General features: G+C 43.7%; 1 protein-coding gene across 1 annotated transcript; it reads right to left on the bottom strand.

The window, feature by feature from the left end:
- Positions 1-3,054: 3,054 nt before the first annotated feature.
- Positions 3,055-93,826, bottom strand: thsd7ab (thrombospondin, type I, domain containing 7Ab). The gene is made up of 29 exons (XM_023802723.2): positions 93,390-93,826; positions 60,280-61,111; positions 56,990-57,238; positions 53,418-53,599; positions 50,363-50,431; positions 47,683-47,838; positions 46,302-46,505; positions 42,742-42,936; positions 38,503-38,740; positions 36,171-36,286; positions 35,090-35,222; positions 34,527-34,630; positions 32,351-32,545; positions 30,045-30,308; positions 27,736-27,914; positions 27,292-27,297; positions 26,979-27,109; positions 26,413-26,566; positions 25,299-25,440; positions 23,150-23,265; positions 22,097-22,214; positions 15,361-15,506; positions 14,909-15,083; positions 11,807-11,980; positions 10,028-10,123; positions 9,737-9,819; positions 7,810-8,008; positions 7,148-7,235; positions 3,055-5,050 (listed from the first exon to the last, which is right to left on the bottom strand). The coding sequence occupies exons 1-29, from the start codon at positions 93,538-93,540 to the stop codon at positions 4,966-4,968; spliced, it is 4,980 nt and encodes a 1,659-aa protein (XP_023658491.2). The 5' UTR covers positions 93,541-93,826; the 3' UTR covers positions 3,055-4,965.
- Between the last annotated feature and the right edge of the window lie 19,239 nt (positions 93,827-113,065).

Raw genomic sequence — 113,065 nt, forward strand, 5'->3', positions numbered from 1 at the left:
AGGACAACATTTCTCAAAAAATTCAAATGTCTGTGTTTATTAGGCTAAACTCAAAAGAACTGATACGCTCGAGTTCCAGTGGAAGAAACTGACATTGTTTAGAGCTAAACTGATTTCATCCGTGGGCACAGTACGTTCTTGTAAATACAAAAACAAAGACCATACACAGCAGGAAGTACCACAGATTTGCATTCAAAAACAAAAAAAAGCAATGTTAATTTTGGATTTGTTGTCACCTGATGATAAAGACCAGCATAAATTCTAGGCCAGCAGCATTGTTAAAACTGATTTTTAGTATGCTGCATTTAAATCTGACCTGTTCTTAATCATTAATTCTGTTCTGCTGATACCAGAGAAAATTCTCATCCCTTCTCTGGTCAAAAAAATTGTATCATCACCAATCCCTTTACCATCACTGTGCCATTATGCAAATATAATTATTTCTATTTTGGATAAAAACACATCTTAAGTCTCCCACTAACCCACCCGTTATTTGTAGTTTGAGACTTAAACCGCGACATTCACCAAAATTCGTTTTCACTTATCTTAACCACTGCTTTGTAATTATTAGCTGAATTATAAACAGAAAACAACCAGAATGAGGGGGAAACCAGGGGCGATGAAGAAAACATATGAGTAACACCCGGCGAGGACGTTAATGACAGGTCTGGGGAACACAGGACTGGGAGGCACTTATACACATGACTAACGAGGGAGCAGACAAGAGGCAGCTGAGAGTGGTTAACACGAGGGCAGGAACGAGAGGCAAGACAAACGAGCGCCACGTGTGGCTCATTAGGGCCACACGAGTGAGGAAAACAGGAGGGTCATGACATTCATTGTTGAAAAAGGAGGATTTCTTGCTTAGTCGGATAACTTGTCAAATTTAACGCACAGTGTGAACACACTGGCAATGCATTCCAACAGTGGCAGAGAGAGAGGGAGAAGGGAGGGAAGGAGGGATGAACCAGGATCAAAAGAGGGATGATACTAATTCAGCACATGAAATGTCACATCCTATTGGTTAATTGAAAATTGTGCTCATCTTGCCAACCTTTATTTATCACTGACCTGTATTTGTACTTTAAACCTGGTCAGGGTCATGGGTCATGGGTCATGGGCTGCATAGACATATACTTTAATAAATGCACAAGATGATGCTATTTTTTATTTTTATGCACCACTCCATATCAATATTTTCAAATGTATGAATTTACTCTTAGTGGCCATTGTGTCTCTGCAGGCTATAGAACTACTGTGATTGGAAGTTTGAATGTCATGGCTGGGGCCGTTGGGTCTTCAAGCAAGACATTCGACCCTGAACACTACTGCAGGGCTGCTGGATAAATGTTGACCTTGTACTCTGACCCTAAGCAGAAGAAAGCTCCCTCATTGCTAGACACGTCTGCTTGTTAATGCCTTTGAAAAATGCAGCATGTGGCTGCAACTGAATACATACACTCAGGCAGGGTCAAGAGGTTCAGTTACTATTCGGTGTAACATTAGAACAGCTAAGATGCCTGGTAAAAGCCATCTTGAATGTAGTGTAATACTTGGTGCCATCTCTCATCGTCTTCCTCAGCTGTTCATGTTCTACGGTGTCAACAGTGTACAGAGAATGCCGCAACTCTGACACAGTGGCTCAGTGAGTTGCACTGTCACCTCACACTGAAAATCCCATCTCTATTCTGTGTGTGAGTGTACTGTATTTTACATGCTGTCAAACGGATTTCTTCTTGCAGTCAAAAGCTATGCAGTTGGTAATTGGCATCTCATTGCCTGTGGGGTGTGCATGCACGTGTTCTTTCATGTCCCGGCATCCCATACAGGGCATACCTCTGCTTCTTTGTGTTCTGTGCTGCCGGTTCGAGGCCCTCTGCGACACTGCTTAGGGTAAGTGGTTGAAAGATAGATGGAACAACAAGGGTGCAGCTACAGATTTTGGGCTCCCTGAAAACTTATCATTTTGGGCCCCCAACTGAAACCAATCCAATTATATTCCAAAGTTTTTAGGGCCCCTGTCACTCAGACTCGATATTCTGCCAAGGACTCCCTCTGGAAGACACCGACTTCTGAATTATTTTTCCTAAAATATATCATTCTCTAAATTCCGCTTTTTGCAATCCAATTTTTAATGACCTATTTACGAGTTACTATTCATATATATACACTATTTTTTGACACCTTGGAGAATGGTTATGACAAATGACTTTAAAAAATAATACCGTTTGTTACTCTATCCTGACATCTAGCGTCCAAAGCAGGCATTGCAGTCATATTACACGTGACACGTAGTACTGATGGTGGCTTGTTGGGAAACATTGTTGCTTCATTCTTCCAGTATTGAGGGTTCAAATCACTAGTCTTGGGTCACTTAATGTGGATATGATGGCTTGGCATCCTATCTGGGGGAGTTCCACTATCTTGCCCCATTGTTTCCGGAGATAGGCTCCAGGCCCCCTACAGCTATCCTGTCTGGGATAGGCAGCAAGAGGATTTATGTCTTGAACCCATATTGGGAAAAATACATTAAGAATGATAAATTTAATCATAAATAATAAGAGCATGTTCTTACCTGCGATCAAGTACTACTAACACTAAATGTACATCCTATTCAAATTCAGCATTCTGTTCAAGGATTTTTACTTTGGTTAACAAATGCTTGAAGTATTTGTATGCATAGAGAGATGCAGAAAAATACTGACAATATCTTATGGACAATCAAGTCATGGTTTGTGGATGCCAAAGTCGGAAGTTGCTATAGTATGAGGACAGTAGGACCAAAATCAGTTGAAAGTTTGATTGTCTTTAAGTGGCATTTCATATTGAAAATCTGTGGATTTATCATCATAAATCATCTCCAGTGGCTGTCATACAGTTTCAGATACAAAAATTACAACCTTCTGTGGATATTGAAGGTTTACTTGGCTGAGTTCATTATGTAAAACACATAACCATAGTATTCTGTGATTCAGGAAAGCACTCAGCACGAGCATCAAACCATTGTCTTCATTTAATTTATTCGGGCAAATACATATGTAAACAACACTCAACACACCTCCTTGTTTTCACATGTATTATGAGTCATCAGCATGGAAATCAGTAACATCAAGCCAACAAGCTCAAGGGTTCTGCGTAACAGAAAACAAATATTTATATAGTTAAAAATACTGCTTGCAAATTCACATCACTGAAAAACAAACAAAAAAAAAACAGCTAACTAAAAATGTTTTTTTAGATCCAAACTCCTTGTACTTCTAAAATGCTGAGTAGCTTTGACTTTGAGGAAAATGGCAGAATCATGCATTTTAGCATTTTAGCCAGCCTGGGATGTTCACCATCAGCAGATAGGCTCGGACAGAATCTGTGCAGAACCAACGTCCTACAGGAGCTGACCCACCAGAAGTGCCATGGATCCATAAGCCAGGACAGTGTGTGAGCTTGGGTTAAGACCCAACCTTTCTGTAATTAAACAGCATATCTGCTTGTGTGGTAAGCAAACAAAACAGTGCTTTTCAACTTATGTAAAGTATATAAATAATGCATGTGTCATGAAACCAACTCAGAAGAAGATTTTTCTGTGTATAAGCTTTAATCCTGAGAACTTGTTTTTATTTATGCAAATTATCTTTTTTAGTATATGTTTGAGTTGGTAAATACAGTTATATAAATATTTGAAAAGATAATACTTAAAACTGAAAATTACCTAAGACAGTCATGCTATCAAATGGTTTAACATTTTATCCATTTGTAATTTTATTCAATTTTATTTACATCATTCAGTGGAACTAAATACATATAAAATCTTATTTTGGTTGAATCGTTTCACATGAGGACAGAGTCAGGTCACTGTCCATATTATATGGTTTCAGGTAGAACTACACTCATCACAGCCAAGTTAAAGTCACACATCTTTTGTAATGTCTTACAGTCTTACACTCTTAAATACTGTGAGAGGCTTTTAAGCTTACATGTAAATTTGGCCTGGGGCCTTAACTTGTGTGACATCTGTTTTGAACGTTCTGTCAAAAGAAAACACATCAACAATGGTGCTATTGGCTGTTGAAGAAGATACTGGCACAAGACGAAACCTTGAAATTAGTTTGGGATCACCTGGAAAAGACTCCACCTAAATGTGGAATTACAAAACCCAGCTGTCAAAAACAAAACAGACAAACAAGCAATAAACAAATGCACAGAGCCCTCAATATAACAGAACAAGCATACAGTGCTGAAACCACACAAAGTAATTTGGGCTGAAAAAAAGAGACTTCTAGTTCCAAAAAAATAACTTAAAAAATGTTACAATAACAAAAATGAATATATACATATATGTATATATATATATAGTTATGTACACATTTTTACATTTCTTCCCATCCCACCATTTTGCACAACTGAACTGTCATTTTCCATTAATGTACTAAACTGAAGTGACAACGGTAGGAATAATGTGCATTTTTAATATCTACTGAATAGGACTGCATATCTTGCTGCACTAATATAGTGCATTATTGTGCACGAAATAGAGAAGAGCTAGCGTTGAATGTGTAAATTCTGCATTTTAAATCGAGAAACATCAAAGATTCCAGCAACCACTGAGCCCCCCCTCCCCCTCCCCATGCAGGAATAGTTTACATGGAAAAAATGTCCCTCCTCATCCATCAGCGGTGTGGTGCCACACATTGCCACCAGCAGCGGCTACTCTCACGGAAATATTTAAATGGAAAGCAGAGAAATGCAAAGGCAAGATTTGCTTTAGTCTCTGTGTCTTATAAGTATTATTTTAAATAAACAAGCAAACAAACAAGGAGTGAAGGACTGAGTCATTCTCTTCTACTTCTAATTCTCCTTTGATATCACTTTCCCAAAATGAGCATTATGTTTGCCTTCCCAGTTTTAAAAGTGAATCTGCCATAGTAGGTGGTAACAGAACGAGGATGAGGTTCACCTCCAACTGCCCTCCTACATGTCAGCATCGCCGTCGTAGGCCAGAGTCAGCGGTTTCAGTCTGTTGTTTTGTCTTTTCTGGGATTTCTTTGGCTTTTTGCTGGGAACAATAAAGAATTGATCAGGTCTAGTACGGCGCCCATGCCTGAATAAAAATGGCTGTTTTCAAATTTGTGTCAGAAAGGAAACAGACACTGAAAATGACTTCAGTCGTTATTTTAAGAATGGGATTTATATTTTATAAGACATTTCTGTAGAACATTTTTGAAAACAAGTAAAACATTCAGAACCTTTGTACTCTATGGACGTATGCCGTTTGTAGATTATAATTATATGCATTTATGTACACACACACACACACACACACACACACACACACACACAGATTTGTAATTATGTCTTTGTGGGGACTCTCCATTCATTTCTATGGGGAAAACTCTTATCCCAACATGATTACCTTAACCCCTACCCAGCCCTAACCTTAACCACAAGTAACCAAATAAAATATGAGACTTTTGGTATTTTTCATCTTTTGATTGCTTTCACAGATCTTTGTGGGGACCTGAAAAATTGTCCCTTTCCATCTTTCTTTTAAGACTTCAACTATTTTGAAAGTTTGGCATTAATTGGGAAATTGGAGGAACCAACAAAGAGAAAAGTATTTTGTGTTATTTCATAACTTATTTCATAAGTTCATAACAAAATGTTTGATTGACACCCACTAAGGAGGCAAAATGCCGGTCGTGTATGAAATAGATAGATAGATAGATAGATAGATAGATAGATAGATAGATAGATAGATAGATAGATAGATAGATAGATAGATATAAATTATCTGTAATTTAAGTGAGTTTGTGTTTTATTCTAACACATAACTTTCATGGCGATGGAGTCGTATGTTTTATGTTTGCATTACACATACAGCATTCAGGTTTGGTTATGTGAAAAACATGGAAATGATCATGGATGGACATCCACACTTTTGTATAATTTAATTTAATTTTTATTCCAACTCTTATGTTGCTTTAGGGTGCTTCTATATTGATCTGCTCAGTAGCCAAGAAATGAACTTGAAAACCACCAGCCAAGTCTTTCACACAAGCATTTTTGACATAGTTCTACAAATCTGGCAATAATGAGAATATCCATTAAGGGCCAAGGTCACTGATGTGACTGGGGTTTATCTCGTAGTCCAAAAAAAATACAGCGTTTTAAGCAGCTGCTGTCCTTAATACTCAGGCACCGAAGCAGACAGAATTTAAACAATACCACCCAAATTCATTTATTCATACATGAATCGCTTTCATTTTAATGATGATGAACACACACATAAAATGTGACAGATTGCAATACACTCAAGTCTCAAATATTACAAATACACATTTTCTTAAAAATGAGATGGAATTGAAGAGAACGGAGACTCAGAAAATGATACAACCGGTAATGCCTCTATCTGGCCACTAGATGTCAGTGTAGCACCAAAGAATATTCCCTGTTGGACAAGTCTCCAGATCTCAATCAGATCTTCAGAACACTGATTATACAGAAATTAATTAATGATACCAGTTAATTGCCCACTGTTTAAAAAGTGTCTATGGGTTTATATGAGGTCTGTGTCATTTAATGTTATAAATGACTTTCATAATTGTTTTTTTCACAATTGGTGAAAGGTACCACTGACATGGCTATATGGCTAAAACAGACAGGGGCTGCAGTCTGACCACCAGCTGGGAGTGGAGGTACCCAGAGAAGCAGACCACAGCTCTGAAAGGGAAGGTGGGTGGGACTTCCTGCTCACCTGCACCAGCAACTCCGTGTAGCTGGCCAAACGGGGTATGCGACATGGGGGAGGGGGGGGGAGTCACAGGGTCAGCACCTGTAGCTAGGCCACACCCTGTAACTGACAGGCTCGCTGGGCTCCTGGCGATCTGGGCACATGAAGGTCAACTCGTGGATGCTCTGGCCCCCCCACACCGAGCTGGGGTCCGGGGCTGAGGCTGAGCGGCGGCTTGCATAGTAACCGCTGCTGGCCGCAGGTCAGGTGGAAACAAAAAAAATGTGCGGGGTTGGAAGGGGAAGAGTGGCGGCGGAGAGGGTAAATTCCGAATAAAATGAAGAAACTCGGGAATGGAAATGCAGCGGAATGTCCCAGATGGGATGGGTGTGACCACGGAGCCGACGGAAAGGAAGAACTTACCAGGCGACATAGATCATAGAGGCTATAAAAATGAGCAGCACCAGGGCCCCCGCTGCTGCTGCATACACCCATGTCTTCAAGAGCCCATCTGCCGGGCGGGGGGAGTGGGGCGGGGGCGAGGAAGTGAGTCAGAGTCTACTGTTTATTTACGAACTTCACCGAGTGTGCAAAACATTAGGGACGCCTACTGCAGGTGAAGATGACAGAGCTGCTCCGGTGAAGGGCATGATCGATTGGTGAAATCCGCTTAGAGGCAAATTCACAAAGGACTTTGAGGGCTCAAGATGTGCATTGCGCACACGAGGGGAAAATAGGCGAGAAAATGAACTGTGAATCGGGTGTAATAATAAGTATCAGGCTCTCCAGACTGAGTGTGTTCAGGAGCCACATCCCTCCTGTGGTTCTCAAGTTTAGCGTGTCCTGTGTGTATCTGGAATGGTCCAGCATCCAAAACATATCCAGCCAACTCAACACAACTGTGAGAAGCCTTGTATCCTCATGGAGGGCTTTCAATACCTTATGGAGTCCATGCCCTAATCAGCTGAGGCAAAACTGGGATGAAGCACAATATTGGGAAGGAGTCCGTAATGTTTTGGTAGCCCAGTGTGTTAGTACTATGCTTGACCAGATACAACGTTACAGCTTCACCATGAATGACTCACCTGGTCCAAAAGGCTGCAAGAACCAGTGGTGGTCAAAACTCCCTGGGTGTCCAGCAGTGGCCTGGGTGGGGTGTGTCGCCCAGCTAGTCTTGACATCAGCTTTCTCGACCTCCAACACAGGGATGAGCATGCACTGGTCCAGAACGCCATCGGACCTCATGACCTCTGTGTAGCCCTCCTCACAAGCGCACAGGCCTGCCTGGAGATGGGGGAAGGGAGTTAGGAGACCAGTCTGCAGTGACGGTATCTGCTGTGCCTATCGTATCGTCTAACGAGAGGACTGAGGTCTCAGGCAGCATCCGTGCAGGCAGTCCAGTCAGAACAGTGAGGCCAACACCACAAACCCGCCATTACTGCCAGACACTCCTCAGTTTCCTGTCTTTCAGGTCTTTGCTTAAATGAGCTGAGAGTGTGTTCAGAGACATGAACCTGGGAGTGCATCTGGAGATGGACAAGCAAGACGAACAGCTTGCTACAGGTCTGACACTTGTAAGCTCTGTCACGGATGCAAATTCCCAGGTGTTCTGCAAGCGTGACAGCTGTTGGAAGACCTCGCACCAGACAGTGCACTCATACTTTTGGATCTTCTCTCCGAGGCTGTGGTAGTGCTTTGTAGCCAGTTATACTGCCCTTCATTTTACAGAGGTCAAAGGCCTCCTCACTGGTGGCCAGCGGGGCTGACATAGGTTTGGTATGTAGGCAGCCAAGGGGGGGCACTGTGCTGGCTGTGTGAGACCCCCCGCTGAGGCCGTGGGGGGAGGGCTGGTGCACGTGGATTTTCGCGTGCATTTACCTGGCTGTGTCTCTGACAAACTCTTATAACCTCTTAGAACCCTTAGTGTAGGAAGAGGCAGGCACATCCACCTATGCAAGAACCTGAAAGTTCATGATTGACAGTGTCATTAACCAATGACAGGCTGTAACAAGACAAATGGATATTTAGCCTAAGGAAAAAGAAATAAACTTGTCCATATTGCAGGGGATTAAAATAACACGACTCGAAATATTCTCTGCCTCTCATGGGCTCAACATCCCTTCTTAATAGTGTCCCTCACACAGTGGTGTACAGGACACACTGCAATATTAACTCCGGTACGTTTTAGCGTCCCCTGTGATGGAGAGTGACCTCCCGTTATGAATCTGTCAGCTCAACCTATTGCAATTACAGAAGGGCTTCACTCAAAAACATCTGGAAGTTTGAAAACTAGACTCCGCAACAAAACTAATTATTGACACGGCACTGCCTGTGCATAAAGATTATGAACAATTTCTGCTCCTTATTGATTACTTTATTACAATTCCAGGTTTATAAACGGTAGTTACCTGTTTGTGGTCAATAATTCTATTAATGACTTAAAAATATGTTATATAAGGGTCAAAGTAGAAATGCTAATCCTATTCTCCTTCATGCACGCACACACACACACACACACACACACACGCACACACACACACACACACACACACACACACTCACACACACACACACACACACTCACACACAGAAGGAAAATGAGTGAGAACATAACACTCCGGGCTGATTTTACTGAGGGCATCAGGTCATTCTAGCTGAATTTAGACTGACATGTTATGCTATTTCGATTGTTTCATTCTGACGGCAGAGTCATATCAGGGCAGCTGGGACTGATACGTCCAGAATATGAAAATGTTACCAGGGAAGTCAAGTGGAATTTACACTCACGGTTTGACGTGCGCTCAGGCTCAGGATGCTGTCTTACAGGTGTTCTTCTTAAACAGATGCAATAAAACATTTCCTAGAACCCTTATGATTTTGTGTCCCTGACGATTTCAGTCTTTAATGAAACATGTTTGTTATACTCAGCGTTACTCCACCTCCCATTATATTAATCACACAACACACATGGCTCCACAGAGACAGGAAACAGTACATCTGCACACATCTTACCTCAGTGCAGTACGTCTGTGGCTTGTCACATGGTGGGTCACATGACCTCTCAGACGCTGGCTGGCTGCTGATTGGACACCCTCCTTCAACACAAGTCAGATCATTTAATTAAAAATGTCCAGCTCAGATTGATGTCGAAGTGTGAATTTTGTAGTATTTTGGGTAAAAACCCGATCAAAGAGCAGATTGCATACTGAGTTTTAATAAAGGCCTGTACAGGGTAATACAACAATAGGAGCACAATGTAAAGCTGGAAATGGGGTTAGCCACACATGAGAAGGAGGGATGTACCCGTCACGTTTAATCCATCGGAACGCTGGCACCACACGAGTCGAGAGGAACCCGTCCACTTTCCGGTCATCCACTCAAATTTGTAACACAGTCCATCTGTGCGGAGGACAGAGAGGAGCACAAGGGCACTGCTGAGAGTGTCTATGCTTTGGAGAGTTTGGAGTACAGACTGAGAGCAGTGTGACCACCCAAAGGGCCACACAGACAGTGAGCAGGGAAAGCAGGTGTGGGAGGGTGGTCCTAATATCTCGAGTCCAGACCCGCAGGGAAGGAGCCCAAACCACAGGTCCCACTCGAGGCTGGGATTTTGGACGATTTTTGGCCCGAGGCTGATGAACTGTTGGCCATTATTTCAGGGTTAAAAAAACTTTCAAGAGTTCAACCTGTTCTTCTGCAGGAAAGCCACCATTTTCTCAGCAATTAAACCTCTTACACTGTCATCCCTGATTCAGTGTAAATTAGCAGACAGGACTGAAGAGCAACCAAAATGGCCTGTTTTTGTCAAGTAAAACCTTAATGCCGGGTGGGACAGTGGTTACCACTGTTGCCTCACCCTGCTGGGACCTCGGTTCCAGTCACGGCTCCGTGTGTGGAGTTTGTATGTTCTCCCTGTGTTGTTGTGGGGTTTCTGCTGGGGACTCCAGCTTCCCCACAGTCCAGAAAACATGCTGAGGGTAATTGGAGTTACCATATTGTGTGTGTGTGACTGTGAGTGAATGAGTAATGGTGTGTGAGAGTGCCCTGTGCCCTGTGAAGGGTTGGCGCTCCATCCTGAGCTGTTCCCTGCCTTGTGCCTGTACCCTCCAGAATAGGAAAAGCAGTTACAGAAAATTAATGGATGGAAAACCTTAATGCTTTCAGCTTGCTTTCACAAACACTTTTCCTCCTTTCATTGCGTGCTGCGAATGATGTGCAGTCGCAGTCAGTCAGCAGTCTCTCACACAACACAAGCCTACAGTGTGGTGGGAAGAAAGTAGGTCACCCCTAACCACGCTGCACTGTTAAGTAGTAGCTAAGGCGACGGTCTCTGTTATGGGCGGTTTTGGGATTAGCAGACAGCACAGTTGCATAAATCACTTTATCTGTGTTTGGATCCTGTAACTAAGCCAAATGGTAAGTTCTGATTTAGGTTGGAGCACCGATCCCTCACATTAACATGACGCTCACCAGCGCATGGCCGGAACCCTCACACGACACTCACCTGCGCACGGCCGGGACTCCCACATGATGCTCACCTGCACACGGCCGGAACCTCCACACGATGCTCACCTGCACACGGCCGGAACCCTCACACGATGCTCACCTGCACACGGCCGGAACCCTCACACGATGTTCACCTGCGCACGGCCAGAACCTCCACACGATGCTCACCTGCGCACGGCCGGAACCTCCACACGATGCTCACCTGTGCAAGGCCGGAACCTCCACACGATGCTCACCTGCACCCGGCCGGAACCTCCACACGATGCTCACCTGCACACGGCTGGAACCTCCACACGATGCTCACATGTGCACGGCCGGAACCTCCACACGATGCTCACCTGCGCACGGCCGGAACCTCCACACGATGCTCACCTGCGCACGGCTGGAACCTCCACACGATGCTCACATGTGCACGGCCGGAACCTCCACACGATGCTCACCTGCGCACGGCCGGAACCTCCACACGATGCTCACCTGCGCACGGCTGGAACCTCCACACGATGCTCACCTGCGCCTGGCCGGAACCTCCACACGATGCTCACCTGTGCACGGACGGAACCTCCACACGATGCTCACCTGCACACGGCCGGGACTCCCACACCTGTTCGGGACACTGCAGCAGGTTCTCAGGCTCCTGGGCCATGACGGACTGGGACCGCACCTGGGCCGAGCCGAAGCCCTGCTCCAGCCCTTTAATGCAGTTGCTCTGACAGGGGCTCCAAGCGCTCCACTCCGTTAAGTAGCAGTCCCCTGGAGGAGGAAAGAAGTTTTAAAGCGACTCAAAGTAGAAGAGCTGCTGCATGATGATTGGAGGAGCTGTCAGAGGGGCTACACCTCTTTTTGACTGACAGCATTTTGAAATCATATTTCGACATCATAGCATTTCAAGGTCAATCCCATATGTATAAGTGAAGTCTTTTCATTTTTTGATTTTTATTTGTACATATCCTATAGTGTTCTTGAGTTTATGTCGTTAGTAAGGTTTGTTAGTATGTTAGTAAAGTTCATTTGAAAGACCCTATTTGAAAGACCACCAGCTGCCACTGGATCTGACTATATAAATTTAATTCCTGCAGGATTTTATCCCCTTGGATTTCTAAAGGATATGTCCAATCCAATTTGGATTATTTTGGGTAATGTCTGTATCCCCTCCAGAACTCCCTTAATTCCAACCCTTAATGAAATACAAGGCATATCTAAGACCAGACATAACTCTGCAACTCAGCCAGATCACTAATGGCAGATGAAATTATATCAGTTTTGAAGAATTAGTGTGATCTGAACAGGGCATGCCGCTCCTCAGACCCTCCTCTACTTACGAACTTTCAGCTTACGAACTTTCAGACCTACGAATGAAGAGGGCTGTAAGTCCAAATTGTGTTTGTTGGGCTCCCGTTTCCTGTCCGCAACATCAATTTTTTTTCCGCGAGCCAATCCCGCCCAGTATGACTTCTGGCCACTACTCCCAGCGCGCAGCAGCGTGACGTGCGTACTCCCAGCATCCTAGTTCTCTGTACTTGCGTATACGCCTAAAATGATGTTGAATAACAACTTACGAACATTTCAAGTTACAGATGGCAGTTCGGAACGTACTTCTTGAACTGTAGCCTCTCAGGCATAGCTAATGCAGAGCTTTCTGGGGTCTGTAGCTTGTTCGATTAGTAACGGCTAATGTATTTTTGCTCATCCTCAGAAGACTAGCAGGGAAACTACTTAGTCTACAGTCTAGAAGGGGACTCATTTTCAGCTGAGAGGCATGCCTTTGACCTGTCTATCCATCCATCCGCCTCTCTGTCCATCTATCTATCCATCCACTCATCTTCTAAACACTTCTGCTGCTTAATGTATTTTAATGTAACAGCTGTATGCCCCAGTGACAAAAAAAAACTCAAATTAAGAGTTTTAACAATTTCACAAAGCTGACATGAGATACATTGCGAAGAGTCATTTTATGCAAGACTGTACATTCATACCAAGTAGAATTTATTGGACTGATAGTATCAAGAGGCCTCTAACAACATTTACATGTACAGGTGGAGTAAATATGAGAATCCATTCATCTTCCAATGGCTTCTCCTGGTCAGGGGGAGCCTGGAGCCCATCCCAGGCAGGGCAAACCCTGGGTGAAATGTCAGGCAATTCAGAGGTGAATGTTTATGGAACTGCAGGAGGAGACCAGAGTTCCTGGATTTAACCTGCACCACATGGGGGAGGCCAAGCAAGCTCCATGCACAGAGAGCAGGGGTGGGATTACCCCCCAGCACTGGGGGCATGAGGCAACCGTGGTACACATTAATATGAGAACACCAAAGCTTGAAAGGGTTTGTTTTGCCAGTTGAATGTTGAGTAACAGCAATATTTTAGGAAAATTACTGAAGTGTTTAAAACCCAGCCAGATTGTGTGCATGCACGACTGACCTGTGAAGCTTTAGAAGATTATAGCAGTGTGTGTGTGTGTGTGTGTGTGTGCGTGTGTGTGTGTGTGTGTGTGTGTGTGAACCAGGCTGGTGGATCCGCAGCTGGTCTTCAGGTTAACGTGTCAACTGGGCCACTGTGTTACTGAAAGCATCCAGGGGGACAGGCTGGGCTCAGAGCACAGCGAGGGGGGGAGGTTTCAGGGTGGTGCGGTGAGCGTACATGGAGGTGTGGTGATGATGTCAGAACCAGGACCCGCCACTCCCACCTACAAGCACCTCCTCCTGTAGGCGTGGCTTTGTCTTTCATTTGGCACAGAACCCTATATCTCCGGGGGATACAGATGCAGAACCTTAACTGCGACAGTCTGATGGTTCCAAAGACCCACGAACGGCGTTTATAGAATAAGAGTCAAATCAAAATGTGGCACAGAGAGGGGCAAGGGGAGGTGACCCCCTCACCAGGCCACACCTCCGGCACACACACAGGCCTGCTGGGCAAATGACGTCCTGCCTGCGCTCACCTCTGCAGAACCCCTGCCCTGTCGCACGGAGCAGAACGTAGAACCACAGTTCAAAACCATCCAGAAATTACTGACCATCCCAAGAGTCAGTTACTCATTTTCCTTATGATGCGATGTAATGAAGTTTAGAAGATTTCACACAGTATTAGTACTTATCCATTCATTTTATAAGCTGCTTGTCTCCTGCCTTGTGCTCTATGCTTCCTGGGATTGTTTCCAGGGCCCCATGCAGCCCTACTCAAAATAAGCAGTTGGAAGTTGAATAGATGGATAGATAATTACATATATGAACTGGGATATTTATATTGCCCACAGTGTGTAATTTTGTCTCTGATTATGTGTATATGTGCACTGCGATTGACCGGCACCCTGTCCAGTGTGTACCCCTGCCTTGTGTCCCATACTGCCCGGCCCCCTCCCAGTGTGTACCCCTGCCTTGTGTCCCATACTGCCCGGCACCCTGCCCAGTGTGTACCCCTGCCTTGTGTCCCATACTGCCCGGAATAGGCTCCAGGCTCCCCTGTGACCCTGTGCTGCGTAGGCAGTTGTAAGACGGATAGAGGATGGATGGACATTTGGGGTTAAGGTTCTGTACCTGCCTAGAGGGTATAACAAAAAGCCGTCCTGCAAATGAAAGTTTGATGCTTAAATTTACCACTTCGTGCCTTAACACTAGCCTTTGAAAAGGTATTGTCATTTCCTCCTCTGATTGGCTCAGCGGCTTTGCCCAGGCTACATACCCGGGCAGGGCAGTGTGCAGGCCTCCGTCAGGGCGACGCGCTCGTCTCCGTCTGCAGACGGCTCCAGGTCGGCGCAGAGCTCCTCCTCCACCACGCTCTCCTCCTCGCCCCCCAGGCCGTCCGACACCATGCAGGACGCATTGCGGATACGGAGGCCCTCCCCACAGTCCGCATCCTACAAAAGTGGGATTTTCTGGGTTATTGCATTCTTATAATTACTAGTCTTCACAATTTCTGCAAAAACATTAGACATTACAAGAAGAAAATAATTAGATTAACAAATATAAATGCGAAACATTTAATAGGCTAAAAATTCAAAAATGTACCACAAACGTTGAGCCTTTGGGGTACCTTAATCAAGAGAATAAGTCTTCACTGCCTAATTAACATGTGATTAAACCCACTTGTGTAAGTCTGACCAAGAGGATCTTCCTGTGATGTGTGAATTATACCTCCACCCTGCAGGGAGACCACGAGCTGTACTGCCACCGGAAGCATGGCCGGGCGGGACAAGGCTGCCACTGCTCCATCTGCGGGGGACACGGCCGCCCGTCGCTCCGGGACGGCTGCGTCACGCCACGCCGCCTCCACATCTTTCCTGGGGGGGGGGGGGGGGGGTCACAGGGTTGGCAGCAGCTCCCTCTGCTGGGCACTGCGTCTCTACCCACCTGCACTCTCAGCGATTATCTTTCCGGCATCATCCGCCTCATATGTCTTACCAAAGCTGTTATATAACAGTAATCCCAGCAGTCAGGTTACATAACACACCAACGTATATCCATTTAGCTTCTACTAATAATGAGGCGAAGGTACCAAAGAGGAAAATCATCCATATACTACCAGTATTTAACAACATTTCCAAAATGGATTATTCAAGACACAATCCAATTGAAAAAGATCACACCTTCAGTCCAGGTGTCAACATGGATCTTGAAACTGAAACTGATTAAATAGTCTTTCAACTTTTCTATGTTCAAAGAGGGTGACATGGGGGTGAATGGGCTTTGAGAGTGATTGCAATGTCTAAAATCCCACGGTTTTGAACATGGATTCATAATAAAGGGCTAAATTATTCTACATTCAATAACAAATGTAAGACAAGGGGAACACGCTGTGTTTGTGTGTCCCAGTAAAATGGATCACAATGTTGCTAAATCACTAATGAAAAGCAGGAACATGAGCATAACGACAATTGGAACAAAAGACAAAATGTCAATACAAAGAAAGATGTGGCCCTACCAATAAATCAGCCAAAAGACGAATATGTCACAGCAAACGTTTTGAGGTATTCAGCCTCAAACAGGACAAATCAACATGCTCACCTTTCCAAGGAAGCTTCTGCGATTGAGCCCAGCAGAAAATGTAATGCCACCGTTTCACCCTCAGCTACGCGTTTCTTGTATTGCGTAATAACTCCATCAGTATAATTCATACTGATGGAGTTATTACGTAAGGACAACTGTTAATGAAATATATCACCATAGTGTTCTGAAATTTGAGAGGTGTGAAATTTCAGCTTTCAGGTACGATCAGCCTATTGAACATTCGGAAAAAGCAAGATCATTGTGCTGCGTTACATATGAGGAGAGTAAAACTGTGAAACTTCATTTAGATGACATACATGCAGATGTTTCATTAAGGTGGGAAGAGAACAGAAGCTTCCCAGCTGGGTACTTCAACCTAATCAACCTAATCAACACAAGAACCATATGGGGCTGAAACTTCAACTGGAAAAAGGAACTATGGAAAAATCCAGCCTCTCTGGTAGCACAAATCTTATCATTTAACACTGTTAGATTTGTCTTTTGGAAAAAAAAGGGGGAAAATGCTCTGTTCATTTTCAGAAAGGGATGCCAAGCTGTTGAGTTGACAGGACAGGTGTAAGTCTGAACCATTACCTTCACAGCAGCTGCTTACACCCTGCCATCGATTTCTGGGAATATTATTCACATTGGGTGTTTTTGACCAATGATCACAGCCATTTTACCCCAGCTGAGGTTCTCGGATTCTGCCGCTCATTCGTAACACCATTTCAGCATGTAACACTAGATGAATTGTAGCCAGCAACTAGCCTGCAAGAAGCCCATTTTCCATCCGGTGTTTGTGACTGTACACCTTTGACTCAGGACAAAGCCTGCCCCCTTCTGAAGTGTCCTTGGAGCGACTGGGCCAACTGCTTACAAGCTGGAGGTCAATCCTTTGGGATTAATAAAGTTTCCTGATTCTGATTCTGAAACAAATGAGGCTCTCAATTCAGGATGACCTTTATTTCTGAGAGGACAGCCCTCTTCAGTATGGTTTCCAAGGGTCTCACAGAGAGATGCTTTAACAGCTATTCTCTTAGGGTGACAAAACACAGGGGAACATTTTGAGCAACGTTGCTGACCAATGCTGCTTGGGCCCTTTCCCATTAATACCGGGCAGCAGACTTCTATCTGATAAACTTTAATCGGCAGCGTTTTTCTAACGTTTTTCTATCATCCAGATCCAGATGAGTTGCCCTTCGTGTCACCTGTCTGTTCGTCGCTCGGTGACGTTGCCCAGTGTATCATCACCTCAGCTGTCTTTCCCAGGGGGCAGCACCAGGGTATCTCACAATGAAGCCTGATTAGCCCTCTTGCTAGCTGTGTCCCTAGGGAGGGATGCACATCTGCTAAAACCTCTTAAGTTCTCTTCCAGCACGCCTCCAGCTTACAGGCCTTCCCTCATTAAGCCAAGTAATGATGGGAAGCCATTACACCCATTCTTGTAAGGAGATTGAAAAGACTCCTCTGTCAAGCACTTGTCTTCTCCCATTGTGCCGTTCAACTGAATTGATGATGGGCCCAAAGCCTCCAACATCAGATCATTAGATGAGCGTGAGGTCAGCTGAAAGGTGAAGGATCAACTGCCACTTTAAGGAGCTCAGGCTTCACCTGCTCTCAGAGGATCCAGTATGCATGACAAATCCCTCTGACTAGCTGTTCATCAAAATGCTAAGCTCACGGGTCAATTGCTCCCTTTGCCAGTTAATTGGATCACAAAGCTGTCATGCAACTTTGCCTTAAATTTAATAGGAACACTGTTTATGTCTGTGAAGCCCAAACTTAGCTTCCTGATAATTTTGTGAATATTATTAGTGGGACATCATTAATTAATTAATTAAGATATTCAGCAGATTATTCCTGTTTTAGTTCAAAACATCCTACTGGTGCACAAGCTCACAGATGAGCCATCAGCTTTTCAGGTTTGTCAGCCCTTTTTAATGTTTACAGGCGACTTTCCACAGGGACGTGTCTGTGTGCACCTCTCCAGGTTCACTACGCTTGAAAAGTTTTTATTATTATTATTTTCAAAGGAAAAGTGGCATGAACTGCACAGCATGAACTGTATATTGTTGTGCTAACAGGAAGAACATACCTCTCACACAGGCCAAATGGGGTTTGCAACTGCATACCTCACCAAAGGAACTGAAGAATATGCACCTTTGGAAAAAATACCTTTGATGTTTCTCTGTTTGAAAAATATGTTCACTAAACTGCAGCTGTTCTTCTAGTCAACTTGGGCAGGTTCTGGCATGAGAACTTTCGATTCTTTCCATTGTCATATTCCCTTAGGAGGGAAATATATTATGATTCTGCAGACTGATCAGCAATACAAGGGGTCAATTAAGACAGATAATTATGCTTTTCTAGTTTGATCATTTTAATTTCAGCTGCATACTTCTGCTCTCCTGGGACTTTTGAGATAAGAGAACAAACCTTCTTGAGAGGGTTTTCAGTTTTTTGCTTTGTCACCTTCTGCCTGTAACAAGGTGTAACAAGACCATCATCCGATTCCACCCTCTGCGTCTTGTTTGAATTCTAAAAGCTTTTCGCTTGCATTGTGAATTGCCCCTTCACTCCAGCAGAGCAGAATATCTAGCTTCCACAAGTCACATAATACGGCACTGTTGTGGGTGCTATCGGGTGTGTGGTGTTCATACTGTAACGTAACGCATATCAGTGGGTGTGCATGGTCATAAGGCTGGGAGTGGTAGTCCTATTATAGAGGGCTATTCTGCGAAATAGAAACTGGGTACATGATCCAGCTATTATTAATTGCATATGTTGATGTTGATGCCTGTGATAGAGGAGACTTTGCTTTCCGCTGTCCTGCTAATGCCTTTGGAAATGTGTATCTGAAATGTGAGGCAGAAGCAGAAGCAAATCAGCAAGGCTGCAAGTGAAACTTCAGAGTATTAGCAGTGGAGATTGACACAGTGTAGGTAATAGGACTCCACTATTCTGCATCTCACGTCTAGCTGAGCCTGGTGCGGCTCTTGCTGGGTTTATCAGGATTTCTGTATAGTTCCTGATGGAGTGGTAGCTGGCTGCTTGCTAGTGGCAGTGCTCCCATAAATGACTGCATGAACCAAATTACAGCAGTCGCCTCTGAGAATGGATCCCCCCTTAAAATATTAAAATCTTTAAAAACGGCATCGCTTCCACACGCAGAAACAAATTCGTCACCATTTTTCTGCATGACTTACAGCCCAAAAACCACTTCCGATCACAGGACGAAGAATGAATAGGACTCCCAGATACATGTCCTGTCTAGATAAGGTTGCTCACTCCACATTGTAAAAAGGTCCACGTGTCACATCTAATAAAAGTCTGTCAACAGAAAATGTGTTTTGGGTGGTGAATTTTTGATGGATATCCACATGAAAGTTTAAACACCTTACCAGCAATTTCAGATCCTAAAATTGCTTATATTAAATAGATAATAAAGTTGTGTGTCATGTCAGCTTGGTCACGGTTATAAAATCCAGGAGCAGCATACAGTTAAACATCCTGTCATTATCTCGCATTGTGGTATTAATATCGTTTACACATTAACGCCACAGGGACCCTACATCCACTTAGAATTACCAATTGACCTCATCACAATCTGTGTCGTACTCAGTGGTCATTTTATCAGGTACGCCTGCTTGGTTATGCCAACAACCTGCTCCTACAAAGAGAGAATCATTTGGCTGTGACTCAACGCATAAAACACAGAGACTGGGTCAATAGATTCACTTACTGTCCGAAGCTTCAGAACGAGCTATAGTGTGATTTTTAACATGTTATGATTGTCGGTGCCAAACACGATGGTTCCAGCACCCAGCTGTCATTCTGGGATTTTCCACATTGTACAGTGTCCAGGGTTTACAGAAAATATTAAGAATAAACCAAAAAAAGATTGAGTCAGTCGTTGCTGAGAGTGGTCAGAGGGGCACTATTAAAGCTGAAAGGAAGACTACAAGTAGAGGAATGTTATGAAGAAAACTCCATGCACAAAGTTTTCAGCACCATTTTGAATCAGAACCAGGAACAATTTAAACTGTGCTGTAGGCAAAAAGGGGGGTCTACCCTATGTTAGCCAGACGTACCAAATAAAGCGGCCACTGAAAGTCCGCATTTCATTTATTTTGATTATGTAAGACACAAAAGAGAAGTCAAAAGCGGAGTCACTCCACGGTGCCCAGAAGCTCCAGATTCTACCGACTCCGCCCCAAGGCAGAGAGTCAAAATACTGGCAGGCTAAGTGGCCTCCAGCTAACTAGGAGAGAGAGCAGCTCCAGTGTGTTAAGGATGAAGGAGGAGTTCTTGAAGCCATAGCCAGGGGTTATGCAGACCAGCATCATCAGATAACATAAACAATCATAAGCATATCCACCAGGAGGTGCGGCCCAAAAGAGGCATGTGTCCAGTGCTGCCTTTGGACCAAACCGTTGAAGATCAGCCAGCTTAAGCACAAATCCTTAAGATGGCAGTATAAGCAGCTTCTTGGGCAGTAAGGCAGTGGCTATCTTGCCAGTTCCAAAGAAAATATGACAAATTGTGGCTTTGTAGCATGCTGAGAGCTCGCTCCGGTAAAGCATGTGGCAAGGAAATGTGCCAATTGGTTCAAGGAAGTGGTTCTAGTGGAAGGTGGGGAAGAGGCAGCAGAGTACCTGGGCTACGTGGAAGCAAGCAAGGTTTTCCTTCTTGGTCAGAGCTCTGGAAAGCAAAGTCACCCCACATCAAGTTCCTGATCCAATCTCTGATCTCTAGCCCAGCTAAGCATTTTTGATCGTGCCAATTGTGTAGGAGAAGTCGATCATTGTAACACAACTGTCACCAACAGGTTCTGGGAGAGGGGTGCTGTCGCTGGAACCACAATCAGGTGCTGAAGGTGACAACAGATGCATGGGGATCATTGCGAACAAGGGCTCTCACCCAGTGAAGGAGGCCAGAGCTTTTTTATTGTGGAAGAGAACCTGAAGCTGCAACTGAATGTGACAGATGAGCTCCTCGCCATCGAGCAGGACTGGAAGCTCAAGGTCAACCCGGGCAAGGAATTCAAGTGCCTGAAGTCCATTACAGAGACCATGCTTAGGTCAGACATGATACTTATATCTGGAATAGTAAGGTAAATGTTTCTGGGCTGTGTTTGCCCATTCAGGTTTCAGGTCTTTGCAGTGCAATTTCTATATAGGGTCTCCTTGGCCTGCACAACAGGAAAGCTACCAAGAACATCACTGAGAGAGCCTCAAGATGGCTCTGGATCAAGTCAATTACCCCAGATCCATGAACCACACGTGCCAATTGGACACGAGCTGGGGCTTATCGCCCATGCGGGTCACCTGGGTACAGGTGTGAGATTGTGGAATGACCTGAAACAAGAATCACTTACAGAATAACTGAATGCACTGCAAAGCAACTTTAAAGCTGATATTCCATCAAATAAGAAACACTGAAACCAAAAAAACAGGTGACATATTACATATCTTACTGTGACAATGCTGATTTTATATCATAGTACGGAGTAATTCTGCTCCAGGTTCGGTTGTATTTAAAACTCCAGGAACAGAATTGGCCTCAATCCAGGACAACAGATCAGAATTGACTGATTCGGTAGAAAAGCAAAAGGGCATTTTTATACTTTGTGACTCAGATGATGTGTTAGAATAATGTTTGTAAAATATTTCACAAAAAAAACTTTTTGAGTGTTTTTTTACATAACATTCTGAATCCAGAAGCTGAGGAAATTTATGGTTTTTTTTTTTATCTTAACCCTTTACACATCATATTCCTATCCATCACTTTAGCTATTGCTCAATATGTTCTGGTCTGAGTACAAAAGAATCCTCCCTATTGTTTCAGCATATACATTGAACAAGACAGTCAGGATGGATCATACCTGTAAGTCCACAGGTCTCCGAGCATTCCGACCAGGGCGACCAGTCAGAGAGCTGGCAGTTAATGGGGCATTCCACCACGCAAGAAGCATTAAGCTGCCACTTCTTCTCCAGACCAAGCTGCAAGAGAGGAAGGACAAAATTTATGTCTGCTTGTCCAGTGCATGTGAACAATTTTCTGTATTTTATATTTACAATAATTTTATTCCAAGGGTCAAATTCCATCAGTAGCACAAAGCCAAGGGTCACTTCCCCTGATAAAATTGTCGGGGGATCTATCACGCAGGCCAAACGTTTGGCTTATATCGGCTGCCGGTTGGAGGTAAATGGGTCGATTCAGGCTGTGGAGAAAACTTCTGTTCCTGGTGCCACGTTCAGTCTGGGTTCACTGGTATTTAAAAGGCTGCATTTTGAGTATCTGCACTGTAGACTAATGGTCTTTGTTCGTGGCTCCAGTGTTCTGCTCCATATGTATGGCCTCCTGCTGTTTCTGAACTACTAATAACTTCAGAACCAGAACGTTTAATTGGTTTAATTAGGGAAATAATCCCCATTCAATCGAGGGTATAACTGGTTGAATGAAAACCAGCGTGAAAAAGACCAAATCTTCCCTACAGACCAAAATTTGCATCAAAGAAAAGCTGTACTCAGTAACTCAACATTGAGCAGTGCTATCTGATTCCGCTGCACAGAAAAATTAACTCAATTTAATTAACTTAGGAAATTATGCAATGTATAGTCACGGATTGCATCATGATAGAAGTTTTACCAATTTCAAAGCAGGTATGGGGATAATTAATGTCTGAAGTAATGAAGATCATGTTTGGCTAAATCTCGCACAGCTATAATTAAATGCTAATACATTTCATCTCCTTAATGTGGCTGTGTGACCATTTCTGAAGTTACCTTCACTTTTTCAGCAATGTGAGATGTGTATAATTTATTAGTTTTATCAGAAATAATGTGTTTTCCATGCTTCTGTTTTTATGTGCGAAACTAGATGAGCTGAAATGAGAACGTGATGATGAATCCATAATGGTGGACGTGCCGCTCACCTCCGCGCAGTATTTCAGGTCGACGGACTTGCCATCGCTGCGCACGCAGTCCAGCATGCGCGTCCTGATGCCGCTGCCGCATGCGGCCATCGCGCTCAGCTGACAGGTGCTCCAGTCTGGCCAGGAAGTACCAGGTGGGTGCGGGTGAGAAGGTGATTTCAGGATTCAAAGGTTTTTATTGTCATTCCTGCACATCAATACACGTAGAGGAACGAAATGTGTTTCCTCGAGTCCTGGCACACAGTATAAAAATATAAAAAGTAAGTTAAGAGAATGGAATTGAAAATGATAAAGGTGTAAAAAATACAGTGAATACAAATAAAATGTGGCAGAGAAGTGACATTGCAGTATGAGATGCAACAACGTGCTAAATCAGGAAGGTGTACTCAGTAGGTCTGCTGTATGACAGTCAAATTTCTCTGTACATAGTGGCGATGACCATGTTCGTGTTGGGGGGGGGGGGTTGCTGAGGGGTCAAAGGGCAAAGGGAGGCACAGTCAGTGTCACAGCATCAGGGAAGATGCTGCTCCTCATCCCAGAGGTTACAGCCCTGATGCTGCTTAGCCTCCTGCTGGATGGTAAGGGGACAAACGCAGGGTGTTTAGGGTGGGCAGAGTCCCTCATGATGTAGGTGGCCTTCCTCCTGCACCTGCTGGTGTAGATGTCTGGGATCGTAGGCAGACTGCTACACAAGATCCTCTGCGCAGTCTTTAGTACCTGCTGCAGCGCCAGTCTGTCTGCAGCAGAGCAGCTACCACTTCCCCAGTGTGCTGTCTCATCTGGCTCATGCACATACATCATAAGGATGATGATCATTCGCTGGGTGACGCAGAGACACGCAGGAGCCAAATACTAACCTCATGTCTCTGTTCCACTGAGTAGAAGGAACATATATTTATATGTTGGAAGGTTTGTGTACCTGTATAATAATATTCTGAAACAGTCATGTAAATTCAGTCCCATCCATTTAGCAAACTAAGACAATGCTGGGTCCTGTTATTTAAAAACAATAAAGACGTTTTTGCAGTGCAAACACACCCCAGCTTTTGAAATCTGTGCTCAAAGACCTCCTGTATTTAAACGAAGAAGTGGGATCAAATGAACAAAGCCCCTTGTCCAACCCTGCCCTATGAAGAGCTCAGATCATCTTTCTTCATTCTGTAATACCTGACATTACGATATAAGATTTAAACATGTGGAAGCCATCGATTATCAGTTGCCTGCCTCCCAATGGCTCTGTTTAATGACACACAGCTGGCCCTGCTTTGGATTAATTGCCTTCGTGAGGATAAATAAGCTGTGTGGAAGCAGGAGGGAAAAAGACTGAGTTGTGCTCCGGGTGAAGCGTAGGCTGTGTAGGTATTTATGAGCTGTGGGCTTCTTCCTCCGCAGTGTAGCTCTCTATCCAGGGGCCTTAGAGGGGCATTCATACCCTGAGAGATTCAGGGGGCCTCGCGTTTTATGGGAGCCCCAAAGCCGACCATCGAGGGCCCCAGCGCTGTATGGGAGCCCCAAAGCCGACCGTCGAGGGCCCCAGCGCTTTATGGGAGCCCCAAAGCCGACCGTCGAGGGCCCCAGCGCTTTATGGGAGTCCCAAAGCCGACCGTCGAGGGCCCCAGCGCTGTATGGGAGCCCCAAAGCCGACCGTCGAGGGCCCCAGCGCTTTATGGGAGCCCCAAAGCCGACCGTCGAGGGCCCCAGTGCTGTATGGGAGCCCCAAAGCAGACCGTCGAGGGCCCCAGCGCTTTATGGGAGCCCCAAAGCCGACCGTCGAGGGCCCCAGCGCTGTATGGGAGCCCCAAAGCCGACCGTCGAGGGCCCCAGCGCTTTATGGGAGCCCCAAAGCCGACCGTCGAGGGCCCCAGTGCTGTATGGGAGCCCCAAAGCAGACCGTCGAGGGCCCCAGCGCTTTATGGGAGCCCCAAAGCCGACCGTCGAGGGCCCCAGCGCTGTATGGGAGCCCCAAAGCCGACCGTCGAGGGCCCCAGCGCTTTATGGGAGCCCCAAAGCCGACCGTCGTAGGCCTGTCCCACCCGCTTGTACATATGTACAAAGAACCTGCATGTCTTTGAATGGTGGCATTTTGTCAAGGGACCCAATATTTCTAGCTACACCCCTAAGTCTAGCCACAGCAGGCGTACGTGTTTACCTGTGATGTTATAGATAAAGTAGTAGCAGTTGATGTTCAGGGCGCAGGCCTCAGTCTGGGTCGCGTTTGGACACTGTCTCCCTGCTTCCGGCAGCCTCAGCACGCGTGCCGTCCGCTCCCTCCTGTTGTACCCATTGCATGGCTGCAAAAAAAATCCGACACAAATTCCTCTGTGAAAGTCAGGGCTTTAAAAGAAAGGTACATACATCTGGAGTTTTAGTATCATTTCTTTTTGTCTTCACTCAAGGACAGACTGCAAATTACGTTCTCACATTCAGTTAGAAGGACAATGCAGTATTTTCTGAATGGTGGGTATGAGGTCAGCCGTTTACGACATGCAATCCTTCGGTGCATATTTATGTTGCCGCTAACTCATTAGCAGATAAAATACAAGAAAATTTACCGTTGCTTTGTACTTTCTGCGAGGGTCAACAGTTAATTAAAGATGAATGCAAGACAACCTGCTTACGTTTCTGTGAATGTGGCAGTTTTCAGTTAACACCTGTCACATCCCGGAGTGATTTATGACCCAGATATTATTTTTTGCAGCGGATTAAAATGATCTTTTCTGAAGTCAAGCTATTTCTTGGGTCGAATGCCTTCGGGCCCCCAGCGGGATATTCCCACAGCCACAGTAATTAGCCTCGCTGGTAGATCCGTGGGCAGAACACTTGGGGGAGGGTGTAGGTATGGATTATGGGCTGGCAGGTATTAACGTGAAAATGCATTAATACGTAAAGCCTCGTTTTCCCTGCGCCTTAGCTACCCGCACAGCTTCAGAGAGCTCCGGAGCTCGAAAGCTTACGTCTCTGGGACCGTCTCAGTCCTCCGCCCACCTGTCCCCCCCCCTTCGGCCCCCTCACCATGAATTATGCATCAGCCAGCTCTGCAGGAGAGACCCGCTGAGGCCGTGTCGAGGCTCAAATTGGCAAAAAAAAAAGCCATGCCGCATTTAGCACTTCCTCTCCTCAGGTGCAGACGCCGTAGTGGAGCGTTGGCCCTCAAACAGCCTCGTTTACACACCCCTGCCCCCCCCCTCAGCACATGGGTGGCCCTGCTTCTCGCTTCCGAAGGTGTGAAATGGATTTGCAGGCAGGTGTCGGCCGACTCTCACCAAGATGCAGCGACCCCAGGGCCCCCAGTCGGACAGGACGCAGTCCTCGGGACAGGGCAGGTGGCCGTGCTCAGTGCCAGCCGGCATCTCCTCAGGGTCACACAAGTACTCCTCCACCACCTCAGACGGCCCATCACTGGTGTTCTGCATGCACCTTTCGGGGGGGGGGGGGAAAGCAAACACGTGTTCCCCGTGCAATTCGCACAGCTGATGTGAAGGACGGCGATGGTGTGGTTATGGGGATTAGGCCTCCGCGTCTGATCAGAAGGTCGTCGGTTCAAGTCCCATCCTCAGTAGAACAGTCCCATGTTTAGTGGACCCTTGAGCAAGCCCCTTAAGCCCCCCCCCGCCCCCCCCCCCCAGAAAACTTCCGGGGTGCCGCTTAAATGGCTTGACGCTGCTCTCGGACCCCAGCTTTGCTCTCAACTGTGTATGTGTATATGCGTGTGTCTCAAAGCACCGCAAGATGGGATATGTGAAAAGCCACATTCCAGTGTGGCTGTAATAATACTGGTGCAAAAGGCAAACAAAGCAGAATTAAAAAAAAACCCCAAGGCACCGCTTACCGGACTTTCCGGGTGCGAGCCCCCTCGCCGCAGTTCTTCTGCTCTACACTGCTGATCTTCCAGGTGCTCCAGGGCTCAGCCACCCACATGTACTGACTGCAGTCACTGACACAGGGAATCACTTCATACACCTGGCATCACGAGAAACATAACAGGAAACGGTAGTAAACATACGAGGAGTCCATACGAGGAGTCCATACGAGGAGTCCATACGAGGGCACCGTACAGGATGGATAAGATATACAAACATGCAGAATGTGCAGATGGTTATCGATGCAATTATTTTACAATATCATATGTTTAGTTTGCTCACCTGTGCCTGTTGGTGAACCATTTTCCATATGAGAAATGGAGCGGGGAGAAATTTCATTAACGGGAAGAATTAAAATCGTGAGAAGCAGTTTGCAAAGCTTTTTTATAATGCGAGTGTACTGGAAGATAAAGCATTGTTTTAATGTTTAATAATTTCTTAATCTTTCAATGTGATCGTAAATGGACCAGGTTCATGTAAAATATCCTAAACATCATCATTAAATAACATTATATTTCACATAAAATTCTAGCATCAGTTTCTGGTCATAAAATTTTATAATATGTATCCAAAAATGCCAAGCATATACATTTTTAAATGCATAATTACAATAATTCTTTCATATACTGTAAATAAAACATATGAAAATACATATATAGTGTACTGCATTTTTTGCATTGTTCATTATGCATATGACCACACTGAGCACGTGAGGTCACACTTTACCTGGTTGATGTGGTCCAGTTTGGGACACGGACGCCCACCGTTGTACGGCTTCTCTCGCAGCCATTTGGACCGGACCTTGACTCCGCTGCCACAGGACTTGCTGCAGCGAGACCAGCTGGACCACTCGCTGAGCTTGCAGTCTGAGGGGCAGGCGATGATGCACGCCTCCTCGATATACCCTAATGCCAGGGGTGCCACTCTGGGGTCAAACATCCTTCAGGAATTCATGTCTACGGTTATGTACTGATATGTAAATGTATTGGTTATGTACTGATATGTAAATGTATTGGATGGGATACAATACAATATGCATGTCTTATCACACACTATGGGCAGTTCAGAGACGCCCAGTCCCCTAAACCCAGAGGTGATCCGTGCAGCAATCAATAGGCAAACGCCATCCGCACAAATCCAGACTTAAGCCCCCAACCCGAGAAATATAAGGCAACAGTACAACTCACTGAGCCACCTGCTTGCTATACATATACCAGAATGAAATATGTATGGCAGACATAAAGGCATGTTATGCACCCCTTATAGAAAGCATCTATATTAAAAATCAGTTGAAATTCGAGCGGATCATGTGACATTTAGGGGGATTTTCTTATACTGGACTGAAAGAAGGTTTTGCAGCAAGAAATTGTGGAATTTTACTGTGCTTGTTATTATTTTGGGAGATATTTTTGTCTTATTTAGTGTGTAAGAGCCACACAGAAATTTTAGTAAGTTATTATATTTTTATTAAGCTTTTCTACAGCGTTTGAGTATGTTTTAAATTGACAATATCCTATGTCTGTGAAAAAAAGTTAATTTAACAAGAAAAACAATGAACAGATTCCCTCCAGCAGAAATACACCGAGCAAAGCTTTATCTGATCACAAATACCAATTTGCAGCACTAACAGCACCTCTGCCATTTGCTGGGGGGGGGGGTCTTTCTCACATTAAGTGTTATTGAGTGTCACTTCTCTAATCATAGCTTGAGGGAGAGCCTTCTCAAGCTAATAAGGTTATATGTGAAAGAGAAAACCAGTTGACCCTCTTTAGATTATGCTATTTGTTTAGCAAAAACTCACCTTCTGTGAATTAACATCATCTCTGTGCATAATGCAATGTCTGATTTCTCCTGTTAATGTTCTATATTTAAATGATCTCAGTTTCATTTATAATTGCTTTATCTACTACAGAGTTTACTTTTACTACCAGCTCAGGGAATCCTTCCTAACACACTCTTTAATAACATGCAGACATTACTAACCAATATAGTTGGATCTAGGGGTCATTTACAAACTACCAGTATTACTCACTGTCATTATATGAGTCCCATGTCATTCCTCGCTGCCCCTTAGCCACTCTTTATTGGGTCCTTTTGTAATGAGTGCTACATTTAAATATCCAACTACCTCTAGCAAACCCAATACCTTCCATAATCACAGGAACCCTGTCTCTACATATCCAACTACCTCTAGCAAACCCTACATCCTCCATACCCACAGGAACCCAGCCTCTACATATCTAACTACCTCTAGCAAACCCTACATCCTCCATCCCCACAGGAACCCTGCCTCTACATATCTAACTACCTCTAGCAAACCCTACACCCTCCATACCCACAGGAACCCTGCCTCTACATATCTAACTGCCTCTAGCTAATCCTACACCCTCCATGCCCATATGAACCCTACCTCTACAAATCCACCAGCCTCTACCTAATTGTACTCCCTACAAATTCACATGAACCTTGCCTCTGTCCAGGATGACTATGTGTGAGATGTATTTGAAAGGCCTCTGCAGTTTGGTTATCTGCATGAGCAGGATTCTTCTTGTACAAAACAAGGGACAATACCAAAATTTCATGCTTAAGGTGCATTTCATGGCTGCTAAAAGCAGCATATCCTTTTACACCGATTCCTTCCCTTGAAATTCGAAATAAACAACACCCACTAATCTGCAAGGCCGCCTCTGGGGGAATAATCAACTGGTGCATAGTTCCAGCATGCTGTTAAGGTTAGCAGGATGGACAGCCCAAGAGGGAGAACATGAATCCCTCTAAACTCTGCTGTAAGTGCAGCCCCCGTGCATGTCCACTGGCCTGACCTTGTCTCAATGTAAGCATACTGTTTCAAGTATCAAACTGGTGTAGAGTATGAGGTGTATGGCTTATATAGAGGTGTGTGGCCTACCATGCATGCTTTCTGGTGAAATTGCTCATTTTCACACTTTACTTTAACCTAATCCTAACCCTAACCTAAACCTAACCCTAACCCTAACCCCACCCCCCTTAAGGAACTATAACACCGTGAGGCTCACCATGACTGTTGCAGCGTGATGTTTCCACAGGACGTTCGTTCTGGTCATAGCACATGACAGCCTGGTAGCGGTATCCCTGACCACACTCCTTTATGTCTCCCTGCACCTTCATTCCCAGTACGCCCTCCAGTCGGCCTTCCGGGAGGATGCAGTCTGACCAGTTGCCCACAGGCAGGGCGCTGTACTTGTTGCAGGGGCAGTACTGAGTCTCACTCAGGGGGTACGTCTGCGGGTTCCGGCACTGCTCCCTCTTCTTGCTCTTCCCTGGATTTTGGTGGAGCGAAATCTTTCGACAGTTAATTTTACTGTCCAGTGCAGTCAAAATACAGCCAAAGTACTTTACATGTTGTACGAATTACACATAACAGAAATTAACAAAACAGCTCTGTTGCAGAGATGCTGTTTTTCCATAAATTTTTTCATGCTCATGTTCTGAAACCGGCTCAGTGTTTCTTGAAAAAAAAAGCAAAAGTGTCTTAAGCTTTTTACTTCTAAGTTATTATTAGTATTATTATTTATTTTGTCAGATTAAGGTTGATCCACTTTATCCTCTATATATTTTGTTTTTTCTGGGAAAAAAAATATGCAAGTTTATTTATAGGTAAATAATGTCAGTGAGTAAAACAGCACTACAGGATACTGCTTACATGATAGATATAAATAAATATGTATAAATATTAATATATACAGAGATAAATATATCTCTGAGAAGAAAAACCTCCAGGTCTTTGATGGATAAAAGAGGCAGAAATATTCTTTGCACTCTGAGCTCCAAAACTTCCCTTAAAGGTTCATAAAAGTTTAGATCTGACGATTGGGAGGGATTCGACTTCATCCTGTATTCGTGAAGCCACATTTCAATTTGTGTAACTGTGTCTTTAGGCCTCTGTCATCTTGGAATATGGGGACATCATGAGGGAACCATGTTTGCACCATATCATGACAGAAAGTAGCCAACTTTCCCGGAGTCTCCCTCAGGGATTTGGTTCTTTTGTATGTGCTACCAGCTGATGCATCGTTGTGCTTTGACCTTAAATACGAGCAATTTCCAAACAGCAGCCCAGTCATAAATTCTAGCTCACATAGTGCAGTGCATTTCCTCTTAAGACTCTGTGGTAATTCTTGACGCTCTACCTTTGTACTGTCTTTCATCTTTGCTGTTAAGTGTCATCCTGTCTCTGCCTGTGAACTTCAATATGCTCCTGTTCTTCCTCTTTACTAAAGCTGCTTGTCAGTGTTCCTCAGAAGCTGATGTGATTGTTGAGACTGTTTCCCTCGACACACTAAACGACTTTTCTGATTTTTGTACCTGATACACCTTAAATTCAGACTCTTAAGCCTCTTCATTAGTTACCTCATGCTGTTTTGAAGATTCACTTATCAAAATATCAATGTTCAGGCCACTGTTATACACTGCTAGGGCAAAAAAAAGGCTGCACACGTTAATATTTTGTTGGACCACCTTTAGCTTTGATTACGGTGCATGTTCATCATGACATTGTTTCCACATGCTTATACAATATCTCAACATTTATTTTCATCCAGATTTGCATTAATTAAGATTACATATCGATGACAAGCGAGTTGAACCACTCCACTCTAGAAAAATGTCAAATAAATAATGTAATATGTATTCAAAATGTAACCAAAACTACAGCGAAATACAACAATCATCTACCAATAGAGTCCATCAGATAAGTTTGTTTTGTGAGTTGTGCCAGCAAATCACTTGCTTTTGTTTAATATCATCGCTATGAAATGCTAAATATTTCCATGCAGCAGAAGGCTGATGTCTTTTGGTAACCAGTTCTTGTTCACTTTTCTCTTTTTCACTCATTTTTGTTCAGTGTTTCTCGATGTTTCACACGGTGCATGGATGAGGCCGACAGCAAGGACAAGAATGATCATGATTGTCTTGAAGAGCGCATGTAGAGCTCAAGCAAAAGCTGAGGCAGTGAAATTTACACTGATTTTTTTTTTTAAATATACCAGATAATCTTGAAAAGGAACAATCATTAAAATTGCAAAGCTATATACCACTGTATAATGTCTGGATGGTATGATGGTAAAATTAGATTGGGCCCAAACCTGATCTCAACCCAAGTGACTATCGCGGCCGATGCGATGTGACAACTGCACATACATAACATGCAAATTCGATATTAGAACATTAGTACATCGCCCAGCCCTAGCTGTGACTGTAATTGTGATTCGTTTCATTTGGTGTTTCCAATATTTTATCCACACTCTGCTCATTTACTATATATACGCACATATATATATATATAAATGCTAGCATTCCTTACCTATGAGGACCCGTTTCCGCGTCCTCCCGCCCACGCAGTCTGCAGTACAGTGCGAGAACTTGGACCAGCTGGTGAGCTGACAGTGGTCCTGACACGGGTGCTGGCAGGTCTGCGTGACGCCTGGCATGGGGCCGGCGGACTTCATGCATTCCGCGATGTCGGCCGCCCCGCCCTCCTGCCCCCGACACGAGACGGCTGCGGGGTTACAAGTCAGGGAAGGAAACGGTGGGAAATAGCACTGGAAGCCGAGCTGCCAGAAGCGACAATACAGAGAACAGCTGTAACTAATCACATGGACTCAAGTTCCTAAAAAAGATCCGAGAGCTGTTCAGGATGTGACATACAGTGAAATGCTATTAATTCCCAGACCACGTGTAAATACTCTTCAGGAGAGTAACATAATAAGGCCAGTTAGATCATTTACAAGCGCAAATTTACAGTTGCATAAATCTGTCATTGGGATCATACTGTATATTCCGGTACCTCTTTACTGTATTCCAGTGATAATTCAGTGTTCGGTACCAAGTTATGCCATAAAACAACAAGCAACTAACAGGGTCTCTGCCAATAACGGAGCCAGAAACCATGGCGTGGGTGGGCGGGCGGAAGTCAGGCCAGTCCCATAACGACTCCCTCGGTGACAAAATCACACTACTGATTCAACCACATCTTTTTTTTTCCAAATGACCCGTGGGGTTGCTAAGACCAAGTAAACAAAGAGAAAGAAAAATCTATTTGCCTCTCAACAGCACATTTCCTCACACCTAACCACACACACACACGTAAACCTCTTCAGTCGTTTTTTTGGGACTGTATTCTTCACTGTGAATGGCGAATGGGTCGGACTCTGGGTTAACTCAAGACCACTTTGCTATGGTAGGTCTCTGCCTGGATGATCCACTTCAAACAAGCCTCAGCTAATGTTGATAAGACCCTGATAAAAAGCTGCACGTGCTACCTAACATAGGCCATGAGTGTGGGCGGGGTGGAGGGACCACAAAGAGGACCCCCCCCATTCATTCTACACCCACTGGTGGGGGAAGGGGTTTGCTCTATCACAGTATAAAGAACGTGACTGTGGGCAAAGAGGTGCTACCTACAGTCATCTCTACTGATTTTGTGGGGACAACAAATTTTGATTTAGCAATGTGTGAGGTACGTAATCCTTAATACAGGCCGAGGAATTATTCTATTACATTGTGTGAGATCATTTAGTAAATTGTATCCTTTGTATCCTAAAAAATTGCACCTTTAACTGAGACACAGATTTCTTTGTTCCACTTTTTATATCATTGAGACATCCTTGTTCTATAGTGGAAATATAGAGATCCTAATTTATACATTGTGCAAGCAGCCAGTAATTTCCCTTATCAACACACACTAGACATATTCCCCGTTGCCTTCTGTCAATCAGCCTCCATGCCTTTTGACCTACTGTCCCTATATTTCAATATTTACAGTAAATGACAGGGTCTTTACACGTCTGTCAGCCAGCCTCCAATCCTCAGCTACACATCACCTCCAGTGTAGTGAAGAGTGTCCCAATGCTGGTGAAATGCTGGAACCCAGAGCCCGGAAAAAAAAAGGTTTTTGACATGTTCTTAAAAAAGTGAAAGACACTGTTTTTATAAACCATTACAATTGTGATAAAGGGTTTCTTTGTCCTTATCTTTAATGAAGATACACTGAGCAAGCACACGAAGGTTTGGAGCAAAAGAGAGGCCATAATTCTGAATATGAATGCCTTTAAGTTCTGCCTGTGATGGGTTTTAGCCATGGCACCAGGCTGGGCTGTGGAGTGGACCACAGGATTTTCTGGGGGGGGGGGAGAGAGAGAGGGGGAAGTTTGGGTGTGACAGACCAGATCAAAAATTCCATCTAAAAAAACTGGCTTCCTTCCTGCTCATTTACAATATAAAAATCTTTGATTGGCATTTGTCCAGCCCGGGGGTGGGCCAAGGTTGTGATTATTTGGGTGAGGCTCACCTTGGACTCCCCCTGAACAGCTGGGTCTGAACAGCATCACAGTCAGAATCTCTCCTTCAAATCACATACTCCGTGATTAATTACTGCTTGCGATACATGTCCTGTGGACAGCGCTGCCTTAGATCATTTCAAGTCTTATAGTGATCGTTAGTCGAGGTTATTCGGCAAATGGCTGTGCATTCGGAGTTACCTCTCATCTGAATGCCCGGCCCACAGCTCTCCTGGGCACCTGGGCTGTCCTGGCGAATGTACCAAGGGACCAGCTGGCAGCGACGCCACTTGTGAGTCTTCCACCTGCCACGGGGACAGCCTTCATATGCCCGCTCACTACACCACACATCCCGAACATCCCGAAGCCAGTTTACTATTATCGTTATTATTATTGTTGTTGTTGTTGTGGCAGCTATACTGGTAATGATGAATGAAGCGATGTTAGTATCGACATAACAGTGCATACATAGCAGTACAGATGCTCCTCTACTTACGAATGAGATACGTTCCGAACGGCCGTTCGTAACTTGAAATGTTCGTAAGTCGTCATTCAACAAAAAAAACTGATGTTGCGGACAGGAAAAGGAGCCCAATGTACACAATTTGGAATTACAGTCCTCTTTGTTCGTCTGAAAGTTCGTAAATTGAAAATTCAGAAGTAGAGGAGTGTCTGTACATACATAACAGTAAGAGGAACAGGGTAACAGTAAGAGCAATAAAATTGCCAGGGATCATTTGTTTGGTATTAAACTGCACCCATACCTGTATTCCTGACAGACAGTTGGGGCGTCACACGTCCTTTCCTCATAAAGCACTTCAGGACAGTCTTGGCCCCCATTGGTTGGCCACTGAATAATGATGCGATTCCGAGACTGCTTCACCGTCACACTTGCACCTCCAAATACAATTTTTTAACCAATGAATGACAGACACTGCAGTCCTGTGTTTTTCCACCGCTTGTAGTTTGAGATTTACCTCATTATTTTCAGTCCGCCACTCTTCCAGGAGGAAGAAAGTGGTTTGACTAGGTACAAATATCTGACTGTGCTAGTAAAAATGGCTACAATTCACAAATAACAGAGTTTTATGATAGGGAGGTTATCTCCTGTGAAGGTATTGACAGTTGTAGCTTACTGTGATGCGCTGCCTTCTGCCATAACCAAGATAAAGATGTAGCTTAGGACATGATCATGTCAGAGGCTGGTTAATGAAATCGAAAGGGGTTATTGATTTAGGCTCCTGTTCTCTGGTTTTAACCAATGTAGAGTGCATTACTCATTTCACCTAAAGCTTGTATTTACACCCTAGTACACAAAATGGGCTTGATTAGAACAGAATTTCCAATTTAACTGAAGTCAATTTGTAGTGTTTGTATATTAATGACGTTAGCTAATGAATGCTGCTGATTTAACACCATAGATTTACTATAAAGCAATTACACTGTGTAATAGCTGTTGTAATATTTTCTAAAAATGTCTATTTCTGAAAGGCTGCAGCTCAAACTGAAAGCCTCCATAAACCAGGACATGTAGGTGGCTGTACACGCATGCGTATATGTATGTATACGCTATTGTGCAATAGATTAAGACTCCTCTCACTGGAAATTAGTGTCGTTCTTCTGCTAGAGGTTAATTGACGATGGTGATGTTTTTCGCACAAGTAATTTAAAACTCATTTCCATTGTGTCGTTAATGGGGGGCCCAGTTTCACTAAGTTGGTTTTCCAAAAGTAACAGCTAATCACTGAGTGGAGTGGAGAAAGCACAGTCCTCACTCCCACGTTACTCCTTAAATAGAAATGATTATGCTTGTTGTAATGCTTTGACAGATGATCATGGAGATACCTTCTGGGCAGGTGGATGGACACGGGGTCCAGTCGCTGAAGCCGGTAGCTATACAGTCCCGTTTGCAAGGAAGTGAGCACGGCCGCACTGAGTCAGGGCGGAGGCTTTCGGGGCACCTGCAGCAAACAGAGGACTTGCTGTCTGACACTTACTTCACAGGAGGGAGATACACACAGACCCCAACACAACATCATGACTGCCTCTGGAGATCAGCGAACCCTACATAGGCTGTTCTCATGTGAATGGAGGTTAAGGCATTCGGAAATGAGCTATCATGCAACCCTAAGAAAGGCTTCTCCGCGGCTTCTTCAGCAGTGGATTAAACTCACTTGTGCTTGGTGGAGCTCATATTGCACAATTTTGTTATATAAAGGTGAGATAATCAGTGTAGTTGGATGAGATTATATTTAACAGTTTACAGGCATATGGGCTAGAGTCTAAATTTAATCTTCCGTCTCGTTTAAAATACCAGCACTCGTCAACTGGATGAATATAAACCCAGTGAATTGTCCAGCTAAATTAAGGACAATGATCTGAATGTTTGGCAGATCTGACTTGGCTTAATACTACGTCGAACTCCTAGCTCTTGTTGTGCTGCACAGTCACTTCAGATCGCCTGCGTGGAGGCTAACATCAGGATGTCATGTGAGGTTCTTTCCGGACCAAGCTAAAGCGTCGGTCTACGTGCTGTTGCCTGAGTGCCAGAATGCATTAAAGCAATAGCTGTAAGCACAGATTTATTTTTAATACCAGTGAAAGTGAAAAATCCGTTAGACTGAAACAAAATCCCTCTGCTAGGAACTGAGACCCGATTTCTGCCTGGGAAGACGGCACTGCGTGTTTCCTGCCCCTGGACTCAAATTCAGCACATTTACTGATACAGAAAATAGAGTAATAACCTGACTCTCAAAAGCTTTTAAGATTCCGGATCTACCGAAATATCACACTGATCATTCACAGCATCTAAAATAGTCTGCAACATTAAATTATTTTTTTAACATATATTTACAGAAGGAAATCTTGTTCTCTAGTGTCCTGAAGGTTGGTATTGATTTGAAATCATATTCCTGGGCAGATAGTGAAGCAGTAGTAACAATTTTATTTCATAAACCCCCACTGAAAAAACGAGTTTGGTCAACTTATGGTAGCTGACCAGCTTAAGGTATGTTTTGCATGATTTTTGATGGTATACTGGTCATATAAGCTTATGATGGTCATTCTAGCTGGTTTAGCTGGTCATACCAGCATGACCAGCTTGACAGGCGGGCCACACCCAGTGAAAGTATCAAAGATGAGCAAGAACTGGCATCTGACCATCCAAGACAATCTTAGACCAGCGAAAACCAGCTGTTTTTTAGGTGCCTATTTTCAGCAGGGACCCCAAACATCACAATGGATCTGACACAATAATGCCTATTAAATATGATCTACCTATAGCCTCATTGATTAAAGTGTTGCCGACATGACAGAAAACAGCCACCCTTAGAGAAGAACAATGCAAGATGTGATTATCTGCAATCTTCTATTGACACGGCTTTGATTAAGGGATGGAGCACATGCATTGACTTAGTTTACTGTGAGCTCGTCAGGTGGATCATGGTGGACCTCATCACGTCTGTCTAGACAAAATACAGAAGTAGGCTGGGTGGCTCAGCTTCCTACCCAGACTCCATTAAAGCCTCCAATCCTTCTCGCTGCTGGAGGACTGAGCTATAAGGGCCACGGCTCTGTGCAACGTCAAACACAAATGCATTTAAGTCACTCCCCAGAAGTCCCTTTATTAGCTCCCTTGGGGCTCTTATTGGTTTAAGCTCAGCCAGTGATTCATCGCACACAGCGATCCTCCGGAGGTTTTCTAACTTGTTTCTTTCAACACTTGTAAGTGTCCTGCAGCACATCAACTGGTAACGCTCCAGCGGCCAAGAAACGAAGCAGCTGTCTAAACGACTGCCACACAGATTTATGTTGGATTTAAGGGGAACGCTGGACGGGTTTTAGGCTGACCATGAAAGTACAGCAAGGCTCCTTCGGTGTTTACTCCGCGTAGTAGAAGTACAGATTGTTTGTGCAGCGAGTCTGACACGATTTCAATGAAAATCAACAAAACAAGCTGTTCCCTTACTTTCAGGGGCGTTACTAGGATCTCTTTTTAAGGTGGGGACATATGAGGGATCATAATACACACAGAGGGCCCAACCTTATTATTAGCCAATAATGTGCTTTGAATCGGTGAGTGACAGGGATGGGGGCACTCCGAGGACCAATCATCTTTCAGCTGGAACAAATGCCCCTGTGGAACAAATGCCCTTTATACTTCTTGGTTACTGCTCACTTCTTGGGAGGCACCTGGCCCACGTTGACCCGGACGCAGATGACCTTGCGGGCCTGTACGCCGATGCCGATGCCGCACGCGGTGTCGCCGCTCCAGCTGGTGCCGTTGGACACTGAGGCGGACGCGTCCTCAGTGCACTGGCCCCAGAGGCCCGTCTGCCAGTGGTAGACCGTGCAGGGATGGGCGTTGCAGCTCCGCACTTCCTGCAGGGAGCTGGCATTGGGGCAAGGAGCCCCCCCTGGAGGACACCCAGAACAGTACAGATTAATGAAAAAGGCTCAGCCCTGGCTTATAGCAGGTAATGACATTTCAAACACCACCCCTCTTTAGCGTGAAATTAACCTCACATCATGCTATTCCTTTGAATCGTTTATTTTACATCCAATCTAAATTGCACCGGGCACAATTTCTCGCTCCGGTCTGAGTGTAATGCGTTGCCGTAACCCAGCTGACTTTCCGAATATTGGTGTAAACAGAAGCAAATTGCCAATGGTATTATATTAAAAACACTCCTTGAACCTCCCAGCAAAGTAATTGCCATTTTGGTACGCAGCCCTGATCGTGTTCTGCGGCCAGACGGCTGGTTTTCAGGAGCACTGAGTATCTTTCGAAAAGCGCTGACATTTACGGGCGTGGTGGGTCACTGAGCTTCATGCCACCAGTGTGAATCTGCATTAGCACAGCTCGGGGGGGGGTGGCTGTCGTTCAGTAGAACCATGTGAAAGGTTGTCGGGTAGTGGTCTGCCAGTCAGAATCTAATGATTCATATCAGGTGGTGGTCTGCCAATCAGAATCTAATGATTCATATCAGGTGGTGGTCTGCCAGTCAGAATCTAATGACTCATATCTGGTGGTGGTCTGCCAATCAGAATCTAATGACTCATTTCGGGGGGTGGTCTGCCAATCAGAATCTAATGACTCATTTCGGGGGGTGGTCTGCCAATCAGAATCTAATGACTTATATCGGGTGGTGGGCTGCCAATCAGAATCTAATGTTTCATATCGGGTGGTGGTCTGCCAATCAGAATCTAATGATTCATATCAGGTGGTGGTCTGCCAGTCAGAATCTAATGACTCATATCGGGTGGTGGTCTGCCAATCAGAATCTAATGACTCATTTCGGGGGGTGGTCTGCCAATCAGAATCTAATGACTCATTTCGGGGGGTGGTCTGCCAATCAGAATCTAATGACTCATATCGGGTGGTGGGCTGCCAATCAGAATCTAATGTTTCATATCGGGTGGTGGTCTGCCAATCAGAATCTAATGACTAATTTCGGGGGGTGGTCTGCCAATCAGAATCTAATGACTCATATCAGGTGGTGGTCTGCCAATCAGAATCTAATGATTCATATCAGGTGGTGGTCTGCCAGTCAGAATCTAATGACTCATATCTGGTGGTGGTCTGCCAATCAGAATCTAATGACTCATTTCGGGGGGTGGTCTGCCAATCAGAATCTAATGACTCATTTCGGGGGGTGGTCTGCCAATCAGAATCTAATGACTTATATCGGGTGGTGGTCTGCCAATTAGAATCTAATGATTCATATCGAGTGGTGGTCTGCCAATCAGAATCTAATGATTCATTTCGGGGGTGGTCTGCCAATCAGAATCTAATGACTCATTATCGGGTTGTGGGCTGCCAATCAGAATCTAATGATTCATATCGGGTGGTGGTCTGCCAATCAGAATCTAATGACTCATATCGGGTGGTGGTCTTCCAATCAGAATCTAATGACTCATTTTGGGTGGTGGTCTGCCAATCAGAATCTAATTACTCATATCGGGTGGTGGTCTGCCAATCAGAATCTAATGATTCATTTCGGGGGGTGGTCTGCCAATCAGAATCCAATCAGAATCTAATGATTCATTTCGAGGGGTGGTCTGCCAATCAGAATCTAATGACTCATATCGGGTTGTGGGCTGCCAATCAGAATCTAATGATTCATATCGGGTGGTGGTCTGCCAATCAGAATCTAATGACTCATATCGGGGGTGGTCTGCCAATCAGAATCTAATGACTCATTTTGGGTGGTGGTCTGCCAATCAGAATCTAATGACTTATATCGGGTGGTGGTCTGCCAATCAGAATGTAATGATTCATATCGGTGGTGGTCTTCCAATCAGAATGTAATGACTCATATCGGGGGGTGGTCTGCCAATCAGAATCTAATGATTCATTTTGGGGGGTGGTCTGCCAATCAGAATCTAATGACTCATATCGGGTTGTGGGCTGCCAATCAGAATCTAATGATTCATATCGGGTGGTGGTCTGTCAATCAGAATCTAATGACTCATATCGGGTGGTGGTCTTCCAATCAGAATCTAATGACTCATATCAGGGGGTGGTCTGCCAATCAGAATCTAATGACTCATTTTGGGTGATGGTCTGCCAATCAGAATCTAATGACTCATATCGGGTGGTGGGCTGCCAATCAGAATCTAATGATTCATATCGGGTGGTGGTCTGCCAATCAGAATGTAATGACTCATATCGGGTGGTGGTCTGCCAATCAGAATCTAATGATTCATATCGAGTGGTGGTCTGCCAATCAGAATCTAATGACTCATATCGGGTGGTGGTCTGCCAATCAGAATCTAATGACTCAATGATTGAAGCCAATAACAATAAAGCTGTAAGTGATTGGGGACAGCAAATGATTTAATTATTCAATAATAAATACTAATAAATTGTGGCAGCAACGTATGATGTCATGTACATGGCATTATCAAAAATGAGAAAATAATCATAAAGGCTAATAAAAAAGTATAAATAATACTATATACTGTATTTACTTTGTGTTTTTGAAAAAATAAAGAATAGTTTTTGTAAACTTAGTTGAGTAGTCAGTACTGCACATTGTATGCCAAACCATTTAGCTGTCTGACTATGGATATATTCAGTCTTGTTGCACTGTAAGGTAGATCCCAATGGAATATGGGTGGCCGGTTATTATTAAAGCAACTCATCCAGCAAGGATCACCGATACCATGCAGGACTCTGTGGTACATGATGAAAGCAGGTTAAAAGGTCAGTAAATTTAAGGATCCCACCATCACAGGGACCTAATACTGACAAAAATCAAAAGCCTCATTGTATTGCTATGCAGAAAGTTCACCACATGCTACTATCCATCTTTGCTTATGTATTTAAAGATGGAACAAAAATCACCCAACAGAGGCCATACAACAAAAGATACAGTGCTGCAATTCTCTCTCTCTTCTGATCCGACTCCCCCAAACCTCCTTCAGGATACAGACAATCGCTTGGTGGATCAAGTCTTACCCAGAGGTTTCTACATTACAATGAGTCCATTACTGTGCAAATCAGACACAGCCTTTGAAACGCTTCCTGCTCCAAGAAGAGGCAATTTTTGAAGCCAGTGAGATTCTCTTGAGCAGGGGGTGGATGCCCATATGGGCAGCAGGCAGCACAGCGGATGAGGACACAGCCCTAAATTCTGGAGGTCTGGTTTCAAGTCCTAAAACAGCCCTGCTTTAAGTCCCAAAATACCTCGGCTGGGACGTTCCAGCAAGGATTCCTGCTGAATGACTGGATAGAACGATGAATGGATTTGGACAAAACAGTCAACGGTCACGCAATATAACAATGTGCTATAATAAGGCAACAGAAAATAGCCCCAGATCTATCCTTCCATTCCATATATTTCTTAAGTTCGACCATCATCACACTTAATTAAATGAAGAAGTTAATAAACTACATGATGTATTGATCGGGCAAACAAAATATACCAGTGGTTGACTTCAAAAAACATATGGAAATACTAGTTGGTAATAGAAAATACTGGGGTGATAAATACTGGGGTGATAAATACTGGGGTGACGTGAAGGTCGTGACACAGCTAGGACACTTTGGCAGGTAACATGACGTTCATTTAAATTTCCATAACATTCCATAGCATTTCAAGACTCTTCTGCACAGTGATATATAACACGCACACACACACACTGTATATACAAACGCAAATTACACACTACACAAATGTCACAGCATGAAAAAGAAATATTACAATATTATATTATTAAACATAAGATATCTATCTATCTACTATCTATCTATCTATCTATCTATATAATGTGTAATGTATACAGTTACTGTATGATTACGTCTGTGATACATGTATACCTTATTTATTAAGCAGTTCACTGTGCTGCGTATTCTGATACACATCTTAACAAGTATTTTTTTTGGGGGGGAGGGGGGGGGTGTCCTGCTCACCTTCTCCAACACTGTAAGCCAGAATGGCACGAGCTCTCATCTGCTTGCCCTCCACAGCTCTGCCTGAGCACGTGTGGGAGCATGAGGACCATGACGTCCAGGGGCTGAGGACGCAGTCTGTGGGACAGGGCAGCTCGCAGGGCACGGGCTGCGGGTAGGAGGTTCCCTCACAGAGCTGACGGTGCACCACGTTACCTATGGAAACACCATAAGGCAGGATAGTCGCATTTTGGTCGGGCTTTGAGCAGGGCCCCTGAGCCCCCAGGTCCAGGGGCGCTCTATGCTGGCTGACACTGCGCTCTGCCCCCCAGGCTTGCTGTCACCTACACATGTATGTCATGGAGAGAATAATGGGGTAAGCGAAGAGACGCATTCCAGTGTACCTGTACTCAAACTTGTGCAAATGGCAAATAAATGATCCTTTATAACACTGGATCCAGACTATCACCTGCAGAAATGCTTACTAATGTAACTAGGGTGTCCTTGTGTATCTTATTTTGGGACTGTCATAAATAGGTTATCTGTCTTGTGTGAAGCATATGAATCCATTCAAATTAATGGTGCAGTTGATGTCTGGTTTTCTCAACAGAAAATGCATTCTATTAGAATGTTTTTGGGGGATTGTTAATCTTGACAGATGGGAAAACGTGCTGATCCTGATGGATCATACATATGAAAGAATCACAAGGGCAGAATGTGTGAGACACTCAAACTCAATGGCTTCCTTAATTTGTTACAGATATCATGGACAAACACTGCGGATTTATAAGTTCAGGAGCCGGAGAACGGGGACAGAGGGCCTTATCGACAAAAGACCCTGCGCCATTTGTATTGATCATTATCTGGCGTGTGGACTCCACCTTTGTGAGTCTCCACATACCTCATCATTCAGTGAAGTACTGTATAGTGAGTCTAACAACAGGCCGAGAACCTTGGGGAAAAGAATTAATCAATTTTCATCAATGAACAGCAGAGGGTCAATTAGCAACCGAGTCAAATATGAGTCTCCAGGGAGCAATAGGTGGGGAAAGACAGGGCAAAGGTGCTTACAGAGCTGTCAGTAAACACCACACCAATAGGAAGAGCATTTAAGTAACAAACTCTGCGGAGGTTATCAGTGAGCCTAGTCCAAGCAACTCTCTAAAGGCAACTCTTTGTAGCGTGGTCTGACGCAGAAGTCCCAAGCTGTATAAGAGATTTTACTGAAATTGCCAATTTAACTGAATTTAAAGTAAGTACAACTCATTCATGAATACAGTGAGTACCCAGTACAGAGTATGGAATGACGTGCTTGTCATCACCCCCATTTTGACTCCCCAGGAAAGACAAAGAAGTCACCTTGGAGAACAGATGCTATTTTCCACGGAGGAGAAACCCTGTAATTGTCAGGAACTGAAACTGGGTCAAAATGAAATACTGTGTTTCAGGGTTGTTAAAAGAGAGAGAGAGAGAGAGATACTACTGCTCAATTCCTTACGATGAATTTGACACAAAATGAGAGTTTCTTAAGATGGTTATGCCTGTACATATTGGGGTAAATTCTATTCAATGACCAGTCAATGAGCCTCGAGCGCTTTGTCCTGTGTGCTTTACTGGTTCCTCACACATAACACTTTTCTAAATGCATGTATGTTTCCTCTGCCTGTTAGACACTAAATGCCCAGCTGCTGATGTAAAGCACACACTGTATGCTAAGTTGATACGCATCATAAAGTAAAACTTCCATTTCACCAGGCCTGTCTGCTTGAGAGACCAAGGAACTTTTATCTATACCTTCCTGTATATGCTTTTGGTTGCATTTTCAGCAGTGAAGTCTTTAGAATGACAACAGCAGTGACGTTATGCAACATGTCATTTGTCACTGAGGGGAGCAGAGCCTGGATACTGTGAATTAGGGCGTCATTTAAGGGATGCAGACAAAGGCTCCACCTCTGGGTCTTCATTAGTGTCCCACAGGCTTTTCTGTCTGGCAACCACTTTGTTATGACAACAGATTTTGTGACTCAAAGAGTAAACGTGAATAGCATGGTTTCAGAATGAGCTATGCTATTCCCCTAGTCATTCCTCAGCAGCAAAACATAAACAGTTTATTCTTTTGCCCAGAAAGGATTTAATCTAGCTAGGCCATGTTGACTGACCTCTACATGAGAGCATCCTAATGATCTCAACCGTCGCCATTTTTGAGCGAGACACTACACCTCTATTTAAGATATGGTTTAACAATACCTTTTATTCCCTTGACAAAACATGGCAGTACGCATACAAATATAGAGTATTATTATATAAATTCAGAATAGTACACCCATACGATCCAGGATGCTCTCTGCCTTCTGCCCTGTGCTTCCTGGAATAGACTCCAAGGCTTCCGACAACCTCGTACTGCATAATCAGTTGGAAGACAGACAGATGAATGCAAATCTGAATATGAAAGTGAGAAAGACAACATCAATATAGATCTGTGTATTCCAAATATAACATACCAACATCTTCTGTCTCCATTGGAATCCTTAATTTCTTTTTGGCTCCAACTCAGTGTACGGTGTCCAGCTTGGCTGCACTGAGCATGCCCAATGGCTGCACTGAGCATGCCCAATGGCTGCACTGAGCATGCCCAATGGCTGAGTTTTGGGGTGTTGCCATTTGAGCCCCTGTGGAAGTGTGACCGTGATGCTACAGGCCGCGCACGCTAGCATCCTACTGACTGACGCAGAGCCAGCACATTTACAATTGCAGTGGGGTCCGCGAGCTGCGGGACAGCAATCTGCCGCAGATACCAGCAGGAATAGCAGCAATCACCCTCCTGAAACAAGCAACACTGCAATGGCTACAGTGGGAAAAAAAAATCCAGCACAAAGAGGGTTAAAATATTATTAATGCATGCTAGGACTGCTGCCCTAAAACAACCTGCAAATACACGTCGATTCCTTCTTACACAGGTCAAAAAAGACAGCGATGACACGAAGATGTACTTGGAGATTTCTGCAGCCCTCAGTCAGCCGCAGTTCAGTTTGTTTGGGTTCTTAGGAGTTATTAGATGCACCTGAACTACAGTATACTGTAGTTGGAAGGTATATGAACTACACTGGCATCCCACCCACTGCATCCCCTAACTGATGTTCCATTGATCTTGTGAACAGGTTCACCATGATCCTGCACTGGAAAAGTGGTGGAAGGGATGAAGGGATGGATAGATGGATGGATGGACGGATGGACTATAACAAACAGTAGAGTTTTTCACTTTTTTCTCCATCATTCTGTGAATACATAGAAGTATTTAGGGGCAGGGGTGTTTCCATAATTTGACACTTATGGGGGCTCAGTCCCCAGTGAGATGTACAAAATCTCCCATTTTCTCTGGCTCTTGGGAGATGCAACGACACAATTTTATGGATTTTAATAAACATGAATGGCAATGAGGGGGTTAAGGAATAAAAGCCCCCCTAATACAGCCCCGGCGACGCCCCTGTTTAGGGGAATTACTGACTTCACCACTCATCTTCATTCCTTCAAAGGGGACGGCCGTCACTGGCAGTGAATTTCCATTTCCAGGGGGTCCTTACCGTCACTGTCACCGCACTGGACCTGCGGGAGCTGTGTTCCGGGGCCGCACTCTCGCTCGCCGCTCGGGACACAGTCCTCCAGCTCCACCAGCTGCCAGCTGTAGCAGGTCGGCTCGTCGCACGGTATCGCCTCCCCCAGGTGTGGACAGCTCTCCATCCCGCCCGCTGGCTCACTGACAATCACGCGTTTCCTCATCTTGAGCCCTTCAAAAAAAAATTTGATTAAAAGCGCATAAAATCAGCTCCGACTTAACAAGCCATACTCTCTCATTATTGCTACATGAATGCATGGTCTTTTCAGCCTCTAATATAACAACCGCATTATTTAGCTGTAGTAACAGTACTGTAGTATCAGTATATTACCTGCACATTTCGCCTTTCTCCCAATGTAAGGATGATACAGCTGAAATCCATGTGACTGGGTAAAAACAGCTATGCAACTACCAAAATGCTGAAGGTGAGGAGGACTTAATACCCTGCTATAATACAATATATTATAGCATTTATAATATAATATATTATATATCAAGACAATATTATATTATGAGAAGTTAAAACAGCACTAAAAGTTTGTAGAATAGGGAAAAGTCAAGAGAAAAACAAAAGTTAATTATGTTTCATTTAATCCAACAAGAGCTTAAGGGCAATTTCTGATTAAAAATGCTACAATGTACTTAAAAGGTATTAATTAATTTGAGGCGGGTTTTGAATTTAGCTTCCAAAACAGGATACATACCTATTTATATTAAACAACATTCATTATGTATAAATTCTTATAAAGTATGACAATGGCATTTGGGCACTCCAGGTTGTAACTGGATCTGGAAACCATGTCCAGTACAACAACAGAAAGACACGACCCGAAAACGCACAAAAAATTAAATTAAATTCCCATCTCATTTTGGATGTGAGTCAGTCGTCCGATTGGGAGTGTCAGCGACAATGTCCGTAACAGCGAGGAAACAAGGCCAGCATCATCAGCTGGCTCATGGGGACGCCACGGATGTCACACTCTCTCGCTAAAGTCTCAAAATTATTCCTGTGCACTTTTTACAGCCAAAAATATTTGCTCGACCAGTCAAATTCACACAGCGGTGGGGGCCAGAGGTGGAACTACAATAAAAATAACACAAGCACAAAAATAACAGTCCAACCCCGATGCTTCAGACCAGGGGTCTCCATCTATTTTTCACTGAGGCCCAAATTCCATCCGCAACACAAAGACATGGTCCACTGCCTCCACCAGTGGGTGACCACTGCTTTAAACAACATTCTGTTTGCATTCGCCTGCCATAGAAATTGCCCCCAACCCCGTGGCCTCGGTTGAGAAGCATATCGATCCACTGGCTCCCACGTCCGTGTCGACATGAGGGGGGCATACCCTTTTTCCCAGCCAGGTCCTCGCAGTTCTCAGAGGTGCACAGCCCCCACGCCGCCCAGGAAGAGACCCCGCACTCCACGGGACAGGCGATGTGGCACTGCTGAGTCGTGTTCGGGACGGACCCCATGCACAGTTTGTTATCCACCGGACGAGCAGCTGAAAGTCAAAAACATTATTTGTGCCACGCATTCATTATTTAAAATGTATCATTTACTCAGCTTTTTTGTATATTAAAAACTGTTTATGTTCCCATTCATATATGCAAGCATGGGATACTTTTTTGTTTACTTGTTATTATGGGAATTAACACATGTGCTGTAGCCAATAGTATGAGTCTGTTTGAATATGAAGCTCAAGCTTTGTTGTTAACATTCTCGAGTACCTCTGTTCATGACCATGAATTTGCAGACAGGGCACTGCATCTCCCTGCTGTAAAACATTTACATTTAGAAAGCATTTTTTTGTTTGTTAAAATTTCCGCAAGACACACATTTATCTGAAACAGCTTCGCATTTTTGTTTCTGCCAAGTCCCTTGGAAAAATGGATGGAAGACAACCTTTATGAGAAGGTCTAACCACATCTGATGAAAAACAGAAACAAATCCAAACCAGGAATTATTATTGTTAAATGCAATTTTTAATGTTTTTTTTTTTTTTTAACGTTTGAATGTAAATGTAACATTTTTAAACTTCTGGCTGGGAACAGACAACGATTATGTGTCAGGTATTAGCAGAATGTTAGCCCCTAATGTTGGAAACAGAATTAGTTAGATACTGTATGTCAGGTACAGATATCTCTATAGCTACATAGTAAATATATCTGCTATAGGTGATGTGCCCATTTCTAAGGAAAAGGTTAAAAAACAAAGGTTTCATGCAAGACTGAGCTGTATCTCGGTGTTAACATGGTGACATTTTCATTAACCCTGTCACTTCCAGACCCTCCACTTCACATAGCAAAGCCTGATTAATGAGTGTCTCCTTGCAGATTGACCTTGTTCTGGACATGAGTTTCAATTTCCCCCGCCAGATGGTGCGGCCCCTCTTCCCCGGGTGTTCCTCCTTAATTAGGTGCCCCCAACCCCCCATGCCCAGTGGTTCTGCTGCTTCAGCACATGTTATTGTTTGTTTGTTTATTGATCACTCCTTCTCCATGTAGAGCATGTGCATGGAGGAGCTCGAACAGCTTCAGCATTTAAATGGAAATGTGCTATGTAGTTCATCACCCTGCCATATATTTACATTCCACCCAGTCAGGCTTTTGGTAAACTTGTAAATAAAACACATTTATAATAGTTTGAGGCAATGCCAATCAAGCCATGAACTTCCGCAGAAGTTTTCTTCCTGAAGTGTTCAAGAACTCTAACCATCATCTATGGTGTAGAACATGATGTATGTTTCACTCCGGAAATTGTTTATGTATTGGGCTGAGATTCAGTCAGCAGCTGGATTATTTGTAGAGACGGTTCACAATCACTCTGCCTTCGCCTCTTGGTCCTTTGAGTAAATCAAGTTTCTCTTCCAAGCAAATGCAGCCCAAAACTATAGAGTTTTCAATCACTCAACATCCTCTAACTCACAATGGAAAACAGGCAAGAAAAATGCACAAACAAAATGTGAGCGCTGCTTGAAATGTTAAGTGTTAGCTTCTCCCTATAATGATCAGGCTTCCAAAACATTCACAGAGAGCCAGTTACAGTACTATCTCTATTCCCTACTGCATCTCTGCATATGCAAAGCAAACCATAGAGTGGAAAATCCATATTTCACAGGCTCCAATTGTAATCTCGATCATTTATTAGTCAAACAACCGCAAAATGTCGTTTGGCAATATGGAAATACTTTCTCTAACAAGTACTTAATAACCAGATTCTTTCACGTAAATTAAACAAGCTGGTGTTAAAACCTAAAAGTGATGATTTTATGTAAATACTGGTATATCTGTCTGTCTCCAAACCAAGGTGAACATATACCATAAACGGACTATAAAGCTGTTATTATATTTGGTAAAGACCCACTTACACTTAGGCTTGGCGTGGTTTGTTTTTGGCATTCCTGGTGCGTGACACTAAACTCAGCAACGAAATGATATTTGCAAGATTTACATGAAAGGAGCAGTGCGGCGTCTTTCTTAGAATACACATCTGCTGTGGTTGACAGGCACTGCAGTGGTGTTTACCCAGGCTTAATAAGATATTCACGCAACAGTGTTGTGTGAGAGATGAATATTTATTCAATAATTCAAAGATGTGTTCGTGTTTTTGGGGTAAAGCTAGGTAGACGAAATGGGAGGAGAGAATGACGGAGAGAACAGGAGATGAAGGAAGGGAGAATAAATGGCACACCCTGCCAGCATTTCTCACGCTACCCGGCACTTGAAGAGGTGAAGCAAGGAGGTAAGGGGGCCTTTAAATGTCAGAGCAGAGCTTGCAGTTCCGGACAAACCGCCACGGGGAACTCTGAGCTCTGCGCCAGAAGGTATTCACTCAATCCCCCTCCTGCTTTTGAATTGGTTCAGAGCAGCTGGAGCGGTCTGGTCATATGAACAGAACGGCATGTTTCTGTGTCTTTGCTGGAATAAATGAATACTGCATCTAAGACATATTATTTTTGTAATGTAGCCACAAAGCCATCACTGCAGAACGATGGAGAATAAAAGGAGCCAAACCGTAACACCTACCTGTAATTTCAAATGTAATGGAAAGGAATGGAGGAGAAGTTGGCTTCTGTTCATCTTCAGACCGACTGCCTATAACAAAAGGAAGATGTTTCTGTTAGAAGTACGTGGGTTTGACGGGAAACAAAACCAAACGAAAACGTACTGGGAACACACTGATGGCCACAGGCAGGGATGGACTGGAAATCTGGCAGACCGGGCATTTTGCTGGTGGTGGCATGTGGGCCAGAACAGATTATCATGGGGACCTCCAAAGTCCAGTGCCAATTTTCATGCCAGTCCAACTCTAGCCAGGCGGTGCACAATATTGCAGCCTTTCCGCACGTTCACAACGTGGGCGGCGAGAGCATCAGCATTCGTTCTGGCCGCCTTAGTGCTGGGGACACGCTCTGACGTGGATGGAGTGGGCGGGGACAAAGTCGTTAACAATGCTAGCCTTGCTAGGTCTAGCAAACTTATTAAAGCGGCTGCAAAGCAAACTGTAGCTTCCGTTTGTGCCCGACTGATAGGATGTAATTTGTTAAAGTAATTATGTTACAAATACTACTGCTATAAATAAAGAATGTTAAAGTTACCTACGATTCGTACTGTTTTGCATGCTAAGGCTCCAAAAATAGTATGCGGTTTTCGTCCTTTTTCTACAAAATATATATTATGCACTTACACAGCTCATCTGGAACACTAATAATTTCAAACACCTAATTCAATGTCTCATTTTTTTACATTTATGTCCCTGTAGCAAACAGGGACACGGCATAAGTAACTGGGAACGCTGCTACGGCAATGGTTGTATGGAATGCCGTTGGGGTACAAACTGTGACAGTCTTGATACGGCATTCCCCCATTCTCCCTACACCACCAAAAATCAGTCTGAATCCTCAGAGCAGCACTCACCTGATGTTAGTTAAATCTCAGGTTAGTGTAATTAGATCCGCTGAGAGGTTGGATTAATATCACACAAGGCACATTTGCATAGAAACGCTGTCAAAGTTCGCATCATTGCACATGAAGTTCTGCGCAAAATCGGGAAAACAAATTGTATAATTTATTGATTAAAGATGTTATGGAATTTGCATAGATTGTATATTTAATGTGCACTTTGATTAAGCTTCCTTGTTTATGTCAAAGCCGCTCCAAGCTTTAATATCGGTAAAACGTGCCAGTAAAAATAACATTAACGTAAAATTAAAGCGGTTAGGTATTAATGTGCGTTCAATAGCCTAGATAACGGAAATGTTAATGGAATTCAATAATGACAATGTAATTATTTATATAGTTTTATATTGGGCTGTCCGGGGGCTTGAACTCCCGATCAGAAATGCAGTCCCACTGCAGCCTTGACTACTTCACTTCGTTGAAATTTTCACAAATTTTTACTTTCAGTGGTTATGATTTAAAGCCCAAATATTATCATATGGCAACCAATATAATGCATTACAGACTGAACCCTTTCGCCCAGGTATATATCTCAGTACTGAAAGACCTTTTTAACACGTACATTTGTACCATGTTGACACGGTAAAAAAATGCATGTCTAGATGTGTTTTTTAAAAGGCGCAATGTGTATGTTGCCTAAACACAGACATTTTTAACTATGTCTAGAGGGTAAAAATGCCATGTGGAGACGTATTCTGCCTCACAGTTTATACCCCGACAACATTCAACACAGTTTCCCATCCATTGTGCTTGGGAACTGTTTGGTCGGAACAAAAGTTTAAACGCTTATGTTCTATATAGCGGAGCATCTCTACATTCCGATTGGTTGCCGCCAAACATGTGTCATAGCTCATTACCATAAAGTTGAGGCTCACACCGACCAAATCGCTACACGCTACGTCGCAACACGTCGCCCCTTCGTTGCCCGGTCACGCGCCCTCCCATTGAGAATGAATGACTTCCGTTTGCTTTGATGCTCTCGCAGCTCGCGGTGGGAACGCACCTTTACTGATGGTACCTGTGAAAGAAGGGCTTTTGAAAACTTTCCACTTGGGCGTATAGTTGCTAAATCCTGAATGAACTTTTTTTGTTGAGTTTCCCTCCCCCTGCTTGCTCAGATGAAGTGTTTTTTTCTTATCTTTCTACAAAAACTCTCTTCTCAGTCTATGCTTCCTCTTTGAGTATGCGCTCTCATATTTATTACCCTACTGTACATTTTAATAAGTCCTCTCAGCAGCAGCATGTGAAGATTTCCTGTCGGGTGCTGATAAGGACAGCTCTGCTGAAAGCTCCAGTAGCTCAGGCCCTCTGAGGCTGGGCCTTCAGACGGCACACTATCCGCCCTACCCCTTCCCGCCGCGTCGGCCCCTTTCCCTCGCAGCTCCCAGTTCCTTGTTTATCTTTCATTCGTTGCACTAGTGTGCGGCTGACCGCCACCGCAGAAGCTCCAAGAGCTACTTGTTCGCAAGTTGCTCGCATGGGTGAAAAGGCGGGATAATCCTCAGGCCGTATTTGAGCTGTCAGCTGAGGGTCCTGCTGCAGCAGCATTTAAGGGAGCTTAGAAAGCATAAACACTGACTCATTCCAAGCCAAAATATCATTTCTGGATTAGAATCTTTACATACTGATACCAAAAAAACTGAATACAATTGCTTATCATGACATGGGGAAGGGTTTTTTCCAAATTTCTTTACAAAAATGCAAAGAATATCTATAATGTCTCTACTACAGTAGGACATGCATGGATTGGCAAACATCTGTTACGTGGAAGATATATGCAAACACATTCATAATGTTTCCTCAGTGCAATTAATCATTCAGATGTCATTTAAAGAGAGTGACAACCCCAACCGTGCAGGAAAAAGAAGTGAAACGTTTATCATAAAACCACTGATTTCTGCAATGACGACTTTTTTTTCTTTTACGCAATGAATAAAACATCACCTCATATTTAATTTTTCTTCCAGCTTCTCAGTCTGTCAAATGCAGTCCTACGTTAATGTGCTGTAACGCGACTAGTTTGACCTTTTAAAAAATCTCCCTGGACCTCAGAAATCTATCTGTTTTTTCATTGGTTTCATTGGTTACAGGTTCAGTCATAACTGGTCCTTTGCCAAGATACCTTCCTTGTCCTTGAGGTTGTTGAGGTAGGCAAGCAGCTCTGCGTTGCTCTGGACACAATAGGCTTCCCGGCTCTGCAGCCCGCCCCCACACAGGCTGGTCTGGTTGCCACGGCGTCTGTCCTGTTGACTTAGCAACACGTCCACCTTGCACTCACTCCACTCCGTGGTCTTCCAGGTGTAGCTGGGATAGGAACAGGGAAACATAATACCCCAGCAGATAGGAACAGGGAAATGTACACCCCAGCAAATAGGAACACCCCAGCAGATAGAAACAGGGAAATGTACACCCCAGCAGATAGAAACAGGGAAATGTACACCCCAGCAGATAGGAACAGGGAAATGTACACCACAGCAGATAGGAACAGGGAAATGTACACCCCAGCAGATAGAAACAAGGAAATGTACACCCCAGCAGATAGGAACAGGGAAATGTACACCCCAGCAAATAGGAACACCCCAGCAGATAGAAACAGGGAAATGTACACCCCAGCAGATAGAAACAGGGAAATGTACACCCCAGCAAATAGGAACAGGGAAATGTACACCCCAGCAGATAGAAACAAGGAAATGTACACCCCAGCAGATAGAAACAGGGAAATGTACACCCCAGCAGATAGAAACAGGGAAATGTACACCCCAGCAGATAGAAACAGTGAAATGTACACCCCAGCATATAGAAACAGGGAAATGTACACCCCAGCAAATAGGAACATGGAAATGTACACCCCAGCAGATAGAAACAGGGAAATGTACACCCCAGCAGATAGGAACAGGGAAATGTACACCCCAGCAAATAGGAACAGGGAAGCATACACCCCAGCAGATAGGAACAGGGAAATGTACACCCCAGCAAATAGGAACAGGGAAGCGTACACCCCAGCAGGTCTCACGCAACACAATGACCACCTTACGCATGTACTGCGGAATTCATTTTTATCTTTTCATCATTTCTTACTGTAATTCATTAAGATGCACACCATTATAAATTATTCTGAGAATGCATATATTAACACCATGGTATGGATTTATAATGTGTCAATCCATTTTATTGTTTGGTCAATACAACAAAACAGTTACAAAATCATTTGGCCAATAGGTTTCCGCTGGTATATTATCTTGTTTACATGCTCTATCAATATGGGAATCTTTTATTACTTCATTTGTGTCAAATCCACCAGTAGTACATAATAGAATTCTCCTGTTAGTAATCAAAGAAACGTCATCATGACAACCAGTTCCCCAAAAAAGAGAGTTTAAAACACACAGGTCGAATGTATCAGCATGTTGTGCTTAAATTTCTCGAAGCTTCAAATTAGGTCAAGTGGCAGTTTTCATTCTACACTTGCAGAAAGTGTTGTATTGCATTATTGATTATAAGACCTGAAGCCAATTACAGCCCCTCCGGCCTTCGCCCCGCGAGGAGAGAGCGATTCTCTGCAGAAATTTTACCGTAAATCAATGAATACATACAGTATTTGATGAAACTTGACCCCATTAGATTCTAGTATGGAAATGCTATTGGTTTATTGTCCAGTTAGTGACACCCCACAAGCTAAGTAGGTTGTTAATGATAAAGATTGTTGGTCAGTTTATTGTGCAGTGTTTCTCCTAGGTTTACAGCTTTTTTTTGGGGGGGGGGGCAGACGGACACCAACAGGATTCATGGTGTTCATGTGTTTCTTTTAATGACAGCAGTCAAAAAAACACAGATATTTTTGTCTGCTTTTCAGGTGGTTGACGTGACATATTTTCCAACGCGCGCTCTCTGTCCGCTGGTGGGAGTGTGCTCACCATGCATGGTACAGAGAGCAGAGGAGAATTGTAAACGCGTAACCGTGTAGAGACAAAAATAACAAGCTGTTGTGTAAATAAGGTAAATAACATAAGGCTATAGGAAAGGTAACCTTAAATTACTTCTGCTGTGATCTGGCGCTATATAGAGAATAAAATTAAATAAAATTAACTTGATCTTCAAGGGGGGGCGGGAGGTGCCATTGGGGGGGGGGGGGGTGGGGCGCCCCCATAATATAATGGTACGAGAAACACTGTGGTGGTATGGGTTGACCAGACTAAATAAACAGGGAGAAAAGTTTCTGGCTATATCATTATAGCCCAACAGACGGGATATACAAATTCTGGAACATAAACCAAATGGTGCACTGCTTCCCGATGTTACAAATAGTACGTCTTTGTCAGAGAAGAAACTCCATGAAAACAGAAACCAATACCTTTACTGGAATTACTTACACATAACTCCAGACAAGTCATTGGCTAGAGGTACGCAAAGCCTCCATGTATTAACTGTAACCATTCAAAGGAGATGTGTCTGTCAATAACAGCCATCTGCAGGGGGCTCAGATTAGAGAGGGACTCGATTTGTCACCCCCCACTACGTTTGACCCTGGCACAAATCTTGACCCATTTCTTCTGGGTCTCTCTCTGTATGTCCTCGCTCTCAGAGTACACCGTCAAACGCACCTGGGTCTCTCTCTGTATGTCCTCGCTCTCAGAGTACACCGTCAAACACACCTGGGTCTCTCTCTGTATGTCCTCGCTGTCAGAGTACACCGTCAAACGCACCTGGGTCTCTCTCTGTATGTCCTCGCTCTCAGAGTACACCGTCAAACGCACCTGGGTCTCTCTCTGTATGTCCTCGCTCTCAGAGTACACCGTCAAACGCACCTGGGTCTCTCTCTGTATGTCCTCGCTCTCAGAGTACACCGTCAAACGCACCTGGGTCTCTCTCTGTATGTCCTCGCTCTCAGAGTACACCGTCAAACGCACCTGGGTCTCTCTCTGTATGTCCTCGCTCTCAGAGTACACCGTCAAACGCACCTGGGTCTCTCTCTGTATGTCCTCGCTGTCAGAGTACACCGTCAAACGCACCTGGGTCTCTCTCTGTATGTCCTCGCTCTCAGAGTACACCGTCAAACGCACCTGGGTCTCTCTCTGTATGTCCTCGCTCTCAGAGTACACCGTCAAACGCACCTGGGTCTCTCTCTGTATGTCCTCGCTCTCAGAGCACACCGTCAAACGCACCTGGGTCTCTCTCTGTATGTCCTCGCTCTCAGAGTACACCGTCAAACGCACCTGGGTCTCTCTCTGTATGTCCTCGCTGTCAGAGTACACCGTCAAACGCACCTGGGTCTCGCTCTGTATGTCCTCGCTCTCAGAGTACACCGTCAAACGCACCTGGGTCTCTCTCTGTATGTCCTCGCTCTCAGAGTACACCGTCAAACGCACCTGGGTCTCTCTCTGTATGTCCTCGCTCTCAGAGTACACCGTCAAACGCACCTGGGTCTCTCTCTGTATGTCCTCGTTCTCAGAGTACACCGTCAAACGCACCTGGGTCTCTCTCTGTATGTCCTCGTTCTCAGAGTACACCGTCAAACACACCTCGCCGCATGTGCACTATTTACAGAAGAGATGCTCATTAGCCTTCATTTTTTGGCAATCCTAATTATTCCTTGACCAACTGATGAATTTTCTTTGCAGAATTAAATCGTAAAACTGCTACGCAAATAAAGTCATTCTGCTTCCTTCATGCATTACGGGAATGAGCGACACTTACGCAGCACAGGGCAGGACCTCTTCTACTGGGGGGGAGCAGTGCTCAGACTCCTCCAGTGGGGGACACTCTGCTCCTCCCCCCACGGGTAGCTTCTGCACGGGCCTGGTGCGGGTCCGCAGGCCCTCGGGGGTGTTGGGGTCGTGGCAGTCCTTCGAGCAGGAGCCCCACTGGGTCCAGTCACCCACCACACAGTCCATGGCCATGACACAGGACTGGAAGGTCACTGGAATCTGGTCCTGGTCACAGAGGCTGGGACAGTGAGGAACTTGATCAGTAAACCAGTACAACGTGGTGGGAATTATGCGCAGCACCATCTTCACCGTTAAGCACCAGACTGCAGAAAATAGAACAAAGTAAAATAAAAAGTGACAGAGACCGCCATAGGAATGTGTCCATATCCAACAATCACTCTCCTTTGACTAGAATTCAAAGTTTCATTAGCAATCCATTTTTATTTCTCCCATATTGTGAACTGCAATCAACCATTATTATTTGCAGATTGCAATTATAAACGAAGGAATAACTCTTAGCGTGACTAACAGTTTGGAACAGGGTGATTCAGAAAATATAATTTTCGATCTGCTTGAGTTTTCTTTTCTGAAGTATCACACCTGGCTAGTTATTACCTGTAATTACACATTTCTATCATTTGCCCCTACTTAAACCTGTCACAGAAAGAAGTACCCATTTTCAACCCACTTCCTAATTTTGTTTCATTTTGTCTGTGATCACTTTGATTGGAGGGCAAGTCTTGTTGAACTGACACAGCAATGTGACTTTGCTATGCCAAAAACAACGCGACACAAAATCTGCAATTAGTCTCATGCTATGTACGGAGCATCGCAGAAACAAAATTACACAAAGCATCTTAACGTGTTTAGGACATGTGTGTTTAGAGAACGCTTCAGATCTCAACTGAAAATACTACAGATCTCAACCCAATTTCCTTCGACATGCAGAAGACTTATGTTTTGTCATGTATTGCTGAAGATAGCACAAGCCATGACCAGCCTACACCATGATTCTCGACTGACTAAGCAGATGGATGGATGGATGGATGGATGGATAAATCCATATTAATTTAAGGAAAAAAGTAGTATTACATTTCCCTGGGGCATTTCTTAATCATAGCTGCTTAAGGGTGAAGTATTCCTTCAAAACTTTAATTAAGATAATTGTATTCAGAATTGTGATTGCAGGTGAATAAATAAAAGACAGCAATCAATACAAGCATGAAGAAATGTCCTAATAATTCTTAAACATGAACCTAATACTACTCATAAAGAACAACCCTGAATTATGTAAAGGATAAGCTTAAAGAAAGCACAGCGGTACCTTGGAACATGAACTTAATTCGTTCCAGAAGGCTGGTTGAGTTGCAATTTGGTCGAGTTCCAAGTCAAATTTCCCCATAAGAAACAGTGTAAATTAAATTAATCCGTTCCAGACCCCCAAATAATTGCCTATTTAAACTAATCTACCTCCCTACTTAATGATGAACAGCATTAACAATCAATAAAATACTATTACTTGAAAGAGCACACATACAAAAGCAATAAACATGAAATAAATGAGAATCCCAGACTCCAAAGCGAGAGCAGACACACGTGCACCACCTTCAAGTCTTGCTATAATTTCCTTTTTAGATTCTAAAGTTACTCTCACTACCTTCCTCTTTGATTTGCTGCTATCAGTGCTCAGTTTCTTAGGGGGCGTGATTACTGTATCACTAAATGTACTGTAAACACACCGAACACAGGAACACAGCTTTCGCACGTTGAAGTCGGTCGAAAGGCACTGTGAGACTGACAGCGTTTCATAAACATCAGCATCCCAGTAGGTCCGTTTGCCTTTGTTTCAGCCCATCAGAGACGAGTCTCTATCCGTACATGTCCTAGCCGGTCTGTATTCTTTCGTTGTGTTCCGAGTTTTCGGGCAGGTTTTTCTTGACCTACCCATCCGAGACCCATATTGGTAGAGCTGAATGCGTCTCGACCCATACAAGTTTTAGCAGGAATGGTCGAGTTTCAAGATTTAGGTCGAGGTACAAGTCGAAAAAGATTCACCAGACCCATTCCATGTCCGACTTGGTCAAGTTAAGAGGCGTTTTGAGTTCCAAGCTTCTACTGTATTATAGAAAATACAACATGATGAGGACAATTATCAGCTACAAAGTTTGTCTCTGGGAAGCCAAGTTGTGCTGCAAAACCTTAGAAAAGGAAACATACAACATACAAGACAAAACTAAATCATTAGATGCTGGCTACTAATGGATCAGGGAACAAGTGGGGAAATAAATAAAAGCAACAAGACAGAGCAATAACACAACAATAAAACAACAATAAAACAATAAAAGTTGAATCCTTTTCTAGTCATACACATCTGAGAAAAGTTTGTTCCACTTTTTTGCTAAATGGTAAAACAACTATGAATATTTCAAACCAGAAATAAACATGTCACAAGATTAATATTTATGCTCCTAAGGGCATCTGAGTTATTCCTTTGAAATATTAGATTTCTGTCACTACAGAAAATCCAGCACCGAGAACGAAATAACGAATGGATTTAGTACATAGCTGATTAACTGTGAAAATACTGATGCAAAACACAAATAAACCATATAAAAAACACACCCTCCCTGAGCCCCAGTCTGACACCGATGTGAGAGAGAATCGTTTCCCACCGTCTTTTGTGGCACGAATTCAGTTGTATCTGCTGGGCCTTGGTTTCTGTTGCTTTCTTGCTTCCATGACATGGGAGATTTTACCGAAATATTACACTGGGTAATTTTTAGCTGCTGTCAAGTAGCAGGAGAGCTACAGTGCTGTCGCAGTGCTGACTGCGAGGTTAATTTATGCAGCGCTGCCTTGCTGCTGGTTGTGAATCTTGTCCTCCCCGCTGCTGTCAGCAGGCATCAAAAAGCAGACTGACAAAGCAAGGGGGCATTTTTCTGGAGAAAAGCAGGATCCCTCCTCAGCGCTGACGCAGTAGCGCGCGCGTCTGTTCTGTATCTGGGCATGTCTATGTAGCCCAGTCGTTCTGAACAACACATCTCTGCAGATTGATGTATCATGTTACTTGCACAATATTTCTAACTTACGTTATTCCATTTCTTATTGCTAATTGGAAAACCAACTTATTTCAGCTCATTTTAACCGAAGGTATATAAATTGAATAGCTAGTGTTTATTTAATATTGCCATTTAGTTAATTAATGTAGTTAACGATGCTGCCAGCCCTTCCCACTGTGTATCTGCGGGGGAAGCATCACGCAGAGCTTCTGGTTCTCACCTGAGGGCAGCAGTCTTGCCGGTCCTGTGGCTGCACATCACCTGTCTGCTCTGGTACCCCACCTGCACCTCCCACAGGTCGCTCTCCTGCCGGTTCTGCCGGTTCCGGTTCCGCTTTTTCTTAACGAGCTCCCGGGCGTCCGGGTCTCGTTCCACCCCCCTCCCGCGGTTCCTCTCCTTGCTTTTCCTGCGCCCGGTCTGCCGTGCGGGGCGGGAGTGCGGCAGTGTGCAGGGGCCCCACGGACCGACCTTCAGGCTGTACTGGCCCTCGGGGGCCCGGCACGCCGGGAGCTGGCAGGCGCGGAACTCTGTCAGGTTGGGGCACGGCAGGCCGCCGAAGAGAGGAGGTGCCAGAACTCCGCGGACGCGCCGCTGCAGGCTGGCCCCACAGGTCTTGGTGCAGGTGGTCCAGGGGGAGAACTCAGACACTACACAGTCCCGGGGACAAGGAATGAGGCACGCCTGCTCGAGCCGCGGTCTGGGCTCAAAATACTCGCAGATGGCATCCTCCGCCAGGGCCCCGTCGGCCGTGTGAACGCAGGCCACCTCCCGGGTCTGGATGCCTTCCCCGCCGCCGGAGCACTCGGCTGACCAGCGCCCCGCTGTGGAGCGGAGGGCCACTGGTACGCAGCTGTTCCAAGGGCCCAGCTGCCAATCATACAGCTCCCTGTGCCAGTCGCAGACACGGAAGCAACTCTGCTGGCTTTCAGGCCGCAGCTCCTGTGGGCAGTTGGTGTGCAGCGTGGTCCAGCCGTCCACGTGGGTGCACCACACCGCCCGGCTCTGCCGGCCCCCGGGGCCACAGTCACTGGCCATGCATCTGCCCCAGGGCCCTGAGGAAAGAGGGGTGTCATGAAAATGAACCAATAAGAGGAAGAGCCCTAAAGATGAAATTGCGAGCTACTGCTTCAACTATAAAGGAGACCCTTTTGGTAGATTTCCTCATCCATCCATCAATTCATCCAGCTTCCTTTATTGCTCATCCAGTACACGTCCGTAGTGAGCCTCCAGTCCCAGGAAGCACAGACCACAAAGCAGCAGATGCCCTGAATGAGGTGCCAGTCAATCACAGTGAGATTTACCCAGTGACTGAAAATATTAGTATAACCCCTAGAGATATTCAAAATTTTGCTCATATTTACATTTAGATTAATTTTATCCTGACCTTTTTAGGGGTCCTATCACCAGTGTGACATTATTTTATTCATGGTAAACAGACATCTGGCTTAAAAAGCTTTACAGATATTTCCAAAATAAACTTGATTCATGCATTTAAAGAAAGATGTAAACACACATATCTTTTGTCTATTGGCTGAAACATTGTCTACGTCCTTGTCTTATTGTGAGGGAAACAAGATAATTTGGTGATACTAGGTAATGGCTGCACTGCGTAAACTAGATTGCATGATTTAAAATGAAGACCAGGGCTGTTCATCTTTTTTCAGCTTGGGGGCATGAGGACCAAATTTCGTCAGGGGTATACAAAAATAAGCAAAAATATTTCTTTCCCAGTCGATATAGGTAATTATCGCAATATAATTCAAGTTATTGTTTTTTTAAGGTTCGATTTTTCCATAAAAATGCTCCAGATTCGGAGCATGAAAAAGGCAACAAATTGAATGTGCTCCTAACTTAAGTTGTAGGGCGTAACATTAGAGAACGTCAACAGTACGGTTCGTTGCTGTTTTTTGTTTTCTCTGACTGTCTCGTAGCTCCACACCACCAATGTCCTTTGCTAGTCCACAGCTGTGGTTTTCTTCATCGATACCTGAAGATTCCTCTAAGGGGGTGCTTATCTCTTCCATGACATGTGTTCTACTCCGTACTCCGCTAACTCAGTCAAACCTAGCTGTGCATTTGCTGGGCATAGGCTGTCTGTTCTAGACATTGGTAAAGCCTGGGATGTGAAAGGAGCATGTTTGCTATCAAGCTATCAAGCAAAGCTATAACAATAGTTCATCAAAGTTCCTCCTTTTCTTATCGACGATAAATCAATATAACATTTATATCACCCAGCCCTTATCCTTTCAGTAAATTCCCCAGACTGAGGAATTTTCCTGGACCACCGGCCTGCGGTTGAGAGACACTGGTCTTGAATGTTTTCAGCACTGGTTTATGTTTGGGTGAGGGGCTGCATATGGCTTGCATTCAAAAAAGTGTAAATCACACCAGTAAATCCACTAGAAGAAGTGAAGAAGTATTCACTCCACCCAAGGCTGCATTTTATCTTTAGCAATTTATTGCCAATTTGTAAGCTGATACAGGACTTTCCAAATGGGGATATTAGGCTTGATATGGATGGGACAGTGAATGGTTATACAAGGTTATTGCAAAGTTCTTTACATTTCCTTGGATAAGGCCGTTTGCCTGGAAATGTTAATAACAGTGAGGGTCAATGCTGGGATTCATGTAATTTACGGCCATGTCACAGATGGTGCCCAAATGACACCACAAAAGTGATGCTTGTAATGAAACAATACCATAATCAGCAATTAGCTTTCGAAATGAAGTCATAATTTGGGTGAGTGGAGATGCATAATTAGCATTTCAGTCTGCCATCCTCATCACCAGGGAGACCAACCCTAACATGAGGCCACGCGGAATCATATTGGCCAGTTCTGCAGCTCTGCTCGGCAAGCCTAGAGTCCTAGTTTCACTCTGCTGGATGAGCATGTAAATATGTCAGTGAGTATTTCAGCCAGGCCTGTACATGCATGTCCTCAAGCACTCTCTACAGCATATTTCAGCCTGTTTGTTTATTTGTTTGTTTACTGCCCAGTTAGCAGCAAAAAAAAAAAAAAAAAAATGTGTTAGATGTTTCTCACAAACGTCCAACATGTATCAGCATATGAGCTCACGCGTGGTTGGTGTTCTGGGACAATGCAAGCACACGCACACGGGAAAGCACTTGCTATTCATGCACGGTATTATGTACTTTGCTTAATAGCTGTCAAAGATAAGACATCTGTGATAGCACATTCAAGAGAAAAAAAGAAAAAAGTTTTTGCCTGGGGCTAATCTCCTCTGCCATTTGTCAAAGTAAATGAGACCCATGCAAAATCACTTCGCCAACAATAATGTGATTTCTGTTTCACGCCTCTGATACCGTCCCACAGTGCCAGCCTGTGTGTTCCTGCCAGAATTTCACTATGGAAATGCAAACCGGCAACGGTAGATCAAGCCAAGGAACAAATCTCTTAACTCGCCCTGCAGAACATCGGTTAACACAAACTCGGCTTGCAGATAGAGCCTGCATCCTTCCTCCAGAAGCTCTTTTTCTGTCCTTAAACAAGCCTGAAATGTCTTGATTGCTTAATTTTCCCAAGAAGCCCAAATATCACTGCATGAACAGCTCGGGAAACCAGGCACTTGATCTGAGATTGTCTGAGTCGACTGGAAAACATGCTAAACTGACGTGTCGTTATCTCATTATAGAGCTCTCTTGTGGGGAGGATTGTCCCTACAGGACAAACCGATTTCTTCTTAACACCTGTGGACCTCTTGCAGTTCCTCGACCCCACATTATCATTGATTTAAAAGGTGTTTCCTTTCCTGATACTCACTTGACTGTCCTTGATTCCTGGGGATCATGTTCCATTATAAAATATTTATAATCAACATGAGTAGGAGCTCTTAAATGATTCAGATTCGGCATGTGATCCATGAGGTGTGTCACGAGTAATTAAGGGCAATGTTCACCCAGCAGGCCAACCAAACCCCCAGTCCCTGTTCACATTCTCAACGTAGTTGATTCCGGATCAGAAGCTGCAGGGTGCGCTAGGCTGGGGTGGGTCCCTGTCCAGGCATTTGGCTCCACATTTTAGTACACACGCTTATTTTTTACTAGATTCCCAAGTGTCACACATGCGTTTTAAATAAAACGTGCACAAGCAGCCGTGAACGGAACGTGGACGTATCCTGGCATACTAGCTGAGAGACGCAAAGAGCTCAGAGATAAATAAAAATTCACAAGGTGCCGGACTAGGAAGCTGAAGCAGCGCGTGACACCGGCTCCTGACCAAAACAGCCATCGCAGCGGGTGGATCTGAGCAACTCGCCACTTAACGCAAAAGAAGCAGCAGCGCGGTGTTTCCTTACCACCCCCCGCCCCCCCCGGAGAAGCCGATAGCATAAAAATGGCCCAGAATCGGTCTGCTTCAATTTTCCATCCAGGTCAAGGACCGCGGTAAAGTTAAGGTCATAAGTGAGGCGTGATTTTCTGAAAGGCAGGTTCTCATAAAATCATTCATATATATTCAGTCCAATGCAGAGTTTGCATGACATTTAAAGAAATGCATATAAGGACGTGCTGAGAAATCAGACAGTAATATTTTGCACTGCACCGTACTGTGGTATAAATAGAGGACAGCCCTTATCGCCTTACATTATTCACTATTTCATTTTGCCCCTATCTAAATATAAAAATACTACCTGAACATGGACACGTAGACACATATTGAGCTCAAATGCATATTTATGTACCTTTGATAAGCTACTAGAAAGTGAGGGGCTCCTAAAACGAGAAGCGAATGGCCGGGCGCCGGGCTGCCAAAGGAGCGCCCTGGTTTTTTTTACACGGCGCGCGGCTCCTCTCAGGCGCAGCCCCATCACTCACCAAGGCGCCCCCTACAGTCGAAGTGTGGCACTACGCCATCTCTCCAGGTGGGAGGCATCCTCCTAAGCTTCCAGAAGCACTCACGGAGTGGAGTTCAACCTCTGAACTGTCACGAAGGATTTCCCAGAATAAATAAATAAACAAACAACAAATGACGGCACTTAGAAAGAAGTCTGCCACAAACATGCATGACTGACGGCTAAAGCCAAAGCGGGGATTAAACATGGACGTTTCTGTTTAGTCGTAGCTGACAGTTTTATCCTAAGTGACTCGTACGGCTTACAGGCAGGCTGCGCCTATTTCTGCCTCTCAATATTTAAAGACGTCATTTAGCTTGAGGATCTGGTTCGTCGGTACAACAAAAAAGTGGGATTGAATGCGCTAATCTGCAAATATAGTCTACCTAGAAATTACGACCCAAAAATTGCGGCTATCGAAGAACAAGAATGTTAATATCTTATTTACAATTGTTTTATCACTTATAATTTTCTAGACCCTGTTTATAGAAATTGAAATTAGTCAACTTTAGGAAGGAATTAGGGATTGATTTTACCAATAATTTTCCTTAATTTCAGTTCCCTCTATAACTGTGACTCCCCGCTGTAAACAGACAACAATAAACCACTGCAAAGTGCTTTATAACTGATAAAGCTGAGAATATACTGGGATAAGGAAAGCAATGCTGAAAACTGTTGAAAAATTGTTTTTCATGCTGAAGGTTACGCCGTGATAAACCCCATTTTCACAGCAGACGAGCGACATGCCATTCTTGATTGTTTGACTGGCACTCAGGAGGTCTGCAGTCGGCGCTAATCCATCTGCTGTCCTAAGAGGCACCCCGGGGCAGATTGCCCGTATCTGTGCACAGTTATCGGTGCTCCCTTCTGGAGACACAGAAGGCACATCTGTAGTCGGTGTGTCCGGCAGTCCTTAAGTAATGCGACAGGCAGGGAAATTGCTCTCCCGCTGGGAGGCTGCCCGCAAAACACCCACGCCACATTCGTTATGAAGCAATGGGATGTTAAAAAGGTGCTAAAAACGGGACGTTTCCTGAACACACTGACCCCTGCAGGCGGGTGGCGGAGCCCGCAGGGTAATGCGTTCAGTAGGCAGTAATTGAATATTCCCAATTTGTGCTGTTTTATTTCTTTCACTTTTCTCCTACATTTTGTCTAGATACTTATGCAGTCTTCTTAAAGGATGAATGCATGATGAAAGTGTCCAGTACCTCAGCAGATATACCTGCTGGACCAGGCAGCTCAGTTCCGGTTGGTCCTGTACTGCTCATCACCATTAGCCCTGCTGTCCTGGCTCAGACTCTCGTGCATAAAACTTACAAATTTGCAAAATCACTAGTTCTTCTCCACTGGGGAGAGAGGTTGAGAAATTAATGTGGTTAGGAAGATACTGTGGCCTTGCAAGGAGAAGTGGTGTGATGATGATGATGATGATGATGGTGGTGATGATGAAGACTCTTATGGTAGCATGCTGGTCAGTGCTGCAGTCTCACACTTCCAGGGTCTTTGATCTGATTCACGTTCCCCCAAATGTGCGTGTGGAATTCTTGGAATGTTCTCCAGGTGTTTCCGTGGATTTCTTTCTAGCGGACCAGAATCGTTAGGTGAATCTGTAACCTTAAATCACTTATAGTGTGTGACTGAATCCTGCGATGGACTGGCGGGCCACCATGGGGGGGGGGGGGGGGGGGAGTCTCCCCTACCCTGTGCTGCCCAGGATTCAAGCTCATTCCCTTCCACAGATTCAAAACATACAGTTAAATGACTGAATTGGGTTTGTGAACCTGGAAAACCATTAACTAGCTAAGCTCAAGAGAAACATTTACAAGACAAAGACATACTGTGTGGAAAGCAGCTCAGAAATAATACTTATAAGGTTGATTAAAATGCAGGAAGAGGGAAAACAGGCTTGGTCTGTATCTGAGTCTGGGGTTAATGAGGCTAAATATATAATGTGAAATATTAAGATTCTTTCTCCAAATCAACCTTGTCTCCTGGGTGCGCTGTAGAATGAACATGCCGGAAGTCCCTGTGCTCTAGTTGATTTAACAGAGACAGTCCTACATCCGGCTCATATGCAAATAATGCAGGGAAAAAAGCCCAGATGAGCAACCAGCTTGTGTATGTGATGATTCTCAGACTTTGAAGACAATGATTCATGACCGATCTGTGAGGGATTTCCAGTGATTCTGCCTTAATCCCAAAGTAGGAGACCTAAGCATGGCATAAGGGGGGGGGGGGCATCAAGCTTATGGACACACATGCATGTTATCGGTGGGTGGGGGGACAACACAGCCTCACATGCGTGACATGTGATCAGAATCAGGATCCTTTTATTTGAAAAATAAGAGGCATTTGTGTTGGTGCATGCGGTATAGATTTTAAAATGCAAAAGATAATAATGAGTACAAATAAATGACAGCAGAAATAGAAATGTGCAAAAATAAAAAAAAAATGTGGACATAAGTAATGGTGAGACGACCTGATGTAAGGTGCAAACAGCTCTGGGGTTTTCGCAAAAAAGCTTTTGAAATATGAATAAATGTAAGTCAGTCCCGTAAGTGCCAGTGTGCTCTTTGAGGGTAATGTGGGAGGGCAGTGGCCTGGAGATAGGAGATGTTGGCGATTAGTCCAAGAGGTGCGATGCATGGATGCTGTTTGTTTCATTCATAAAAGTGGGGAAAATAAACCCATATAAACGCTAATAGTTTGGTGCTCAGTGGCCATAACAGTGTAGTAACAGTGTAGTAACAGTGTAGGAAGTCTCCTTCCTACACCACACTTCGGTGTGTTTCTGGTGTTACTGACTAAATAAACAGGATTTAAAAACAAACAAACACATAAAATCGCAAATATAAATAGCAGGCAGAGTCCATTGTAGGATATATTAATACAGGACATGCCCATCATGCACTGTTGACTCTAATTTAAAGAGGCACTGCGATGGGCGGCTCTCCCCAAGGGATTAGCAGGAGTACAGCGAGACCTCGGGAACAAGCCTTTAGGGGGGGGGGAAATATCTTGCCCTTTAGATAAAAGGCATTAGTCAGCAAGGGCCTGAAGTGGCAGGTCTTACATGATGGGCTTCAGCTGGTAAACAAGGCGAAATGTGTTCCAGTGGAGCAGACAGGGTGCAGTGAAGTTTGGAGGGCTGTCGGTCTGTGGTATAGAACAGTGCTGAGATGCCAGGGAGACAGGGACTCCTGGGGTAACTTCCTGTTGGATGTTTGTAGGGGCTTTTCTCCTGATCAGCCACACTTATTACCATCGCTCTGCTATATCTGTCATGCAGATCTAATTCACTAATAATAACCCATCTCCAGTTCTGCAATTTTTTTTCTTAATGACATCTCATTAAGAAACGGCCATATGTTTATGGTAAGACACTGCAGCAGAGGTGCTTGTGCATATGTCTATGTGCAAGTGTGTTTTTTCACACAAAGCTGAGGTTGACTTTTAATTGGAAAGGCTTTCTGTTGCCGGGGTGATGTGTGGCTCTGTTGGTTAAAGTTCTAGTCCTATAATCGACTGTTTGCTGGTTCTAATCCAATGCCTAGCAGAGTGACTATTCCACCTTGGGCAAGGCCTATAACAAGTCGCTCAAAAGATTGGCTGCTCTCTTAATTGTATGCTGTAAGCACCTGCCAAATATATAAATGGTATCTATTAGTCCTGGAATCACTGGCTATTAGAGTGAATTTGTTTTCTGCAATGTAAACAATGCAATCAGACCATTACATCCACCTCTTTATATGCAAAATTACTTGATAGCCCATCATGTACATTCTAAAATCCATCATCCTCTGAAGTTTACGAGAATATTTTCGCCGCTTTGGTAAAATTCACGTTTCTGTGTCCCTCATGAAAAGACCTGCACACCTCTTAACGGGGGTTGCCAAAGACTTCTTTGTTCGTAACTGTGCAGTGGTACAGCTGTGATGTTCCCTCACTGGCTCTGGCTCCACAGGTGACATGGACTTAATAGGCAGCCATTCAGGATGCGAAGGTACCCATTTGCCACTGAAATGGTGACAATTTGCTTAAAGAAAAGCAAATCAATCCAATATATTATAATGTCCATATAATGACTTTAAAATCACAGAGCGAAACCAAAGTACTTGTGAACAAAAGATCAGTAATACAAATCTTGAATCATATAATCTGATCTATTATGGTGTGAAAGAACAGATAAAATCAAGGGACACCAGGGAAAATCTGTATTCCCAATGTATGTTTTTCATTGCTTTGTCCCAATGCTCTGGAAGCCATTCAATTAACCATAGATTACAACTGGCAACACACTGTCCAGTGGGGTACATGCCAACTGTCAACTGGTCACAGTGTGCTTTTATATTGCAAATAGCTGCACTGGCACCCACGACTAAAAAAATTCAGCCTTTATTTTGATTTGTAAATAAAAACACAATTTTATCACAATTTAAAATTTCCCTATTTAAAAATAATTTAGTATTAACTATGCACTGCACTGCAAGGTTAGTTAACAAAGCACATTTCGAAGAGCTTGCTGCTTTGTAAAAAGAAGTAGAAATGTTACAATTTCTATGCAGTTCATGAACCTGCCACTAGCAAAGACTTCATTTCCTCTGCAAATATCGGGCCCACTCTGCTTGAGTAGCCTTCAGCCAGGTTTTTTTATGTGGCTTGCTGGGCTAAAACATCCAGCTGCATAAAGGGGCACATATCTGGCTGGAAAGAACATACCCAATAAGGGATTGTTAGCACAGGTTAATGGATTCTGTTACTAAATACAGCTCACCACAACTTTCAGCAGCTGGATATCACTGGAGGTTACCACTGTAAGCCCTCGCATGATAAGCCAAAACCCTCGATAAGCAGCCTACAGCTGTCAGGAACTCAGCAGCAGGTACGCAGGAGCCGCGACTTCGCATCATAACAGACTGTGTTTGCGCTGTTGCCTTATAGGACCGTAGCTGAGTGATAAAGAGCATCTCATCAGCCACCGATAGAGAGGGACCCCGTTTGATGAGCTTGTTTACAGGAAGATCTGATCGTCTTTGTAGATCACAGCAGTGGATCAAAGAGCATGAGAGTCCCGTGAAAAGCCCAGGGAGAGCTGGGCCTCCGTCTCATGCCGCTACCCACCCCCCACTGCCACCATCTCTCTTCGTCAATGGACGCCGAGGGGAACACAGACCTACATTCGGGATTCTAGGCTAGGCTGTCAAGATGAGCGGTGATCCAGTGGCAGAAAAGAGACATAGACATAGCTTTGGCATTCTACCAGACTACTGCAAAGACCTGGTGTAAACGCACCTCGTAATCCATCCGTGAAGATCTCTGTTTGGAGGACGGGTGGCAACCTGTAAGATGCTGGCTCAGCTAGATAAAATTACTCGAAATTATAACCCACGTTAAGAGCCCGTTATTAAATGTAGCTTAAGGAATTGAGGCGGCGGTATTAGAGCACTCCTGGTGGAGCTCATGCAAACGTCTCCGAGATCCACAGCAACCAGCTACAAAAAGAACTCTGCAAAGGAGGCTCGACGGGCTCCGAGCCGTGCCGACGTTAAACTCTCCGCTTTCATTCTTCATGTTTTACAGCAAAGTTAAAGCTCAGGCTTGAGGCATTTGCCATCTGCTACATCCCTGCATCCAATTTATGAGGTACTTACGAAGTTTTAGGAGGCCATCATGACTGGAAAATGCCTTATCTCAGCCTGTATTGTACGCCACTCAAGGCTGAAACCCTACCACCGTATTACTGTACTACAGTATTACTGTATCAGAAGTGTCATATTTAAATAACATGCAAACGTACTACAATGTAGCATTATATGGTCATGCGAGGATGCAGGATACTAAAACCCTATTTTTTTTTCATATCAATTGGATTTTAGCTCCAAGGACAGGGGTAATATGTTTATTTAAATAAAATAAACACCCAAAATAAAATGCGCAGATGCCTTTTCTGCTCATGTTCTTCCTCCCTTTGATTTGTCACTTACGCTCGAATCGTTCCTGTTCTTACTTTGCCTGAATGACAAGTGGCCTCAGGCATCATTTCAGTCACACAAAAAATGAGGCCCAATCCATCAGGAAAATATTTGACTACTCGGATAGCTTACAGTCATGTGTTCTCCCACTCCATCAATCTCGACGTCTTCATGCTTTTTTTTCCCGATTTATGGAAAACATGCAGATAGATCGGGGTTTTTCTCCCGTGCATACGCTCAGCGGCTAATTGAGTTTTCCGTGGCATCCCGGCAATTATGCGCAGCTGGCACCGTTGTTTGGGAAGCCGTTAGCGGAGAGAAAAAGCGTAGTGGTTTTCAACCTTTTGATATCCACGGACCGATGTACATCATTCAAAACTTCCCACAAGAAAATAGATCCGTTCAAACCGCCTCCTTGGCGCCCCCTCTGGTTATTAAAACCACGCTTGGAAAAGCCGCCGTTGTCTCATATGCTTTCGAAGAACGTGTGCTCAGGGAACGTGTGCTCAGGGAGTAATATGGGAGCAATACGCCAATAAGTAAAATTCCAATGGAAATTAATAAACTAACAATCTATAACCATTCTGAAAAAAATCGGAACATGAATTTAATCCTTTAGGCCTAAATAATGAATAACCTTGGTCCCCATATTACCGAACCCGCTGTATAAAAGCTGCTCACTCCCTGACTGGACATTCTTAACTTTTATTCGTTAAGTGACTGAATTTCATGCCTTTTAACACTGTGAGTCAGTATGAAATTAGGCATTTAACATGTAAATTAACTAAAGGGATTTCGGATATTCATGCACAACTAGAATGGAAGAGACGGTCATGAAGTATTTGCAATTTTCTATTGGTTGCTGATGCATTTGCATTCTGGGAATGTTTTTGCAATGATGAGTAGATGTTCAGGCTTGTATTGCCTGTGCTGTAATTCCCTCACACTTTGTTTGTCCAAGGGACAGTCACACATCCCATCACTGCCCATTCTATGTGACCTCTGACACTTCTCCCCAGAAAAATATGTATATTGAGATGATTTCAAAGATTTTTATTTCTTTTTTTTTTTTAATTCATATTAAAATCTCACAGAAGTCTGTGATAACATAGTCAGAAATGTCTTCTTTTTCATTCCAAGTTTTAAGCTGCTACTTCTTACAGTACATGTGACTCATTATTTAATATCTCAATCTCTTTTTTACGCACTTAAGTTCTCCAGTAGCAATACTAGGAGAAATGATTCAAATCTCAAATTTACTTCAGTTAAAAACACAAAATCTTTCCAATGATAACAATAATTCCGTTGGTTCATGCCTGACAATACATTTTGTGTCTGTCCCTTTAAGAACGGCCACATTCACTCCCTGTGATACTGATCAGTTAATGACAGACAGCCTCTCCTACACATTCAGACTTACCATCAAGCTCTTAGAATGAGCTAAAGACAGAATTAAAATGTGACTATATTTAAAAATAATAAAACTATAGCTCTGATAAATCAGTTTATAACAATTGTTATGTGCACAGACTTAGGCCTGTGTATTTTGTGTTTTGCGTCTTGGTTTTCTCTGTTCCTGTTTACCACTTTCTTTCTGCTGTAGGACATACGATTGGTTAGAATTTCTGCCAATGGGTGTTGCTCCACGAATAGCCTGCGATGTGGGAGGAGCGGAAATTTCAAACGTGACTGCACCTAGAGATTGCAAGCTGGCTTGGCTAAAGCCTGCAAAGATCTTGTTTGTGTTTGCTTTATGCTCTGTGTTGTATCAGACTAATTTTATCTTGCACATATGCATGAGTAAAGGGACCCACTAGCCAGGCTGTGTGCACCTACATCCACAGAGAGTGTTATTTCCAAGCTGCACTCGGAACGCGGGCGGGTGCGCACCCTTGTGAGTTCTGTTTGAGTAGGAGTTCAGTACTTTCCTTTTCTTTTTTTCCCTTTCTTGATAATAAGGTTTAGGGACCTTAAGATCTGTTTTTCCTTCCTTTACCTCGGCACCATCCTTACCCCTTATTCCCCTAAGTGGCTCTTGGCATGATTATCTCCAAAGTGCTGACATTGGGTGAATAAAAGGGCTATTTTATTGACCCCCCCCCCCCCTAACCTCCTTTTCTCCTTTTCTCTTCCTCTTGCTTGTACTGCACTTCAGTCCCCTGCTTACCTGTAACAGCCTCCCTATCTAGACCAGTGACGCAACAGCAATAAAGATCTAACACCCCACCAAACTTGCTCCAGAACTGCCCGCCTCATTTAATGATATTGGGGGGCTAGCTGCTGTTGATTAACCCCCCCCCCCCCACACACACAGTGAGAATGCCAATGGGGACACAGTGTCAATCATCACATATTGCACAGCACTTATTACCAACTAGCAATAAAAAACATCCGGCCAGCAGCAAAGGGATGTTAGGATGATGTATATTGTTGATATATTGATATATTGTACATTGTATATATTGTATATATTGATGATGTATATTGTTGGTGTATTGTGTATGTGGAATGTCAGCTGTGTCTTTTGATTATTACTTCATGTTAATTATCACTTATATGCGTAACTTAAGACAAGTCATCCAAAATGCGGAATTTGAATAACGGAATCTAATATATGCCTTCTGCTGAAACACTGATGGGCACAGTTGTTCATTTACTTCCAAAACTGGAAAGAAAAACTGCGGGCATACAGGTAGACGTCCTGAACTGCACATTAACGAGGATGAACGGAGCCTTCTCTCTCATTATTCTCCCTGGTTAATATTAGATTCTCTCCATGAAACTCTGACATCACTGAAACTAATACCTGGTACAATTTTTCAATTAAATTTTTTTCATTTGTTTTTACTCACAAAAGTGCTCATAATTAAGTCCTTACTGCCCAATCAGGTGACTTGATGAGACATAAAATGTTTAAATCATATGCCACTATTTGTCACTGGGGTCATTAAACACTGCCACTAGGGGTGTCTTTTTGGGTGTCTGTAACTATTTTTCCCCTCTACACGCTACTGAAATTAATAATCCTATTATTTGTTTGTACTGACGCATCAGAAAGGTATAATATTATTTTAAAAATTGTTATTAAAATATGGTTCTGATATTCCTATCCAGCAAGGACACTTGCTCAGATGTGTTTATGCTATTAAAGGTCAGTTTCTTGTCCTTGATCTTCCTTCCTCTCACCAGTGCCTGGTATATCGCCTCCACAAAGAAATAAGCTTTTCACTTCTCCTGCCGTGTCTAAGTTTAAATGTACTCTTTTAAACAATAGAGAAAGCCTTTATGGTCCCATCATCTTTTCATCTTTCACAAATACTTCTGTCTTCCCCCCACCTGCATCTAAGTCACTATAAAAATAATAGCTTTGTGAATCACCAATGTCAGGCAATAAAAATTAATAATTAATGCTTGACTATAATTTTCCTTCCCAGACAGATAAATGACTCTGTTGTAATTTTTGTGCATGTCCTGACCTATGAGAGACTCCAGGAGATCCCTGAAGAATGCCCTTTTCCAGGAATGGATCTGTGATGAAATCACGTGTAAATAATTAAGCAGACTGTAAGGGCACAACAGTGCCATCAATCCTGCATGCCCCTTGGCAGCATATTTACATCTTCAGTGTACGAGATTTGATTTGTGCACCCATCCACTTGCAAGGCTGGGGTTGTGCTCTGTGCCGTGTTTCCTGAGCACCCTGAATGTTCATGCATATATGACAGGCGCTTAGGATTCGCCTATTAACCAAACAGAGCTGATACTGTGATTTATAACCTGTGGCAGTTCCAATCAAATTAACAACACTAATAGGGTGGCACTGCTGCTCAGTGGGGGTGTGGTTGCCTCCCCCCTCCAGGACTGGGGGTTTGAATCCTGCCCTTTGTTTCTATCATGTCCTCCCCCATCGTGCAAGATTCCTACCAGAGTCTAAAGACTTACAGTTAGGTGAACTGTAGTCTCTAAATTGCCCTCAATATGTGTGTGTGTGCCCTGCAGTGGGCTTATATCGAATCCATTTCCCCAGTCTTGTTCCCAGTGCTTTCTGTGATCCTGTACTGGACAGGAAGTTTAAATGATGGGTTAGAGAGCTATAGCAAGCATGGGTCTCCTCGATCCTTTCCGAATAACAGGAAATATGGCAACACCGAACTAATGAGCCTTAAGAAATTCTAAGAGCCAGTATTTGGGTGTATTAGAGGCAGAGGTGGAGATTTGAGATCCTGAAAGCCCAAATCCAGACCAAGACTTTCTTTCAACCAGCCAGTTGAGTAGAAAGATTCACAGTCACAGAGTACTCAACTGATTGGTTGAAACAAAATCTTGGTCTGCATTTGGGCTCTCTGGACCTCAAATCTCCACTTCTGATTAAAGGAAGTTTAACTCAAAAGAAGTAAACATTTTGGTAACACTTCATCATAAATCATGTAATGTAATAATTAACCAGAAACTAATTGTTAGTTATATACTAATCCCATGTTTGTTCATCAATAATCAGTCATAATGGTTCATATATTTCCTGCATTAACTATATTGGTTCACGAATTGTACTTGAATAGTATCAAGTTAAGCATGTTTAACCAGAAGGATCATGACTGCCCCCTACCCCCCACCCCAATGCAGAAATGACACTTAATTTACTATTAATCCTCCATAGTACTCTCAGCCACATCCCGATGTAGCAGAAAATAGGAGAGAGCTCAGGAAAGGTGCTGTTTATAAAGACAGATATTTTAGAGGCCCAGTAAAACTTGATCAAAATAAAAATTAATTCAGTAACAGCATAGATGGGCAGATGTGTTCAATTCTGGAAAATTTTTATGCACCCAAAACTTAGGAACCCAAAAGTTGTTATCAATATGAAGCTGAAATCCACAGAGGTTGTAGCACTGATTGCATATCACTCATCAAAATTCAGATTTTTAAAGGGATTTTAAGATTAAAATCCTTAACAGATCTTTAACAACGCATTCTGTGGTTAAAAGAAAAAAAGTTTCAAACAAGACAGAAGGATTTACCAATGCTGCCTAATGAAATCAGCTTTATTGCAAGGCTCTCCTTGCAGTGTCCATCACGGCCGACACATTTCTCACTGGTTTGCTACTAAGTATTCCGCTCAAACATTAGTTTCTGGTTACTGATCTTCGTCCACAAGAATAACATCAAGCAGAATTAAAAGGGAACACACTGCAGATTCGTTACTGAAGAAACCTTGCGGACACTCACATAAAATAGTAAAATGTTTTAATGTTTGATGCAAACAAACACAGCAAAGGATTCTTCAAAAATAGCAGACTTGGGAATTACAAAAAATAACCTGAATACTCTGCCATGAGAAGATCACTCTGAACACAGTTCAGTATTGTATCCTGTAAGAATGTAATAATGTAATATAATTTTGTGTTATAATCACGTAAGTAGTTTTTGTAAATTCCCATCAAATATTTTGTGCTGTACTACTTTCAAGATGGCAATACACAACTTTATGAATGCGCAAATATACCTCAGATGATCGTGATTTTATTATTAATCAACTCGAAACCTTAAAAATCACACTTTTTTGTTCTTGATCTTTGATCATCTCCTTATTACATGTGGAATCTCACCAAAAATGGAAAGGATAGGGTTTTGTAGTCACTCAGAGGACAAAAGGTCAAAACTCCGGGAGACGATATAGGGCCATGGTCACAGAGAGTGGCAGGGTTATGTGGGAAGTGCATTAAAGGCTGATGAGGAAGATGAAGGACCCACACCTTTCACTTGCATTCTTGAGTTTTACCTCGTAGCTTGGAAAATGAGATCTGAGAGCTTTTATAGTGCACAATCCCTCAGATATGCTGGAGTTTGTTGAATTTGCTCTGTCTGCAGTGGTTTTTATTATCAGAAGATCAAAAGAATGTAAAAACAGAACAAAAAAACTACAATGGAAAACAAGAAGATGTCTTAGAACAGCAGATGGTTGTGTAATCTGAGTGACACACAAATCCCTATATCCAGTGATATGATTATACTATCAAAACAGCAAAGCAAATCACTCCGTAAACCTCTGAACATTGGCCTGGTTTCTGTCTTTTCATGTGGGGAAGAAAGGCAATCTAACAATAAAAATCATGAAGCAAATGCAGTAGTTATACTTCATGCCTTTAAAAGCAAAGCAATAGAGTTTTATTTTTGCAAACCAGAGGAAAAACCTTCCCACTCATTGGCTCAGGAACAAGTATTGAAAAACATCAGTTCTATTTATTAATTTGTTTGTTTGTTTGCACATCATGCACATCTCATCACTGAAGAAAGACTGACGAATATGTTCGATGTGTAGCAGGCAGGTTAATGTGGGGGAAGTTGAAAAAGCTACCATTACGGTCCATGACGTTCTCGCATCCTAGTTCCCTGAAGCATCTCCCTACGTACCATCTGCTCGCAATTCAGGCCGACTGAAGTGGGGAAGACATCAAGGATGCTCCTAAACACGTATATATATGCGCGAGTGCGTCGGTTCACAGGCAATGCGGTCTGTCTTTCACTTCAAGAATAACACCTGAAGAAAATGCAAAGTGGCATGGAGACGAGACTCTGTCTGCACATGATGTGCTTTCATGAATCACAAAGAGAATTTAATGCTGGAGAATGTAATGTGTTTTCATGCTGTTGGAATGGAGATGTGGCCGTAGCACAAGAATGAGTCCAGCATCTCTTAGCATTTCATTCATTTATTCACTTTCTATGTCCCTTTCTCGGTCACGGGGGTTCCACGAGGGGTTCCACGGGGGGTCACAGTAGCGTATTTTGGACACAATGGGCACAAGGCGGGGTATAGCCCAGGATGGGGCACCAACCCATCACAGCTTCGCGTTAAAAACAAGACAAAATGCAGCACTTCAGATCATGTCGAAATGTATGACGATATGCAGGATGACAGATGCAAGTCTGGCATCTGTGGGAACCTTCTTTGGTTCCTTCCTGTGATCAGTGACATTGGGTGTGGGGGCGAATCAGCTGTAAGAGAGGATATCTGTCGCATAACCTCACTGTCCATCTAAATGACCTGGTCCATTTGAGCTTTATGGATGTGGATCAGGTTCATCTGTCCAGCAACATAGATCTATGGGAGACAGACCTGCATAGCAGACCAGCTTCACTACTGCCTTGAAACTTGAGCGATATACCCACTGCTCTGACATTGTCCACTGTCTCTTCCTATGGAAAACCATGATACTTCCTCCAAACTTTCCCACAGTCACCAAGGTAAAGATATCCTTTTACTTCTATGTGCAGGAAATGTCTAAAGATCATCCAATCAAGGCTGTGCATCATGTAATGTGAAAATCCTCTTTTAATACTTATCTGGGTGCATGCAGAGAGAATGGCCATGCCCATTACACCTGCAATTGTTTTACCTTTATCAGGCCATGGTGGGGTCAGGACTCTGGAGCTCTGAATTAGCTAAAAGTGGCACAAGGCAAACTATGTGTGTGTGGCTTTCCTGGTGTGTGGCTCTGTGGGTTAAGGCACTGTGTCTGTGAGTGGAAGGTTATCAGGTCAGATCCCAGCATCGGTAGAATGATGTCACTGTTGGGCCATTGAGACAGACGCATATCCACCAATTGCTCCAGGGATTGTCTCTGAAAAATGTCTGCTGTTTTGGATAGAACTGTCCAACCATTGTTCTCCTAGATGTTTGGTGCTCTGCAGAATTGTTATTTTGTTTCATATGTGTGAAATGACAATTAAGTGACCTGACTCTGACTAAAAGAGAAACACGATTCGCACCGATACAGTTTTTCATCGTTACCCTTCCAGGCTTGTTCCTTTGGAAGAGGGACCCAGGCACGGACTGGCCATCTGGCATACCGGCCACTTTCCCGGTGGGCCGTCGTCGGGACCCCAAGGTCCAGGGCATATTTTTAATACCAGTCCAGCACTGGCATGAACAGAACCGCATCCATAGTAGGATGGATGGTGGGGATTGGGACTTCTACAGGAGTGAAGAAGGGCTTAAACATGGAGAGGGATGTAGAAATAAACAGTAATTATGGCTCCAGCAGAAGGGAAACATGTACAGGGAAATAAAGCAGGTGCTGGGGTTTGGGAAAGACTTTGTCTGGTTTGTACCAAGTCCAACTGGTCATCAGGTACAAGCAAATGAATGGGCTCAGCCCCTGACTTGGTACTGCAATGAAAAGTCCCCCCCCCCCCCCCCCAGGCTCCACTTTATACAATCCAGACAGAATATGTCAGTGAGGTCTTCTGACATTTGTGTGTCATACCGGAAACTTATTTTTCTGCGTAGTCCCTGATTTATATGAGATCTTAATGGCCAAAATTGCCATTTTAATCCAATTCTCAGTATGTAAGTGTGTCCCATTATCTGCAAATAAATGTGAAGAAAAACTTCCATTTGCACATAGTTGTGGGCCAATTTCACAGCCGCGTGCACCTGGACACCGTGAAATGGGGCCTGAGACGGCTCCTCCAGCGGGAAAATAACAGCGTCAGGTCCGTAATCAGATGCTGTCCGGGCTGTGAAATCGCGGCGTTCAGCCGACGTCTGCACGCCGAGACGGCGAAGCCGTGCCCGGCTCCGAGCATGTGCCTCCAGGAACTGACACACTTTACAACAGATGCCTGGATCAGGAAACTGGCTCTCCTTAGAAATGAGTAAAAACAAAATGAGAGGGTAAAAGGAAGTAAATAAAAACATCTCCATTCTGATGCAAAGTGCCCCGTGGGATGATTAGTTATGAAAATCAGAGTCACAGGGGTAGATGAGACATCAAGTCAGCTTGAAGTCTTTCCGCGTTCCACATTTTGAAATTATTTTAATATCAGTATCCAATCTGTACCGACACAGTCTCCAGACTTTCAGGTTCTTTTATTGACCAATTGCAAATCAGCCAACCTTAAATTTGCTTTCCATGGTGCCCTGGTTGGGGGGGCGGGGGGGCATGCTTTAAGTCCATGCCCTGGCTCTACATGTGTGTGCAGTTCCAAGTCAAAGTCACATGCATGCCTGCAATGGTTCGGCATCCCATGATGGGGGAATTCGCCACCTTGCACCCTTGCTTCTGGGATAGGCTCCGGACCCCATAGGACAAGCGGGAGCAGAAAATGAACGACATCCTCAGTGCCTACAAGCTGCCACTCACAGCTGGTGCTTGGTTCTCATCATCATGAGATGCGCAGAGTGAAGACAGAGTTAGCAGGGATGTGAACACAGACTGACCGCTCTCAATCCCTTGGCAGTCCCCGATTATACAGGCGGCCAAATCTAATACAGAATAGGTCACTTTGTTTAGCAAGCTTAAGGGAAGAAGCAAATCACTTTCTCAAAGTCTCAGAAAGTTCACAGAATCGCTGCTATGCGCTGAACCAAAACAGCTAAAAGTAAAACCACCATTTCAAATACTTCCTAAATCTTCTTTGCGCCGCGTCCAGTCAAAGGAGTGTGGAGCACTTGCTAATCCGCTGCAGTATTCCATGCAAGACCCAGTGTGTGGGGGTTGCAATTATTCTTATAACCATCCAGCCATCTTTCGATTGCTTATCCTAGATAGCATCGTGGGTGAGGGGGGACCCTGAATGGTATACTGTACCCTGAATGGTATACTGTACCCTGAATGGTATACCCCCAGTGGGACTCAGTCCATCACAGGACACGCACACACATAACAACCTTACCCATTACCCAGCCCTAGCCTTAACCAAAAGTAAGCAAACAAAATGCACATTTTTTTATTCAATTGAATTTCCCCTTGTGGGGACCGAAAAAATGGTCCCCGCAATGTCAAAATAACATGTTTTTATCGCATTGTGGGGACATTTGGTCCCCACAATGTAATATATGCAAGACCCCCACACACACACACACACACACACACACATATTACACACAGTTTAGAGATGCCAGTTCGTGTAACTGCATGTCTTTGGACTTCAGGAGGAAACAAAAGCACTCAGAGGATATTCCGGCCTGATATAAAAACCACCTGAGGAATGTCTTTGTCAAATAGGTAAGTCACTGACAGCTTTCTATGTGGCCCAGTTTAGTTCTTCAGGCAAGTCACGCTTGCTGAAAAAGACCTGGAATCTTCCACACAGCTATTACCTAATTCAGAGCGGCAGCATTAGCGAAGAACACATATTCACCTGAGATTTCTCCATCAAAGGGGGAGCCTCTACATGATTATGCAAATAACCATGATAATCCACCACAACTATCTTCATGTGCATTCGAATATATATTTAAATATTTTGGATAATTTGGTGGACGTGCACCTAACTTTGCTCACCTAAGGTTTTTTTAAAGTTTTCTTTTTTTCTTAATCAAGCACTGTTGGTAAAAAATGTGACCTTTTATAGAATTCATTTTATTCTGTTGAAAGTCTGAAAAATAAAAAATATATATATATATTTAAGTATAAAAATTCCCACTTCTTTATCATGTAAAACAATGTTTTCCATCTGTTACATTGCACTATACATTTAATATTACAACCATCTTTCATATGTCATAACTGAATCCTTTTTACTTCACTGTTTTGTTAGTGTTCATGATCAATTGAGTTTCCTTGTATATATTGCAAAAGATTATCACACACGCAATGGCGTTTGGGGATTAATGCTTTTTTTGTGTTACCCTTATATTCAGCCATCCATCCATTACATTATTTTTATTCCATATTGATTGTATTTGAAATTAAACATGGAAATCAGCTATTCTTATAGTACTTGTCTCGGTTTTGCAGCAATTGCTACCAAAGCTAAAGGTAAACCACTAATTTTATAGGACTGTAAGTGGTATAATGAGATGAGTAATATCTCTGAATGTTCACGTACTTCAAGCTGAGTGTGTCACTCAAGATATATATGCGGGATTTGTAGGTATTGATGTTATCTCTATCTAGACCTGAATGTGTATACAAGATTAACAAGTATTGATTTTTTTGATGCACTAAGTTTACAATCTTTCCGCATCTGTCACTCTGGTTAAGAGCTAAGTGGGAAATAAATCAAGAAAATGAGAGATAATAACATGTGTGTGTTTTGATTTGTTTTGATTCTGATGATTAAGCTTTCACGTACTGTAATGCTTAGCACACATCCATTGCGCTATACGTCCCTTTTCCACTCGCTATTCTAAAAAGATCAATTTAAGCCTTTGCTGAATTCAGAATGCTGCAGACACACAAGCTCTTATGGGAAAGTTTAGGTAATTTCCATTATTGCATTATTACACAATGAGTCGGTAACAGAGAGGGACTAAACTGTTTGGGATGCGAGGAAGAAGTTTATGGAAAATATGGCCATATTTAATTATGAATTTGTGTTTATATAACTAAATAACCCAAAAATACTAATTAAAAGCAATCAACAGCAAACTGGTTAACGTGACAGAGTCATAAACAGGCGAATAGGGGCTGGCAAGTTGTGAATTCTAATAGTACCTATATTAGATAATCATACAGTAAATACTGAAATAAGATAATTGATGGTCTCTTGTGGGATTGGGTACGTTGAAAAGTAAATGATAAATTCTGGTAACAACTAGATTAGATGTATAATCATACACACGTGTATAACAAACAGCCACTCCAGATACATCAGAGCAACTCTCTCTTTCTCTATCCATCCATTCATCCATCACTGTAACTGCTTAATCCCAACTGGGGTCATGGGAGCTTATGCCGGGAACCAACCCTGGGCTGCTGGCAACACACAAAGGGCCAATTTAGACTTGCCAATCAGCATGCACACTTTTGGACCATGGGAGAGAACTGCAGCCCCTGGTAGAAACCCACACAAACACAGGGAGGGTGAAGAGAACTCCACACAGAAAGGACTCGGAATCAAACCCGGGACCATCTTGTTTCGAGGCAGCAGAGCAACTACTGCACCACTGTGCCCCCCCTCCCTTTCTCTGCTCTCGATTTAAATCCCTATAACCTAGTGTTGTAGTTCTCGAGACCGGTCTTGGTCTCGAGACCGGTCTCGAGACCAATTTTTTGTGGTCTCGGTCTTGTCTTGGTCTCGACTCTATTTGGTCTCGGTCTTGTCTTGGTCTCGACTCTATTTGGTCTCGGTCTTGTCTTGGTCTCGGACATAGCGGTCTCGATGGGATGGGGAAAAAAAGAGAAAACTGCACATCCTCACAGAACAGTATCATTATTTATTACGCGCCTCAATTCAAATGCAACCAGTCAGATGCATCCATTTCAAAAACGTTACATTTTATACATTTTCTCCATGGACACTGCCAGTGCTTCACAGTCCACAAACATCATACACATCGTATCATACATCGGCAAAAAAATGTCCGAAAATGTCAGCGAAGTCTATAGCATAGTTATAATTCAAATAAATTAGGTATTTTACATTGATTAGAAAGCACGGTCTTGGAGGTGCAAGTCAATCTGGAGGCTCATTCTCTTCAATTCAAAGCAAAGGATCATCACATAGCTGTATTCATAGCTTACCCGAGGCCTCTGTCCCTGGTATAAGAGACTTAATATGAACATCTTTCTGGTACATCCCATCTCTTTCCCTTGACGAGGTCTGATAAAATGGTTATAGGAGAGGATTGCTGAGAATATTATTTTCCATCAGGTCTCGTAACTATGACAAATCTGGGAGATTTTAAATGAGAGACATATGGACATACGGACAATATAATTGAAAAGATAACATGAATTTGATTTAACGAGTAATGACACTTTACAGCAATGCCTTTTTTCTCTACAGTTGATCTGGGTAATGTGATGTCGATTCTAGCCCTAGTCTGTTTTCGGTCTTGGTCTTGGTCTCTACCAGTCTTGGTCTTGGTCTCGCCTTAGTGTGTCTTGGTCTTGGACTTGGTCTTGGTCTTGGTACCCTCAAGTCTCGGCAGTGTCTTGGTCTTGATACCCTCCGGTCTCGGCAATGTCTTGGTCTCGGTTTAGGCGGTCTTGACTACAACACTACTATAACCTCAAACCGTGTTTTTTCCGGTGTGCCTCTACCTAGCATGTTGTGTTACATTACACATCAACTGGGCAGGTGCCTACAGTAAGAATGACCAAAGCACTTAAACTTTGTAGCACCGAATTTGGTGACTAAAGCAATGACAGGCTTCATACTCAAAAATACATGTGAGGGGTAGTATCACGCGAAGGGAGGGAAGGGGACCTGTGAGAATTATCATGAGAGTCCATGAGGCATTGATAGAAAAAGCCATCATCATGTGGCCAGTCATTCATAAATGATATAGTACATAATGTCGTCTATGAGCGAATAGGGTTAAAGCAGGCTGACATTGTCTTTCTGAATTAAGTCCTTCAGTAAAGTTCACCAGAGGTAAAAGCTCTAGTACTGCCAAGTCTGTGCCAGTTCCAGAGGTGGAAAGTTCAGGTCCAGAGAGTACAAATCCAGACCAAGATTTTGTTTCAACCAACCAGTTGAGCATAAAGAGTCACAGTCACAGGATACTCAACTGGTCGGTTGTAACAAAATCGTGGTCTGGATTTGTACTTTTGGAACTTGAACGTTCCACCTCTGACCAGTTCTTATGCCATCTCTTAGCATCTGGGGCGATTCTAAGATTTTGTTCAGCCCCCAGCTAGCTTGCCAGTCAATCAGGGGGTGGGAATGATGTCCATGACTATAAATTCTGTACAAATTGTATATGGAAATACAGGATAAATTTCTACCTGTACTTACATTTTTTTTGTTAAATAGGGTCTAGAACTATCTATGCTTTGCAATCACAGCTACATGTATATGGAGAGAATGATTGTAATTCCCCCTGTCAAGACCCAGTAATCAATGTCACCTTGGAAATACAATCAATGTGTTAATAAAAAAAACTTTAGAGGAAGATGTTATTGTCCATCTGCTATGTATTTACATGGGCATAGAATAGAAGGTCCTGTCTCAGTAATTTTTCCCCCAGTGAAATGGTGCTTTTGTTGAAACATGCAGGCTCTGCAGCCACCCAGATGGTGTCTGGAGGCGTGAATGCCAGAGGATCCCTAGTGGACTACATGAGTGGTGGAGATACAGTGTGGAGGACATGGAGACCTGGCATGTAGAGGCACTCTGTTAAAGCACCACTACAGTCTGCCTTCTCAGTAGGACCAAGACGTTACTGGGGGTGTGGGGGGGGGGACTGGAAGGCTGGGTTAAACAAGAAGGGAGACGCTCCTCCATCATCCAGCCCTGGGGAAGGGGGACTGGCATGGAGGCATCTGCTACCCTGCCAAGCTGCCATTCGACATGGTGAAGGCTGTAAGGTCCAGCATCACTCCTGCTGGCTTATTAGCTCCACCTGGGATGGACTGGCCACCAGCCAACGTCTGAACCACAGTCATTGTAAATGTGAAGCATAATTACAAATTGTTGATTTTTTCGCTTCAACCATTTTTTGGTCAAAATATACATTATTAAGCCACAACCATTGCTGCCACAGCTGTATAATTATGCACGTAGCCAGCAACAACCATTGGTAGCAGAATGGATACAAAATATATTAGTGACATGCAATTGACACCACCGAAGGATGCAATCTTTCCAGTAAGTTAACTCAAATAATTTCGGCCCTGCTAGGGCTAAACCCAGTCAACCGCAGCTGAAGTGATTGTGAAGGTCAAACCGTGCGAGTTCAGTTGTGCAGTGGAAGGCCACACATACTCACAGAAAGGGACCTGATCACCCAACAATACCCAACCTGAACGACAGTAAATCCCACAAACATAACAACAAAGGGTGGACAAACTTTAACAATCTTGGTTTCAGAATGAGCTGCTTGACAATCTGATCTCCACATACATATAGGTAGCGTTCATACGCTAATAGGCACATAGGTGTTTGAAATTCTGGTCAAAGCAACCATGAATAACACTTTTTTCCACAAATGAAAGTTTTAATGAAAGTCAATCTTCCTTCGCTTCCAGAGCTGTCTTATCGCATGCCAGGGTGGCACATTTCCTGCTTCACTAAATGTCACTGGCTTTGTGTATGGAATTCATCTCTTTCTACCAACTGGAGGTACTAGCTCACTCCTTGAGGCAGAACAGAGTGGTGCTTCAAATGTCAAGAGAGAAACATGAGCACAATAGGTTTTCCACACAGACACAAATAATATTACTGTGACCGTGTCATCCCATCCGGAAAAGCCACTGTGCATTCAAAGTATTCTGTAAATACACCAAAACATCATACTCATCAATAATTCGAATGGAACAATGAAATCACCTTAGGTCTTCCTAAATAACACTTTTGCATAAAGCAGACTCTCTGATACAACTTCCTGCATCTGTGTAATGGCAATGATCAGGAATTCATGATAATATTAGTTATGCGGCTTAGATTAAAATAAACGGCGGTAGACAGAGTTTAAAGGGGGACTAGCACCTAGCTACATTGCTAACTCCCTCGTCAACTATATGCCTTCAAGAACATTGAAATCATGCACTGCTGTTCTATTGAATGAAAACTGGGGAGGCAGCATTGGTCAATTATGCCCCAGAAATATGGAACAGGCTACCTACTTTATAGACATCAGGGAAGCTGGCTCACTTAGGTTAGGGCTGGGTCAAGGTTAAGGTCATCATGTTGGGATTGGAGTTTTCCCCATAGAAATGCATGGAGAGTCCCCACAAAGATATAATTACAAGCCTGTGTGTGCGTGTGGGAATTGCCATTGACTTATCTAGCCGATATTTCTGGTTAGGGAGCAGGGTTAGCACCCCTGGAAAAGTCGAGGTTAATGACTTTGCTCAAGAACCTAATGTTGATATGATTACTGCCCGCTAGAGGACAGGAACCCACAACCTTCTGGACCACACGCACATTTATGTAGCTATGTATTTCAATTATGTTAATTAGGCTAATTGGGTTATTTTTAGAAAGATTCCATCTCTCTTCTATTATTCTGTCACTTTTTAGCTCCCTCCCCCCCGGAGAGGATTGCAGGACCCAGCAGGCGGCCGCTGATCACCACAGGAGGGAGGTGGGAACACCCCTCTCAGCAGGGCTTAAAACCCACATCGCGGGTCGAGAAGAGAGAACCGACTGTGAGCGACACACTTGTCATTTGCTGTTTCCAAAAGTGACACCCCAGAGGGGACTGCCGCTCCCAACCTGTAACCAGCGAGACAGCACCCGCAACAGGCTGCTAAAGGGAAGCAACCCCCCCCCCCCCCGATTACAAACCCCAAATTGCTCTCAAACCATGTTCAAATATCCCCTGTTCCAGTATCAGCCAGACCCAAAGCACCAGCTATCCACTGGGACAGTTTGTGGCTCAGGGGGGACTCTTCACTGTCCTGTGATAAGAGGGTCACTGGGTCAAACCACACGGTCAGCAGAGCAATGTCACCATTTGGCCCTTCAGCAAGGACCCTAACCCCCAATTATTCCAGGGACTGGCTGACCCTGAGTTCTTAAAAAATACATGCTGCTTTGGATAAAAACACCTGATTTTATTGCTGTCAGTACCTCTTCCTACCCTCCAAATAAAAACCTACCTGCAGACTGACATCCTTACTCAACAGATAACATGACAGGCACACCTTGAAACACAGTTTACATATTTGCTCAAACAAATGAATTTTCATATGTAGATACAAACACAATACTATTTACAAGAAGTACTAGCAGATGTTAAGGTATAAAAAACACTAATTGGTGCAGTATTGGTTCATAATCAGATCTTTTATGATCCCAAAATATATGTGCTTTAATAGCGAATTAATCCAGTTCTATTTAACAGTTTTGTCAGTTTTATTGCACAAGACACCTCTGGGTGTGAACGACCTGAAAGCTGCCGCTGATTTTATAGCTGGAGTGTAATTTGCTGTGAAACCTGTTGGCTGTTTCTTTAGCAGTGAATGAGTGGATGATTGCTGTGAAGGCAAAAATCCGTGTGTTACTATAAAATGAAGGGATAGAAAGCCAAAGCATCCCTTTGTTTGCATGCTTGACCTCATATCAGCTTGATTACGGGGATTTAAAATATTAACCACCCTGTTTAATCCCCTAACCACATTAATTACTATGAACTGGCACATTTTGAAGCCCACTTAAAAAATAGGCTATGATTTCACTGAGACAAAAGGAGGGTTATATTTTCTAACAATATTTAAAAGGTTTGTCTCTCCCTTCCTAAATATAATTAAACCTGTGAACTTTTAATTCTGGATCTGTTAATGTACCTTCTAAAGTCTGGGCAAGTTTGAGATTCTAAGTATTTAAGATGTAACTCAGGTCAACTAAAAGTAAAACTGTATGTAGGGTCACCACCTTAGATCTGAACAATCAAAGATTTGTATATTTTACAGAGCTGCTCTGTAGTTTCAGTAACAGCAGTAAAAAAAAGGGGGGAAATTTCAGAAATAAACAGTTCATAAGATTCAAATCTCGCGCTAAGCGAGGACAGATTGTAACATGATGAAATCCACCATCCCAGTGGCTCCCAGTTCATCTCCCTTTGTCCCCATCGCCACGCTTCCCTCTCATCCAGTCTGCCTCTAGCGTTCTTGCTGATTGCAGTCATTGCCACGTTATCGCAGTGTGCTATTAAATTGTACAACAAGCATGATTTTCATTGCTCCGTCATCCCTTGATGCATATTTTTTCATTGACTATCATCTCTTGAGAATCAGGCTAAAACGTCAGAATCCCTTTCATTCAAGTGAAAGAGAGAGTACTGTACTGGTACAATGCACTTTATTATTACTCTAATGTTGATAATGTGTTACTGTGCATAATTTATCAATGAATCTTTACCATTTATATGTACACAATTTTGGCCATCCGCGGCAGGTCTCACAACGTATCACCCAGGGATTCTGGAGTCTCTACTGTATTTTGACCGTTTTAAATTCAGCATCAGAGTTGAGCATCCCCCACGCTTGGATGCAGCAGGCTGTGGTCTGAAGGAAACTGATTGCCTTACTTACACTTTACAGGTCACACAGCATGAAGTGGGAGATTTAAAGAGCACTCGCACATCCTTCAACCCCCCCCCCACCACCACGGCATGATCATGTCAAATTGTCAGGCGACTCAAATCACGGCTCGAGTTGTTACGGTAGGCTGACCCAGTCTGAGCCAACGGCACCAGCTGCAGAGAAACCCTCTGAAAAATATCTATAGAGCCAATCTGCCACCTGTGTTGGTACTGCTGCCTTCCTTTATTCACAAAACAAGCAAGAGCCCAGCAACAGGGACTGTAATAATGGCGGAGTTAACAAAAGAAAGCGAAAATAGTAACCTAGAGCAAAGAGAAATGTCTGCTTCTTAATTGAGCAGTGATCATAAGGTCTTAATGGCAGGCAGTGGTCATTAAGGGAGAGAATGTGTAAGGGAATGAAACGAAACAGGCCCTGAAAAGCCTTTGTGAGGTCATAATGGCAGGTATACGCACACAGCCGCCAGCTTCATTTGCATCCATTTTGGGTTGCTTGGTGTTTAGTCTGTCACTAATGGGCATCATTTCCATTTATGTCTTCATTACGCAACCGCCCGCGAACTATTACGTTGTCTAATTCTGCTAAATGTAGCAGAGAAAATCAGAGAACTTAATTTCAGCTGTCATAATATCAGTGTCTATGGTCAGCCAACACATGCCAACAATCACTATAGTATGGTAAAAATCCATCCATCCATCCATTCATCCATCCATCCATCCATCCATTCATCTTCCAACCACTTGTCTGCTTATAGTGGAGCATGGTAAAAATGGATTAGGCCCATTTCAGCAACTAAATCAGAGGTAGAAAATCAGTATAATTGTTTTTATCATAATTTTATCAAGAAAAATTACAGAATACTTGTGAAAATAATCTGCTTGCATTGGTCTCAAAATCAAAAAGGAGCTACAAAAGTATAAAAGTGTGCATTACCATGAATGAAACAAGTCTATCGTCGTTACTGCAGATTATGTGTTTGATGTTTGTTGTTTAGGTTTTGTTGGTAAAGGTTTTACTATAAGGTGGTGGTTGGTTCGCCAGGTGCGTCTGATCAGCAACAATCATATCGAAAGCCAAGCAGGAAAAGATTTGAGTTCAATGTTTAAAAAAGACATATGAAGTAATATAAGCTTTGAAGGTATTTACAGCCATTTAGGATGAGTAAGTGACCATAACTATATTGAAAGGAAATGTGTCATGGCACTTTGGCAAGTCCAAAGAAAATCAGGAAGAACCCTTCTGTAATCTGCATCTGACAGCGGAGCAAACTAAGAGTTAAGGCCCTAAACGTGGAGGAAAAGTATGAAATAAAAAAATATTTCTCTGCTCCTCATCCTTGCTTCCAGTGCCAGCGATGAACCAAAAAATTACACTGCAGACATCACTCTGGGGAGACTGACGTGCTACAGTTTGCAGGTTTTCACAGGCAAATATCTCAGGACGGCGAAAAGGAATTCCTCTGTGTCCTCCTGATAAATGAGAACATGCTCAAACAGCGGACAGCATGAATCGTAGCCCAGGGGTTGGTTGAATGGATGGACGTTGAGAAGGTCAGGCGAAATCCAATTATGTCACAAGAAGGATAGATAGATAGATAGATAGATAGATAGATAGACTGACACTGGTTGATTGATTGATTGATTTATTGATTGATTGATTGATTGATTTATGGACCTTTGGACTTTTCTTTCTTTCAAAATGCTAAAGCCTTTCCTTGAGATTCCCAGCTGCAAGTATAGTTGCTCTGTGCCTTTACCAGCCGATAACATGAAATCTGAGAGCATCACACACAAGCTAGTCTAAGTGATTATCAGCCATCAGCTTGCTCTTTCTCCAAGACAGAATCCGCTTACCGGAGTCTTTGAAGCACAGGTCAGAGGCTGGCTGCAGGCAGGGATTTTTCAGGAGCCCCCCAGAATCATCTCAGTATCAGCATGTTTTTTTGCTTTTGCACAGGGTGGCAGTAACACCGTCAGATACAGCGTACAAACCAGAGCGTCTCTCGGTGCGAGGTGTACGATATGGAAAGTAGACTGCTCTTATTTACATGTAGGAAAAATATGTACAGTCGAGCTGAAAATAAATTCACTACACATGTCAGAGCCCAGGATGTACAATGTCACTTCCTAACATGCATAAATATACCAAAATATCTTAAGCAACACATCTGTTGAAGACAACAAACCTCACTGACATCCTAGTAAATGGAATGAGCGAAAAACATCAGTCACACAACTTGCATTTCCTTACAGCTAGTCATTCCAATTAACATTAAGGTAACTAACATTTACAAGTAAAGATCATTTATGCAATGGCATCTTCCTAAGAATTTTGCCAAATGTTAGCGAGTTGTGAACTAATTATATTTCTAAATGGCAACGGTTATGCATTTGGAAACAGACATCGCAGGATGGGACCAGCTGTTGGATCCCAAACTGGTATATTTTTCTGACAGCAACTGTAAAAATTGCGATCTGACTAACAGGTAATTAAACGTGTAATTTTAATTGGTTAATCAGCATGATGGTCTGGAATGCAGCGTAATGTTTGATTACTGCCATCACTTAACCTTTTATATATAACGTGAAGATTCTGTCATTAAATAGCACATGACACCTAAATACTGTCACCATTATCTTTCCAGCAGCTCTCTGTCACTCCACTGTGTGTTAGATTCCTCCAGTTATGATTCTTTTTATTTTTATTGATTTTTCATACTGGATCCCCGCAGTTTTCAAAAGGGTTGCTCTAAGGGTTGCAGACATTCTTTTGCTACTCCTTATCTATATATTTACCTAAACGTTAGAGCATCCAGCGCTTCAAGAGAGAGGATGACTAAAATATTACCAAAAGGAGGCAATTATAAACAAAATTTGTTCAATCATATAGTAACAGCAGCAGTAATTGTAGCAGTGATAGCATAGTTGTTGGAGCGAGATTAAACACTTAAAGCTCTGTCCTGTGGCAAATGTCACTCTGCTCTCCAAAGAGATCACATTCTCATGAACACCAGAAGCTATTTCTGTACCATCCGGAAGCATGAGCTGAATTTCGCCAAGCTTATCCCCAGGAAATTCACTAAAGCCTGTGAAGAAATATGTCAACCCATTATCCATTATCGTGCCTTACATAAAGAAACGGGATTTGGAAGTAAAAGGTTAAAGGACCCCCGTCACTCTCCTCACTCGCCTCTACAGAAAGGGACCATTCATGCTACAAGACAACCATAACGTCATTTCTGTAGCATCAGGACCTAAAGATCAGACTTGTTCACCCGAGAGTAAAATCCACTTATTGTATCTTAAAAGGAGATTATGTCCAGGTTCCTTTCACAGACAACCATTTGTTGCTGGAAATTCCAGCCGTTCACTTACATCCACTTTTAGCAGGAGTTCAGATGATGGGTACATTAATCCTGGGCTTCCCTTATCCAGATGAGCAGGAGGATTTCTGATTATTAATTATACCTTGTATTCATATCTCACAGATACTGGAATGCATGCTGTTTTACCTGTGGAATACCTGTGGAAATCCTGGGTAATATTAGCCATGTTCAAAGCACTAATACAGCAACTACCTAATTCAGAGCTGACTGACTCAAGCACACAAGACATATAATATGCAAACAATGTAAAAATGCATGTATATCAAAAGAGTACTGCGTAGTAGACAGGTATATTGAATACCAAATACACTCCCTTCACATGGCATGTTAAAGAAAACTGTTCTGTTTCTATAACTCAGGAAAGATTGAACTCAGAAAATATCTGCTATTATTACAATCCAGGACATCACTGATACTACATACTGAACGCCAACACAACCGCACCCCCACCCCCCAAAACCAATATAGCTATTTATTCCTTACTGAAGTGGAACCATTCATTTTCTGGGATACCACTGAAATAACATTGACCCGATATCATCCATGCTAAGATTGCTTGTGTTTCACTTAACATCCGAGTCTGTTCCCAGAGCCCGTCTCCATTTCGCTGATACATGTGGATTCCAGTATCAGGGTCATGGTTAAGCGAAGACCCAAAACTGTATGTACTGCCATCTATCTACTGATCTATTTCCCCATATTTCTTACTGATTGTGTCCTAGAAACACAAATAAGAAATTATACAACTTGTTCGGTAATAATATAAATATATTAGATAATACAGAAAGGCAAAAAAATCTCTGATGCCGAATGACCACAGTTCAACGATACACGATTAGCTTGTTTTAAAAATGTTCTGCAGAACTTCAATGCATACATAAGTTAAATGAAAGCATTATTTTATTGCATTGTATTTATAGGTCTACATAATAGCTATATGCACGATTATTTTGTGAACTTTCAGAAGTGAAGACACATTCCAGAGCACGGGAATATACAGTAGTAGCAGAACTACTTTAATTAAAATACTCTTCTGGTTCTAAAAAAATAACGGTGCTTATTATCCAACAAGACTGACATTGGGAACCTACATGCGTTGGTTACGTTGCCATAAATAATTTACGGTAAAGCCTTGGAGTAACTCTGTCTAGCGTGGGAAAATGGGTAGACGTACCTGTTTTCCAGGTATATACTGACTTTGTTTCCCCCGCAGTTTGTGCCAGAACATCCCAGGCACCACAAAAGAGAAGCACTATTCTCCACAGACAGGGGACCGTGCCCCAGAGAGCGTGAAAGGAGCCCGACTCCGTGCCGCAGAACGGCATGACTCTCAAAGGCGTTTAAATCCACGCAAAACACTGAGTCAACACAGAGAAGAAAGATAAGGAAAAAGCAGATGTCAGGCGCTTTTTTGTCCTTCTGAGCCGGGTTCCTTGGTGACAGGAGGCAGCCTGGGCGGTTTGTCCTCGCCTTCCCCGCTGTCGCTCTGCTCTCAGCTGCTTGCCGCTCTGAACACCTTCAGCGGAGGAGACCGGTCTCCGGTGCCGCGGAACAATAGAGCGCTGAGCCGCGGCGGCCGCCGAGCTCCGCGTGTACGGCGGCTGAAAGCTGCCCCTCCCCTCAACGACCCTCCGTTAGAGGCTTGGGGAGAGGGGGGGGCGCGATCCTCTGCTCTCCTGCGGGTCACTGCGGGTTTCCCGGGATCGGGACGGCGCACATACCGCTGCTGGAGTTTCACACTGTTTCTGTTTAGATGCGGCGGCGCTGAAGCGCAAAACCACAGCTCGTGAAGAAAAGAAAAAGATAAAACACAAAACATAAGAAAATCATTCAAAAACACAAACAGTGAGAGACCACAAAAGAACGAGAAAAACAATTATGGTGCTGTGCTTTGTATTCTCTTCTCGTTTAACTTATTGTCAAGTTTGATTAATGTGTTGTGCTCTGCACTTAAGGGCCACCTTAAACACACAATATTAAAAAAACTATTAAGTTTTCCGAAATAATATTATATAGGCGTAATGGGCCCTACAACAATTAGGCTACAGTGTGAGCAAGTATGATATTATGAACGATGTTGCGAATAAGTTTAGATATTACGAAGGAGGTTATATTCTGAAGAGTTATGTGGATATATCTATATGTAAATGCATAAATGATTGCATGCACATGAACTCTTAAGTGAGAACACTTTATTGCCCTTTTGAAGAACATACTGTATATAGATCAAGGGACTGACTTCGGTTGAGTGCAGAGGGAAAGGAGACAATAACTGTGTGCAAAACCGGGCCCCCCAACTATTTTTTTCCCAGAGTGCTAAAATCCAGCAAAAATACAAGGCCATGGTCTGCTGCGTCCGGGGGGGTCTCGGCGATTAAATTGACCGACCTGGGGGGTCCCGACGGTAAAATTTGCCGAGTGAGGGAATCGATCGCACTGTCTGGATTCAATTGAATTTCGCCAGTTGGTGACCGCTGATAGAGAATACAATACAGAACAAACCCTATAATATAGGCAAAAACAAGGTGCAATAATAATTTTCAGACAAGTTACTATAAATCAGGATGAACCTATGAACCTACTTTAGTAACCTAGTGCTACAATAGAAGTTATTCCAGAAGTCGACTACGGTGCTATCAATTATGTATCTATTTCACTTTTAGAGCTTTCCCTCCCTCTCCCTCTCTCTCGCGAGATATATATATATATATATATATATATATATATATATATATATATATATATATATATATATATATATATATATACACAGACACACACACGGTATAGTGGCAGTACAGTGTTAACGCAGAAACGGATAATATAGGCCTAATTATTAAGTACTCCTCAAAGCTTTTTTCCATACATTATTAAGCTGTTTTCCCTGGTGTCTCATTACATGCAAGCAATTACCATGGGTATCTTACCAGCACTCTGAATATGAAACATCTGTTTAATTAGATGGTCTGTTAAAATCCTTTACATTGTCAGCTATTACGGGGAAATAATCAGTGTGTTTATGTAATTAATTTCCATGTGTGCCCCCAGAAAGCAAGTTCTTATGCAACAGCCCATTTTATTATCCTCGTTACCTGTCGTAACCTTTGCATCGTTATCCTGCCCCCCCCGGCCATTTGGTCCGTTTCAGCGGCTCTGCCAGCCTACACGTCGGATTCTGCTTTTGCACCGAAGAGATTAGCGTATAGGAGTTGGTCAGATTGATGGGTTCAGCAGCAGCAGAACATATTAGCCATGTTCAAATCAATTAAGTACCCCCCCCCCCTAGTCTGTAAAGTTCATGCATGGGGCTCGATCCATAACCGCATATGACACTTACCCGTAAGGAGGGTTGGTTCTATACACTGATCTCTAAACGCGCAAAATTCACATTGCTTCTGGATGTGCCTCTGCTCTGTTATTTTTCTGAGCACCGGCAGGCAAAATTTCTATTATCATTGTTTGTTTTTTACATTGAGAGATAATCAAAATCTAATCTAAGAAGATGACAAAGCAAATTCGCAAGATTGTTTGCACATATTTCCTACACATTCATTTTTTTCTAGACTGAACTTTACCGAAATCTATTTATAGGTATAGAATTAAGTGTATAGAAGCAATAATGATACTGAAACAATATATGATATATATTTATATAATATTATTACATTCTTTGCTAAACTGAATTTTCTTTCATTACTTTTTAGCCGGGCAGTAAGAAATATTCTTGTTTGATTCCCTTTTTAAGTTAATGTGCCATAGGTTTATTCTCGATCCCCATCTAGTGAATTAAGCAGGAAATGTTGTTCAACTCAAAGAAGTAAAAACCACTTTCTCTTAAGGAAACGAATTTCGAGGTCATTGCATTTGATTTTCTCACCTGTAATAATCAATCATAGTTTTAGCAGTGTAAGAGCGTTCCCCTCATTTTACAAATTACTGATGTAACAATACAGCGGAATCACTATTGGTCTCATCACTCTGTACCCAAAGAACTGAAGTTTTAAAGTTTTAAAGCATTAAAACTAAAATCTAAAGCCAGCAGGAATTCAAGAGTCCGTTGATTTCAGGTTGACAGAAGCCCGCCCTGGGTGGCGTGTTTGTAACATGGTTAATGCAGTCGCCTTGTACTGTATCTCTGAAATCCAGGTTTTGATTCGCTGTTCCAGCTCTAAACGTGTGCAGTTCCCATGTTCTCTCTGTGCCATCCTGGGGTTTCCTCCACATTATTCCTTGCCATGTAGCCATTGTTTTCGGGATAGATTCTGAATCCCTGTCACCCTATTTAGAACAAGCGGTATAGCAGATGAATGAACATACGTGTTGTATTTGTCAAGCAGGTCATTTTTTTCTTGTAATCTGAAGGCACTTTAGATCTTCTCTTCCCAATGAAAAAGCGAAAGAGGACAGGTGTTTTACACTTAGAAATATTATTGAAACTGTGGGGTTTTAAACAGTGTATTAGTGAATTGCTTGTGCTGCAGATATAAAAATGAAAATGCTTGTGAACTCGAATGCTTGATTCAAATTTTCTCCAACTTTGTTTTTGTTTGCAAAGCTTCTTAGAATTGTATTGCTGACAAATTGCATTTTAAATTGATTAATTGGCCGTTATGTTTAAAATGCAGCAGATACAGTACAAGTCCTGCTAGAAAGTAAGCACTGAAATCATGTGTCGCGAGTAATTGTGTGCAGCGGAGAGCAGATATAGCTGGAGGGGGAAGCAAGGGCACGGGGGGGGGGGGGGGGGGGGGGGGGGCACACAATATACTTGGGGAGGGACATAGCTGGTCCAGCCAACCTGATCTAATTTAGATATGCAAATGTTACCAAGCACGCATGAGAGGGAAAAACATCACAGGAAAGTCGTGTTTCCAGGCTTTCAGGGGACAATAGCATCTGAGGTAATTAAATCAGACGATGGCTCACACACTACCGTGAAAACAATTAGCCATTCTTCTTAAGTGAACTTAAAGACTTGAAAATGAAAAGATAATGTTTAATAATAGATCAGACAGCAGTGTAGATTATTCTTTGTGGGCTAATTTAGATGTTCTTGTCCATTTGTTTTGTTTAAGATGCTGAAATATGGTGGGTGCATCATGTATTTTGCTGATATATTTCATTCGGGGCCTAAATATAAGTTTTTTTTTCTTATTCACTGGGAAGTTGATTCTTTAAAAAGACAATGAGCAAAACAAGTTAAAATGTATGGAGTCTAAAATAATCAATGGTCCATTTATGTTCATTAATTATTAACATTCTATTAATAGCCTAGTTTTTATGGTATCCCAGAAGACATCGTTCGCCATTCTTTATCGCACCGAAAACAACTGAATTAAATGAGTGTTTTTGTCATTATACTTGACAGTAAATGGAAAAGCTTTTTAGCCATTGACTGTCGCAAAACCTTAACGTAGACAATTCATGCTGTTCCTTTTTAATAAGGCGCTAAAATTACCATGAGTATTCAAGCCTGGTATAAGAAACCCTGGCCAGTCAATAATTTACCCATAGCTTCTGTATTTTATGCGCTATTGCAATACAGCTTGTCATTTTTTTTAGATACCTGGGTTGACGCGAATGCATAGAATGCGACTCTGCAGCCTCCTGCTAACACGTTAGGTCTCCCTACTGCAAATTGACAGTGACATCTTATCTGACAGCGGTGTCATGTGCAGCCTCGAAAAACGGGACAGTCTCATGACCAGGAGAAGGGTTTAGCGACAAGTGCTGTGTTGCCGCTGGTTTATTTATACGCAAACTATCAGGAAAATTATAAGTGAAATTGCATTTATAATAATCAAAGTCTTCCTGTAAAGTGGCAAAGTGCATACCAGCGCACCTGTGATAGGTTACGTTTGTGGCGTGTCTAGATGCTTAAATAATTGGTTAGGAATTTTTTGCAGAACAAATTACCTGGGATCCATCATCCAGTGTCAGCTTCTTGCCCAATACAATATACTCAGCACCATAAACCTAAGCATGTAAACAGTGTAAGCTGAATGTAGAGCGGAATGTGCTTGTGTTGGAAAAAAAACTTAGAGATGCGAGGAGTTTGGCTGCCAAGAATCATACCAAATAGGGTGAGGTTCTTCTTACATGGAGCATGGAGGACTGGAAAGGCCCTATTTGTTTTCAGCGGATTGCGGGATTAAATTATTCATAATGGTGCAATACTGACATCACCAGGCAAGCTCAACGTGGAGATGAAGATCCATCAAGACAAGATGGCGCCAAGATCATGTAAACTGAGGCCGAAGCATGCAGAAATTCTGCTTGAAATTTTTCAACTTGTCGTCAGTATTCCTCTTTCATTTTCCCTTTTCTTGCAGCCAGGAACAGGGAACTGAATTATGATCACATCAACGTCCAGTGTAAATTGGCCCCTTTGCAATTCTGTCCGACTGAAACCAATGCTGAACCTCAGTGCTCTCAAAGCCGTGGCTTTTTAGGGAGATTTAATTCAATTCATCCTCAGTTAAACGAATATAATCATAATATATCATTAAACGCGTATAATCGCAGCAGGCAGAGGAAGGTGCTGACACGTCTATTACTGGAGTAGAGTTGCGATTAACAGCTGCTGGTCTCGTTGCCCCAGACACTCCGGAGCTGATGATGGATCGCGGAGCCTCCGATTTGTGATGGAGGGGGAGGTTTACTCAGAGGGTGGCGAGCACAGAATTGTGTTTATGGCATTGCATTGTTGTCTTATCCCTGTCAAACTAGACAGACTCAAAACAGAACAATGATAGCACCATGTCACAGCAATTTACCTGCATCGTATAACGCATCCTCCATCAGAGCTGTTGTTGATAAGGACAGAGATGGAAATTAACAGCTGTCTTGGCTGCAAAAGTGAATAATGTCTCCTCTAAATTCATTGCTTAAGATATTTCAGCATCTGTATATATCAACCTATTTCTCTGTTGCATACATATTTGAATAAAAATATGTTTTTGGTCTTTTGACAACAATATTGAAATACCGTTGGGTGCTGAAAGATATGTAGAAGTGTAAGGTCTGATTTATTGCTTGGGTTCACCACTAACAATCTCCTACAGTAATGGATAACACATTCGGGTCAGTGGACCCCACATCCATCTCCTCTGGATGCCAGGTTACAATCATGTGCCAAGAGAAGTTTTATTCTGGCTTTAATTTCATCTTTGTCGCCAATTTTCTATTTTGTATTTAATCAAGGCACAATATGTTGTTGAACATCCAGAAGTTGATTTGTCAGTAGATGCTAACACATTGCATACATAAATTGTTATAGTTATTCACTAGTAATTGAAGAAATCAGGCTGAAAAATTCATGGTAGGTGAGATTACTCTTCCATCACTTTTAACCACTTTTAATCAAATTGGAACAAATTAAACAGCCAATGGGAAATGGGTCTGACATATCGTGATTGACAGAAAAGTTGGCCTTCAAAGTTGCACAACAATCACCTAGTATTAGTCACAAAGACATTGGTACTCAGTGCTCATGGGAATTTTACTTACACTAAAATGTTCTGAGGGCAGAACGAAAAATGATTGATTGAGAGAAATAACCAATCAGATTGCAGAGCAGGTGGGACCAAGACATCTGACTGGTTGGTCCTGCCACTTCTAGCTGCTTGGACCCACCTACTGTACAATGTGATTGGATATGTCTCTGACCTGATCATTTTTGTTCTGCCCTCGACATTACTCTGTAAATAAAACTCCCAGAAGAGAACTCAATGATCACATTCTTGGAAAGGCAAGTCACAGGTGTCTCTCTCACACGTCCACCACAAGGGGGTGCAAGTGTTATGAATGTTTGGGCAGGTAGTAGATCTCGCATTGGACCCAAGTGAGAACACAATGAGCTAATTCCATCCCACCAAGCACAAATTGTGACAGGGAGCAAAACCAAGTATGCCAAGATGTGAGACCATAGATTACAAAAATAGCTTAATATGGATTTAAGACATTTGGTGACTTGTGAATTACGTTGAAAAGAACTGCATCTAAATTACCTATCATCAGAACAACTGTAATGGGCCACAACATCTCCCTAGAATGACCAAGGTTGACTATTATTATTTTTTGTTTTGCATAGATAGAAGCAAAATAAATGCATAATTATCAACCTGCCATGAAATAGCCATATACCACCTTCCTGTGCATATTTTATTGGTTATAAGAAATGCAATAATTTCAGGTAAAATCTTAATCCCCTAAGTATTATTACCACATGATTAATGTTCTTTATTATCTTGAAGGTCAAAGTATTGATCTGATCTGGCTGCTGGAGTCTGCCACCAACCTTTCAAAATGTTCACTTTTAAATGAAAAAAAAAAAACAAAAAAAGACAAAATGTTCCAGGCCTGGGATTAGTTGTGGGTGATGGTTTTAAAACATTCAGTGTCAAAGCCAAAGGATATCAGTGTTTTAAGGGCCCCTCGGATTAAACCATCGAAACGAAGGGAAAATATCACAGACATTAACACAAAAACCTTATGATACTGCACCATGTCGTACAACCAGAGGTAAAACTCAATACGCTATGATATCTTTACTCAAAACATATGCAGCCCCAATGTATTTGTACCAAAATGGCCCAAAGGTCCTTGATAACGGCATTGCAGGGAGTGGGAGACCCTGATTGGACAGGAACGGGACTGAAAACACATTCTCAAAGTGTTGGCTTCTCCTGGGCCTTCTGTTTTATACCTTAGATTACCATACTTGATTCATGTTTTTTTTTAGAAGCTTCACATTCAAATTATGGCTAATGTAACCCTCACAGGATGCCAGCCAACACAGCCGGCAAGGTCGGCTGCCATTTCTGCCGTCATCATGGCGGGGGGGGGGGGGGCGCCATAGGTGTCCTACTGTACTCCCTGGATCAGTCTTGGTGTGGGCTGTTCCCAACGGGTCAAATATACAAGGTGGAGTCTTTCGAAGATATATCTGCTTTTTCCACAGCAGGAGGCAAGAGTGTGACTAAAGAAAACATAGTTAGAGCAGTTAATTAGTCTGCCCGTTACTGTATTAAAGGATGTCCACCATATGTCTTGATGTACTGTTGTTTTTTACTTAGCAATAAAACAATCACAGATTCTCACTGTTCGTAAATCTGCAGAGAATATGAAAAATACACTGAAAACGATAACTGCTTTGTCGTGCTGTGAAATTTATTTCACCTGATGACTCAAGCTTGCTTATAATAATATACTGCACATTATACATATAAGGCATGTACTATACATTATTATATAGAAATAGAATGCATTTTAAAATAGATAAAATTACATAATCATCTACGTGTTCTTCGGTACACTTAAGATGTGTCCGGTCTTTTGAATAGGGAGGGGGGAAATCTGTGTTTATTGGATAGTTAAAGCAATAACAACAATGTACTGAGAGGAAATGTCATCCTCCCGGGGGCTAGAATTATAATCCCTTCTTAGTTGCTGCTACTGGACCATAATTAAGTACCGTTTTTCAGGAGCTGTCCACCATTGGACACATGCATCTGCTCAGTGCAGCATTTATGACTGAAAGCTATGAGCATCCAAGGGTGGTCAATAACGGGACCTTAGAGGAGGGGGAGTTCCTGACCTCTCGTTCTGATAATTGCAGCTCTGCGGTGGGGGAGACCCACACAAAGGGGGAAGCCGCTTCTGTAGATGCTTGTGTTTGATAACATCTGACGGCAGCGAGATGGAGCAGCTGGCGTGGCAGCATTTCAGAGGCGGCTCTGGGCTTCTGTCCAGGGTGCTGAAATGTCACCAAGCGGACAACTGGGCATAAGCAGAAAGCACACGCTGTCCTTCGCTGCGCTGGAAGCACGCCACAATTTGATAAATTAAATGCTACATTTGAGATCAGAGTGGATAAAGTGAATTAAAACCCCTTTAATTTCTCAGGCAATGATTTGAGTTCACACATTCACACACATGTGCTGACATTGCAATTAAATCATGAAAATAAATCACATTCAGGAGTTCATATTCATTCAGGTTCCAAGAAGTGATGAGATCAACTTGGGCCTTTGTACAATCAAAGGCTTATAAGTGAAAATAAGACATACTTTACCTTAAGAAATAAAAAATGATCAATTTACTCTGAACTTACAAGTTCACAATGCTGGAAACTGAACTGACTTGTGTTACCATGGCAACTAATCACCTGGGACCTGTAGCACAAAAGCTGGATTTCTTGCTTAGCTGGATAACTTTGAGGCTAAGTGGAGGTACCTCTGGCTTTCCGATATCACAAAGCTGGTTTACTTCTTAGTGGGATACATCACCATGGTAACCCATGTCACACGGCTAACATGCTCCAAATAGACTTTCCCAAACTCTCAAAATGCCTTGTCCATGACAGTCCTGTGACTGCGGTAAAGCTGGCTGTATTTTTGATATTCAGTCTTCCAGCTATATCTTTCGACAAGTAAGCCAGGCAGTTTTTAATCACAGACCTTTGAAGTGCACAGGCAGAGATGCACATCAGTCATTTTTACATTTTAAGTCCTTTCTAGGACCCCTCTTTCACTCCGTAAGGCAAAAGCCTGGAATATGTTCAAATTAGGCAGTTGGTCTTTTAAGTGTCATGACCACGAGCAGAGTGCAAACCTTAAAATAAAAAGTCCCAAACCCACAATAGTAAGGAGCATGTTTTGGCGTTGTCAAGGTAACATGGTATGTCGCAACATGCTGTCCCATTACCATTTATAGCATCAGGAGGTAAGTGGCTCAGTAGGTTTCTGTGCCTGTGATCAAATTATCGGGTCGAGCTCCGCCCTCAGCAGAACAGTCACATGTCTGTAGGCCGTTGAACAGGGGAGGTGATGCTACGATTATATCATTCCTTGGTAAGACCCCACCTAGAATATTGGGTGCAGGTTTGGTCACCATACTTTAAGAAGGACATTGCTGCCTTGGAAAGGGTTCAACGTAGGGCTACAAGAATGATTCCTGGTCTTAGAGGAATGTCTTATGAGGAGAGGTTAGCTGAGCTGAATCTGTTTAGCCTCCAGCAAAGGAGACTAAGGTGGGACATGATCCAGGTATATAAGATTCTAACAGGTCTGGATACTGTTCAGCCAAATGGCTATTTCAATATTAGTTTAACTACTAGAACCCGTGGCCATAAGTGGAAATTAGCGGGAGAACATTTTAAACCGAATTTGAGGAAGCACTTCTTTACACAGCGTGTAGTTAGAGTATGGAATAGTCTTCCTGCTAGTGTAGCGGAAGGTAAAACCCTGGGTTCCTTTAAATCAGAGCTAGATAAGGTTTTAACAACTCTGAGCTATTAGTTAAGTTCTCCCCAAACGAGCTTGATGGGTCGAATGGCCTCCTCTCCTTTGTAAATTCCTTATGTTCTTATGTTCTTAACAAAGCCCCTAATCCCCCTACCAGGGCTGCTGCATGTTTGCTGCCCTTACACAGCGATGGATAGCTAGATGTGATTGGGGGAAAGTAGCATTGTACCTGTACTTGTACAAACGATAAATAAAGCTTGTTTGTTTTGGTAGAGTCCTTGCACCCTCTCACAGGTGACATCAATTAAGTCTGCAAGGGTTCTAGGCTTAAGCCTTATGGGGGATGCTGGGATTGGGCCTTGGATTCAGTAAGAAAACCAGACTCGAGAATGCTGATAGTGAGTGTTGTAATATCCTTTATCTTAGATTGCATTTGTTTGGTTTTCTTAAGCTGAAACTTATCTTCTAACCCTGACTGTGTTAAACCAGTTTTGTTATACAGGCCCCAGGCACGTGCTGATTTTGCTGAGTTCGACATTTCCCCGGGTCAGCAGGGGAGGGGCTTGCATTTCAGTTCTTTAACCACAGTCTTTAATGTATGACATTACTGCATGAATTAAAAACAGTACTTTGCACGGGTTTTCTAAAGTAATTGTTTTATTGTGAATGCCTTATGTGTAGGAACATGCCATAGATCAACAGAGACTGGCAGCCTGCTCATCACATGCACCCAGCTGGCCACCTAAGGCCAAGTGACTGAATGATTGGAAGTCAGTGTGAAAATGAAAAAAAGATCGATATAGCGATGTCATACAATGAAGACTGTGATTAGCTATAGAAGTGAAACAAGCCCCTCTCTTGTTGACCCAGGGACAAGTTTAACTTGACCGATTGATTGGACTTTTAACAACAAATAGGACCAACTGTTTGGAATGAGGACAAGAAGCACTTATTGATTTAGAGGTGAGAACCTTGCCTGTGAAACACAGCTGCTAATTGCTGTTTCAGGCCTTGCCTTCTATTTGCTGTCTTCCTGTACCTCTCGTTCTGTACCTCTCATTCTGTACCTCTGTGTTTTCTGTGTACAGTGGCCATGAAGCAGCTATGTTTTTGCTTTCTGTGGCAAATACAAGCATTTTTGTTTAAACCATTGAAAACGTTCATTTTTTTGACAATTATTAGATTAAAATGCTAAAACATATTTGTTATGGATTTATTTTTTAATATCGTAGGTGTAGGAATTGAACAGCTCAAATGGGGATGGTTTCCCACCAATGTTCAGGGGAATTGATTATGAATTAATTAATTATTAATTCATACACAATTAAATAGGGAATATTAGGTTTGAGTTGTTGTTCCGATATCACAGTCTTTATATTAGTCCCACTTGGTAAAGATCTGGATGATTTAAGTCCAGAATGTGAATGGAATTCATTCGTTGGTATCACTACTCAGTCTAAGATAGCTGCCCGTCCACCGGGTTAGCTTCTTTCTGTAACCTAGCGACTCAGCTCTTGGCCAAAGAGAGAGTCTCGCGATACTTGAGGACGCGAGTGGGACTTCAAAGCTCAGTAACGGGATTCAGACCAATAAAGTGACTTATTGTAAGCACAGAGAGGGAGATTTAAAATGTGAACAGCATGCGTTTATTCTAATACTACACTAAAACAGGACAAACATTAAACATAATACATACAAACACAATAACGAAATTACGGAAAATGGATTTACAGTAGGAAACAGTGATAAGCTTTGATTAAATACTGTTCTGCAACGGCAAGCCTAGGATCTAAACAGGCAACCCAGATTTCAGTATAGATCAGTACCAGTTCAATATGAAAGAATATGAAAGAGTTGACAGTGAGTTTACGTGATTGCAGCGGGGATCAGCTTTGTCTTTTGTTGAAACTCGCGGCGGAGAGGCTTCGTAGTTTCGATGGTAGATTTAATCTTCTCCGCGCGTAGTTTCTCCCGCAGTCTTGGATTGGAGGCTTTACGTTTTCTTCTCCTTTTTCGATGACTTCTTTTCCTCCTCCTCCTGCCGATTCTCTGGGTGTGAGGTTTTTATGCCCCATGGGTCCCATGAATATTCATGACCCAGGGTCCAACTCATACCCAATGAGAATTGGTACCTGGATCCGAGGGGCCGGTTGCAGGCTCCCCGAATGGCACCATAGATTTATGGTGGTCTTTTGCCAAATTTTGTGCTGATTTTAATTCAGTAATTTAGCTTTGGATAGGTTCAATTGTGTAGTAATCCGTCCCCGGATTCATATTCGGACATAATTTAGGATGACATTGATACCAAACATGATATTCCACCTTTGATCCAAACCTTTGCTAATTTTCATTGATTAATTTATAATTCCTCTTATGAGGTGCATGCTTATTATTGCCATCAATGTACAGAATACATGGCTAGGTGGCATATCTCACAGCTGTGACAAGTTCAGGTATATTTTACTGAAGCTGTACCCCATTGCATACAGTGTGTCCTAATTAAGGATGGCTTGGGTAACTTTCTTTACTTCAGTGAAAGAACAGTGTTGATTATACATTGCAAAATTATAAAATGTAGCAAATTGGGCTATTAAAAGGGGTTCAGTACACAAGTTTTAACATACATTGCATAGTCTCTTTCAGACAAAGGGAGGCAGGAAAAGAGCGCGAATCTCTGATTTACGACTGTAAGGCATAGATAAGCAACCGCATTTCTACCCCTTCCCCCCCCCCTTTTGGTGAGGGGTGGGGGCCTTCCTTAGTTCTATTAACTAAATAACTATGTGCTCAAACATTTCTACCTACTTGGTTACACCACTTAAACTCATTTCCCCTATTCTCTGAGAGAGGTGTGAGCACGTGGTTGGATAACCCCAGTGTTTACCTATCTGTGCATATTAATATATATATATATGTATATATATATGTCCAAGTGGCAAAGATACAATGGGACATTCATAAGAAAAATAAAAGACAATTGTGACTGACACATACACATCCACCAAGTTTACAGTAATGATGCCAACTAATAGTGAGGATAACACACAATCAAATACACAATAGATGGCATATGATTTTAGCTTTGTCCCACTCCAGAGAGATGCAGGATCCCCCCCCTTTCCACTATCTGGGTCCTCCGTTTGAGGGCCATAAACATTGGAATGCGGGCTCCGGCTTCCTGGAGAGGGGCCCTGGGTCAAAGAGGTACGGAGGGAGATCTTGGCATGGCCGACTCACTCCCTCAGCGGCCATAAAATACTGGCTGTGGGGCCTGCGTGATCCTACATATCCCCCCTTTCGGCTGATTATGGCACTGCCATCATTCAGGCGACAAAGAGCTAAAAGGGATCACCATCACAAGACACGACACAGAAACTTCCCATCCTTTTGACAGCCTGGGTAGTATGGTAGAAGGGAGTCGACCGTTGGCATCAGGCTTTGGAGGCAGGAGTGAGTGGGGACAACACCGGTTTATGGCGGTAGATGCTGTTTGGGTCTATAATGGGCAGGTTCACGAGGGATGCTACTTCCCGGAGAATGGGATCAACGTATAATGGTATAGCGCTTCCCAGGGAATAAGCTAAATGGGCTTGTATGGACTGTACAGCTCCCAGTGTGGCCCCGGCCAGGATATCTTGCACTAGGCTCAAGGGCACCAGGTACGGTGGTATTCTACCCATGGCCAAGCAATCCAAAGAGGAACTTATCTCGCGAAGCATGTCCCCCATCAACAACGAAACGACTTGCGTGTGCGCATAGTCGTTCTGAAGAACGTGAAAAGGTTGGTTTACGGCCTTCACTGTCTGGTTGAGGATGACACTATGAGTGTTTACCACAACGATGGTGCCCTGCACGGTTTTACCGATAGCTTGGGACGCCTCCTTCTGGGCGCGAATCTGTTCTTGAAGTTTGGGAATTTCGTCCTGCAATTCGCTGACGTGACGCCGTACGGTGGCTAAATTTATGGCATTGACTGTAGTAAACCCAATATTAAAAAGGGTGCCTACCGCTGCGGCAGCCCCTAGCAGCGCCCCCAGGAACCTCTTTGGCCGGGGATTGGAACCGCTTAATTCGGCTTGGGTCACAGTCATCTTTTGTAACTGCTGCAACATATAGGTAGTGTCCGCAGCAGCGTGGTGAAGGGCGTCCTGAGTCCACTTGATACCCGCCCAACTAGCCTGGGCTTTTTATTGGGGTAATGGGTTCGGTAGACCTCGTAGGGGTCGAGACGGACGAATACCCTCTGCGTGTGGGTACGGCAGTTGGTAATCAATAGGCCCGGTTGTTCCCTCAAAACGATGCCTGATGGAGGCCCAGGAACAACCGTCTCAGACTGGGTCCTTGCTCTTCCCATCCAGAGTAACGTCAGGAGCAGGGTCAGCATCCTCCTAGTGGCAGGGGGTAGACAATGAAAGGTCGTGTTATGAGGGGCACTGAGCTAGGTCAGAGCCTCGGGTGGTTGAGCTTGTGGAGTAGGGTTAAGGAGTAGTGAAAGAGGGTAGGATAGTGAGTGGATTGTGCACACCGGTGCAGAGGGGACAGAGAGAGTTTGAAAACCCTAACACTCAGCCAGGGAACGACCGAAATCAAATAAACGGGACAAATAAAAATGCATAACCGTATCCTCTTCAGTAATTTCCCGGGCACGCGTGAGCCACCCCAGGTCCTTACCAAAAACAACAACCAAATGAAATAAACAGTTAAAAAGAAAACTTAATGTCACTCAGATACCAGTAGTCAGGCTCACCACCTTAGTCTACTCATCTGAGTTTCCTTGTCCCTTTGAGCTTGGGGACATATTTAAGGTTGAAGGTTGGCTGTGGTTTATTTGGAAAGGCTGGCTTGATCCTGACCACGGTCCACTTGGGAATGATCAGTGGGTGTTCCCAGCCTTCCTTGGGTTCGGTGTTGCCTGATTTGGTTTCGGTGAACCCACTTGAGGCATGTTTCTGGAGTGCCCCGGCTCATTTTAATACGGTAAGCTACAGGGGACAGTTTGTCCACGATTTCATGCGGTCCTGACCAGCGTGGCAGGAGTTTCCTGGAGAGTCGTTGTGTGGAATTCCGACTGCTCGGCTGCACGAAGTTGTAGTACCAGACTTTGTCCCCCACTTGGAGTTCTTCCTGTGAGGTTTTCTGGTCATAGTAGGCTTTCCTGCCTTCTGCTGCCTTCTGCAACTCCTGCTGGGCGAATGCGAAGGAAGCTCTTAGGTGCTTGTGCAGACTGTCCAGATACTGCTGCGTGGTGTAGGCTGTGACAAGGCTGTGGTCACCTGTTTGGTAGAGGAGGTGGAGAGGGAGTGTCATTTGTCGTCCTGTCATTAGTTCGAAGGGTGACACTCCCGTGGACTTGTGGGGTGTGGCCCTGATGGCCATGAGTACCAGCGGTAGCTTTACATCCCAGTCCTTCTGATTTGATGCCACGTATTTCTTGAGCATACCGACTACGGTTCTGTTGGTCCGTTCTACTTGGCCGGATGCCATAGGGTGGTGGCTGATATGGAACTGTGCTTTGATGCCCAGAAGTTTCCAGATGTCCTTCATCACTTCGGCAGTGAAATGGGTGCCTCGGTCTGAGTTGACCTTCAGCGGGAGGCCAAATCTGGAGAACACATGGTTCATGAGCAGGTATGCCGTTGTCTGGGCTGTGTCATTGGGTGCTGGTAGGCATTCTACCCACTTGGTGAACTGGCAGGTGACAGTCAGGAAATACTTGTTTCCCCGGGTCGATCTCGTCAGGGGTCCTACCCAGTCGATCTGCAGATCTGACCACGGGAAGTTGATTCCTCGGCGCTGTAGAGGGGCCTTGTGGTTTGGGTTTGCTGGCTGAAATTGGCAGCAAACCAGACACCCTTTCACGTATTCTGTCACGTCCTGCCGCATGTTAGGCCAGTAAGCTACCTGATTGAGGGCTTGATAGGTTGCTTTGGCATTGCGGTGTCCCGCGCAGGGTGCGTCATGGGCGTAGAGTAGCATCACCCCCCTTTGGTCCCGAGGGACCACGAGCCTTGGCGAAGTGTGATCCTCGGGGACGTAGAGAAGTACGCCCTTGACCAGACGCAGAAAGGCGAGGAGTTGGATGAGGACGCGGAGATCTGCGGAGGCGTCGAGATCCGTGGCCGAAATCGGGTTGGTGGCGGGGTCGCGGAGGTGATCGGAGATCTTGCTGAGCACAGCATCAGCAGACTGGAGGGAGACAACGTCTGAGTCAGTAAGCTGAGGGCCGAGGTCCAGGAAGGAAGATGCTGGAGCCAAGGCCAGCTCACGAGCTTGGCGGCGAGTGATGGCATGCACAGCAGGGTTGGGTGGGGGGGCTTGAAACTCCCACGGGTCTCCGTTCAACGCTCCAGCTTTGGCGAGCGCATCTGTTTGGTCATTGTAGGTCTTGTCCAGGCCTGGGAGTCTGGAGTGACCACGGACCTTTTTCCAATAAATGTGCATGTCGTGCGACGTTATCAGTGCGTCACACGTCTGCAGCAGTTCCTGGTGTTTGACTGGCTTGTTACCTGATGTCTTGAAGCCATTCTGCTGCCAGTGAGGGAGATGGCATAGGAAGCTGAGTCGTGCATAGTTGGAGTCCGTGCAGATCAGCAAATCCTTTATGCCCTGTTTGGCAGCCAATTCCAAGGCAATCAAAATCGCTGCTAGTTCCGCATACTGTGACGTGCGGGGGCCCAGCTTGAACTGCTGTGGTGGGAGTGGATCGTCTCGGAGCCATGTGAGACCTGCCCCGGCTTTCAGGTTTCCTTGATGGTTGAAAGCACACCCGTCCACATAAACGGTGGCCATGTCCTTACAGACGTTCTCATCAAAGTAGTGATGGTGAGATGGCTCCATCACCGTCTGTGGGTCAGGGACACTGATTGCTAATGGTTCATCCTGAGAGCAGTTTTGGCAGCTAGCTAGTCCTGTCCCAAGGGGTAGCTTTTGGGTTTGGGCATACCGGATGTCGATGTCACGGCCCTGGAGTGTCATCAGCCAGGTGGCTATGCGTGAATTAGTGACCACCCCATCTCTGATGCGCTGGCTGTTGAGGAACGTGACAGGTTGATGGTTAGTTTCAATGATGGTCTTCTGTCCCCCAATGTAGTTGGAGAAATGCGTCATTGCCCAAACGGTGCAGAGTAGTGCCTTTTCACAGTCGGAATACTTGCGTTCTGGTGCCAGAAGGGTTTTGCTGGCATAGGCAACTACACGCCTGTCTTGGTCATAGACTTGATACAACCCTGCGCTCAGACAGTCCTTCGAGAAGCCTGCTTCCAAGTGGAACTCCTTGTCCGGGTTTGGGTAAGCCAGGCAGGGTGCTGAGCACAAAAGCCGTTTCAGTTCTGTCATGGCCTCTTCTTGTTCTGTGGTCCACTGAAATGGGATATCCTTCTTCAGAAGGGTGGTCAGTGGTCTGGCAACGTCCGCGTAGTTTTCGATAAACTGTCTGGAGTAGTTGCACACCCCTAGGAAACTGCGCAATTCTGACAGGTTAGAGGGCGCCTTGATGTTCTGGATGGCCTGGGTGCGGCTGGACTGGGGCTCAACACCGTTTGGGCCCACCAACAGGCTAACATAATTGACCTTGGTTTTGCACCACTGGCCTTTGTGGAGGGCAATTTTAGCACCTGCTGTAGCCAGTTGTCCTAAAACATGGTCAAGTTCAAGCAGATGAGCGTCCATTGTGGTGCTTCGGACCAGAATGTCATCCACATAGACAAGGTTTCCTCGAGCTCTTGCGTCAGGCAGTGCCTTGTTCAGGAAAATGTTGAACTCAGTCGGCGAGTTGGCATAACCAAAGGGGCACCTGGTGAAGGTGTATTGTCTGTTGGCAAAGGTGAATGCCAACTTATGTTGGTCTTCAGGGTGCACTGGGATGGTCCAGAATCCTGAGGCCACATCCATAGTGGAGAAGATTCTGGCACCCCCGACTCTGGGGAGGTCTTGTTCCAGCTGTGTCATGGGCCAACGGGACAGAGGCACTTGCTGGTTCAGTTTCCTGTAGTCGATGGTGGGGCGCCATTTCCCATTCGGTTTGAGAACTGGCCAGATGGGGGCTGAGTATGTGCTGTTGCATGGTCGGATGACCCCCTTTTCCAACATGGCATCGACGATGTCCTGCACAGGCTCGTATGAAGCGATGGGTATCTTGTACTGCTTCACGAATGTTGGCGGGGCCCCTGGTCGAGTGGGGATGCGGACCATGTGAATGTCCGTGAGTCCACAGTCCAGAGAGTCTTTGGCGAAGAAGTCCTTATACTTATAGATGACTTGACGAAGCTTTTGGCGATCTTCATCACAGTCAATAGCGTCGGCGTCTTTGAGGATTTGCCGTACTTCCGCCTCAAATCCAGTGTAGGGTTCACTGATTTCCTCTGTGGACTTCGGCATCGACTGATTTGGGGGTTTGACCGCTTCTGAGTCTGTGGTTATGGCACAAATTGTGAGATGTTGCTCATCTGTGAGTTCAACTCTACATACCGCCTCCTTCGTCACCGGTACGGTGGAAGTAATGGCGATGGCGCCGGTTGGTGCTGTGAACAGCCGATCTCTGTCCAGCTGGGCTGTCAGCAAGTTAGTGGGGATCTGACCAATCACCGGAAGTGCTAGGTCAAAATCATGGAACTGTTGGCTGATGAGCCATCCTACCCTGGTTGCCCTGGGTACAGTGATGTCGGCTGCCGTGCAGTTATTGACGAGCACATACACTGTCCGACCTGTTACCTCCAGGAGCGGCATGGCCTCCAGGGTGAGTCCCAATTCCGTTGCTTGGGCGGACGGCTGGAAAAAGGCCATGGAGTGGTCTAGCGTTTGGCCTTTCTGCATGTTCAGGCGCATCGAGATGCCTTTCCTGTATGCGGGGAGTGTCACAGTTCGTTCGGTGACCATTGCGCATGCTTCCGGAATGGTCTGTCCTGAACAGAGGTTGTCAAGGTTCACCTCGGATTGGTGCATTTGTCCCCGTAGGGAGGTCCAAAGGACGTTGTTGATTGTGTCCACTTGGATGGCCATTCTGACCAGTAGATCTGCACCAATGTGGACCGAGTGTGGAAGACTTGGGATGATCGTGAAGTAATGCCTCAGAGATCGCTGGTTCCAGACGAGGTCCAGGGCACAGATGCCTGTGGCTGAGACAGTGGACTCCGGGTCCGTGCTCAGCGGGAACCTCGAGGCTTTACTGGCATGTGGCACGGGAACGTCTCTTTGCCTTAGTTCCTCGTACAGTTTCTGGCTAATAGCGGATTTTTCCACCCCCAAAGTCATCACCACGTCCATGACTTCCATGCCTTGGAGCCGAATGCCGTCCCTGACCTTGGGACGATAGGGTCCCGGCGTAGGATCCAGGCTGCATAGGAAGGAGTCATGCCGCTGGTATGGGTCTCCTGCGTTGAGACGCTGATCTGGAGGGGAGTCTTTTCCTTGGTGCGGAGTGAAGTCTGGGGAGACAGCCAGGGTTTGGCATTCTCCCATGACGGTGTTGGATGCCGGTAAGGGCAGTGGTTCTCGGACCTGAGCCCAGATTTTTAAGCGCTGCAGGTCCAGCAGTGGCTCAAACCGGTTCAGGAGGTCTTTTCCAATGAGGAGAGGGATGGATTCGAGTTGGGAAATGTATATGGGG

The sequence above is a fragment of the Paramormyrops kingsleyae genome, chromosome 9 (assembly GCF_048594095.1).
Source record: "Paramormyrops kingsleyae isolate MSU_618 chromosome 9, PKINGS_0.4, whole genome shotgun sequence".
Lineage (NCBI taxonomy): Eukaryota > Metazoa > Chordata > Actinopteri > Osteoglossiformes > Mormyridae > Paramormyrops > Paramormyrops kingsleyae.

Bases quoted from the DNA above. Each gene is read 5' to 3' on its own strand.
- thsd7ab (XM_023802723.2), bottom strand. From the start codon at position 93,540: ATGCCGTTCTGCGGCACGGAGTCGGGCTCCTTTCACGCTCTCTGGGGC. The intron at 36,287-38,502 runs GTGAGCAGTAAC...TGTTTGCTGCAG, and splicing joins GGCCAGGTGCCTCCCAAGAA to GTGCCCCGAAAGCCTCCGCC. The intron at 25,441-26,412 runs GTGAGAGTCGGC...TTTTTTTTGCAG, and splicing joins CCTGGGGTCGCTGCATCTTG to CCATGCAATGGGTACAACAG.